Source organism: Mustela nivalis, assembly GCF_964662115.1.
Source record: "Mustela nivalis genome assembly, chromosome: 15".
NCBI classification, from domain to species: domain Eukaryota; kingdom Metazoa; phylum Chordata; class Mammalia; order Carnivora; family Mustelidae; genus Mustela; species Mustela nivalis.
The window spans coordinates 35,704,298-35,818,695 of NC_139034.1; the positions used below are offsets into that span (position 1 = coordinate 35,704,298).

Genomic DNA, 114,398 nt, shown 5'->3' on the forward strand with positions numbered 1-114,398 from the left:
AAAAACCCGTGGCCTGGATCCCGCCCCAGAAACTCTGAGAGTCTGGGGCACTGCCTGGACATTAAGAGTTGTAAAAGCTACACAGGTGATCTCAAGGAATAGTCAAAGTAGAGAGGCCCTGGCTTTGTGAAAGGAAATCAGTCATGTGCACAGTGAGGGACTATTGGCTATGCACTGGACAGTATGTCTGGTATTTGACTTACATCACTTTATTTCATCCTCACAGCAATTCTGTGAAGTGGTGACATAATTCCCATTTTTCAGAGAAGAAAACTGAGGGTTTATAGAATTAAGTAACTTCTTATTACGATGAGCACTGAATAATGTATGGAACTGTTGAATCACTATATATTGTACACCTGAAACTAATACAACACTGTCTGCTAACTATACGGGAATTAAAATTTTTTAAACAGATAAATAAATAAGAACCAGTTGATAAAACAAGAGTGATATAATGGTTACTGTATCTAGCAAAGCAATAATTTGTGCCCCATTTTTATTTTAAAAAGAAATAATTCCTTAAAAATAAATATAGACTCACATCTTAAAAAAAAAAAGGAGTAGTTAAGTAACTTGTCTAAAGCCACAAGTGTATGAGCCAGAATTTAAACCCTCATCAGTCCACCTCTGAAGCCTGAGTTCTTGGAAGCCTGCCGGTTCCCAATGGAGGGGACATGAAAGAGGTAACATTCTCTTTTGCCCCCAGGCCTGATGCTATCCCTTTTAACTCGCAGTGTTTATCCTCTTTGCTGTGATCAAATGCTTAGAAAATGCCATGGATCTGGAAATCCATCAGACAGCGCCTGAAGGAGGCCTGCAGATCTGCAAGTTCTTTTCCAGCTCCAACTCCGGCTTTGTAAGTCTATTCGTCACAAAAGGGCCTCCGTTCATTTTGCTGGATGCCTCCTCTGGCATCCTGAATGCAACATGACAAGTGACAAATGTCTTCAGAGGTAGGGAGGTCCTTGGACTGCGATCATGTTGGAATGAATGACCAGACTGAGGAGACTTAATAAAATCCCCAGCATCCACTCTAAGGCAGGAGTGAAGTTTTTAGGAACTTAGGCTAAAAAGCTTAAGGGCAAGGAGTTTTGTACGTGGCTGAGAACACTCCCTGGGAGGCAGCAGGAAAAGGGAAAGAGGATGGACTTTGAGGTTAGTCAACCTGGGAGCAGATCCAACTCCACGCCTTCCTAACTGGGATTCTGAGCAAGGTGCTTAAGCTCTTGAACCCCCCACTTTGTGGATGAAATGGGCATAAAAATACCTAGATAACTGGGTTGTTTTGGGGAGTAAAGACATCATGTGTATAAAGAATGTCTGGCACAAACATGAGGCATCCAATAATTGTCCGTTGCCATACCTTGCTTTGCTGTAAAGCTGGCCAAAGGACTGTTCTTTCTCTAGATTCTCTTGGATCAATTTTTCTTTTTTTTTACATTTTTAAAAATTTATATATATATATATATATATATATATATATATATATATGCATTTTTCTCTTTTAGATTTTTATTTATTTATTTGACAGAGAGAGATCAAAAGTAGGCGGAGAGGCAAGCGGAGAGAGAGGAGGAAGCAGGCTCCCTGCCGAGCAAAGAGCCCGATGCGGGGCTCTATCCCAGGAGCCTGAGATCATGACCTGAGCCGAAGGCAGAGGCTTAACTCACTGAGCCACCCAGGTGCCCTGGATCAATTTTTCAGCTGTTAAATAAATAAGAGAAAATATTCTTATTTAGTCACTAGCATTGATAAAAGTATTCATTCTAGTAAAAGTATTTTAATTTGAGATAATATTGTAAAATATTATAGCTTGATTTCCAATCTAGAGATCTGTGTATTTGTCCATAGGCATTTTCTGCAAGATAAATTCCCAAGATCTATATTAAGAGGCACAGGAAGGGGCCCCAGAAAAAAAGAAAATGGTTGATGTTAGGATATTGGCATTATTGGTATATGTTATTCATTGTTTTAAAAATCCTTTAATTGCTGTTATATTTGTGCAGTACTTGAGAGAGGAAAAAAAAGTAAAGCCAAATTGATAAGCAGTAAAAATGAACATTTGTGGAGAAGCTGTCATGTACAGGCACTGGTAAACAGGCACATCTTTGTCTATGAAATTATTAAACTCCTGAAATCACCCTCTGAGGCACATATTATTATACCCATTTTATGGGTCAGGAAGCCCAGAGAGGCTACAAAACTTCCACAAGACCACTCTAATCGAAGGTGGTTCAGACACTTGCACTTAGGTGTGTGTGACTTGGGAACAAGTGCTTCTTCAACAGACTGCTTGACTCTTAGAAAACTGCTAATTCAAGTGGCTCAAAGAAGGCTGCATCCTGCCCAGAGTCAGAGAGTTGATGAGTTGCAGAGCTAGGGGATTAGAACCCACGTGTCCAGTCCCCAAAGTTACAGGAACTCAGGTGTGTTGTCCCTTTGAGGAATAGTGCTATCTTTAAACTTATTGTTAAAAAAAGAAAACACAAGATACTCAAATAAGTCATTACTGGTTAATTTAGGTTAGACATGCAAGATTATGAGAAAAATGCCTTGATAATAACACAAGATTTGTTGTCCCCTCCCCTCTGAAAGCACTTGGGATGGGAAGTTTTCCAAGAGGCATCTGCACAAATAGTAGCATCAGGAAGAGAAAATCCAGGCACCCTCCTCCTCAGAAAGCAAATCAAATCGGTAACATGTGTAGGTGTGTCTACTTAATGGAGTGGGTGGAGAACAAGACCAAAGATGACTCTGTGTCAAGTGAAAAACATCTTCATATAGGGCTGAACATATGCAGATCCCATTAGAGCAATCCAAGTCACTTACAGATGTTACCTGGCAGCTTTGCACCTGGCTCTGTGAAAAATACTAATTGGCTTCAAGGTATAGTCGGACACCTGATTGGCTGGGTTGCAAAGGAAAATTTCAAATCCATCCGTGTGCTAACTTTGCCGCACAGAGCCTGCACTGAGCATTCTTGGCACAATGGAGTATGTGCTCGACACTGGCTAACTCATACACTGAGCTCCGGGTAGAAAACGGAAAAGAATGCAGTATTATCTCCCAGCCACTGACAAAATGGAGCAGAGATTCATACATGGAACCGGAATAAGAAATACTGACTTCAAAGTCTGTGCTATTAGGCTGTGGGTGAGGCATTTCGCCCATTTACAAGAGAAAGTTTCCTTCTTTCTTTCCTTCCGTCTTTCCTTCCTTCCTTCTTTTCTTTCTTGAAGATTTTATTTATTTATTTGACAGAGAGAGAGAGTTCAAGTAGGGGAGCAGCAGGCAGAGTGAGAGAGAGAAGCAGTTCTCCACTGAGCAGGGAACCCAACGCAGGGCTCAATCCCAGGACCCTGGGCTCATGACCAGAGCTGAAGGCAGATGCTTAACCCACTGCCCCTACAAGAAGAAGTATAAACATTCCAAGTCTGTACACATGCAGAATGGTTCTCAGATGAAAAAATCAGTGTTGCCGTTCCTTGCAAAGATTCCTTCAAGGTTCCTTGAACCTCTCTTGAAGGTGTCCAGAACATTCCGTGTGGTTCTCATTATTTCATTATTTTCCAATCCTTTCTCATTAGTCTCACTGTCTCACTCTATGGGCAGGTAGCTGGATGGTATTCCCGGGAGCAAACACGGTGAGGTGGGCTGGGGTGCTGGGCTGTGGGCCCAGAGCTCACGGATGGCAAAGCAGGAAACATGCCCCAGCGCCCTGACGCTGGGGAGTCTCCCAGCCTGATGAAGTTGTGGCTGGTGTTGAAGTGAAAAAGAGGCCAGCAGTAGAAGAGGACAAAGGCAGATGGGCTTATTAGGACAGAGGAAAACTCCGGCTGCCATATGGTGGACTTCTCACTCCCAGAGAGCAAACACACACCAGAATCTCGGCCTCAGGCTAGGCCGCCTTAGGAACAAGAAATGCTTGCTGTTGGGGTTTGGAAGGGGACACAAAACCTAAAGATAACACAGTCAGCTGCTATGAATTTCTCCACTGGGTCAGAACCTCAGAACCTTTGTTGTAACACCAACACTAAAAATCTTCAAACCTCTTTTGGTTGATCAAATTGTCCCCTACAGTCACATTATGCCATGGTAATTCCACCACAGGCCACGAAGGAGGCTCTGAACACAGACTGCCTGGCTTCCAGCTGATGTCCACTTACTACGCGTGTAGGACTCCTATACATTTCTTTCAGGCTGGTGACAGATTGGTCAGCCAAGTTCTTTTTCTGTCCCCAGGAGTAACTTTCAGCCTGGCTTTGGGGAAAAAATGCACGAGGACAAAAAGGCCCTTGGACCTCCTGACACCAGATACTCTACTTGGAGTCCTGAGGGCTGAAGCTGCTGTTGAACCCGCTGTCACCAAGCCATCCTAACTGCCCGTTAGGCATTCTTGCTGTTAAAAAATTCAATCCGAAAAGGAAGAAGATAACACATTAAGATAATTTATTTGTCTTTGTATTTCTACAGAGAATGTGTGTACTTCGCATATATCTTGAGCAAAAACTTCAAGTTAATAATCTCATCAGCTGCGTCGTTTTCAGGTTTGATTTTCCTCTTTGTTACATTTCTTAAAATTTAACAGCCTACACATCCATATGTATGCTTCCAGTTTTTCATATCATGGTAATATGTACTCAATTATGTCTGTACAGAAAATTGATGTTCCATACATAAATCCTATCAACAGAGTCAAATAGAACACGTTCCCTGTAGGACTCAGTATATTGTTCTTAATTCACCAGACTGCTGTGGAAAACATATTCCTCTCTGACAAAACAAAACTCAAGCTCGTATTTTATGGTAGACACACCCTTCATGTTATGTTATCCCAATACTGTCAGTCCTCTTTCCCCTTCCTGTCTGCAAACACATCACAGGACAGTGTCTCATGACAACACGAGACTCTCCCAGGCCAGGTGACTGTGGCGTGCACTGTCCAACTGGCCTTGGGAGAGAATTACGAAGTGACCACTTGACGCCGCGTGGCGTCTGTGTGGGACTGGACAGATGATGAAGGGCGAGAGAGGAGAAACACAGGGCATGCCTATCTGTACTCCCCTCAGCGAGAAGTTGGCGACAGAACAGTAGCCTATCCGTCATTTACACTAAGTATGGAATCCAGACATTTGTGCAGACATATTCAGTAATACCCAGGGTAACGGTTTCGTTGCATCAGCATTTCGAATACCAATGCCTCTGTTTAGAGATTTTTAAGCAGCAGCAGGCCAAAAGCTGCTAGGGATACACCTGAGGCAAGAAAGAAAGAAACCAAGGAAATAGGTACTTTCTTTGGTCTCTGTTACAAGATAAATACACAAATCAATTTTAAAGTATCATTGGGCTCATTTCTATTTTTTCCCCTTGCTTATTTTGGTATGAAGGGTAAAAACTCAAGTTTCACCAAGGGCTTCTAAGAAAATCCATGTGTCTACAGTTCCAGTTTCTGATAGTAGCCCTTAGAAGTGAACCAATCAATACTGTGTCCTGAGAGGCAGCTGGGCCCAGCATCTCCTGAAACAGAGGTATAAAAGAAATAAAAGCAGTGCCTGCAAGAGCGATCATAATGTAAACGAAGTTACATAACACATACGATTAGTGTATTTTCTTCAAGAGTTGTATGACAGAAAAAATTTAGTGTAAATTCAATTTTACCAAGTCAGATTTAATTTTAACCGTGTTGGAAAATGAGACAGAAGTATCTTAGTTTACCCTTTACAATTTTAAAGCAAAACAAACACAGTAGTATAAATGTATATATGTAAGTATGTATATAATTTTTTCATATTGGGCTAAAAAAAATGTTTGCAAGGGGAAAAAAGCCCAAATGAGTATATAGTGTAAGAGTGTAAAAGAGTAGAATACTTAAGTAAAAGACTGAATACTTAAGTATCCAGAAGCTGAGGAACAAAGCATACCATCAGATCTGAGTGGGGCTGATTAGGGAGGGCTGCATTTCTGTACATGCTGCTCTCTCTGCCACGCTGTGCTACAACAGCCCAGGACAGCCTAAGAGATGCAGATGATGCAGATATTGTCTGACTTCCCACCACCACAGGACAAACATTATTAGATAATTTCGTCCCACTCCAGAGGCATAGAAGCCGAGATGTAAATACTTCCAACATGAATTCTTGATGGTCCACATTTACAGGAGGAAAGAGCAAAGGGCCTGGGAATCTAAGAGAAGATAGATGGAAAGACCAGGCTGTGGCTTTGGAATGAACTTATTCATGAATATAGGGGTATCTGACATTCAAAGAACTCACAAATCCATTATCAATATTAGAGTTATTCAGAGTTATAAATCTCTGGAAGTTAGAAACCTTTTCACCATTTGAGTAGAGCAGCTGAGAACACAGAAAATTAAGTGGTAAACTTAAGACACATTCTTAGATTGGCAACTTAAGAACTATGGGTTCTACTAGACAAGCCTTTAGCTGTGTAAAATGTAATTCTGGAATTTGGCATAAAAGCATGGCATGAGCAAATAAGCCAGTCTACAATTGGGAATATTGCAAAGTTTTCAAGAAATCTACTGTGCTCTGTCAATTCTCTTTCAAATGCTGTGAGTGGTCTCTTCTTGGTTCGGTTGTCTCTCTTGTTAACCTTAATTTTTTCACTACCCCGTTCCTTTCAATAAGTTCAGCCTTCTTATTCTCATCTTTATTATATTGAGCAATTTCTTAATTTCTCTCCCAATGCCTGCTGCTTCAGTTTCACAAACTGTCTTCTGAACTTTGCTCTAGATGTTTTCCTAGGAAGCTTTGGCCCATGAAAGTTTCACATAAAATCTCTTCTAAGTTTCATCGATTCCCCCTCAAGTCAGAGAAACCCAGCTGCTACTCTACCAAGTGAACTTTGTTCACAAGTGCAGCTGGATGGGCATCACAAGTTTCCAGGGCAGAAATCAAGACAGTAGGCAGTCCTCATTCATAGTGCCAAACGACATGACCCTTCCATAAACATTTTGCAACCTATCACCCGACATTCAGGGTTATCGATGAATGAGTACAGGGCCATGCGAGCCCCTTCATTTTGCAATGACTCCCACATGTCTAGAAGCAGTGCAATATAATGGGAAGGTAGAGTATGTGCTTCAGAATCAAGCCAAACTGATTTGGATCCTAGTCCCACTGCTTATTAATTACATAATTTTGATAAAGTTCCTAAACTCCTCTGACCTTACCTTTCTTTATCTGTAAAATGGGGATATAAATAGTACCTATTTCTTAGGGGTACTGTGAAAATTAAAAAAGAGATAATGTAGGGAGGACGCTTGGCACAAGGTGTTCAACAACTATTAGCTAGTATTAATAAAATCTCTTGGACTTATGATAACGAGCTGATTCTAATTTCTTAGTCTTTAGCACTACAGCTTAGATGTCAATATTGAACTAGTATTTTCAATGTGATTTTCATCTTGTCAAAACTGAATTAAATTTCCCACTGTTGATTTAACTTTCCAGGGGCTTCTTGCCCCTCTAAGTTGAGGTACTTATGTGAAATTTATAGCTAACATCTAGCCTGTGTGATCGTATTCTGCCCACGTGAAATAAAATTCTCTCTTGATGTTGGAGATTGCATATCTCCATCTATATTATAGTCTGTTCAGACTTAAAATGTTGACCAGGGCTGCTAGGCACTCCTGAATTGAGCAGAGGGGGAAAGGGTTATTATGGCAGGAAGAGAGATGAATAGTACTTAATGAACTTGCATTTCAATTGAGCAGGGTTTTTAATAAAAAAAAAAAAAAAAGCTTTTTATAAATTCTTTTGCTCAGCAACAATAAAAAAAGGAAAAGAGCACTCAACTGGGAACAATAGCTACTCAGCTCATAAAAATCATTAGAAGGAACATTTTCTTTGTCTACCATGCCCAGCAATTTCACTGGTGGGCAATGATCCAGATCAGTTAGATTCTACCTAAAAAAAAATGAGTCCAGAGAGCTTCTCAACTTTTCCAGCTAATAAATTAAAATTCTAATTTTCTAATGTGTCCTACTCTACCATAAATAAAATTCGGCCCATAATTCATGGAATGCTTTTGACAAGTAGATGATACTGATGTAGTGTTAATGGGATATGCTCTTTGGGTTGCCCTTCTGATAGGAGGGAGGCACACTGCGGACAGTCCCTCACTGCCATCAAATCCCCGTTGGAGCCAGAGGCCTTTAAGGAGGTGGGCGAGGAGCTGCGTGCCTGTGGAGGGTATGGTTCCCAATGTGCCAAATAAGCTGGCCTACCTAGATATTTAACTTTGCACTGCAGCCTCTACAGCTCATCTTCAGTGAATTGAGTCAGAGAAACTTCAGTATTTTTGATTCATCTTCCCCCCCAAATGTCAGTAAACTACCTTAAGCTAATTGCCAAACGTGTTGAAGATATATCACTAAAGGCTCTTTTTTGTATTCAAGATTCTCCATGACAACCAAAGGATTTCTGTCCTTGGATAAAATATGTTATGTCTAATGACCATGCTGGGTAATCACAAGTGTACCCAGTAATAAAATTCAGAATTTCTTAATTCAGTAGTATCAGGGAAAAAAAAGTAAGAATCTGTTTTTTTACTTATCTTGAGCATATTACGCATTTTAAGAACATACTTATTTTATATCTGTACTGCCTGACATAGTATTTAATATTAACCAAATCACTGAAATGCATTTCAAACCAAATAAAGGGAATGGTCTGAAGACTAAATAAAACTATGTCTTCTGCAATCACCATAGCTTTTTCCTTACTGAACAACTCTCCACCTTTGACTTTATGCTGGAGATCAGCGCCATCAACTATGGTCTAAATGGCATCCTGTGCTCCCTTTAATTAACTGTCCATTTGACTTACACTTTCTCTGGATCTGGGAAGTAACTGTTTTATTTTTAAAAGGTCTTTTCTGCTTTCTCAGATTGCATCTAAGTTGTAAGAATAAACAGAAACTGCAATATCAACAAAGAACTTAATTAAGAAGAATATGCAATAACAGCAAATATTTAAAAGTCATCTTTACTGAGGATAGGTAACCAAATAAGCTTTTTACAGATACTAAGGAGTTGAGTGAGGGTGGGTAGCTTTAAAAAACCCAATTGCACAAGTATAACGCCATTTACAGAATGCTACTGAATTAATATCTACCTAGAGTTGTACTTGTGTCATCTGAAACTACTCTAGTTTACTTGAATTCTATTCTTCTGACAAAATTTTTAAAGCAATGCCTTAACTGATTTGAGTAAGCAGGGGAAAAAATCTAAACCCTGCCCTGCTACATGTTAAAAATGGCTATTGGTTCTTTCACGATCCCCTGTACCCTCTGCCTTTGAGTCTAGGCAGGCTCAGTGCTTATGGGAACCACTACCAGAGCCAGCTTGAGTTTGCAGCTTCTACTTCCTGTCTCTTCACCTTCTCTCATTACACAGCCGCTGTAGTGTGCTGATGCTTCTCTCCACAGCCCTGGGGAGAATCCTATGTGGAGAGCAACTGAGGCTCCTCCTGGCTGATGGCCCTGGTCAACCTCCCAGCCAAAGCCGATACTCACTTGCCAGCAACCTGAAGAGGCTCTTCCACAGTATTTAAAATGTAATTTTAAGATAGTTGAAATATAGTGGTTCAGTTTACCTGGGATGACCCAGGATTTATAAAGGAGTAGTGGAAAATGATGCAGCTGGGACTAAGTCACCTGGGTGGCTCAGTCATTACGTGTCTGCCTTCGGCTCAGGTCCTGATCCCAGAGTCCTGGGATCAAGCCCCACATTGGGCTCTGTGCTTGGCAGGAAGCCTGCTTCTCCCTTGCCCACTCCCCCTGCTTGTGTTTCCTCTTTTGCTGTGTCTCTCTCTGTCAAATCAATAACTAAAATGTTTTTAAGAAAAAAAGGAAAGAAAAGAAAATGATGTTGTTACTCTGTATCTGAGTCTGTTTTCTCAACTTTGGGACAGTAAAGTGATGATGACTGTGGGCTATTGGAGATAATAATTTCATGCAGTGTAAATTAAAGGGCTGGTCCTTCAAGATTATGTGTCTGTCCATTGTTTCTGAGAAACCCTGTACTCTAATCACACTAATAAGTCCTATTTCTGCTAATTGTGAGTGATCTCAGGAGAAACAACACTGACTCACTAATCATATGATTTATCTCTAAAGCCCAGCTTTCATGCCACTTATTCTATGAAGCTCCTCCTTTATGCTCTCAGTTTAAAATATTCTTTTCTTCTTTGCACTTTGTTAGCATATCACCTGTACTTCTCTAATAGTGTGATTTACCTTTTCTCTAAATGTAACTTCTTTGGGGTCATGATCCATGGTTGGTTCACAACTATAACTCTCAGAGGACCCACTACAGAGCCTTACACATTATAGGTGGTCAATAAATATCTGCAGAACGAATAACTGAATAAATACACAGTACTGGAAGGCTGTAATTAAAGACAAATTCCTCAGACTTCTCCTACCACTTTTTCAACTTTTCCTCACTGGGCTCATTTTGCAAATCTTTAATCATTTTAGTAGCTCTCCAAGTTCCCATGCTTCAGTTATAGGGTCTCAAAGAGAGCACAGATCTTTAACAAGTCCTAACCACTATTTTACAAAACACCATTTAGTAAATTTGATTGAGTTTTCAATCTTTTTCTCATGGGATGGCAGTCAGTATTTGATCTCAAACCCTTACATAGGCAGAGTAGTAAAGTCCTCTAAGGAAACAAGGGATATTGTGAATATTAGTATCAGCAGTAAGAAAATTTCTACTTATTGCTCATAATTCCCACATTACTGATGATGATAACTGGGTGAGGGTGGGGAGCCAAGAGAACTTAGGACTAAAGCAAAAAAACTTCAAATGTATGACTATCACAGAGAAAGGAAGGGAAAAAAAGAAATAAGATCAATCATTGAATTTTAAGGTGTTCCTTTAAAAGATAATAAAAAGATAGGGGCATCTGGGTGACTCAATAAGTTAAACGTCTGCCTTCAGCTCATGTCACGATTTCAGGGTCCTGGGATCACGCCCCACATCAGGCTCCCTGCTCAGCTCTCCCTCTCCCACTGCTGTTCCCCCTGCTTGTGCTCTCTCTCTCAAATAAATAAAATCCTTAAAAAGAAAGATAATAGGGCGCCTGGGTGGCTCAGTGGGTTAAGCCACTGCCTTCAGCTCAGGTCATGATCTCAGGGTCCTGGGATCGAGTCCCGCATCGGGCTCTCTGCACAGCAGGGAGCCTGCTTCCTCCTCTCTCTGCCTGTCTCTCTGCCTACTTGTGATCTCTCTCTCTGTCAAATAAATAAATAATTAAATCTTAAAAAAAAAAAAAAGAAAGAAAGATAATAAAGATAGATTATTAATCTTTTATTATTATATACCTTAATAGTGGAATAAATGATTGTGGTCAGTACATGTATGAAAATTATGAACACCGTGGTTTAGATTAATTTGGACTTTTTTTATATTCTCTCTTCTTTTCCTTCAGAATGATTCTTAAGTATCGATCAATGTTTGGTGGTTGCTTCTAATAAGTCTTTTGCTTCATTTATTTTGGTTGCTAAGTAAGGAGATCCACCTGAAAGGACAAAGAAAAAACAAATGGATTAAAACATACTTCATTATTGATATTTTCTAAAGTCTCAAATAAAGAAAAACACTCTTAATTAGAATTCTCTGATACTTTCCCACATATTCATCTTCTTGACAAAATTATTTTATAAGCTAAGTAGAAATCACAATAGCATAAATTAAATTTGTTTAGCAAAGCACTACAGATACCCAACAATCAAAGATAACCTCTGAAAAAAATAATGAAAGAAAGCTATGATCAGGAATAATTTGAAAAACACTCAAATATTTCACTGGTCAGACGTTGCCATTCAAATACTTGATCAGAGGTTAAGTGGATGGTTAGGTATAATGGTCTCACTCAAAAACTTTTTTTCTATAAAGGGAAGAATATTCAACTATGAAGGAAGGTATCTTTCTGAAGGAGGTAAAGCAATTCAAGGGAACTTTCAGAGTCATATCAAGCCTTACATTTCCACACACACAAACAAAATATTAGAAAATGCAACTTATGTACTATCCAGTTCTAAAAATCATACTTATTCATACAGGTGAATGAACTAATAAATGAAAATAATAAAAATAACATTAAAGGAAATGCTCCCTATTCTCTAAAATGATCCTAATTAGAATACAGTCTTAGATTCACTGTGCCCTAAAATAAAATTACATCAGTTCTTTTTTTAGAATTCTTTGCAATGAATTCTTTCTAATGCAAACAGCAAGATGGAAGGAAACTGAGCTGAATTTTAAATTCAGAATCATCATGAATCACAAACAGAATCTGACATACAAAAATACTAGCCCCAAAAAGTCACATTAAAGCTATTTAAGCATTATATGCCTTCTAACTTCTAGTCCTGAATATTTTCACTGCTTAATGCTTGAGCTAACAATCATATTACGGTTCACCAGTCTCTTTGTGTTTGTTTTTATTTTTTCATTCTCCCCCTGAGTACAAACCATCTATGGCTTGTGAAAACCTCAGAAAACCTCAGTAGCTTACAACAAACCAAAACATATCTAGATAGCACTGGTGTATAAACTGTCCAGACCATAACCAAGCCTTTTATTAGTATCATAACACCAACTTATACAGGAAGAAGAAAGCAGGGAAAACAGATCAACAAACACAGTGCTGTTGTAGAAAGGGCAACGCTAGAGGAAGCTATATATAGCTTTTTGCCCTTGAGGATCCTACTGACATTTCCATATCAAGATCTCAATTGCTATGAACAGTTATGGGATATATTATGGAGTGTCCTTGACTATATAACAAGAATTCCAAATGAAGTTGATGAAAGTTTCCTTATGCACTTGGTTATGAAATAAATTGATTTCATGATTATCTTTGAAAATAATCTTGAATTAGGTAGTGTCAATCTTGGTAAGATGTTTGAATGTTTAGAGTTTCCAAGGTGATGCCAGGCATTTTGTATGTCTTCAACAAATATTAAAATATTAATTGAACTCAAATATAACCTGTAATTGATTGATATGCACTCTGGATATTTAAATCATAGACCATAATATGCTCATTTAGCAGCTAGAAAAAAACAGAGACACTTAAATTAAAAGATGCATTAAAGGGGCGCCTGGGTGGCTCAGTGGGTTAAAGCCTCTGCCTTTGGCTCAGGTCATGATCTCAGGGTCCTGGGATCAAGCCCCACATCGGGATCTCTGCTCAGCAGGGAGCCTGCTTCCTCCTCTCTCTCGCTCTGCCTGCCTCTCTGCCTACTTGTGATCTGTGTCAAATAAATAAAATCTTTTAAAAAAAAAGTTGCATTAAACACTACATTTACTGATGGCAGAGTTACAGAAAAAGAACTGACAATTTAGAATATGGTTGGATTACCACTCACCGTCTGTAAGTCAGAGGCACACTGCACTTCCAATTTATGTGCATGGTAGGAACTTTGGTCAGCTCTCATTTTACCCTCATTCTGTCTTCCTAAAACTTGGAAAACTACAACTCCTATATTCTTTACAAGTAGTGTGTGATTCTAATTCGGATCTCTCAGTGAAGGGCAATCTTGCAAGATCTGGAAGGCTCAAGCGATAGCAAGGCTTTCTTGATGGTCCTTTTTGTTCTTGTTGCTATCAGTGAGATCATGGTATGGCAGTGGCAGCAACCGTGCTTCTTGTGCAGCGCTAGTGGCAGTCCACAACGTAGCAGTTTCCCTGACAGAGCAGCTCTAGCATTATTTTGGGAGTCATTTTTGTAGGCCAAGTCTAGAATTTACACCTTCAAACCTTCCAACAATCTGTAAACACTAACGCATTGTATTTAACGCTCTCCTGTTTAGAACATCCAGTTTCTGGCACTGAATCTTGACTGATATAATGATATATAGCCTATATTTAATGGACACAATCTACTTTTGGATCTTTCAATCCTGCTCAGATTTCTTGGGAAAGTCATCTGAATTCCATTTAGTCAGAACACTCACCCTCACACCTGATCTCTATACCACTGTACCTTCACTAAATACTGCCAGAGCTCTTCTGCCTTTGGCTACCACGAACTATTGTTTTAGACCAACCATCCCACTGACACCAACTATAAGAGCTGAAAAAACATATTAGTAGGAAAGCACTGGAGTTCTACCAAGTCAGCCAGGTCTTGAAGGTCAAGATCTTAGAGATAAGGAAAATGCATTGTAATGAGCGCAACATTTTGCACTATTTATATCCTTCACAGAAATCAGACACAAAATAAGAATAAATTAAAATAGAACAAAATAGAACATACTATACAATTCTGCTTATATGAAATGTTAGAAAAGACATCTCTAGGGGTGCCTAGGTGGCTCAGTCAGTTAAGCATCTGACTCTTGATTTCAGCTCGGGTCATGATCTCAGGAATGTGAGATTAAGACCCACATCGGCCTCTGTACTAGGTTCTGTCTCTCCCTCTCCTTCTGGGCCTCCTTCCCCATTAAAAAAAACAAAAAACAAAAAAACAAAAACAGGAAAAAAAACCCAAATCTATCTAATCAAACCCATAGCTGCAGAACGTAGAATGGTGATTGCCTGAGTTAAGGTTAGGGACTGGCATTGAATTTTAAAATGTTCTGTATTAATTGTGTTAGTGGTTACTTGGGTGTCTACATTTGTCAAAATCCATCAAACAGTGCATTTAAATAGATATATTTTATTGCATGTAAATTATGTCTCAATATAGTTAAGTTAAAAAACATGATAAAGAAACAATCTAAGTAACATACATAAAACACTCCACTCTGCAAGTATAGATTATGCCTTCTTTTAAACTGCATGAGGAACATTTACTGAAGTTGACCATGTGGAAGGTTATAGAGCAAGTCTCAACAAACTCTGAAGACTAAAATCACAACAAGCAGTGCAACATGAAGTGTGTCCCATGGACTAGTGCTGGTTCACAGGTGTTAATGGACCACAACTAGATAGGTTTAGATATTGAGAATAAGTGTTTAAAAATATAGCCATTTGATAAAGTAGTGCATCTCTGTAGAACCTAATAATAAAAAATAAACCTGGGGCTGCTCTTATATATCTTTTTATTTTGATTTTCTAATAAATTCATTTTTATTTTATTTTTTAAAAGTTGCTAGTCCAACATAGATTGGGAAAAAGGAACAAGTCCTCTATCACAGTTTGAGAAGTACTATATGAGATATGCTAATTGATTTCAGTAGAATTAAGGTGGACAACAATAATAAACACACCTAGGGGATCCTAATGCTTGGAAATTAAGCACTATATTTGTAAATAACCCATGCCCCAAGGAAAATGTAACAGAAATTAGCATTCAAGAGAATTAACAGAGTTAAAGTTTAGTTCTCTGAAAAAACTGATCAGATTCATAGCAAAGCATTTGAAATTGAAATGAAATAAACTCCAGGAAATGGGGCACCTGGGTCGCTCAGTGGGTTAAAGCCTCTGCCTTTGGCTCAGGTCATGATCCCAGGGTCCTGGGATCGAGCCCTGCATGGAGCTCTCTCCTCAGCAGGGAGCCCGCTTCCTCCTTTCTCTCTCTCTGCCTGCCTCTCTGCCTACTTGAGATCTCTGTCAAATAAATAAAAAAAAATCTTAAAAAAAAAGGAAATAAACTCCAGGAAAAATGTAATATATCAAAACGGATACAAGAAGAAATAGAATACCAAAAGGATACTCTCTTTTTGAGAAATTGGATCTATAATCAAAATCTTCCCACAAACAAAAAGCCTGGTCAGGATGGTTTCATCAGTGAATTTTTCCAAAAACTAAAAGAAAAAAAACCTCCCCCACCCCACATTTCAACTCTTTTTATGAAGCTAGCATCTCTTTGATAACAACCCTGAGAGAAGTATCATAAGATGAACATCAATGCAAAAACAAACAAAATATTAGCTTATCAAATCAGGCTAAATATCATGACTGAGAATCTAAGACTGGCTTCAACATTAGAAAATGAATTAATGTAATTCACCACATTAATAGAAAAAAGAATAAATATCCTATAATCATCTCAATAGATGTAGAAAACTCAATGCATATTCATAACAAAAACTTTTAGTAAACTAGGAACAGAAGGGAAGTTCTTTTATGTAATAGAAGTCATCAAAAAATATAGCAAACATAAAAATATATATATATAGCAAACATACTTAGTAAAATGATGAGACCTTTGGCTCTGAGATCAGCAACAAGAAAAAAGATACCTACTATCATAATTTCTATTTAACATTATATTCAAGGGTCTAGCCATTTTAATAAATGCTCCCCTCCTTTCCCAATTAAAAAAAATGATTAGAATGAAACTGTCATTCTTCACAAATGACACGACTGAGTATGTAGAAAATCCAAAAGGATCTAAAGACAAAAATCATAGAATTAAATGAATTTAACAAGTTGTTGGATACACAACAGCAAATACACAAACTCAATAGTTATGTCTTAGAAAAAAATGACTATACAATATAAACTTTTGAAACACCACAATCTATAGTAGCATTTAAAAAATTGATGCTTAAGGATAAATTAAACAAATTAAGTATATGACTACAACCCAGAACACGGAAAAGTCTTATTGAAACAAATTAAGGATCCCATACATAAACAGAATGATATGTCTTGCTCCTGGATTGGAAAATTCAATATTGTAAAGATGTCAATTCTCCTGAAATCGATCTACAGATTCATGGCAATCCCGATCATAACCACAGAAGGTTTGTGTATGAATGTGTATGTGTGCACTTGCACATGTTCACATGCAAATCAATACGATAATTCCTACTTTATATTAAAGTGCAAAGGGCCAAACATAGTAAAAAAATCTTAAGTAGGATTTACACTACCAAAAATAAAGATTTGTTATGAAGCTACACAAATTAAAATAGTATGGTATTGGCATAAAGACAAAGAATTTAGCAATCAGAAGAAGAGAGAAAATACAAAAAGGTCTCCATAAGTATCAAGTTACTTGACTTATAACAAAGTAATACTGTAGATCACCAGGTGAAAGAACATTCTTTTCAGTAAATAATGCTGGACCACTTGGATATCTATATTAATATCTCACATGATATACAAAAATTGATTCTAGTTTATTATAAGTATAATTATGCAAGATAATAAAGGTTTCAGAAGTTATCTTCATGACCTTGAGACAGGCAAAAGTTTCCTAGGCAAAATAAAACACACTAAGTATAAAGGAAAAATTGGATAAACTGGAATATATTAAAATTTAAAATTTCTGTACAATGAATGGATACCATTAAGAGGCAAAAGCAAGACACAGAGAGAAGATACCTACAACACAAAGACTCATGTCTAGAATACCAAAATATATGATTTTCTCAGAAGTCAATAAGAAAAGGAGATGACACAACAGAAAAAAATGAATAAATGCAGGATAGTCATACCATGGAATATTATACAGCAATAAAAATGAGGGAATCATTACTACTGCATTCACTGCTACATAAATGAATCTCACAAAGATAATAAATGAAAGAAGACAAATACAGAAGACTGCATACTATATAATTCTACCCACACAAAGTTCAGAAAACAGGCAAAGCTGATCTATGGCAATGAAAGCTAGGACAGTGATCACTTTTGGGGAGTGGGGAATGACAGGAGAGGAGAGGTTTTTTTTTTTTTTAAATATTTTATTTATTTATTTGACAGAGATCACAACTAGGCAGAGAGACAGGTGTGGGGCGGTTGGGGGGGGGGGAGGAGGCTCCCTGCTAATCAGAAAGCCCAATACAGGGCTTGATCCCAGGACCCTGAGATCATGACCAGAGCCCAAGGCAGAGGTCCAATCCACTGAGCCACCTAGGCGCCTCATGAGGAGAGGTTTTGTCTGGTTTTCTTAATCTGGGTGATAGCTACATAAATTGGTTCACTTTGTGACAATTCATTGAGTTGTATATTTATGATCTGTGTACCATTATAAATATATATATTTCAATTTTTTAAAGTTTATTAAAAAATTTACTATAAGGGAGCCTGGGTGGCTCAGATGGTTAAGTGTCTGCCTTTGGCTCAGGTCATGATCCCAGGGTCCTGGGATTGAGTCCTGCATCTGGCTCCCTGCTTTGCAAAGAGCCTCCTTCTCCCTCTCCCTCTGCGTCTGCTCTCCCTGCTGGTGCTTTCTCTCTCTCTGTCAAATAAATAAGTAAATAAAATCTTTTAAAAAAATTTACTAAGATATGTTGACTTCCTGCAGTTCAACGACACTATAAATTTATACTTTCCCCAAATCACTAGGGCTCAACAAACCTATAATCAAGACCACGATGATGAGGACAGTGACTAGGCATTAGTCTACTTTTTTATATAATCTCATCCCAGGTTCCCTTCTTCCTGGAGAAGATTGAAATCATGACTGTGATTTATCATTTAAATATGTCTGTTTACCCATTAGATAATAAATACCTTGAAGAGCATTCTTGCCTTAGATATTTATGTATTATCAACACAGTTCTGAGTATACAGATGGGACTTGAGATACTCTTTGTGGAGGAGTAGGAAAAGTGATGAGTCACTATTCCATTATTTTCATGCATCATGTACCAGCTTCACAGAAGTAAAACTACTCCAAAGACTCAGAAAACAGGTAAACAAGAGTGTTACAAGTAGGTGCTTTAAAAAATAAATAAATTCTGCAATACATCTGAGTAAGAAATCTAACCAGCACAAGAGAAAATAAGCAAATATTCTATAAATAACAAGAATTTCAAAGCTAGGTACAATTATTAATAATTAAATGTAACTAATAATAATAGCTATAATTTGATGATAATAATTATATCTAACCAAGTATAATAATTGTTACTAATGTGAGTTTCATAACAAGCACACCAATCTGAGGAATAAGAAGATACAAGTTGCCTTATATCCTTGGGTCTTTCTTAGATCTTTTCATGGGTTTTTATATATTCTTTAACTTTGATGATAACTTATGAATATCTACATACCAAATCTGTAAGACAGAAGTAAAAAGTATTATCATTATCATCTACTGTCTGAAGGGTTCTTAAAGGCCACCCACATTTCTTAAAAGAAAGATGGTAAAATCATGTGGAGGCAGACAGTTTGACTTCTGACATGAGGAGTTCCACTGATCTGCTCCCCACTGGAACTGGTGAAAATTATGTAAAAAACCCCAATCACTTAAAACCTCTGAAAATGGTCTTAAAAGTAAAAGTGAAGAAGAAACATCCATTCAAGAAAACCTATGAAAAATTCAGTAAGAAAGGCAGGAAACTGGTATTTGAACCAAAACAGCTTCTTCCTTCTCTCCTCCCAGCTCAGGCACTGGACTGCTGCAGCCAAAAAAACAGGGCTCCCTTTCTCTCCAGCTCCTGCACAAAGGACTTTCAGAGGCTCTCCATATTTCCCTTCCTGCTACTAGCTGCCTGACACCGAGGCTAAGTCCTAAGGAAGTGATACAGAAGTTATACCTTAATTGTGGCTCCCTCAGAATACTGGGTCTCAAGAGCCCTTTTCCTAGTCCATCAGGCATGGTAGTCTCACACAGAAGAGGCAAGCCAAGAAGACTACTGCTCCCTGCATTGCATGCTTGGATCCAACAATGGGGGTTTCACTTGGAGAGAAGACTGCCATAGTTTCCACCCTCTGCTCCAGAGTCCCGGCAGAGATTTTGCCTGTGAAGTACACAGGCCATAAAACAGAGAGCCCCTAATTTCTTTCCAAAGGAACAGAATTCATTTGCAACATAGCATGGAGGGTGCACACAGGGACAAAAAAACAAATGAAAGAAGATTCATGAATCTAGTTAACGTATAGCATAGATTATAGGCCAGTTCACAGGACAGAACCAGGGAACAAACAGGCAGAGAGGAGCCCCTCTGGGGTCAGAACAAATATCAAACACTGACCTCAGAAACTGTTTCATCAAAGGAGCAACTATTTGATAGTATTAGTTTGTAGAGAAATTTATATCTCAGGGCATTGTTGAGAATGACTGAGTTACTGGTCAGAAATTAGGTTAGTTTACAGTTGGGTGTGATCAAGAAAAGAGAGGAAGAGTGCCCTACTACTACCATTGTCATCCCATGGTAAATGATGGCATTCCCAAAGCTATACCTCCTTGGGAAACAGTGTAAGAAGCTGAACATTTCAAGGTGGGGGTATCGATTTCATTAAAATAATACTGACAGATACTAAACAAATAAAAATAATAAGCCCTCCCTGGGGTGGACAAGTACCCAGAGCTGCTATGACACATAATATAAAATGTTCAGTTTCCAACAAAATATGCAAGGCATGCAATAAAAAAGCAAAGTATGACAGTATGAGCCATGCATATGTAATGAAAAAAGCAGCAACAGAAACTACTGTGAAAGTGATCAGATGCATTTATGGGAAAAAAGATTCCAAAATAGTTGTTACAGATCTACAGAACAAAATTTTTTAAAAAACTACTAGAGGTGCTGAAGAGTAGATCTGAACAGGCATAAGAAAGAATTAGTGAACTTGAAGATAGAACAATCGAGATTAAAGAAGCCAAAGATCTAAAAGAAAAAAAGTAAGAAAAAAGAACAGAGCCTTAGAAAGATGTGGGACATCATTAAACTCACAAATATGCATGTAATGGGAGTACTAGAAGAAGAGGAGAGAAAGAAAATCAAAGAAAACTTTGAAGAAAAAAATAGTTAAAAACTTCCATAGTTTACTGAAAAACAAAAACCTACACATCTAATGAGGTCAACACATTCCAAGTAGGATAAATAAAAAGAAATCTAAAGACACAGTAAATCTAAAAACATAGTAAATCTAAATCATAGTAAAAATGCAGAAAGTCAAAGACAAGGAGAAAATCTATAAAGTAGTGTTAAATTGATTAAATAAAGAAGTCATTAGGCTGAAGTGGCTTTAATGCTTTAGTAGCCTATATAACCAAATCAAAACCTAAGGCTGTAAATCCCTTAACATTAAGAAATTGAAACCTGAGGACAACTAATCAAAGTCAACTAGGCTTTTCTAAATAAAGCAAATGCTTAAGCTGCAGCCAATCAAATAATTTGTTTTGCTCCTGCCTCTTCTCTATAAAAACATTTTCCCTAGCTCCTGTCAGTGGAGTGGTTAACCAATTTCAGTTTGTCAATACCCAATTCAAATAGATTTTTTGCTCAAATAAACTCTTAAAAAATTTTTTTAAAGAGGGGTGCCTGCGTGGCTCAGTGTGTTGAGCCTCTGCCTTTGGCTCAGGTCATGATCTCAGGGTCCTGGATGGAGAGCCTGCTTCTCCATCCCCCTCTACCTGCCTCTGCCTACTTGTGATCTCTCTCTCTCTCTCTGTCAAATAAATAAATAAAACTAAAAAAAATTTTTTTAAAGAATTTATTTATTTATTTGAGACACAAAGAGAGTACATAATGGGTGGGGTAGAGGGAGAGGAAGAAGCAGAGACCCCAATGAGCAGTCAGTCTGACTTAGAGCTTGATCCCAGAAGCCTGGGATCATGGCCTGAGCTAAAGGCAGACACTTAACCTATTAAGCCACCCAGGCACCCCAATCACTTTTAAAAAATCTCAAAAACCATGAAAAACTAATTAATGATATTAAAAAGCTACGTAGAAAACATTCACTCAATGTAAAAGTAGTAAAAGGGATTAATAAAGAACTAAAAAAGACATGAGATATAGAAACAAAAAGTAAATCAGATGTAAATGCAATATGTTAATAATATATGTGAATGGATTAAATAATGTAATCAATCAAAAGTTATCAGATTTGATTTAAAAAACTAGACCCAACTTCATGCTATCTGCCAGAGACACACTTCAGATTAAAAGACAAACAGACTGAAAGTCAAAGGATGCAAAAAGGATGCAAAAAGATGTATCATGAAAAAAAAAACAATCACAGAGAAACTAAAGTGCATATACTCAAAATAGGCTTTGAAACAAAAAATGTAAATGAGACTTTAAAAGGGACATTTAATAATGATAAAAGGGCCAATTCATTAAGATTTGGCGATTATAGGGGCACCTGGGTGGCTCAGTGGATTGAAGCCTCTGCCTTCGGCTTGGGTTGTGATTCTAGGGTCCTGGGATCAAGCTCCACACCGGGCTCTCTGCTCAGCAGGGGGCCTGCTTCCCTTCCAATCTCTCTGCCTGCCTCTCTGCCTACTTGTGATCTCTGTCAAATAGATAAATAAAATCTTAAAAAAAAAAAAGATTTGGCAATTATAAACATATATGCATCAAACAACAGAGCACAAAAACAAAAACTAAAAGACATAAACAGAGAAAAAAGACAATTCAACAACAAAAATTAATGCTCCACTTTCAATTAATGGACAGAAGATCAACAAGAAAACAAAAACTGCACAACATTTAAACCAACTAGATCTAACAGACATCTATATAATGTCCGTTAATCTATAGAACACTTCACCAAAAAAAACCAGAATATACATTCTTCTCAAGTGCACATGAAACATTCTCCGGGAGAGGCCATGTGCTAGACTATTAAAGAGACCTAAATAAATTAAAAGGATAGAAATAATACATCATGATTTCCAAACACAATGGTATAAAATTATAAATAAAAACAAGGACATATTTAAGAAATAGATTTGTGGGAATTAAAAATACTCTTGTAAAATTAACAAGTCAAAAAAGAAATCAAAAGGTAAATCAGAAAGTATTTTAAGGTAAATGATAATGAAGACACAATATATTAAAACTCATGGTGTACAATGAAACCAGTGTCTACAACATGGCAATTACAGCTGTAAGTGCCCACGTTAACAGAGAGATCTTAAATCAATGACCTAACTTCAACCTTAAAACACTAAAAAAGAATAAACCTAAGGCAAGTAAAAGGAAGGAAAGAGGTAAAGTTAAAATGGAAATAAAAGAGATAACAAAAGAAAAAAGAGAGAGAGAGAGAGAAATTAACAATCCCCAAAGCTAATTCTTTGGAAAGAATCCTTTAACTTGTTGATCAGCAATACAAACCTTAAGCTTGTTTGGCCAAGAAAAACAACACAGTCAAATTACTAGAATTAGAAACCAATGCTACTATCAACCTTAAAGAAATAAAAAAGACTATGAAAGAATACTAAGAACAACTGCATTTCAACAAATTAGGCAATTTAGATAAAGTGAAGAAATTCCTTGGAAGATACAAATTACTGAAACTTAACTCAATAAGGAACAGATAATTGAAGAGAGCTTTGACAACTTCAGAGACTGAATCAGTAATCAAAAAACTTCGCATAGGGGCGCCTGGGTGGCTCAGTGGGTTAAGCCGCTGCCTTTGGCTCAGGTCATGATCTCAGGTCCTGGGATCGAGTCCCGCGTCGGGCTCTCTGCTCGGCGGGGAGCCTGCTTCCCTCTCTCTCTCTCTCTGCCTGCCTCTCTGCCTGCTTGTGATCTCTCTCTCTGTCAAATAAATGAAAAAAAAAAAAAAAAAAAACTTCACATAAAGCAAAGGCTGAGCCTAGGTGGTTTACAGAAGAGGAGGAAACACTTCCTAACTCATTTTATAAGGTCCACATTATCTTGACACTAAAACCACAGACATCACAATAAAACTACAGACAAATATTTCTCGAGTATGGATTTAAAAAAAAAAAAAAAAAAAACCTCAACAAAATACAAGCAAACTGAATCTAGCCACATTTTAAAAAAATTATACACCAGACCAACTGAAATTCATCCCAGGGATGTGAGGTTGGCTTAACAACCAAAAATCAATTAATGTGATCCATTACATCTACAGAGTAAAAAACAAAAGTAGAAGGGACCTTCCTAACCTGATAAAGGGCATCCATAAAAAACCCCCAGTTATAGCATACTAATGGGGTAAAGACTGGATGCTTTTCCCTAGTATCAGAAACAAGATAAGACTGTCTGTTCTCACAACTTTTCCATATTGTACTGGAGACTACACAGGGCAATTAGGTAAGAAAAAGAAATAAAGGGATCCACACAGGAAAGGAAGAAGTAAAACTACCTCTATTCACAAGTGACACGATAGTCTCCTGAAACCACTAAAAAAGCACTGGAACTAATAAACAAGTTCAGCAAGGTTGCGGGTGATAAGACCAATATTTAAAAATCAGTGATATTCCTATACATTTTCAATGAATAATATAAAAATGAAATTAAGAAAATAATTCTTTTCATACTAGCATCAAAGAGAATAATACACTTAGGAATAAACTTATAAAGTGCAAAACTTATACACTTAGAACTATAAAATTAGTGTTGAAAGAAATGAAATTATCTAAATGAATGGGAAAAATCCCATGTCCATGAATCAATGGCCTAACATGTTAAGATGCATTATTCCCTAAACTGACTTACAGATTCAACACAATCTCTATCAGAATCCAGCTAACTTCTTTGCAAAAATTGACAACCTGATTCTAAAATTCATATGGAATTCCAGGGGACCCAGAATAGCTGAAACAATCCTAAAAAGAAGAATACAGTCAGAGGACTTGTACTGCACAAAATTAAAACTTATTACAAAGATTCCCTAGAGAATTCTATCAAACACTCAAAGAAGAAATAATACCTATTCTTCTTAAGCTGTTTCAAAAAAAAGAAACAGAAGGAAAACTTCCAGACTCTTTAATTACTCTGATACCCAAACCAGACAAAGAAGCCACCAAAAGGAGAATTTCAGACCAATATCCCTGATGAATATGGATGCTAAGATTCTCAACAAGATCCTAGCTAATAGGATACAACAGTACATTAAAAAGATTATCCACCATGACCAGGTGGTATTTATCTACGGGATGTAAGTGTGGTTCAACATTTGCAAATCAATCAATGTGACAGAACAAATCAATAAGAGAAGAGAGAAGAACCACATGGTCCTCCCAATTGATGCAGAAAAAGCATTTGACAAGATACAGCATCTGGTCCTGATTAAAACGATTCAAATTATAGGGATAGAAGGAACATTCCTCAACTTCATAAAATCTATCAATGAAAAACCCACAGAGAATATCATCCTCAATGGGGAAAAGCTGACAGCCTTCCCTTTGAGATCAGGAACACAACAAGGATGCCCACTATCGCCACTCTTGTTCAATATAGTACTAGAAGTCCTCGTAACAGCAATTAGACAACAAAAAGAAATAAAAAGTATTCAAATTGGCAATGAAGAAGTCAAACTCTCTCTCTTCACAGATGAGATGATACTTTGTATGGGAAACCCAAAAGACTCCATCCCCAAACTACTAGAACTCATAGAGCAATTCAGTAATGTGGCAGGATACAAAGTCAATGTACAGAAATCAGTTGCTTTCTTATAGACTAATAATGAAATACAGAAAGGGAAATCAGAGAATCAATTCCATTTACTATAGCACCAAAAACCATAAGATACCTGGGAATAAACCCAATCAAAGAGGTAAAGGATCTGTACTCAAGTAATTACAGAACACTTATGAAAGAAGTTGAAGAAGACACAAAAAGATGGAAGACCATTCCATGTTCATGGATTGGAAGAATAAACATTGTTAAAATGTCTATACTGCCCAGAGCTATCTATACTTTCAATGCCATCCTGATCAAAATTCCACTAGCATTTTTCAAAGAGCTGGAACAAACAATCCTAAAATGTGTATGGAACTAGAAGAGACCCCAAATTTCTAAGGAAATGCTGAAAAAGAAAAACAAAACTGGGGGCATCACATTGCCTGATTTCAAGCTTTGCTACGAAGCTGTGATCACCAAGACAGCATGGTACTAGCATAAAAACAGACACCGAGACCAGTGGAACAGAGTAGAGAGCCCAGATATGGACCCTCAACTCTATGGTCAAATAATCTTTGGCAAAGCAGGAAAAAATATACAGGGGAAAAAACCAGTCTCTTCAATAAATGGTGCTGGGAAAATTGGACAGCAATGTGTAGAAGAATGAAACTCGACCATTCTCTTACACCATACACAAAGATAAACTCGAAATGGATAAAATACCTCAACGTGAGGCAGGAATCTATCAAAATCCTAAGGAGGACATAGGTAGTAACCTCTTCGACATTAGCCACAGCAATTTTTTTCATATATGTCTCCAAAGGCAAAGGAAACAAAAGTGAAAATGAACTTTTTGGACTTCATCAAGATCAAAAGCTCCTGCACAGCAAAGGAAATAGTCAACAAAACGAAAAGGCAACCCACGGAATAGGAGAAGATATTCACAAATGACACTACAGACAAAGGGCTAATATCTAATAAGATCTATAAAGAACTCCTCAAATTCAACACACACAAAACAGATAATCACATCAAAAAATGGGCAGAAGACTGTGAACGGACACTTCTCCAAAGAAGACATACAAATGGCTAATAGATCAAAAAATGTTCATCATCATTAGCCATCAGGGAGTTTCAAATCAAAACCACATTGAGATACTACCTTACACCAGTTAGAATGGCCAAAATCAACAAGACAGTAAACAACAAGTGTTGGAGAGGATGTGGAGAAAGGGGAAACCTCTTACACTATTGGTGGGAATGCAAGTTGGTGCAGCCAATTTGGAGAACAGAAATTAAAAATAGAGCTTCCCTATGACCCTGCAATTGCACTACTGGGTATTTACCCCAAAGATACAGATGTAGTGAAAAGAAGGGCCATCTGTACCCCAATGTTTATAGCAGCAATGGCCACAGTTGCCAAACTGTAGAAAGAACCAAGATGCCCTTCAATGGATGAATAGATAAAGAAGATATGGTCCATACATACAATGGAGTATTATGCCGAGTGAAATAAGTCAAGCAGAGAGAATCAATTATATGGTTTCACTTACTTGTGGAGCATAAGGAATAACACAGAGTACGTTGGGAGATGAAGAGAAGTGGGTTGGGGAAATTGGAGGGGGAGATGAACCATGACAGACTGTGGACTCTGAGAAACAAACTGGGGGTTTTGGAGGGGAGGGGAGTGGGGGGGTTGGGTGAGCTTGGTGGTGGGTATTACGGAGGGCACGTACTGCCTGGAGCACTGGGTGTGGTGCATAAACAATGAATTCTGGAACTCTGAAAAGAAATAAAATTTAAAAAAGAGAGAGAGAGAGAGGAAAAAAAAGCAAAAGTCACCAAAGATAGTGTGGTACTGGGAGAAGGACAAACATGCAGGTAAGTGAAATAGAACTGGGAATTAGGAGAAACGAGAAGGGGAGGGGATAGGGAAAGGAGGCTTTGGCTAAAGGATATGGGGTTCCTTTGTGAGGTAATGAAAATAGTCTAATCAACAGTGGTGACGGCTGCACATATCTGTAAATATATCAGAAACGTCTGAATTGTACACTTTAAAGGATGAATCACATGGTACATGAATTATATATCAACATAGAGGTTTAAAAAAACAATCATGTAGAGACAGAAGAATTTGAAGAAAACTTTGAATCTTGATTCAGTTTATCAGGCGTCGAGAATCACTGAAACAGAGTTGGAAGAGTCTTAAAGGGTTCTACACCTCATTACCCAATAAATGAACACTTCCTATGATATCCCTAACAAATTGTCCTCCAGCAGTTCTCAATCTCAAGTTCACTTCACTGTTCTGTCTGAACATCTCTTCTTCCACTGCTGTGGCTGCAGTGCCTAGAACAGGGCCTGGCTCCCAGAAGGTACTCCATAATAACTAGCTGACTGATATCTTTTGAAGGGGAACTAATATAACTCCAACTATAAGAACAGTCTTCCATATCGAGGTCCAATATTCACACTGCTCATGGTCTCGTCTCAGTAAACATACTTCTGTCCTCACAAAGGCATAGAAGAGAGACTCCACACATATGTGCAACATTTTAAATATTAGATGTTACAAAGAAGCCCTCCAAGATTCTCATTATAGTGAGGTTTCTTGTTCTTTACTGCGTTGGCCAAAAACCTAAGCCATTCTTCCTTACTTTTTTCTTATCCCCAATCCATCAACTTCGTTGGTTTCACTTTTTACTTTTTTTTTTTTTTAAGATTTTATTTATTTATTTGACAGAGAGAAATCACAAGTAGGCAGAGAGGCAGGCAGAGAGAGGGGGAAGCAGGGTCCCTGATGAGCAGAGAGCCTGATGTGGGGCTTGATCCCAGGACCCTTGAGACCATGACCTGAGCTGAAGGCAGAGGCTTAACCCACTGAGCTACCCAGGTGCCCCTCGCTGGCTTCACTTTCAAACTGTATCATCAAGTAGACTGTTCTTTACCTCTTTCATCACAAAAATCCTCTAAACCAGTATCATTCTTTCTTGGGTTACAGTATTCCCTACTAATTTCCTTGCTTTTACTCTGGACTCCCCTATTTTTTCCATACCTAAGTAGTCTAATTATTATAAATCAAATAACATCATGCCTGTCACACTTAAAAATAAAAGCCAAAATTCTTAGTATAGCTTACAAGCTACTCCATCATTTAACCCTGGATATCCTATCTAATCATACGTCCTGTCATTCCTTCCTTTGCTCATTATACTCTGGGCAATCTCTTTACAATTTCATAACATACAGTATGCTCTTTGTATTTGATATTCTTTCTGCCTAAAATACTCTTTCTTCAGATTTTTTTTTTAAGATTTTATTTATTTATTTGACAGAGAGAAATCACAAGTAGTCGGAGAGGCAGGCAGAGAGAGAGAGAGGGAAGCAGGCTCCCTGCTGAGCAGAGAGCCCGATGCAGGACTCGATCCCAGGACCCTGAGATCACGACCTGAGCCGAAGACAGCGGCTTAACCCACTGAGCCACCCAGGTGTCCCTCTTTCTTCAGATTTTTGTATAACTTACTCTCTCAGGTCTCTGCTCAAATATTATCTCCTTACAGAGAATTTCTAAGATGCTCTAAGTAATACTGCAGTTACAAGAGGCAGCTGCCTCTCTCTAGCTGCCAATCTCTATTCCCCCTACTTCATTTTTCTTAAAAGCACGTACCATCATGGGACATTTTCTTTATTAGTCTTTTTTGCATAACAAACTATCCCAAGACTTAGTGGTTAAAAACAGTGGTTTTTTTTATTCTCACTATTCAATGGATTAAGCTGGGTGGTTTTTCTGGATTGGGTCAGGTCTGCTATAACTGGATGGTTATAACGTGGATAGGATACCCCGGGCAAAATGATGGACTGGGACCTTGACTGCACAGCTAGGCCACTCTCACTTGCCTTTCATCCTTCAGGAGCTGAGCTTGGTTTTCACCGTATGGTGGTCTCCAGTTTCTAAGAGGGTAACGGCTGAAGCTGCAATACTTCTTGAGCTCTACTATATCCTATTGGTCAAATCAAGTCACAAGGCTAGCCTAAATATAAAGGGTAAGGAAACAGACCATCTCTTGATGTGAGGTGCTGTAAAGAATTTGTAGACTAACAAATTATCTATCTACTGTCTCTCCCAGTGGAATATAATATAAGATCTGTGAAGGCAAGACTGGCTCTCTTTTCAGTGTCTAGTATATGTCTGGCTTGTACTATATACTCAATAAATGTGTGCTGAATGAATGAATGACCATTCACATGACATTGCTTTCGGCCCTTCACCATCTGTTTGCTTTCCTTTAAATACTACTTAGTTTGTCGGGATCCTTCAAAATTTGGGATCTAGAAAGGGACACAAAATTTTACATAAGGTCTAACTACCCAAGCTCTGTACAGCAGGAAAATAAGTATCAGGTAAATGAATGAGTGAATGAATGACAAGCACAGAAGGCTACAGTAACATTCAATCTCATAATACTGATACCCTGCGTCCTTTAAGGCAGCTTAAGAATTCACTGACATATTTTAGTGACTTTTACACTGCTGAGTCTTATAGGCTTTGAGACCAAATATACCCCCATGGCTCCTTTACATCTGAAACATTGCCAAGTCTCTGTCCTGTATTTACACAATTGATTTAGGGGACCTAAAAGAACATTACCTTTATCCCTGTTGAATTTAAATTTAATCTCTTCTAAATCATTGATCTCTCTAGTTGATCATTTCCACTGACATAAAAACCTGCTTAAAACCGTTCAACAAGCTTCCAAAAAGCATATTTTACAAGTAAAAAACAAAGAAAACAAAAGAAATTCTTTCCCTTAATGCCACATCCCTACTTTCCAGCTACCATTCCATTTCTGTCCTCATCTTCCTTACAATACTTCTAAAGAAAGCTGTTTATATAAGCTAACTCAACTTCCTCATCTTCCTTTCACTTTTCAACCCACCACCAATTAAATTGTTTTATAAGGTCATCAAAGTCTTCCAAAGTTGCAAAAATACTATGGATCCCCTTCTCTGTCTTCATCTTAATGATTCTCACAGTAATATTCAGCAAAGCCAATCACTGGTTTCTTAAAATATATTCCTCTTTTAGCTTCTATGGCACCATTCTCTTCACTCTACTCATTTTTTTAAGTATATCTATGAAGTCCCTGAAGAAAAAGACACTCCAATCTTTTAAAATTTTGAATGTGCCAAAAGTAGTAAAGAAAATGGGGCGCCTGGGTGGCTCAGTGGGTTAAAGCCTCTGCCTTCAGCTCAGGTCATGGTCCCGGGGTCCTGGGATCAAGCCCTGCATCGGGCTCTCTGCTTTCTCTTCTCTTTGGGCCTCTCTGCCTACTTGTGATCTCTGCCTGTCATATAAATAAATAAAATCTTAAAAAAAAATGTAGTAAGGAAGAAGGAACATAAAAGAGGTGAGTCAGATAGAAAACAAACAGTATTGCATGGAGCATGAGTGTGGTGCAAAAAACAATGAATTTTGGAAAACTGAAAAAAAATAAAATGAAAAAAAACAAACAAACAAATAAGTAACACGGTATAAATATATTCAAACGTCACTAAGTACATTAAATGTAAAAGAACTAAAACTTGTATTAAAAGTCAAAAATTGTCAAACCTCATTAAAAAAAGTCAAGTCCAGGGCTGCCTGGATGGCTGATTTAGTTGAGTGACTGATTGTTGGTTTTGGCTCAGGTCACTATCTCATGGGTCATGGGACTGAGCCACATGTTGGGCTGGGCTACATGCTCAGGAAAGAGTCTGCTTGAGGATTCTCTCCCTCTGTCCCTCCTCTAACTCAAATGGGTGTGTGCACATGGCTTTTTCTCTTTCAAATAAATAAGTCTTAAAAAAAATTAAAACCCAACTGCATGGTTGGGTTGAAGTTGGTCAATCCACAAGGAAAATATAATAATCTAAATTATCTGTCCCCAAATCATACAATCATATCACCACAATAAGTAAAGCAAAACAAACAAAACCTAAATGGAGAAATAGAGAAACATACAGCCATAGCAGGTAAATAAGAAATCAGCAAAGATAGGAGTGAGTTCAAGATGGTGGAGTAGATCTTAATTGTGCTGGTCCCAGGTATTCAACTAGAAGGCTTTCATATCATTCTGAACACCTGCAGACTCAACCGGAAATAGAAGAAAAGAATAGCTTCAAATCTATGAGTAGAAAAGTGATGACTTTCTGTAAGGTAGGAGATGCAGAGAAATGAATCCTAGGCGATAAATGAAAAGACAGACCTGGTGGGGGGAGCCTCCGTTAGCCGGCTCCTGGCAAGCGGTGGAGCAGCAGAGCATAAAATCAGAACTTTTAGAAGTCTGCTCTGGTGAGGGATTTCACTCAGGTTGGCTAAGTGGGGGCCGAAACCTAGCTGGGACAATGACTCAAGACTCTTGGGTCGCAGGAAGATTGGGTGCCTGAGTGCAGAACTCCCAGGCATCAGAACAGGGAGGCCAGCTGCAAAGAGCGAGCCCAGCAATGAGCTCTAAGCTCTGGGTTGCCATAAACTCCAAACTGCAGCACAGTTAAGCAACTGCTCCTGAGCAGGAGCCCAATAAGCAGGAGAACCAGAAAGATCACCCCCAATTTCCTCCCCTAGGAGTCTGCAGGGTTTGGAGATTCCAAATGGGCTGTGTGCTAGAGATAGAAACACAGTGACCTGGTGAATATGGAGTGTGGCCACGAGCTTTCAGCTCTGGGCAGAGATAGGGAGGCCGCCATTTTCATTCTCATCCTCTAAAGCTGCACAGAAAGCCTTCAGGGAACAAAAGCCAAACAGAGGAAACAGAAGCAATTCTGCCTGAGGCAAAAACACTTGAGAATCACTGCAATAGGCCCCTCCCCCAGAAGATCAGCAGGAACATACAGCCAAGACCAAGTTTACTGATCAATGAGAACTGCAGAACTCCAGCACGAAGGGAATACAGCACATAGAATTCATGGCTTTTCCCCCATGGTTATTTAATCCATTAAGTTCAAGTTAAAAAAAAGTATTTTTTCTTTCCCTTTTTAACCAATTTCTTATCAACTCCTTTCTTAAATCTTTTTCAATCTTCATTTTTACAGTTACACTGTATTTAATCTTATTTTTGTATTTAATCTTATTTTTGTGTATATATATAAGTTTTTCTTTCTTTAAAATTTTGGGATGCAGTTTCTTCTAACAGACCAAAATACATTCAAAATCTAGTGTATGGCATTGTTCTATTCGCCTGTCTGACCATATTCCCTTTTTTTGTTGTTTTGTGATTTTTTTTCTTTTCTTTGTCTTCTTCCTTTTTGTTTTGTTTTGTTTTTGTTTTTTGTTTTGTTAAAGTCTTTTAAAATTTTCATCTTTAGGGATGCCTGGGTGGCTCAGTTGGTTAAGTGCCTACCTTTGGCTCCAGTCATGATCCCAGGGTCCTGGGATCAAGTTCCGCATCAGGCTCCCTGCTGTGCTGAAGCAGGAACCTACTTCTCCTTCTGCCTGCTATTCAATCTCTCTTTGACAAATAAACAATAAAATCTTTTTTTTTTTTTAAAAAGTATCTTTACAGTTACATTCTATCCTTTTAATAGTAATTAATTAATCTTATTTTTTAATATACATTTTTCTTTACAATTTTGAGATGTAGTTTCTTCTAACAAACTGACCAAAATACCCTCAGAAGATAGTATATTATTCTGTTTTGTTCACCTGTATGTTTATATCCCTTCCCTTTTAAAGGTTTTTTTTTCTTTTTGTTTTCCTTGCTTTTAATTTCCACTTTTATAGAGACATTCTAACCTTTCCTTGTATTTAATTTTATTTTTGTACACAGATAAATTTTTCTTTCTTTACAATTATGGGATCTCATTTTCTAAAAAGCAGACCAAACTACACACAGAATCCAGTTACTGCTCTATTCTGCTCACCTGTCTGATTATATTCTCTTTATCTCTTTTTTTCTCCTCCCCCAACTCTGGTTTCAGGTTGATTCTGATTTGTTTAGTGTCTCTTTCTCTGGGGTTGTTTTTACCATTTTAGTATTTTGTTCTTTCATTCATCTATTCTTCTCTGAAAAGAATGACAAGATGGAAAAACTCACCTCAAAAAAGAGAACAAGAGGAAGTACTGACTGCCAGGGACCTAATCAGTATGGATATAAGTAAGATGCTGGAACTAGATTTCAGAATAATGATTATAAAGATACTAGCTGGGCTTGAAAAAAAGCATAGAAGATACTAGAGAATCCCTTTCTGGAGAAATAAAAGAACTAAAATCTAACCATATTGAAATCAAAAAGGCTATTAATGAGATGCAATAAATAATGGAGGCTCTAACTGCTAGAATAAATGAGGCAGAAGAGGAATTTGGGATACACAAGACCAAATGATGGAGAATAAGGAAGCTGAGAAAAAGAGTAATAAGCAACGAGTGGATCATGAGGGGAGAATTCAAAAGATAAAAGAAACAATATTAGAATAATTGGGACCTCAGAAGAAAAGAAAAGGGGGGGGGCAGAAAGTATATTAGAGCAGATTGTGACAGAGAATGTTCCTAATCTGGGGAAGGAAACAGGACAAAATCCAGGAGGCACAGAGAAATCCCCCCTCAAAATCAATGAAAATAGGTCAACACCGCAACATCTAATAGTAAAACTTACAAATGTGAGACAAAGAGAAAATCCTAAAAGTAGCTCAGGACAAGAGTTCTATAATCTATAATAGCAGAAACATTAGATTGGCAGCAGACCTACCCACAGAGACCTGGCAGGCCAGAAAGGGCCAGCATGATATATTCAGGGTGCTAAATGAGAAAAATATGGAGTCAAGGATACTTTATCCAGCTAGGATGTTATTCAAAATAGGAGTGATAAAAACCTTCCAGAACACACAGAAACTAAAAGAATTTGTGATCACTAAACCAGCCCTGCAAGAAATAGTCAAAGGGATCCTCTAAGCAGAAAGAGCCCCAAAGTAGCATAGACCAGAAAGAAACAGAGACCATATACAGTTAACAATCACTTTTCATGTAATACAATGGCACTAAATTCCTTTCTCTCAATGATTACTCCCAATGTAAATGGGATAAATGCCCTAATCAAAAGACACAGGGTATCAGACTGGATAAAAAAGCAAGATCCATCAATATGCTATCTGCAAGAAACTCATTTTAGGTCACCAAGACACCCCCATATTTAAAGTGAAGGGGTGGAAAACCATTTATCATGCTAATTGACATCAAAAGATATCTGGGGTAGCAATCCTTATATCAGACAAATTAGATTTTAAACCAATGACTGTAGTAAGAAGGAGGCAGGGAGGACACTCTATCATAATTAAAGGGTCTACCCAATAAGAAGATCTAACAATTTTAAATATTTATGCCCCTAACATGGGAGCAGCCAATTACATAAGCCAATTAATAACAAAATCAAAGAATACACTGATAATAATACAATAATAGTAGAGGACTTTAACAGCCTCCTCACTGAAATGGACAGATCATCTAAGCGGAAAGTCAACAAGGAAATAAGGGCTTTGAACGACACACTGGACCAGATGGATATCACAGATATATTCGGAATATTCCATCCTAAAGCAACAGAATACACATTCTCCTCAAGTGCACATGGAACATTTTCCAGAATAGATCCCATAATGGGTCACAAATCAGGTCTCAACTGGTACCAAAAGATTAGGATTACTTTGCTAAGGCTCTCTATATCAATGAGAATGAAGACATTACTGCTCCACATTACAATATAGATGATTCTCACAAGGATAAATATTGACTGAAAGCAGCCAGATGCAAATGACTACACACATTCAAAAGAGGCACAACTAACTTATGATATTATAAATCAAGACAATGTTTGTTCTAGGGAAGAAGCAGACTGGGAGGGCTCATGAAGGGGATTCAGAGGGTGATGATGTCCTAGTTCTTGACCTGGAGGCTGGTTATACAGGTGTTTGTTAAAATTTACGTAGATATATACTTAATGATTTGTCCACTTTTCTTTACATCAATATGAAGTATATTTAAAAATAAAAAGAAGTAAGGAAAGATTGAGGAGAAAAGTGATTTCTTAAAAAGTAAATTAAATTACATCACTCTACTGCTTAAGAGCTAACGGAAACTTCCCACTGACTTTAGAATCAAGTTCAAGTATTACACAGCACATATGTGTGTTTCATTATCAGAAAGCATACCTGTAGTTTTCAAAATGTGAACACCACCTCATTTCAGGCTATCTCTCCCCTTACATATTATATCTCTAGCAAGCTAGTTTTCTTTCAAGTCCTTAAGCTCATTATTTTCTTTCTTCCCTTAGAGTCTTTGCATATGCTAGTTCCCCGACCTTTCAACCATTCTTCACAGAGATAGCTTCTTTCTATCCTTTAAGTCTCTCTTCACAGAGGTCTTCCCAGTAACTTTATGTTAAGCTGCCTCTTTCTCATATTCTATATCTCTGCCTGCTGCATCCTTTACTACAATGTGAAATAGGTTTACTTGTTTTTTGTCTGTCCCTCCATCAGCATACAGGCTCTATGAAGACAAGGATGTAGTTGTCCTGTTTTACAGTTAAAGCCCAAAGATTTACCACAGTATCTGGCACATTAGAGAAATTGAGTAAATACTTTCTGAATGAATGAAAGAATAATTATAGGTTGTTTCACATCAGTGTAATAAATCTTTAAAATTTCTCATATGATCATTATGTATTAGTTATCAATCTCAATTCTATTTTACCTGTACGTTTTTTTTGTATACCATCTTTTTGTTCACTTGCTTAATCATTCATTCATGAAAAAAATTAAAAGTTTAAGTGTCAGCAATAGAGATTATAAAAATAAGCCATGTTCTTTACCTTTTAAAGATCACACCATTTATCAAAGAAAATGAATATGGATAAAACAAAACTATACTTTTATCAAAACAGTTATTAAATACAAAATGTTAAGTCTAATTAAAATGTTAAAATAAGGGGAAGAAAAGATGAGACCTTTGAAAGAAGTTAATAGTCTAGTTACAGCTATCAAAAAAAGGAAACCAAGCTAATTAGGCATGACTTTTTCTTAGTGAATTCATTTTGACTCTTGGTGATCATGTCTTTCTTTTTGTAAATGTTTACAATACACCTTTTAAATGTACTATATCATAATAAATCGTAATATATTACCAGGACTTTCTGTCAAATTTAGCTTCTTCTACAATGAGAGTAATTAGTGAAAATCCCTTCACTTTGATTTGTTTTTAATCCCAATATTTATTTTTTTTTAAAAAAAGATTTTATTTATTTATTTGACAGAGAGAGATCACAAGTAGGTAGAGAGGCAGGCAGAGACAGAGAGAGTGGGAAGCAGGCTCCCTGCCGAGCAGAGAGCCCAATGCGGGACTCGATCCCAAGACCCTGAGATCATGACCTGAGCCAAAGGCAGCGGCTTAACCCACTTAGCCACCCAGGCGCCCCCAATATTTAATTTTTATTTAAATCCTATTTTTTAAAAGATTTTATTTATTTATTTGAGAGCACATGAGAGAGAAGAGAGAACACAAGCAGCGGAGAGGGAGAAGCAGATTCCCCGCTGAGCAGAGAGCCCAATGTGAAATTCAATCCCAGGACCCTTAACCGACTGAGCCATCCAGGCGCCCTATTTAAATATTATTAAAGAAGAGTGACAGTACTGTATGTTCATTGAAAGGGGCATATATGAAAAAGGAATGAGAATATCTGCTATAGGCAGGCAGATTTCAGTTAAATATAAGGAAGAACTTTCCAGTACTTAGAGCTGCCTACCTATAGGCTTCCTATAAAGCAGGAAGCTCTCCAACACTAAAAATCTTTAAGGATAACTAATCAGACATTGTCCCCATGATATAGCAGAAACTTGACTAAGTCTTGACTTAGTAGGCAGCATTGTTCAGATCAGTGTCTCTCAAACTATAGTAAAGACGCACTTGTAAAGAAATTTCCATTCTGTGGTAAATTTGTAATTACAAATTACAAAGGTATCACACATTTGGATGTTACTACAATGTCAAACGGCCATAAGGGTTTCTTTTGACTTCCATTCTTAACTCGTGGCATACCGGTAACAAATTGGCCCATGTGAACAAGCAAACTATACTTTTGAGTAGCACTGAATTAGAGAGTTTATAAGAGATCACTGAGGTTCTACAGCTTTTCAAATTTACCTAGTCTGTCTTCCTTTATATTAAGTATAATATGAACTGCTTATTTCCTAATAATTAACCTCTCTCTTCAGCAATTTAAAAAAGCATAACCTAAAAGATATTAACCTGAAAGCATTAGATCAACTGAGATTTTATCTCACTAAACTGAATAGCAAAATATACTTTTTACCAAAACACATGTGAATGCTCATTTAAAACTAGTTACAAAAAATTTATTTTCAGCCATCCCCACACCTAATTTTCTCATGTCACCTTCTTTGCAAAAACTGATAATGAAATGTGTGATAAATTATAGTTGATCACACATCTGAAGTTCTAACTTTGTTTTACTAGCTGGCAGCAAAACCAGAAGAAAACTGACTTGGGGATGAAGTAGGGGTACATTCATGAATTTCAGAAGCATGGAGTAGAGGATTTAAGTTTTTGAAACTACCTATATAATACTCGGTCAGTGCTGACCTGGCCAAAGCAAATACGATAAGGAATTAGGAAAAAGAGTAGACAAAATTAAAAGTTGCCTATTCTCATATTTCCCCAAATACTTCTAGCTTTCTCTATCCAAGGATAATGAGACATTCTTGCTTAAAATCTGATAACTTCTCATTGAAAAGAAAAGAAAACAAAACAAACCACCTTCCTTCTCAAGAGGCCATTTTCAGGATTTATGCATTATCATCTCCCAACTCCATCATCCATGAATACCTTCCCTCCAGTAATGCCAATATTCCTTAAATTTATCCTACTTTTTACTAGAGTAAGAGTTCTTAACTGTGAGCTTATGCGTGGGTGTTGGGAATCTATGAGCTCTGAAACTCCAAATGTTTTTAAAATTGTGGGTGAATGACCAATTATATGAACAAAATGTCCAGTTGTTAATACATTCCTAGAGGGTACAATAATCCAAAATGATTAAAAGCATCTTTCTGGAGTGAAAAATGTGATCTGAATAGAAATACAGGATACAGGTTCTTCATTAATTGAATAGGCATATAAAGATACTATATTACTTAACAAAAAGGACTTTAAAAATAAATATCTTCATCTTGTATAAGATAAAATTGACATTTGGAGAGGTTAAGGGAGTATTCACGGTCATACTGGTAGTTAGAAGGCAGAAGCCAGAGAAAAACATCAGCCTCTGGCTTTCAGGTTCATTCCCTTACATCCTGCTACCTATACAGGGCCAGAACGGGTAACAATAAGCATACTACAGGCAATCAATCCCACTTCTGATAAATATATAACCTCAGAGTAAATCAAGTAATTCTGTAAATACTACTGGCTCACAGGACACACATTTTCTTTCTTTACTAAAGGTATCTAAAAATACAATTTCTCTTAGATACATTTTAGAACTTGCTTCCTTCCCAGTAGGCACAATCAACAACTTGTCAATCATCTGAAAGACATGAGTGCCTGATCCTACTGCAATCAATCAGAGAAGGGCATACACTTGACCTGGAAAGGACAAAGGATGTTTAGTAGGAGACAGAGGGCTTCAAGCAGGCACTTTAAACACATTTCTTTCTGAGTCAATCACTCTGAAAGCCCACAATGCGAAGTAAATTAGTTGAGTGAATCGTTGAGTAACTGTTGAGGCTATTTAGAAATTTTAAGCAAAATCTCTTTTCAAAGTTTAATCTCTTGTTTATTCATACTAAAGAACAGCAAATAAAAAGCCAAAGATGATGTTTAGTGAAAAGAATTTTTATAGTACATAATTAAGTGAGAAGACTGAAAAAGAATGTCCTGCTTTGGTGTCAGTTATGATGTGCAAAAATCTAAAATTTGTTTTTAATTTTTTTCAAAATATTAGAAAACTGAAAGTCTGTAAATAAGAATCCAAAACCCTTTACTCTCTTCCCCTTACCACACCCTTGACTTCTGAAATACAGTGCAACTTTCTACCATCTGTTATTTTAGAGAAGAAACAGTAATGAACATATGGGCTTTCTCTCTCAAGCAGCTGTAGTGTAGTTAAAGTTATAATAATTGTCTTTCTGTAAGATAAATTTACATTAAAAACCTGGCCAGTTAAAAACAAATGGCTCAGCCTCAGAGCCTTCCAGAATAAAATTGAGAAATTTAGAATTATCTATGACATAGTACAGAGATTTAGAAGATATCCTCTAAATCTTATGCTTTTATGTTTAAGGTTAAACAAGCATAATTCACGATGTCCATATCAGTTTACACAAGAGTTCACAACTCATGTTTTCTCTTTCCCAGTCAAAATGCTAGGAGCCTCACACAGAGGCTAGGTACACATATATAAAAATCAGTAACTAAGTTCTTGAAAGCACTAATATGAATCCACCACTTCTGCGGGCTACTTAACTTCAATCCAAAAGCTTATCTATTTATAAGAAAATCACAGTACATGTGGCATATAAACTTCCATTTCAACTATATACATATATACATATATTTTTATATATATATCACTTATATGTATCACTTAAAATGAGTTTAAGTAAACTGAATGGAATTCAGAACAGATTCAGATGCACATTTTATGAATAACAGGAATTTTACTTACCTTTATCTGGGTGATTCAAAATCATAATTCTCCTATGAGCTGTTCTAATCTTGGCCTTGCCAGCAGATGGGCTGTAAAAAGAAATTAAAGTGCTTATAATAAATAGTGTCAAATGCAGATTATAAATTAACAGTTTATATGGGTTTCAAGGAATTAAAAACTAATGAGAATTTCACCATCTTGTGGATAAATATGAAATTACAGCTTGTCACTTAAGTCTACTAACCATCAAAATAAACTGTTGATTGATGCATATATTTTTCTTCCTTTGTAATGTCAGTCTCTTTTTTCAATCAATTTAAAAAATAAAACACAATGGGGTGCCTGGGTGGGGCAGTTGGTTAAATAACCCACTCTTGATTTCGGCTCAGGTTGTGATCCCAGGATCATGAGATCCAGCCCCGAGTTGGTTTCTAGGCTTTGTGTGAAATCTGCTTAAGATTCTCTCTCCCTCTTTCTCTCTCTCAAATAAATAAATAAAACAGCATACAAGGTAGGAGGGGCATTTTCTCTAGACCAGACTGAGTTTGAAAACATATGCCTCAAGTTACCTGGGGGAAGGCAGCTTAAAAAGTGTTACAGACAGGTATCCAGACTCCAGAGATACTAGACAGCCAGATTTCATTTCCATTGCTACTTAGGATGGGCTAAACTTGGTCAAATTCTTAATCTCTCTGTACTCCCATCTCCTCATTATAAAACACGGCTAGGAACAACATATTCCTCATAGAGAGACTGTAGGGATTAAATTAATTAAAACCTTCAAAGTGCTAGAACAGTGCCTGGAATGTAGCAAGGGTTCCAAAACAGTTAGTTTTTATTAATTATTATATTTCAACAGAGCATCTCAAAACTCTTCATGACTCGTAGTTTATTTAACTTGTAAGAAATGTATGGGAGAAGCCCTTGCTAGAGACAAAAATTGAGAAAGTTAAATCAACTTAAAATTATTTCAATAAAAACGAATTTATCCAGTATTGGAAATGTTTCTCACTAGTACATTTTCCAGGCAAGGAAACAAAATTAACACTTACCAACAACAGAATTCTGGTATTGCTAATTAATAGCTATATTATTTTATCTAAGTTACACCTTTGGACCTCAAACTGGGATAATAGCAGCTGACGTAAAGTACGGAGTGGTTGTTGCAAACCTCAAAGTAATTTAATTTGTATGGATGAACCACATTGTACTGGCTATAAAAGCAGATTCTTTAAGAGATCGTCAGACATAGGTTCAACATCCTGATTCCACCATTCATTAGCTGCAAAACTCTGTCCTGTTCACTTAAACTCTGAGCGAAAATTCTCTCATAAGTAAAATGAACATTCTAAACTACCTCCCAAGATTATTTTAAGAATAAATTAGATAATGCAAGTAAAAAGATTAGCATAACCTAGCAGAGTTAGCATTGAAAGTGTTCAAAAATAACTAGTCTTTAGTTATTATCATAAAGATAAAGCATGTTTATGAAAATATTTTACATATGTCCCACTTCTAGAAATATAGTATAAATCACCTAATGTTTCTTGAATGACTCAATAGTATTAATCTGAGTATAAATTAAGAGCAAAGAAATCCTTAAGGTCTGAAGAGATTTGTCACCCTTAAAGAGTCCTCCAATGCCTTCCATTTAAGTTCCTCTGTCTGTTTTTTAGCACTGCCCCCCTTGCTATCAGCTGTGAACCCTTGATTCTGCCATTGTTCCAGTCTAGCTATTCTTTGACAGTTAATTACACTTCTAATCTTTTGAGATGAAATAACAGATCACCAAGCATGTTAAAACACACTATCAACTGCTGAATATGCATATAAAATATTCTTCTATGAGTAAAAAAAAAGTCTTGAGTCAAAGACAAAATCAAAAGAGAAAAAACATCCTGAGACAAATGGAAATGAAACTGGAAATATAATAACAAATTTATGGGATGCAGTGAAAGGAGTTCTAAGATGAAAGTTTATAGTAATAAATGCCTACATTAAGAAAAAAGAAAGAACTCAAATAAACAACTTTATGCCTCAGGGAAGTAGAAAAAAGAAGGCTAAACTAAAACAAAGTTAGCTGAAGGAAGGAAATAACAAAGATCCAGAGTAAAATAAATGAAATAGAGACTAAAAAGACAATAAAAGATTATCTTTTATTGTATTAATGAAACTAAGAGCTGTGCTTTTTTAAAAAAGATAAACAAAACAGACAAACCATTAGCTGGACTCACAAGAAAAAAGCAGAGAGGACTCAAATAAAATCAGAAATTAAAGAAATAAGACTTTACAAAGATACCACAGAAATACAAAGGATCATAAGAGACTACTATCAACAGTTATACACTGACAAAATGGACATCGTAGAAGAAATAGATAAATTCTACAAACATAAACTACCAAGACTGAATGGAAGAAAGAAAATCTGGAAAGACCAATTATTAACAGTGAGATTGAATCACTAATCAAAAACCTTCCAACAAAGAAAAAAGCCCAGGACCGACAGCTTCACTGACATATACCAAACATCTAAAGAATACCAATTCTTCTTAAACTTTTCCCAAAAATAGAAGAGAAAGTGCTTCCAAACTCATTTTATGAGGCAAGCATTATCCTGATACTACATGTAGACAGGACACTAGAAGAAAATTACAAGCCGATTTCCCTGATGAACATAGATACCTAAGTCTTCAGCAAAATATTAGCAAGTCAAATTCAACAAAACATTCAAGGATCATATATCATGAACAAGTAGGATTTATTCCAGGGATGAAAGGATTGTACAACATTCACAAATCAGTCAATGTGAAACACCATAAATGTGAAACAAAATGAAGGATAAAAATCATATGACATTTCCAAAGATGTAGAAAAACCATCTGATAATATTCAATACCCATTCATGACAAAAAAAAATCTCAACAAATTCAGTATAGAGGGAACATATTTCAACATGGTACAGGCCATATGACAAATGCATAGCAAATATCATACTCAGTGGTGAAAGCTCAGAGTTTTTCTTCTTAAATCAGTTACAGCACAAGGTTGTATGCTCTCACCACTTTTTTCCAACATCTGGCAGTCTTGGCCAGAGCAATTTGGCAAGAAGAAGAAATGAAGGGCATCCAAATCAGAAACAAAGAAGGAAAAGTGCATATGATATGATTATTATATAAAGAAAACCCTAAAACTGTTAGAACTAATCAACAAATTTGGTAACGTTGGAGGATACAAAATCAATATACAAAAATCTGTTGCCCCTCTATACACTAATAAACTATCAGAAAGAGAAAGAAAACAATTCCATTTACAATTGCATTAAAAAAAGAATAAAATACCTAGAAATAAATTGGACTAGGAAGTTCAAGACCTATACACTGAAAACTGTAGGACATTGATGAAAGAAATTAAAAACACCAATAAATAGAAGGATATCCCACATTCAAGGATTGGAAGAATTTATTTTGTTAAAATGCCCATACTATTCAAAGCTATCTACAGATACAATGAAATCTCTATCAAAATTCCAAAGGCATTTTTCACAAAAATGGAACAATCCTAAAATTTATATGGAACCACAAAGACTCCAAATAGCCAAAGCAATCTTGGGAAAGGACAAAGCATCATACTTCTTAAATTCAAATTATATTACAAAGCTAAAATATAATCAAAATAGCATGGTATTAGATTAAAAAAAACAGATACATACATCAATGGAACAGAAGAGAGAACTCAGAGATAAATCCATGCATATATGGTCAATTAACATATAACAAAGGAGACAAAAACATAAAACAAATAAAAGTCTCCTCAATAAATGGTACTGGGAAATCGGGACAGCCACATGCAAAGGAATGAAACTGGACCCTTCTCTTATATCACACACGAAAATCAATTCAAAATGGATTAAAGCCTTGATAAAGACCTGAAACCATAAAACTCCTAGAAGAAAATACAGGGGGTAAGCTCCTTGACATCAGTCTTTGCAGTAACTTTTTAAATTTGAAACCAAAAGCAAAGGCAAGAAAACAAAACTAAACAGCTGGGACTACATCAAACTTTAAAAAATTTCTACACAGCAAGGAAAACTATAAAAAAAATGAAAAAAATTAACCTATGAAATAAGGAGAATATATCTGCAAATCATATATCTGATAAGAGGTTATTGCCAAAATAAGAACTCATACAATTCAATAGTACAGCATAGCTAGATACATAGATAAGTAGATCTGATTTCCAAATGAGTGGAGGATCTGACTAGACATTTTTTTTTTTTTAAAGATTTATTTATTTGACAGACAGAGATCACAAGCAGGCAGAGAAACAGGCAGAGAGAGAGAGAGGAGGAAGCAGGCTCTCCACAGAGCAGAGAGCCCGATGCAGGGCTCGATCCCAGAATCCCGGGATCATGACCTGAGCCGAAGGCAGAGGCTTTAACCCACTGAACCACCCAGGCGCCGCCCCCTGACTAAACATTTTTACAAAAACAGAAAATGTCAAACAGGTACATGAGGTGATCAGCATCACTAATCATCACGGAGATGCAAATCAAAGCCACAATGATACAACATCGCAGCTTATAGAATGAATGCCATCAAAAAGATGAGATAAATAAGTGTTAGATGCAAAGGGAACCTTTGCACACTGTTCATGGAAACGTAAACTGGTACAGCTACTATAGAACAGTATGGAGGTTCTGAAAAAATTAAAAATAGAACTACCTTATGACCCGGCAATTCCACTTCTAGGTATGTGTCTGAAGGAAATAAAATCACTGTCTCCAAGAGATATCTGCACCCTCATGATCCCTGCAGCATTATTTACAATACCCAAGACATGGAAACAATCTGTGTCCATCAACTAAAAAAGAAGAAAATCTTGCTATCTGTTGACAACATGAACGGGCCTTGAGAGCATTACGCTAAGTGAAATAAGTCAGGGAGAGAGAGAAAGACAAATGCTGTATGATCTCATATACATGGGAAATCTGAAAAAGCAAAACACAGAAACAGAGAACAGACTGGGGGTTGCCAGAGGCAAGAGTAGGACGGCAGGGGAAATAGGTGAAGGTAGTCAAAAGGTCCAACTTACGGTTATGAGTGAGTCCTGGGGATGGAATGCACAGCATAGTGACTACAGTTAACAATGCTGTACTTCATGTTTGAGAGTTGCTGAAAGAGTAGATCTTAAAAGTTCTCATCATAAGAAAAAACAAATCTGTAACACTGTGAGGTGAAGGATGTTAACCAAAGTTTTTGTAGTAATCATTTTGTAATCTATACATATTATACATATATCAAATCACTATGTAATTCATCTTAAATATACAACGTTAGAGGCATCTGGGTGGCTCAATGGGTTAAAGCCTCTGCCTTCTGCTTGGGTCATGATCCCAGCATCCGGGATCTCTGCTCAGCAGGGAGCATGCTTCCTTCTCTTTCTCTGCCTACCTCTCTGCCTACTTGTGATCTCTGTCAAATAAATAAATAAAATCTTTAAAAATAAATATATACAATGTTATACATAAATTATATCTCAATAAAATGAAAGGAAAAATTTTAAATTAAGAAACATTTTTGAATAATAAAAAAGTTTAGTTAGTTCAAAAAATAATAAAAAAAAGCCTTTTTCTGTAAGGACTAGTAGGGTGTTCCTTTTGGCTATTTATGAAAGTCCTCTGGGGGACCATTTCAAACTTACTTTTTTGGTTTGCAGATACTTCCCAGAAAACCAATCAAGACACTGTCTGATTCTAAAGACTACTAAGTTTGAAAAAGAAGTCACTAAACACTACACCAGGGCTATGAAGACTTTATTGTTTTACTGCCCACTAAGAAATGAAAAATACATTATTTTTTAAAATTCTAGTATCTTTAGTTTCTTGTAGTAAATATACATTTATCATTCTCTTTTGTGGTGCTCTGTAGTATTGCTTTCCTTTATTAGTTATGTTTTCTAGTTGTTCTGTAGACATTTGATATGTCTCCTTAGGTAGACACTAAACTAAAGAGCAGAAACTATGTGGGATCGAACCCCACATCGGGCTCCCTGCTCAGCGGGAAGGCTGTCCCACTCCCCTTCTTGTGTTCCCTCTCTTGCTGTCTCTCTCTCTCTGTCAAATAAAATCTTAAAAAAAAGTAGTATCTAGTATTGAATACACAATAGGGCTTAATGCATTTTATGCACCCTCCAAAAGAAAATGGCTATTAAAAAGGCAAACTCCTTCAAAGAATAATGGCTCTATATTAGTAAATACTAACACTCAAAGGCATTACTGTATTACAGAAAATGTTAAAGTAGAAAAAGAGGAGCTTTAAAAAACATTTCTTAAAGTGGACTACATAATTAAGTTGTAAGTCCAGTAAAATCCAAATCTGCATTCTGTGTGTTTTGGTGGGGGGTGGTTTACATGGTAGGTTGTATCTTATTCTGGATGTTAAACTTTAATTTAGCATATGGGACAACATTTGAATATTATCCTTGATAATTACACCTGATAGATTATCCTTGATAATCACTTACATTGCTTATAAAGAACAGTACACGAGGTTTTGTACATGAAAGTCCATAAAGCTTTATGTACTATGAGGTCTGTCAACCACTGAACTAGATAGATTAGAGGAAGTAAGAAATGCAAGAGAATGGAGCCAGGCAATGTATTCATATTTTAAAGAATTTTCTCAAAATACAATACTACCTGATTGAAAGGGCTAGAAGAAAGCAAATAAGGCTTACCTTTCTATTTAATGTGTTAAGTAAGGGTAAATATTTAGCTTCTGCATTGGTGATATTGATAGGAAGAAAGAGGAACCAACATATATTTCGCACCTGTTGTTTGGTAAGTACTTTTATAAAAAGGTATCCTCCTATCATTTTATGTTATTTCAGCAAGGCTAAATCGTATTAATTCTATCAAAACTGAAGAAACTGGGGTGCCTGGGTGGCTCAGTGGGTTAAGCCGCTGCCTTTGGCTCAGGTCATGATCTCAGGGTCCTGGGATCCAGTCCCGCATGGGGCTCTCTGCTCAGCAGGGAGCCTGCTTCCTCCTCTCTCTCTGCCTGTCTCTCTACTTGTGATCTCTCTCTGTCAAATAAATAAATAAAAAATCTTAAAAAAAAAAAACAAAACAAAACTGAAGAAACTGAAGGGCAGAAGAGCTAAAAATAACTTGACGAGGCTCATACAATGCGGTGCTTCAGTGACAGAACCAGGAGAAGGATCTGTTTGGTTCAGTTGGTATTTGTTGAGTAGTTACTAAGTGCCATGTTTATATTAAGAATGTTATGTACTGGGACACCTGGGTGGTTTAGTCATTAAGTGTCTGCCTTCGGCTCAGGTCATGATCCTGGGGTCCTGGGATCGAGCCCCACATCAGGCTCTCTGCTTGGCAGGGGGCCTGCTATCCCTCTCCCATTCCCCCTGCTTGTGTTCCTACTCTCTCTCTCTTTCTCTCTCTGTCAAATAAATAAATAAAATCTTTCAAAGAATGCATGAATTATATATGTACTAATCCTCACAACAATTCTACGCAATAGAAACGGATATTATCTCTATTTTACAAATAATGACATTGAGGTCACATAGCTAGTAAATGGTAAAACCAGTATTCATACTCATACTCACCTGTTATTAGAGTATAAACTCTTAATCTTTTTTTTTTTTTAAGATTTTTTTCTTTATTTATCTGACAGAGATCACAAGTAGGCAGAGAGACAGGCAGAGAGAGAGGAGGAAGCAGGCTCCCTGCAGAGCAGAGAGCCCGATGTGGGGCTTGATCCCAGGACCCTGGGATCATGACCTGAGCTGAAGGCAGAGGCTTAACCCACTGAGCCACCCAGGTGCCCCTATACTCTTAATTTTAATCAGAAAATTATCCTTGTAAAATATTCTACAGCTTCTAGTTCAACAGGATAAACCTTTATAACCATAAATCTTAAGTCCTAATTATCTGTTTCAACAGAACTGGCTTGGATGATATTAACTAATATTCTCAAAAACCTTTATGTTCAGTTTTAAAGTAAATTTCATATTCACATTTCAAGACTATGAATGGAATGATATGGGGGTCCAATAAAAGTTCAGGAAAAATAAAAATGCTATCCTGAATAATAGTAAAGCAAATAATAATCAGCAATATAGCCAACTTCCTAATTTGGTTTCCCCTACCTAAAACCTATTCCCAGTGAGATAATTCATCTCTTATTTAATAAAGCACCAAGCTGAAAGAGCTGTTTCCGTTACTTTCCACCCCTTTGGCTTTCATGCTAAGTCAAAAGAAATAATTAAATGTTTTGGTCTTAAAAACATGCTGATCTTGGGGCGCCTGGGTGGCTCAGTGGGTTAAGCCGCTGCCTTCGGCTCAGGTCATGATCTCAGGGTCCTGGGATCGAGTCCCGCATCGGGCTCTCTGCTCAGCAGGGAGCCTGCTTCCCTCTCTCTCTCTCCGCCTGCCTCTCCGACTACTTGTGATTTCTCTCTGTCAAATAAATAAATAAAATCTTTAAAAAAAAAAATGCTGATCTACAAGAGATTTAAAAGACTATCTCAACATAGGGCTTTATGACCTATTTTGCTTGTTTGATTAAATTATCAGAAGATCTGCTGTAGATGACATACTGTAACCAACCCCCACAAAAATTTAAGTGAGTTCTAAAGGATCATAAGGTAAACAAATGAATATTAGCAACTGGCAAATCTATAGCAGGGATATCACTTAACACTAAAAGTTAAGAAAATATCACAGAGCATTCACACAACATTAACTTTCTCCTACACTGTCCAAAGTCACACAATAAACAGATTACTAAGGTGAAACAATTATAATAAAATATACTATATGTCAAATTATGGAAAAAGAATTGTGAGACAGATCCCATATTATAACAGAAAAATGATAGATATCAAATTATGAAACTAAAAAATCCAAAAAAAAATTCAGTGTCACAATAAGGGATATTTTGTTAATTGCTGTGAAATTAGTATTCAGAGTTCCTTGTTAATAAAGACATATCATGGGGCTCCTGGGTGGCTCAGTGAGTTGAGCCTCTGCCTTAGGCTCAGGTCATGGTCTCGGGATCCTGGGATCGAGCCCTGCGTCAGGCTCTCTGCTCCGGGAGGAGCCTGTTTTCCACCACCCCTTCCATACCTGCCTCTCTGCCAACTTGTAATCTCTCTGTCAAATAAAATAAAAAATAAAAAATACTTTAAAAATAAATAAATAAATAAAGACATATTACATCATGCCTGATATTTTTAGCGGAGTAGGATGTATTTTTAGATTTGAGGTTTTAAAATGTAAAATTTTTGTATTTTCTCCTCTGCCTCTTATTCATAACTTAAAATATAAGGATAACTTTACTGTAATGTTTTCTCATTTTTTTCAAAACAAGCTTGGCCACAGAACAAAATAATACTTACGCAGCACACCTACCTTATACCCAAAATAAGACTAGCTTCTCGCCTACTCATTTTCTGTTCAAATCCTCCTTTATAGTAGGATGAAAGGCTCTGTACAGGAAAGAAAGAGCATGAAATAATTAGTTCCATGTATGAGGTGGCATGACCTCATCCCATCATAGCTGCAGTAAGAGTAATGCATGTTACCAGAAGTCAACTTGAATCTGTGGAGGGAGGAGAACTCAACAATGAGCCTTTACAAGAAACTATGACCAAAATGAACTTAAAAAAATTAACAATTTTTTCACTTTCAAATACATTAATTTTTCTACACTAAGATATAACAGAATTAAAATAAATCAGTAGAAGCAAAAGGCTTGAACTTTTCCTAAGCTCTGCAGCAATTTTCTCTTTGGATAACCTTGCTAAGTCACTAATGTTGATAGGACACACATCTTTTTCACCTCCTCCTGGACTGGCTGATAAAGAAGGAAAAAAAGGAACTGACCAAGTGGGGTGGACATCAGGAGAGTAGACAGACAGGCCAAGGGAGACCAGCAAAGGACTGCAAGGTCACTGAAAGGTAGCTGGAAAGGCATGAGCAAGAAAGACAGCAGAATCAGAGAGGCAACTGGGCCAGAATGGTGGAGCAAGGCTGTAAGCAACAGAAATAATTTAGGAGTTTATTCTCAGAGCACTGAGTAATGTCATCTGACTATATTTTGAAAGGATTACTATAAACGTTATGTGGGAAATAGAAAGAAAGGTGCAAGAGGCAAGCAGGAGACCAGCCAAGAGGACACAACAATAATCTAGTCAAAAGATGATAGTGGTTTGCGCGAACATGGTAAGAGCAGAGCTAGTTTAAAAGTGATCTGATTCTAGGGGGCACCTGGGTGGCTCAGTGGGTTAAGCCACTGCCTTCGGCTCAGGTCATGATCTCGGGATCCTGGGATCGAGTCCCGCATCGGGCTCTCTGCTCAGCAGGGAGCCTGCTTCTCTCTCTCTCTCTCTCTGCCTGCCTCTCTGTCTACTTGTGATCTCTGTCTGTCAAATAAACAAATAAAATCTTAAAAAAAAAAAAAAGTGATCTGATTCTAGATTATAAATAAAGGATACAAGAAAGAGAAGGATTGACGATGATGTACTAAACACACTATACACTGTGCAGCTTCCCCTTTAGAAGTGAAGGACTTAACACTTTGGGTGCTGGGGCTATCACAGGCAGACAGCTGTCAGCTGTCAGACTTCTTAGGAATTGCCTTGGCTGAAGAAAGTCAAGTCCAGGTCCCTTTTCCAAAGCAGTCTCTATGTAATGACTCGTTGATATGGGGGTATAAACATTGTAGTTCTCTAGAGATCAGTCCTTCGACTTCATATCTATAATTCACTGACCAGGTGATCTCGTTTAGTCTCATGGCTCCTTGCCCCAATCTGGGACAACCACAATGAGCCAGAGGAGCTTCAGAGCTTGGTATTAGGTTGACTGAGGCCTTTGTTATGACCGTACTGCAGCCTAAATTGTCCCTCTGCCTTTCTCCCCTCTCTTCCCTTCTGGAGTTGCGGATCCTAAGAGCACTTCCTAATGAACTACTGTTGCAGGATTTCCATTCCTTTAGTGCCCGCAGTTCTTGGTCACGCTGCTTCAAAGAATGAAGAAGTAGACCAGACAAAGAGCGGTGGGCAGCAAGGGGAACTTTATTGAGCGGTAGTACAAAGCTCCCAGAGAGGAAGGGGACCCAAGAGGGTTGCCGTTTTGACATTTAAATCCAGGACTTCTTATGAGATCTTCTGCAGAACTATCTGAAGCTTCCTGAGTGTGGGCCCCCTGTGGAATGGCTGCTAAGGCATGACACTGGATGAGATCACCTATGGAGTGAGAGAAGAGAAAAAAGTCCAAAGACTGAGCCCTAGAGAATGCAAGTTTGAGAGGCAGAGAAATGGAGCTAAGTCAGTAAGCAGACTGAGGAGGCCTAGCAGTGCAGACACCAAAAGTAAGGGAGGGAAAAACAGTTTCAAACACTTCTGATAGGTTACATCAGAACTGAGCTGACACCTGGCTGTTGGATTTATCAAAGAGGTCAAACTCTTTGACAAGAGCTGCAGGGAGTGGGAGTGAGAGTCTGATTAGGGTGGATTTAAGAGAGAACAGGACGGAAGGAATGGGAGACAGTAGTACAGACAATGCTTTAAGAGTTCTTAACAAAGAAACAGGATGCATGAACTCAACTTTTAGAAGGAAAAAAAATGCATCAGTGATTGTACTGCATACATGTTTTTAAAACATGAACCTCTATTTTTCTAAGGAAAAATAAGTAAGTGTATGTTTACATAAAACAACATCAGAAAGTATATACACTAAAATGTTATTTTTGGTTGGTGACATCATGAATAATTTTTTTTCTTATGTTTATTTTTACTTTCTAAATTTTCAAAAATGAACACAGGCTACCTGTATAATTTTTTAAAAAGGAGAACTAAATAAAAGACCAAGGAAATTAGTAGAACTTAAAAAATGAGCCAGATCTGGTCATTTATATAAGCTGTTGTCTTCGAACAGCTTGTGAAAAATTTCTACTTGGTTAGAATTCGCTGGCAATTAATTCACGTAACAAGCACTTTCGCACCTAGTAAAGCCAGGAACATTTCAAATGAGACAGGTCAAGTTTAGTTCTTCATCGCAGAGATGCTAATCTATCAATGTACCAGTGCTGGGAGGAATATGACATACTATTTCAAGTTTCAAGTAATTTGTAATCTAGAAAGAAAACTAAAAACAATACCCTTCTCCAAACTGTGACAGGAGGAAGAGAATCAAATTATTTAAGTACACATAGTAACCTGGACAAATTATACACATGCACACACATACACTTCCACACACACAGAGGGGAATATATAAAGGACTAGGAGATTTAACAGAGAAATAACAGATGATTTTAAGTTTTCTCTCAGCAGACTAAAGTTTTTCCTAGATGTTTATCTTCCTCCCCAACATTTCTGTAAGTATTTATTTAGCTTAGGGAGCTTCAAAATTTCAACATAATAAACATGATAAATTGATGTTTCAGGAAGTGTCACTCCCACTAGTCACAATGCTCATTAACCCTAATGGCAGGAATCATATCTGAGCAGTTGTTTACTTTTAGTTTTGCCCAGGAGGAAAAGGAGACCCAGAACTTAAAATCCAGCATTTGGATAAGGCTCATACCCTAAAACACAGACCTGCTGACTGAAGAATAAGTGAGCATGTGCATATCTATAAGGAACAACTATAGAACAACTCCATCAAATAGAGTGGATGATTAGAACTTTTTTTGTTGTTGTTGTTATACCTTTCTAATAGAATTTCTAAGAACAAAAGCAGTATGATTCCACTACTTTTATGCTGCTGTCTATTTGAAATACACCCTGAACCTTACAAATTATTATTTTGTGTTATTCTATTCACTGAGGATATATATAAACATACCTCAAAATCATTTCCCACCTAAAATTATCATTAAATATTATAGTGCTATATATTATCAAAGGAAATATGAAATGAATCAAGTTAAACAAAATCTTCATTAGAAAATTTACTCAGCCAAGAGCTAGATATACAAAAACTCTCCAGACAACAAAGAACTATATCATTCCATAATCCTAAGAGAAGAAACACATTTACCATAAACTATAAATTCCTATTATTTATAATAATCTATTTCACTTAGAGAGCCACAGAGGGATGATTTTAATTGTGCTGTTTCCATGAATTTCACTTAACCTTAAGACAAAGGAAGTCAAATTTTTAAAAAATTACATTCAAATAAAAGGACATTTTCACAAATAGTAAAGTAAAGAGCCTTAAAAGAAGATGAATGACCTAGTTTTTTTTCCCCTTGGGAAAAAATATCAGGGTAGTTAAACATTAGCTGAGTTAATAACATACTAACATATTAAAAATCAAGCAAAAAAGTACTGGTTCAAAACAGAAGATTGCATAAAAAAACTCTCTTGCTTTCTAAAGTACCTCTGAAATGAGAAGAGAGGGGTTTTGTTTTGTTTTGTTTTTAAGAGAGATGTTTTTAAAAGGAAGTCCATTATAGCCCTAGAAAACAAGAGATGATACAAGTAGCAAACCAAAAACTTTAAAGATAAATACTGAAAGGCTGTAAACAGGTAAGACCTGCACATATGGAAAAATCACTACAGCCTTAAACACCAGAGAAAAGAAAAAAACCCTTTTCAGGAAATTAAAAAGAAAACTATACCTTTAGAATCAACCATACAATAACATCAGGATAATTAATTAAACTACAACAGCAGAAATGACAATTTCTAACCTCAGTAACACAGAGCTTAACGGGCCTACCACCTGTCATTTTGCCCATAGGCTAAGAAAGACAACTGCATGTCCTGGGATGTATCTCATTGTGGGGGGTAGGTCCCAAGAGAAGCAAAGTAGAGTACTAGCAGATCACATATCAGAACCCACAAGGCCAGAGAGGGACACAGTTACGCCAATGAATAAGATATACATAGTACTCAATGTCTCCTCAACCTCTCTCTGGAGGTCCCAAGCCTGCCTCTTGGCTCCCTGCTTGGGAAGACACGCTATTGATATATCCCATCTACCTATTCATGGCCCACTATCAACCTTCTCATTCAATAAAATTATTGAAGTGAGTCTACCAAACTGCTGGGGAAGCCCACTTATATTAATCAACTTAGTTCTCACAAACATAAACCAAAAACCAAGGATTACCAGACATTTGAACAAATCCAGGATCATGGGGGAAAAGCAGAACAAAGATGAACAAATAACAACTGGCTTTTGGAGGAAAGAGATAAATTCAGCAACAAGAATAGGATTTGTCAAAATTTGAATTAGTATCTTATATCCATAAAAGCGTAAGTTGCTATGAAAAAGAATCAAGAAAATTTTCAGATATTAAAATAGTACTGATATAAAAAATTTAGCAGATGGACTAAATAAGAGATTGGTCACTGCTAAAAACCATTATGATGATCTGGAAAATAAGCTGTGGAAATACTGTGGAATGCAAAACAAAAAGATAAGAAGATGGAAAATAGAAAATGTTCAGAGACATAAAGGACATACTTAGAGGTTCAATGTGTCTCTAATAAGAGCTCCAGGAACAGAGAAGAGAGACAATGGAAGGAAAAATTAAAAAACAGTCTAAGAGAATCTTCTAAAATAAAAGACAGGCAATTTTCACTTAATCTCACTAAGAAGACCTGTGAAATTTCAGAACATCAATAATAAAGAGAACCCCCCCAAAACTTCCAGAGTTAAAAAAAACAACCAAAAATCACCAAAAAACCCCTAAAAGCATAAAACACAAACAACAAAAGAAAACTAAAACAGGCAGCTTTCAAAGGAGTAAGAATAAGAACATCAGACATTCTGGCTGAGAGCCTTGAGTGTACCAGAAAATGTGGCTAAGAAAGCATGTACATGACCACTGAGGTTCATTCAATCTTAGCAGAGTTTTTTTTTTTTTTTTTTTTTTTTTTTTTAAAGTAATCTCTACCCCCAATGTGGGGCTCAAACTCAAGACCCAAGATTGAGAGTTGCTGCAAGCTCCACTGACTGAGCCAGCCAGGAGAGATTTCTATACCTCTCATACTGGCTCCATCAGATTCCAAAGCTGATGATTAATGGTGAGAGCAAAAGAAACAAGTTGTTAGCAGAGAACTTAAGACATTTACCATCCATGCATCCCATATGAAAAAAATTACTCCAGGCAGTATTCCAGAAAAATGGAGGGAAAAAGGTATGAAAAAACAAAGATGAAATTTAAGAACAAGATGATGTTAAAGCACAGAGAAAGCAAACTTCACAGAAACTTGAACCTTGAAGGCTTTCTTTTGAGACATAGAGATTTAGTGGCCCATGATTAGAATTTGCATTTTTTAGCAACTCTATTTGGTTTCATAATGAATCATACTTACAACATCAAAACACTGTAAACGCCGTGTTTTGTGAAGTTTGACAATTTGAAATCATTACTACCAAGAGAAAGTATGTATATATTTCTCAGTTTCCCTAGAATTATTAATATTTAAAGAACTGTTTAAGACACTCTTATCTTCACAGAGGTATAATTATGATGGCAGTGATGATGATAAAGATATTCTACGAAATATTTTCACTGCAAATTGTGGGAACAGTACTTTGTTGGGCAGGGAGGGGGGGCAGATTTATATAAGTGTTCTTTACCTCAGGCCCACAAAGGTGAAGGATAAGAAGAATACATCATTTCTTGGGAGAAGGGGGTGGGATTATGGACATTGGGGAGGGTATGTGCTTTGGTGAGTGCTGTGAAGTGTGTAAACCTGGTGATTCACAGACCTGTACCCCTGGGGATAAAAATATATGTTTATAAAAAATAAAAAGTTAAAAAAAAAAAAAGAATACATCATTTCTCTCTCCTTAAGAAATGCAGGTACCAAGTTCAATATACCCATGACAATTTCTTAAATTATTCCACCTTATCCATGGGCCTTCACAGAGCAGGGAAAATTTCCTCATTTTCTTGCTCTCTCTTCCTATATGTTAAATGATGTAGTTCTACAAAACTTGTAAATCTTTTATTTACAATATAAATATATCTATTGAAGATCACCTTAACAGAAGAGAAATAATTTCTGAAATTTTCTCCATTCGTTATTTATAAACATATGGAAAAAAAAAGAAATAACAATCCATTAAAGAACTATGCTACTATTTCCATTACTGGATTTCAAGCCACCATTATCTATTACCTGCACTATCTCAATACCCTCTTAACTGGACTGATAGCTTTTACTCTGGCTCATTCTTGCCTACACTCCACCACAGGCAAAGTGATAATCTAAAATGCAAATCACATTGCCTCCATGGTTAAAACCTTCCAAAAGCTTTCCTTCCATTACATTGTAAGTAACATTTTCAGTTTTTATCTATAATCTATGGGGCTTTAAATGATCTAGGCCTTATTCTACCACTATTATCTTTGCATACTCCTCTGAAGTTATTCTTACGGCAAAGCTCATTTCCACCTCAGGACCTCTGCAGGGTTCTCACTGCTTGGAAAGATTCAAGTCCCTCATCTGGCCAAGTCCCTCATCTTCTCATAAAGGTCTTCCCTGATCCATCTAACATAGACTCCTCACTGCTGTTATTCTTTAACCTCTTACCCTGCTTTCTTAAAAGCAGTCAACACTTCTACATATCATGCATTTTACTTATTTACTTGTAAATTGCCTGTGTCCACTAAAATGTATGCTCCTAAGGGCAATGTCTTTGTATGGTCCCTGACCATAGCCCACTCCCCACAATAACGTCTGGCATGTAGTAGGAGTTTAATGAATATTTACTGAACGAATGCTAAATGCCTATTAATACTGCAGCCAAATAAAATATAAATAGGAAAACAGAAGGAACCCCCCCAAAAAACATGTTCCCTCTAATCACAGACATGCATTTCTAGGTCTGCAAAATCACTTGCACTTCTTCTGAACCTGAGTTTAATTACTTGTCAGTATGTCATCCTTTCAAAGTGTGGTCATTGTTCATGACTAACTAAGCCTCACAAGCCTGTAATGACTTTGCTAAAACAAGCCATTCATTCTCAGATTGCTGCAAGCCAAGTTGATCTATCCCAAGTTGATCCACTTCTATTGCCCAGAAGTCAATGTTTACGCTGTAACGCTTCAGTGAGTTTTCTTTGCATTATGTCCAGTGGTTACAAACCAGTTCACTACACTGTAGCTTTTCAGGTACCTACTATCACTCATTCTTCACTTATATTCAGCTCAGAGAGTAACAATAATGTCTGTAGATGAATGTAGAAATCATACAGATTTCAGAACTGGAATCTTCTAATTTTGTGTTTTAGATGACCAGGTGGTGGTACAAGGGGACCCATTTGAAATTTTAGGATGAAATAAACTCCTGGGTAATAAGCTCCATCAGGGGAGGGACCATATCTGTTTTGTTCATTAACTATACCCAGCTTCTACCACAGGGATTAGTACAGAAAATCACTGCAAGAATAAATTAGTATTAATTAAACAAAAACAATAAATTACCTCAAAGTTGGTGTGATATTACTAAAAGGAATATAGTAATTAAATGTCAAAACAGGAATGAGGTTAGAAATAAAAATAATGTGACCAAGAAACTAAAAAAATCAATAAATTAAACAAACTGTCCAAGGATAAAATGAAGAAAACTACAAATGTTGGGAAATCCAAGACATTTTCTGAATTACTATCAAATATGGCATATAAACAAAAATCAAAATGAGCCTTCTAACTAAAGCCATCGTAAACTCACAGGAGTGGAAATCTTCTTTGCTGTTTCTGTGATTACTTGTTCTAGAGGCTTCCAGATCTGAAACACATAGCGACCTAAATAATAACAGGAATAAAAGCAAATATATTTTCTGTAATCAAACACAATACCCACAAGGTACTAACCACAATATTTACTGATAGCTTCTTCCTTATATGTTATTTCAAACAATCATTTCAAAATCTACCAGAAAGTCCTAATTTTTCTTTTATTAAATTTTATTTTATTTTTTCAATGTTCCAAGATTCATTGTTTATCCACTATACCCAGTGCTCTATGTAATTCATGCCCTCCTTAATACCCACCACCCTACCCTCCTCCCTCCAAAACCTCAGTTTGTTTCTCAGAGTCCACAGTCTCTCATGGTTCATCTCCCCCTCCAATTTACCCCAACTCACTTTTCCTTTCCTTCTCCTAATGTCCTCCATGTTATTCCTTATGCTCCACAAGTAAGTGAAACCATACGATAATTTACTTTCTCTGGTTGGAAAGTCCTATTATTTTCAAATTCTAATTTATTAAATAGAGGAAGCATTTCATTTTAACATAATTAAAACAGTTCCTAAATTTATCAAGTTCTAATTCATGATTATAAGATTAGAAAATGTCAATGTTTATGTATCTTACACATATACAATATACTAGGTAACAAAAAAATAATATCCTAGTACTCTTTCTGCCACAAACTATAGATAAAGTCCTTTCACGTATGTATATTCACACATCTGGTTATTTGTACTGGTTTTCTCAGTGATAATCACTTTGAAATATATAGAAATAAAAAATTACTTATGATTTGTACAACACAGGAATAATTTTAATGGTGTTACCTCTAAAGTAAAAAAGCAGTTATGTAAAAAATATTCACCCTAACCCTTTCTTTTCTTAGTATCCTATTAATTAAAACTCCTCTGAGTCTTCAATAGCAAAACAGGTTCCAAACTGTTTCAAGGGTATAAAACAAAAATAAAATATTACCTAGCCAATTTACCTTTTGTACCCTAATCAGCATATAGATTTACTAACAGTATTGTCTTTCTTCCCAAAAGTCTTGCTAGAAAACCCATTATGACACTCTGGACTTTATCCAGCCATAACCTTCTTTGCAAATCAAGATTTCCACTGGGAGAGTATAATTATATACATCTTTTAGAAAAAGTTACCGTCTAGCCATACTGCTATTCCTGTGCAAACAACATTTTAAAATGAAAAATAGGATGCTAGAAATGGAAAATGGGAAGTAGTCAACCCAAGCAGAAGATAAAAAAAATTCTTGAGATCAAGGATAACATTAAATAAATTAAACAAGTGAAATTAAATAACTAAAATAAGTGAAAGCCTAACTCCTTTAAATCTCTTATCCTAGAGATTTTTTTTTATTTTTTTATAAACATATAATGTATTTTTATCCCCAGGGGTACAGGTCTGCGAATTGCCAGGTTTACACACTTCAAAACACTCACCATAGCACATACCCTCCCCAATGTCCATAACCCCACCACCCTCTCCCAACCCCTCTCCCCTCAGCAACCCTAAGTTTGTTTTGTGAGATTAAGACTCTGTTATGGTTTGTCTCCCTCCTGATCCCATCTTGAACTTCCATCTGATTCTATAATAGTACAAAGCATACCTTTTAAATAACTTCAGAATTCCTTTAAAAGCACATACAATCAGGCAGTCTCAATGAAAACAGCAAGTAAGGCCTTCAACAAGTGACATCTGGAGGTTTACTTGAATCATAAAGCAGATCTAGTTCCAACAAGTTTAAGTGTACTTTCTCCTAAATTCTATTATTCAGTTATATTTGGCTCTGGAAGAGATCTGCCTGCTACTTAATATTCAAGTTAGTAATAAGAACTTGGCAACAGTGTGGTTGGTATATATACAATACACATGCCAGTTTTTCTCATTTTAGAAAGAAGAAACTGGCAGAAGTACAGCATCTTTCTTTAATTTCAAATAAAAATCTTACATTTGAATTTTAAAATAACTATGTCAATAATAGTTAATACTGTAACAGTTAGCACTACAATTGTTTCATGTTTATGGGCAAGTTTGTCAGAATTCCTTTCTGGACATTAGAGTCTCCTCATGAAACGTCAGTATAGTTATAATGCCAAGACACAAGACTCTGATATCATAAAGACCAAGAGAATCTGAACCACTGATCTTCTTGATTTTAAAGTTTTTATTGTTAAGGTGCTTTAAAAGAGAGTTGTGTGAAATTAAGTACCATATAAAATGAAACAACAATTTTTTATGTATCATTTTTTTACTGGATATATGCATGCCACAATGGTATATAGCTTCACTTAAGAAGAAGATCCAAGAAGCAAAATCAAATCCATGGAACTTGAGATACAAATGCTAAAACAAAAAATGTAAATCTTGGGGCGCCTGGGTGGCTCAGTGGGTTAAGGCCTCTGCCTTTGGTTCGGGTCATAATCCCAGGGTCCTGGGATCGAGCCCCGCGTCGGGCTCTCTGCTCCGCGGGGAGCCTGCTTCCTCCTCTCTCTCACTCTCTGCCTGCCTCTCTGCCTACTTGTGATCTCTTTGTCTGTCAAATAAATAAATAAAATCTTTAAAAAAAAATGTAAATCTTTATCAACAAGGAGATGTTCTCAGATAACATATGATTAGGAAATAGCTATGCAATTTAAAACTATAAGTTAATGCCTGGAAGATAAAGCAATTTTTGCTTTAAATATTTATACCTATTCTTTGGTGATTTGGGCAGTAAAAGAAATTCTCCTGAGTTTATCAAAGAAATTACAGCAATGTGTTAAAAATGAAGTTACTAATACATTACAGGGAACTATGCTCATCAGAACATGCAACAGCTCAGGAAATGTGTAATCTAATCCTGCAAGGAAAAAAAATATTCAACATGGGAGATTAAAGGAACCCTATATCACTTACACTGCTTATTATTAAAGAATTTCTTTAAAGTATACTATAGCTCAAACTAAAAAAAAAAAAAAAAAAAAAATGCCAGGAAGGTCAACTACTATTAGGGCTAGTTTTCCTAACTTCTACTCTGTTCATTTTCTTTACTACATGGTTTACCTAGTTTTTGCTACATTGACAAATGTTCAGGGACTATACATGGAGGAAAAATGAGAATGTAGGTCTTAAAACCCAAACCTCAGAATAGAGGGTCTCCTCATGAATCACTAGAGAAACTATTTGAAAATATTTCTCCTGCAACATTTATTGATAAGTTTTCTTTATTTATCTTACCTGCAAATGCAAGAGCCGCAACACCCAGTCCTACAGCGATCAAATTTCTTGCCTATGAAGGAAAAAATGATTATATCACTTACGGTCTTACACACTAGCTTTTTTAAAGTAAACCATTTTAAATAGTGAAAATAATTATTTTAAATAATGAAAATAATTATGTTAAATACATTTTCCTCAACCTCTGCTGTGAAGAAGAGAATTTTTTTCATCTGCAGTATCTATGGGATTCTACCTATTGCATTCTATATCAGCTAATTTTCAGTAAACTAAAATCATTCTAGATATCATTTAATTTCCATATATTTGAATTCATTCTACCCAAGAGTTTGTATGTCACCTATTGGTAAAATAAAAATCTTTTAAAAAATAATGAATAACTTAAAAGTTAATTTCTACCTTTCTAGATTACTTGTTTTTAAGATTTTATTTATTTACATATTTATGTATTCATTTATTTTGGGGGGTGGGGAAACAGAGGGAGAAGGACAAGCAGACACCATACTGAGCACAGAGCCCAACATGGGACCCGATCCTACAACCCCAAGATCCTTACCTGAGCCAAAACCAAGAGTTGGATGCTCAGTTGACTGAGCCACCCAGGCACTCCTGTAAATTATTCTTAATAGTCGGTTAAATATATTTATCTTCTACAAAGATAAAAAGCACATACTTCCTTAATATTTACAATGCTCAATGGCATTTGCTATATTTAAAATTTTGACAAAACATTAGATCTATGTTTAGTAAATAAGTCAACCTGACAACAGTTAGTAAACATTATGAATAACTTTGGGGTGCCTGGGTGGCTCAGTGGGTTAAAAGCCTCTGCCTTTGGTGCAGGTCATGATCCCAGGGTCCTGGGATCGAGCCCCACATCGGGCTCTCTGCTCAGCAGGGAGCCTGCTTCCTCCTCTCTCTGCCTACTTGTGATCTCTGTCTGTCAAATAAATAAATAATTTAAAAAATCTTTTAAAAAATAATGAATAACTTAAAAGTTAATTTCTACCTTTCTAGACCAATGTAAAAATGTTTCAATCAGTCAAGAATTCAGAATATAAAATTATGAGCTCATTCTGATAAAAATCTACTTTAAATTGGTTATATACTTCATATTATTCTAGGCTTTTCTCCTTTACCATCTCAGAAAAATATTTCAGTCACAACAGAAAAGGTTTATGTAGCAGAGATCAATGTTTCCCCCCAACATCCATTCTCCCTTTGTTCTCTAGGATCAGGAGTTCCTATTTTTAGCTGGACTTATTTCTAAGCCTCTCTTAAGTGTTGGCTTTTAAGATAATAAGAAGGGTGGTGGTATGTGCAACTTCTGAGAAGCCCTTCGGGGACAGGGGAAATGTCCTTCTCGAAAACTTTTCCATTCCTGCTTGCTGGAAATGTATACATTCTTCCTGGAGCAGATCTTGGATAAAGAAGGAAAAACAATGGATGAAAGAAGGCTGTATTCTAGATTATCACGGAGCTGCCACAGCACCCCTGGACTGCCTTTATTTATGTGAGATAATAATAGAATTCTAGCTTCATAAGCCACTATTATTTCCAGGCACTTACAACCAAATCAAATTTTGATGATACAGAATTAAGTACAGACACCACAGAAATATTTCTGCCTGATTAATGGTGAGAGAGGTAAATCCACAAGATCCAGGAAAGACCATCAAAAACAAATCCAGAATAGTCTCAGTAGGGATCAGAATGGATTCATTTCACATTGGTGCATAAGTAGTAAGATGGAGGCTGAGACCAGAGGGATGATAAAACCAAAAATTCCTGCAAACATCTACAAGTCTACAAGTTCCATGAGGGAATACAAGTCTCAGGAAATCAAAGCTCCAAATCTTCCAGGGAAGATTTTATCATGAGAAACACCAGGAAACGAAGAGCAGCTGTATGAGGTGCTTTAATATCCAGTAGCTCTCTCTTAGAAATCTAGAGCTCTTCATAGACAAGATGAAGTTTATCTATAGTTCTTAGTTCTAGTTCTAAGATACAACTTTCACAAGGCAGTATACTGGCACACTTTAGGAAAAGAAGATTATTTTCCCCTGGCAGAGGAATGGAAGCCTAGTGCCAGCTATAGAGAGAGGCAAAATAGTTCCCGAAGTTCCTTTAAGGTTGTCTAAACAGGTTGTCCTGAACAGAAGGGAAGTGAGTACTGATTTAAAAGAAGATATTCTCTTGAGGTGTATTTTTGCCATTTTCTAGAGCTTCTCTGAAGCTATATAGTTTGAAATTTTCAGTCTTATCTTCCACTGGTTCACTTCAATGAACGTCAGTCAAAACAAACTACTCAACTATTTCATTGTGAATTATTTTCCTTCCTTAAACCTTGTTTATTCTTTCCCCTGACTAGAAATATTTTATCTTTGCCTACCCAGATAGGACTTGTTCTTGACAACACTTCAGCCTAAATATGCCACAGAATGGGAGAAGTCATTTGTAACAAATTACAATGAGCACATATCCAAAGACATATATAGAATTCCCCCACATCAATAATAAGTAGAGGGACAATCCAATAGAAAAATGGGCAAAACATCAGGAGCTTCATAGAAAAAAAGCTAAATGGTTAAAACATATAAAAAGTAATCAACTGAAAGAGTAGGGGATACTAACCACAACAACAAAATGGCGCTGAAATATTAATACCAGCATATAAAGATCTCTAGCCTTTGTGGAACTTGTGCTGCCTACTGAGGGGTCCTAAGCACTAAGCAACAGTATCTATACTTCCGAGGATTATTGTAAGGATAAAATATAATATTGTATATAAAGAACTTAATATAGTGGGTTGGCACATAGTAAATAGTAAGTGGGAACTGCTTTTAATATTATCAATAAAAATAACTAGCTATTACTGAATATAAGTGGTATGACAGAAGTATGAATGGTGTTATGGAAACACTGAAATTTGTCTAGAGGAAGATTCATGGAAGTAATATTTGAGGTAGGCCCTCGAAAATGAATTGATCTTTTCTAGATTAAATAATCCCAATTTTCACATTTCAAAAAATACAAAGTCTTGAAAAGTTGAATTATTCTAATTTCATGTTTATAGATTAATATTGTGTCATTTTTATGACTTCAATTACTCAAAACACAAATAGCTGTCTCTACAATTCCAAAGAGATTTTAATTTAAAGGTATTTATATCAAAAACATTAAAGCACTAGGCATTTGGTCATTTTTCACTTTTTAAAAAAATTATTTTTTCATTTTTCACTTTAATACATAAACCTAAACTCTGTTTAGACTTTTTTTGTACTTCTGTCTTCCCTTATTTCTAAAGACCACATTATCCAAGTCCTCACTTGCCCTCTAGTTTCTGGGTGGGTTTTGCCAAGGAGAGGAAGTATCAAAAAGAACACCAAGCATAGGTTACCAATAGCAGGCAGGACTCCAGACACTTCTGCCTACTGCATCTTGGTATCAATGCCAAGGAAAACACTGTAAAGTCAAGCACTGGATAATGCTTTACTTAAAAAAGATAAAGATCAGTTCTAGTTTTATGCACTAGTCCCTTATGACTAGTGGGTGCCCCCAGCAGTTAGCTGACTAGAGGAAATGGGCCTATAAGCACCCACCTCTCTGGTGGTATGATGGAAGGACCTTCCCCCTCCCTACTCCACACTGTCTCTAGAGTCTGAAACACTGAAATATCTGAGGGCATATGTGAAGCCATTGATTATGCTTAAGTGGAGCAAAGAAACACTCAATAAGCCCGAAACCTGGAAAGATAATGCCACAGAGGTGGGAAATCCAGCAAAGGCTATATGAGGTCCTTATCTCTTGGTAGGGAAGAATTCTGAGCCCAAGGCCCACTTTTATGTGGCCAACTGGGACTGAATACTGTGCATAAGACACAGTCCTTCCCAACAGGAAGCATTAGCAGAAAAGCAAAAGGTAGAAGGAGATTGAAGTAATGGTACAATTTACTCCCTGCTATGCCTCCTCTTTGGCCATAGCTCCTGTTAAAGGGCTTCTCTTCCAGGGGTGCCTGGGTGGCTCAGTGGGTTAAAGCCTCTGCCTTCGGCTCAGGTCATGATCCCAGGTCCTGGGATCCAGTCCCGCATCAGGATCTCTGCTCAGCAGGGAGCCTGCTTCCTCCTCTCTCCCTGTCTGCGTCCCTCTCTGTCTGCTTGTGATCTCTGTCAAATAAATAAATAAATAAATAAATAAATAAATAAATCTTTAAAAAAAAAAAGGGCTCCTCTTCCAAGCCCACAACTCTCATTGGGTTCTGGAACATAATTCTCATCCTCTTGTCCCTTTCCCTGGGTGGATAAGTTTCTAACCTTTGCCAGGTTCTGGGGGATTCATCATCATTCATTTCTGGTTACCTTAAAGCATACCCACCTCTGCTAATAATCCCTCCATTAAACTATCTTCAAAAAAACCACCCATTACCACCAGACTCTCACTAATACACACATTACATACAGCAGTCACTATACTATGAACAAGGCAAAGGCCCATATCAAATGAGTCCTATGTAGGACACTGACCATGGTGGGCCTCTAGTGTTTTTATGAATCTCCCAAAGACCTTTTAATTTTAGCCTTATTACAAAATTACACTAATTAATAGTTAAATGTGTTATTTCCTTCAGTTTTTCCCAATATCAAGTGTCCTTTAAAAATCTAATGAAATCTATAAATCACCCCGGAAAACCACAAATACATAAACACAGCAAAATTTTTATATAGTTTGAAGGGATCCAAGGGTTTCTCTGAAGATTTTCAGTTTACAAGTCCCAGTATGAGACTCTCTGTAAAAAAATATATAAAGAAGCTCACTAAAGTAAAAAAGAGTATATCAGATATATTTGAGCTCCTAGAGCACATCAGAAACCTGCCATGTAATTTCATTTTTCATTCATTTAACAAGAAAAATATTAATAATATAACAAAATAGTAATACAAGAAAAATAATGTTGATGCCAGAGTTAACCTCTATTTCTAAAGACTAACGTTACAGAAAGATAAACGTGAAAGGCCTTGCAACCTTTAAAAACAACAACAAAACCAAACCCAGATTAGGTAGATCACTGGAGCAAATAAAAATATTCAATATATGACCAAAAACTGTGGAATCAAGTCTTATTTATCCACAGTGAATGGATAAACTATTGTACAGCTCATCAAAAACTCTTTCTCCTTAATGGGATTAAAATTCCTTATTGGAAGGTGTTATATCTAATTTACCTCTTTAACGGTATTTGCAATTATGATATTAAAATAATTTATACTTTTAAGCATAGATAATTGATAACAAAAACATATTATTTGAAAGATGAACTCAACTTGAGATTTTCAGAAAAATACCATGTTATCTTACTTACACAATCAGATTTTGTACTCTGACATAAGAACAAAGGTCTTTCTCTGGGGCACCTGTGTGGCTCAGTGGGTTAAAGTCTCTGCCTTCGGCTCAGGTCCTGATGGGATCGAGCCCCACATCGGGCTCTCTGCTCCGCGGGGAGCCTGCTTCCTCCTCTCTCTCTCTGCCTACCTCTCTGCCTACTTGTGATCTCTGTCTGTCAAATAAATAAATAAACAAACGAACAAAGGTCTTTCTCATAAAGTTTTCAGTGGAAATACTAAAACTTTAGCTATAAGCCATTAAGTTAAAACTTTAACCTTAACTGGTCCAGAATAAGAATATGATCAATTTCCCAGAAAAACATATTTATCTACTACCTAACCATTTTCCATTCACTAAAAAGTCATTGATATTTTTCTTTTTCAGACACAAATTGAGAAAGCTCTAAAAGAGCAATAAATTCCCCAGCCCTCCACATATGTGAACAACCCCAATGGGGAAAAGAAACTATCTAATTACAAATATAGAAAACAGGAAGTACAGGAGAGCAAATCTGAAATCTCAGCAAGTAGCTCACACAGAATTCTTAACCATACCTTTATTTGGCTTTAATTTTTAAAAGTAAAATAATTTTTAAAAGTAAAATAATGGGCAATTTTTAAATTGCCCATGGTTATTTGGCACAACTGGGTAAGTATCAGAGAATTCCATCAACATCTTCTCTAATTTACAACTGTTGAAAAAATTTCACATAAGCTTTATTACTACGTTATTTCACATTTACTTAAACTTCAGTATTCTATCCTCAGGCTAACAGGATCTAATTTATTTCTTTTACATATGCAACATCGTATCTGATCCAGTGTCAAGCTCGTGGTATTCTTCAATTTTTATTTTGAATGTTTTTTAAATAATGACTCTGTAAAGCTAAATTGCCAGTAACAGAATGACAAAAACAACACTGCAAAGACAATTTAAAAGCAAAAGGGTGAGTCAGGCATAGTGTTAGTACCACAAGGAAAGTCATTTTCTAACAACGAGGCAATAACCAGGTTAAATGTCTAAAATTGCTCATGTGATTGGATTAGCATCATGGTACTTCTGTGATTTTACAGAAACTAGAGAAATGCTATTTCTTTGACTTAGGAAAACTATAATATGTGCTGAAAATAAAAATAATCAGGCAGTGGTATTTAAAAAAGAAAGACGTGTATATGCCTTTACTCTCACCTAGCTAAAACTGCCATAGTTGTCATATACACACAGAAAGAGAAGATGGTAAATGTGGATGCCATACAAGGGTTTTTGTTGTTGTTTTTATTTTTTTTTTAAGATATTTATTTATTTATTTATTTGACAAAGAGAGATCACAAGTAGGCAGAGAGGCAGGCAGAGAGAGAGAGAGAGGAGGAAGCAGGCTCCCTGCTGAGCAGAGAGCCCCATGCGGGACTCGATCCCAGGACCCTGAGATCATGACCTGAGCCTGAGCCGAAGGCAGCGGCTTAACCCACTGAGCCACCCAAGAGCCCTTGTTGTTGTTTTTAAAAATATCCACAAAGCTGTCTTGGGCAAGTTTTAGTTTTGAAGTATTTGCAGACTCAGATGTATATGGGTTTGGAAAGAACATTATCTAGACCTACAGAAGGTCTAAATAAATTCTTAGATACATTTTTTCTTCTCTGTACAAAATTAGGCTAGAACATACTTAAAGAAGCAGATCTTTCTATAAAAGATCTTATATGTGCAGATATAAGAACGACAAATACCATGTGATTTTACTCATATGAGGAATTTAAGAAACAAAACAAATGAACATGGGGGGGAAGAAAAGAGAGACGAAAATCAAGAAACAGACTCAACTACAGAGAACAAACTGACAGTTACAGGGGTGGGGGGTATGGGTGAAATAGATGATGGGGATTAAGGAGGGCACTTGTGATGAGCACCTGGTGTCCTACGTTAAGTGACGAGTCACTACATTCTACACCTGAAAGTAATATTACACTATATGTTAATCAACTAGAATTAATTGGTTATAATAAAAACTTAGAAAAAATGTATACATATATACATAAGAACTAGATCAGTTACACATCAGTTAGAAACTCTACCAACTAATTCTTTTACAACTAGTCCAGACTGGTGTTTGGAAACAGTGGTCTATATAGGGAAAATAGAAAACATTCTATTTGTTTCAATTCACAAATTCAGTTTTTAACAATTTCATTATGGTCACCTTGAAAAATAAAGACAATATGTATACACATAACAAATTCATGTGATATTGGCCAATGGTATTAATTCTTTTTTTTTAAAGAAAGATTATTTTTTAAAGATTTTATTTATTTATTTGACAGACAAGTAGGCAGAGAGGCAGGCGGAGAGAGAGAGAGGAGGAGGCAGTCTCCCTGGTGAGCAGAAAGCCTGATGCAGGGCTCGATCCCAGGACCCCGGGGATCACCACCTGAGCCGAAGGCAGAGGCTTTAATCCACTGAGCCACCCAGGTGCCCCAATGATATTTAATTCTTAAAAATTCAGGACAACTTTAGATTTTATCTGTGAAAAATGTCAAAAAACAGTTTTCACTGTGTTACCTTTGACCATACAGGAAGCATGAATACTTTAGATATTAAAATGTCCAGGCATATGCATAATAGCACTGCAGAAACCAATGAATGATAAACTCTCAATGAAATCATTGAATGGTTTCAAAATAGTTGGTGAGGTACCACAGAGATTCCTTTTCTTACACTGCTAAGTCTGACTGAAGAAAAAAGTCTTATGTCCACACTAAAAGGTATCAGAAGAATATTATGGCTTCTGATGTCTGTTGGCCTTCGAATCTGCTCAATATCATCTCCTCTTCATCTTTAACTCATACCATTCCCCATTTCTCTTTGCCTTTAGTATTCTAAATTTGTATTCTTTTATAAGACTTCATGTTTTTCATCCATGTGGCAAGCATGAACTACCTCGGTCTTCCACCCTGATTATCCATACCTTTCACCCCTGAAAGTATGGGCTTTGAAGTTAATCAGGCTCAAAATCCAAATCAACATTTACTGGTTGTGTCACCCTAAGCTGATTTGTCTGAACCCATTTCTTCATCTATACAATGGAAATGTGAATACCTATGTCATAATATGCTCAAAATAATTTATGAGACAAGGTTATGAAAAATGAACAGCACACTGTGTAAACGTGGCAGATCTCTGCTATTCCTTCTTTACTCCCATGTCTTTACTCTTACTCCGTCCGCTTTGCTCAGTCCTCCTGGAAAATTCCTACTTACTCCTCAACAAATGGTTTCAAGGTTATCTCCCAGGGAAGCCTTCCCCATCCATCTCCTTACCCAAGCAAACTTCTTTAGTGCCCCCACAGTATTTAACAGATCTATTATAACACATGGTACACAATTTAATAATGGTTTTACCTGTCTATTTCACTTTCTAAAATGGGAGCTTTCTGAAGGTAGGGACTATTTATCTCTTTGGATTTCCAATACCTAACAAAGTACCCAGTACAAAGTAGCTTTTTAAAATTTTGTATAATGAGATGAAAATGACCTTAAGAAGCTTCCCCACTATACAAATGGCTTTTAGAATCTGTATGACTTATATACTGCATTGTGTGTCTACTAGTGAATGGAATTATATTTGAAATGGGAAAAGAAATGGACAGTGGTCATCAAATTTCACTAAGACACAAACACATAATCAAGTCTCTAAACATCCTAGACCAGGTAAATATATCTAACAATCTCACAGATGACCAAGAAAATGAAATAAAGAGCTGTGTGTCAGTTAAATTTCATTACAAAAATCAAGATAATTCACAGGTCCATGTAGGAAAACATGAAAAGACTGAATTGTTTTAAGAAAGAAAATAAAGAAACTTCCAATGAAAGAGTTAGGTACTTTTCAAGTAGCTATTTGGAGGATATCTCTCATCTTTGACTGGTTGACTGATTTCAAAAAATACTCAGTGAGTGCCTACTATATTATATGCCAGTCCCAATTCTAAGTTCTGATGATTTATCAGACAAAATCCTTATCCTTCTGAAGCTACACTTTAGCACAAGAAACAGACATTAAACAATATAAATCAGAAAAATATACAATAGAAAGTGTTATGTGCTGTAGAGAATATTAAGCAGGTAAAGAAGTGGGTGTGTACTTATATACTGAGAGCAACAAATTTAGATAGAGTAAGCAGGGAAAGCTTCACTGAAAAGGTGATTTTTAGGGGTAAAAAAAAAAAAAAAACGGAAGAAAGTGGAGAAGCCATGCCAGTGTCTAAGGAAAGATCACTGGGCAGGAATAAGTATGAAGGCCCCAAGGGAAGGGACATACCATAAGTAAGCCTGGTGTGTTTAAGGAATACCCAGAAGGCCAATGTGCACAGAGCAGAAATTGACAGAGTGGGAAGGATTATGGAATGAGGTTAGAAGGTAACATGGGGACAGATCATGTCAGGCCTTAGGGGTCAACATAAGGATTTTAACTCTGAGTGATACAAGACATGACTGTTTTGAGAAGAAGCCTAACATTATCTTATTTAGAATTCTAAAATTCACTAGATGTCATGTTAAGAATAAACATGTCAAAGCCAGAGACAGGGAGATGACTTAGGAGTCTATTAAAACAATCTATTAAAATAATAGTAGCTTGCACCAAAGGGATTAGTGATGAAGATGGGGAAAAGTAGTCTGCTTCTGGATACATTCTGAAGGCTTTAAGATTTGTTGAGAGATTGGAAGTAATGAGAGGAGAAGAAACAGTGTTCAATGATAGATGAATGGATAAAGAAAATGTGTATGTTTGTGTATACACATACGCACAATGGGATATTATTCACCCATAAAAAAAAAAACAACAAGCAAATTCTGGGATTTGTGACAGCATGGATGAACCTGGAGTAACTACATTATGCAAAGTGAAATAACCCAGACACAGCAAGACAAATACTATATATGATCTAACATTTATGTGGAATCTAAAAAAGCTGAACTCATGAACTCATTGGAGCGGAGATTAGAATGGTGGTTGCCAGGGGCTGGGCATAGGAGAAATGGGGTGATGGTGGCTAAACTTGCGCTTATGAGTAAATTTTACACCTGAATTTGCCAAGAGTATGTCTTAAGTGTTCTCACCACACACATACACACACACAATGTGAGGTGATATATGTGTTAATTAGCTTGGTTGTGGTAATCATACACAAAGTATATGTATATCAAATTATACTGTATACCTTCAATATATACAATTTTTACTTGTAAATTATAATTCAATAAAGCTGGGGTATTAAAAGGAATGTCAAGGTTATTGCCTTAAACAACTGGAAGAATGGTGTTGCCTGAGAGAAAAATCTGTGAGAGGACTGAGGTCAGAAGAAAGGGAAGTCATCAGCTCTCTTCTGGACTTTTTTTTCTAAAAACATACCATGATGAAAATGGTAAATAAAGCCCAGGCAAAGCGGTATGTGAATTCATAACACCTGGGGAGAAAAAAAAGTTCTCATCCAAGAATGGAGAAGAAGAATGAGCAGGTTGTTTCAAAAAACATTCTTTCTTTGTTATCTTGTAGTGACTCAACTCTCAAGGGTTAATCACAAGCAAATCACTTTCTGCTGAACTCAGTGTTTTATGCTGCCTTATTATTTGGTTCAATTTCTACAAAGAAAGCTCTTTGAATTTAAACAGCGTAAGTGAAAAAGAAAAAAGAGAGGAAACAAGAAAGACTGTTGGCAAATCAGCAGAATTTGGGAAAGAAAGGTATTGCACATACAGATCAAAAGAAAGAGGAAAAGACAATTTATACTCAAGAAAAAGTGTCAGACATGATAAAATGAATGACATTAGGAAGAGAATTTTTACAATAATCATTCCCTAAAATCTTCAAGCTGGCATGAATTTCATAGACTTTCATATCTAAATTGGACCCGTACACATTAATTTACTTAGCCTTTACCATCCATTGCCAAAAACAAATACATGTGAAACTCTCAAATACGAATTCCCCTGAAAACCTTAAATTAAGCAAAAAAGAAAAGACAAAGTGAACTACATCTTTATTTGCTCCACTTTAAAGTCACTTGATTTATTTTTAACTACAGGCAAGCATTAATTTCTATACCAAGACTAGAGAGTAAATAAAATGGCAAAACAAAAACAAAGCAAAACAATAAAATAAAACCAAAAGCCAAACATAATAAAAAACAAAACTCTTAGGCTTGGCCCGATTTTTAGAGAAGTATTTCTCTAACTTCTAAAATAATTAATAAAAATTCCCCAAACTTATAACCTCGCTATACATAATGATTTCTTTCTTTCTCTCTCTCTCTCTTTCTTTCTTTCTTTTTTAAAGTATTCATTTGAGAGAAAGAGAGAGCACAAGCAGGGAGGAAGGTCAGAAAGAAAGGGAGAAGCAGACTCCCAACCAAGTGGGAAGCCTTACGGAGGACTCAATCCCAGGACCCTGGGACTATAACCTGAGCTGAAGGCAGATACTTAATGGACTGAACCACCCAGGTGCCCCCACATAATGATTTCTTAAGAATAATTTTTTTTTAAGATTTTATTTATTTATTTGACACAGAGAGAGATCACAAGTAGGCAGAGCAGCAGGCAGAGAGAGAGGGGGAAGCAGGCTTCCTGCTGAGCAGAGAGCCTGAGGTGGGACTCAATCCCAGGACCCTGAGATCATGACCTGAGCTGAGGGCAGAGACTTAACCCACTGAACCACCCAGGCACCCCAAGAATAGTCTTTTAAGTACTATTTCTTCAGTGATCCACTTTCTTGTGATCCACCTTGTCTCCACTTTCTCCTAATAAAATAAGCAGCTTTCTTTGTTGATATTAAGTGTGGCTGGTTGAAGTCCCGCCCCCATATCAACGGAGCTGTGGATGCCTCAGAAAGCACGAAGAGCTCCTGGGCTTATCACAGGTTTGCCCAACAAGACTGTATATTTGGTTACAAGTCCTTAAACTCAAAGATGGTTCATTTCCATGTCCATTTGGTTAGGTCATCAATGCAACACTGATGGAGGTGTTGCTGTGTGGATTATTTCGAACACGTGGTTAGTGTTTACTATCAGTTGCTTTTAAAGGAGTTTATCTTTGATAATATTGTGGGCCTTGTACAATCAGTTGAAAGGCCCTAAGAACAAAACTGAGTTTCCCTCAGGAAGTAGAAATTCAACCTCAAGAATAAGCTACTGTCTAAGTTTCCAGCCCTCAGGCCTGCCCTACAATTTTTTTTTTTTTTTAAGACTTATTTATTTGAGGGCACCTGGATGGCTCAGTGGGTTAAGCTGCTGCCTTCTGCTTGGGTCATGATCCCAGGGTCCGGGGATCGAGCCCCGCATCGGGCTCTCTGCTCAGCAGGGAGAGGATGAGCAGGGAAGGGAGGGCAGAGAGAGAAAGAAAAGCAGACTCCCTGCTGAGCAGAGAGCCTGATGCCATGTGAGGCTCAGTCCCAGGATCCCAGGATCATGACCTGAGCCAAAGGCAGGTGCTTCACTGGTTGAGCCACCCAGGCACTCCTGCCCTACAAATTTTAGACTTGCCAGTCCACACAATTACGTAAGCCAAATCAGCAAAATAAACAAATAAATAATACAAACTACTTGGTTCAGTTTTCTGAAAAATCCTGACTAATATAGATTTCTGCAGTGTTTCAGGATCAGAAAATAAAGCTTTTAGTTATATGCCCTTAATTTGTTCATTGTTCACTAATTAATCCAATATTCAAACATTTAATCTGATTGCCTACTACAGGACCAGGCACTGCACTAGGGGTAAATAAATAGAACAGTAAGATGATGTCACAAAAGTTACAAACTGATTCAAAATTTTAAAACAAAACATGTATGTCTTCAAATTTTGCTAGCTTGCTTTAATTATTTTATCTATAAATGTATCTAATTCCTTTGAGAACTTACTAAATTTTTAGCCAGAAATGCTTCTTGAAATAATAAAAGTATGCTAATACTATTTGTCAATGATTCTCAAAAGTTGACACATAGGACATTACCATCCTTAAGCTCAAATTTTAAACCAGATAAAAACATACTCCAGTTTCTTTGCAAAGGCACATGGCTATAAATGCCATCCCTTTTCTCATCTTGCTATATTAACGTGCAGGAGCATTGAGGTTAAGATCCACTGCTTTATACAATTATATTGAGATAACAGTGTGCAGAGAATAATGTAGTGCACAGACTTTGCTGGTGTTAACAAGGTTCATCAGTCAATTTTGGAACAAGGATGCACTGACCAAAAACCCTAAGCATATAAAATTATAGTAACATAGTAATTAGAATTATCTAAAAATTTGTAAAAATTTTTACTTTAACTTGAGATGGGAAGACTTCATTTTTATATCTTCAATATAATTTAGTCAATGTAGTAGGGAGCAGTGGAATGGAGAGGCTGAAAGATGACTTCAGCAGATACTTGACCAGGGGGCACCAATAAGACACCTGAACCTACTCTTACACATTTTCCCTGAGAGCTGGTCCTACCCTCTATCTGGACCATGGCACTTTTTCTCAAAATACTCTCTCTCCTCTGAAGATGCTGGCTGTGAGGAAGGGAGCGGAGGTACCTGAGTCATATCCCCACTACTCTCACTGACTCTATTTGTCCCTGCCCTTCTGTTTCACCATCCTTCACTAAAAGATATGATCAATCCCTATCCCTAATACAGAAGGGTGTTTGATATATGGCTTTTCAGCTACTAAACAGCAAAAGGAAAAATTGAACTACTCTAGACAGGCAGCAAGATCAAGTAAACACCCAAATAAGAAAGAAATCAATGCCACTGGAATTTCCCCTATTCCAATAGCACCACCTCTCTACTTCCCAGTTTATTTCTGTTGTGATCCCAGACTAAAACTTCATGATCTTTCTCCCCTACTAAATTATAAGCCTCTAGAGAGCAAGAAGTAGGCTTTATTCATCTTTAGTCCCAAAACAGAGTATGGGTCAAATGAGTGACAGGAGGGATGCCTATGGGGATAGATGGTTAGACAGACAGATGGCCAGGTGGCTGAGTACTCTGCTTCTGGGTAATAGATGGCTTCTGAGAAGAGTCCAGATAAACCTGAAGGACAGAGTCAAGGTTAGGCCAAGGAGGAAAATGGAAAGGTACTGGGACAAATAAAGATTAGAAGACAGGGAACCTGAATTCTGATTAAGGTTTTGCTCTTAATTCACTGTGAACTTAGGTTACCATGAGTGAATATGTCTCTGTGTTGGAGAACAGGGATCATCTATAAACTATGTTAAATACCTATAAAATGTTAAATCTAGATTAGATTCGTTACCTGTGAAATATTTAAACAAATTCAACCAGACAACTTATATAAAGTCAACTTCCATCTATTTAACAATATGGAATCATCTCAAGATTAAGCAGACCAACCAGAAGCAGGTAAGATCTTCAAAGCAAAATTCTAATCAGAAAATTAACTCAGAATGGTACTGAAAAACAACTATCACATTTGGAAAAGATTTGTTAAGAAGTAAGATTCAGTGTAGGCTCTGCTTCCTTGCTTTGTGTTTCCCAATGCTAAACATGTCAAATCTATAAATGGAACTTTTGAGACTTGCTCTTTGATCTGAAGCTTCAGATACACCTGCTCTCAAAAGCTGTGTCTTTTAGGCACTCAAGGTTCATTTAGGTCTAAGAGTTGGTTTCTTTAACTTTCTTCACTGCCCTAAATTTCTCTTTCAAGTTTAAGGGGTATCCTTAATTCTGTTTCTAAAATTTGGAAGAAAGGGACTTTTTCACCCAATGGATATCCTTTACCATTTTATTACTGTACTTTTATTAAATTATTTCTTTTCCCGTGACTTCCTGAATTAAGAGTTCTAAACTATCCCTAAATTAAGGTCTAAACTTTTTAGCCTTTTTTTAAAATGAGCTTTCCCCTCCCCACACCTCCACACTCCACACCTACGTCTCCCCTCAATATATTTATTTGTTGTCTCTTCCTGGAAAATTTCTATTGACTGTTTTAAAAGATGCAAGCAGAAATACTCACATTATTCTAGATACAGAGACACTATACTTTTATACAAAAAGATATATTTGTTTTATTTTCAACAGCTTCCACAGGGTGTCCAATGTTTTGCCGGCATTTCTTACTGCAATACAGTAAGTCAAAGTCACAATTATAGAGGTGAAACAAAAGACAGAAAACATCTAGCATAGAAAAAACCCACATTTTCCAGAGGAAGACACTGAAGTCCTGAAAAGTGACATGCCTTGCCCAAGTTATAGCGGGGTTATCAGTGTCTGCATTAGAACTAAAATGTAAGTATTTTAATTCCATAGGGGACCCTATGTCTTCAACCAACAATTTAAAATTAGTCCCATACTCTTCAAATTATAAAAACCTATCAATCTTTCCATTGTAAACTCATTTGATGAAACATCCCTATCTAACTTTAATGACCATTCACAAAAACCTTGTCATGTCTTATCCTATTTATTAGTTTAATTACCTAGAAAACATATTATCATTTAATTATCAAAAGCCAAACTAGATCCTAGCACCAGTCCTTGATGCCTTTGCTTCTTATAACTCCCTACTTTTTCACAAAATTTGATCTTCCCTCACCCACCCCCAAGAAATTGTATTTTCAATAGTCTTACATTTAATATAAAATCACCCAGTTTGTTAAGTATGGAAATAGATTACACTGACCACTTTAATAAGTATGTAAGTGAAATCACTCTTATATCCTTAAACTTTTCTTCTAGATAGGGACATGTGGCAAACTTGTCATTCTTCCAGTACAAAGGCCACTAATGAGAAGCACACATTTTAGCCAACAACTCCAAGTCTTACAAGTTGTTGAGAGAGTGAGTCAGTAAAAAAAATCTCATGAACTGATGCTAGGAATTCAAATTGGGACAATCTGTCTTGAGGGTAATTTCATCATTGGAATCAACAGCCTTAAATATATTCAAGTCATTAGGCTCAGTAAGTATAATTTTAAAAAATTATCCTTAAGAAAATAATCAGAGAGGTGCATAAAAACTTACATATGAGAATATTCATCACTGCACTATTTGCAATATAAAAACTGGAAATAATCTGAATACCCACCAATAGGGGGATAATTAAATAAATTAGGGCATACCTGAAATATGCACCGACAAATAATATACTGAGGAATGGTTATAGATGATATAATAAATGATTATAAAACAGAATGCACAGCATATACACAGAAGAAAAAGGAAACAGAATGAGATAAACCAAAATTTAACCGTAGTTATATATTCTTAGTACCTACATTTTATCATTTAAACAAAGTCCTAGGATCACAGATTTTTAAATCAAAGAAATATGGTCTGACTTTTGAATCTTTACTTGTCAGCTCCATGACCTCTGACAAATTACTTAACCTTCTCATCTGTAAAATGAGGATAATAATTATAGATAAGTATGAATTTTTATAAATTAGAACATTCACATGTATCACTTAGTATTTGGGATGTGATAAGCATTTAATAAATGGTAGGTATTACAATTACTATAATATATTATTATACGGTTGTTTCTTTCAAAGTCAGAGGAAAAAATAAAGGTGACAAGGAAAGAAAAATCTTGCGAAAATCCTACTTGGTCAGAAGGGTTTAATAACTTAATTTCTTAAGCCAGAAACCCTCTGACCTATCTATTTCCAAATAAACTTTGAAAACAAACTCCTCCTGGCACTCTTCAATAAAAACAAATGCACTGATCTTTGGCATCTCCCTTTTTATCGCTACACTTAATTTTGCACCCTGATCATAAAAATGATCTTGCTGCACCTCTAGCTAGCCTCGTCTTTATCATGTACTCCTACAAGCTTTTATTACACTGACTTTAGAGTCCCTGGCAAGTACTCCCTAAACTCTTTCGGCTTACATCTGATGTATACCTTACCTGCAACACTGTGGCTTTGCTTATTCTTCTTGCTTGGGAAATCATGCCATTTTCTGAAAACTTTTACTCCCTTACAATAAGCTTTTCACTTTAGGCAACAATTTCTTAAGAGTGGTTACGCTGACAGCTTAAATTTCATTACACAGTATTCTTTTCTTCCTTTCTGAGTTAAGGTAAAATAAAATTAACTTGGCTTCAAGGTTTAAGAATTTTTAAACGTATCTTGAAGTATCTGAAGACTGAAAATTACCACAAATACCAGGACTATAAATCATTTCTCGGAGTTGGATTTCATCAGGTTCCGATATCTAAATGATGGAGCAGCAATATCATTCAGTGAAAAAGTCAAGGACTTTTTAAGTCAAAATTGGTTTAATATCTTAGTCCTGCCACTTACCAGCTATATGGCCTTGACCACTTTGGTCCTCAGTTTTCTTATATATAAAATGGTGAAAAGTAACATCCACCTTCTCAGAGTTCTAAGAAATGGGAAAATGTAATTACAGCATCTAGTAATTAGCAGACATTGACTAAGTGCTAGTTTACTTCCTCAGTTATGTGCATGCACATTATGAACTCAGTACCTTCATACCTATCATTCTGTTTTATCTTATTTTTATATATTCAACAAATAAAAATAGAAAACATTACTAATATTATGGAAGCAGGAGATAGGTATGAATTTTTTTCACTTTATAAAATAACATACTCAAAAAAGATTAAGAAGCAGTGTTTTGGGGCAAACAAACTTGAAAAAAAACTTGTACTGGCCAAAAGTGTATTTGGAGTACAAGGACCTAAAGTGATATTCTACAAAATCTCAGTGTCAAAAAGCCCGAGGATACCAATGCAGACAATAAGGTTAGCATCAGAAACAAATCTGTTGACACTTAGAAAAGAGAATGAATGAGTCATGATATTCCTACATGATATTCCAACTGTTCTAAACTACATGATAGTCTAAATATTTTTTAATAGTAGAATAGCACAAGTTTTCTAGAATGGAAGTAAAGGCGGAAACAAATTACCCCAAATTACTTAAAGGAAATATACAAATTAGGTATCAATTCACAGTACTTTTTAAAACTTCTATTTAAAACTCTTCACAAAAACCCATAAAATATACCTAGAAATATTAAGTACTATGGGTGATGGACATTGCGAAGGGTATGTGCTGTGGTGAGTAACTGTGAACTGTGTAAGACTGATGAATCATAGGGCGCCTGGGTGGTTTAGTGGGTTAAACCTCTGCCTTCAGCTCAGGTCATGATCTCAGGATCCTGGGATCAAGCCCCACATCGGGCTCTCTGCTCAGCAGGGAGCCTGCTTCCCCTTCTCTCTCTGCCTGCCTCTGTGTCTACTTGTGATCTCTCTCTCTGTCATATAAATAAATAAAATCTTAAAAAGACTGATGAATCACAGACCTGTATCCCTGAAACAAATAATACATTATATGTTAATTAAAAAAAAGTAAGTACTATGTAGTTATAAAGTACTTGATGAGTAAAACTTTAGCGTAATTGCAGATAGGAAGTATTTAAGGGCAAAGGGGCTATTTATAGTATATTTATAACTGATTTCATCTCTGTTTTAGTTCTTATCCCTTCAGTTCTATATATCTGCTATACAAAATTATTTTTTTCCGTTGAGGCAGTGGTGACAACTGTTGTTGTCAGGTATGTTCCAGGTATGCCAAAGTGAAATGGAAATTATTCCCTGGAAGATCATAATAAATCTTTTAGAGAATATGCAATATTTTACTTTATACCTGGAGATAGGCACTTCTGCTCACTGACTCAGTAAAATTCTATAAGCCTGGAATATAATGATAAATACAAAAAGACTGATGAATCTCTCTCTCTCTATCTCTCTCTTTGATTTCACAGTGCACTGGCATCCTCTATTAGCAGTCCCTAATAGAAGAAGTTGAAAAATAAAAATAAAGCCAAACCAACAAAACAAAAAAGAGCATGGCTGAAGCTGCAGGAGAAATACTACATTTTCTGGTGGACTGAAAGGGTAGCCACCTACCTCAAGACAAGGAACTCTTTTACTATCATACTTCATCAGCGATATAAGGAGAAGATAAGGAAAATGGGGAAAAGTTGGGTAAGAGGAAAAAAATGAAACTATTAGGATCCAGAGTTGTGACCCAGAATGAAGTTTCCCGGGAGGTAAGATTTCATACACAAAACGCTTCTTAGAGAGATGGTTGATTCTAGGACAGGGACAAAAATATACAAGATGAGCCTAGAGCACCTTACCTTATAGTGCCAAAAGTAAGGAAGTGCTCAAAAAAAACCCCATAGTAATGGGGTATGTCGAAAGTGCACAGGAGCCAACTGAAAGAGCCACCAAGGCCAAAGGTGGAACCATTTGAGCTACAAGATAAACAATACTGGATTATAACCCCCCAAAGTATAAATATCCACAAATCTTGATTGATGTAAATAAATGACTGAGTAAATAAGTGGGGGAGAAGAGAAAGATCTCTTGTGCAGAAAAATTCCAAGTGATTTCATAAAGAACTCTACCCTCAAGGAGGGGAAGCTTAACTCCCCACTCCTTAAATATGCACCACACATAGTGACTTCCTTTCAAAAAGTACTATATAGAATGGAAAAAAAGTTAACTTTACCATGGAGAAACCAGAAAAATACTACTTCATCAGATTAGATCAAGGCTAATTTATATAGTGAGAGATCATGTTTATAGTATGTGCCTTTCATATGGATAAATTCTACAAAATATTTGACCAGCATTCCTCAAATCTGTCAGGGTCATCAAAAACAAGGTGAGTCTGAGAAACTCTCATAGCCAAGAGGAACCCAAAGGGACACAAAAGCTCAATGTAATGTGGTACCGTGGATGGGATCCTGGGACATTAAAAGGACAATAGGTAAAAAATGAAGAATCTGAAAAATGTACAGACTTTGGTTAGTAAAGTTATTAAGCAATATCGGTTTGTTAATGATAACAGACCATACTAACACACGATGTTAACAGGGGAAACTGAGTGAGGTACACTGGGATTTTGTGTGCTATCTTTTCGCTTTTCTATAAATCTAAATCTGTATTTGAAAAAAAGCCTATTCAATTTTAAAAGGAAAAAATGTTACCCATGGTGATCAGATTTTCATGAGAGCGAATAATGCTTATTTAATTCCTAATAGCATTTAAATAATATTCAGAGAGCATAAGACAGTGAAAATGGAGTTCCTCAAAGAATACTCTCTGCCTTACGCTATGAGTGAATGAGACTCCTGTGGACTAAGGGACTACACACCATTTATAAAATTGTGTTCTGTAACAGTGTTTTTAGGAGACTATGCTTACAAATTTCTCAACCTCTGTGGAATTCAAATCACGTCACAGCTGAAAATAACCAACGTGAGAGTGTTCATCCCAGAGCTGTTTGTATTCACTGATCCATTCCCCAGCTTCCCCCTACTCCGCTCCACTGGCAGGACAGCTAAGTCCTGCAGGCTCCTGTGTTACCTGGCTCCAGTGGGGTCCCACCCATGGAATGCAATCGTGGGAGACAGGAGGGTGGTAAAGGGGAAAGGCCAAGGTACCTCTCCTCTTTCCTCTCTGTGTCTCCGTGGGTGCAGCTCCCCACTGGATAGACCGCCGTGGTCCAGTTACCAAGGATGGTTATGAAAACACTACCTCTTTCCTTTTGACCCCACAGCCCTGAGAAGGCTAACAGCTTTTTCCTGTTCTCAACCTCTGCACTGCCTCGCAATCCGGCCTGGCTTCACAGCAACTCCTTCACCTATAAAGCCAACTCTCTCTGCTACATTTCCTTCGTTTTACATAATTTAGATGTGTCTGTTTTCCTGGTTAGACCTTCCCTGACACAATTAGGAAGTTTGAAGGGGAAAGAAGATAGAATTATATTTTGACTAAAAGCAGAGGCCAGAAAGCAGAATACCTTTGGGGTTCATCCACACATCAACTGTGGGACCCTAGGCAAATTATTTCATTGCTTTATGCCTCAATTTAGATCTGTAAGTGGGGGGTTATAATAGTACCTACATCTCACAGGGTTATTACATGGACTAAATGAGTTCATGCATTTAAAGAATTAGCCTAATGCCTGGTTAAAAAAAAAAAAAAATTTTTGGCTACCACTGCTATTACTGCTGCCATTATGGCCTCTAGAATCCAGAGGACTGCCCATTCTAATACAGTCTTCACTGATCCTGCCCTCTTCTGCTTCTCTATCCTCTACCCCTCTGTTAAACATTTCTTTAGGCTTAATATTCATGAAGCCCAGCTCCTACAAAACTTCAACTGCCTATAGACATGGTCCTCGCTCCTAAACCTGCCATTCAGGTGTATCCACAACTGTAATCCCAATGTATATTTTTCCTTATTTTTTCCCTCTTGATAGTAAACTACATTTACTTTTCTCTCTCTCTAGCTTCTCTTGAAAAATCAAATATTTTTCAAGTCCCTTGAGGACAAAACCCATGTTTAATTTGTCTTTGTACTTAACTACAGCACATAGCCTCAGTACCTTACCTAATAGGACTCCAGATCTCACATTTAGGAAGTTTGGCTTTTGCCTCCTTTGCCCGAGAGACATATCTAAAAAATGACATATCTTAGACATATCTAAGGCCAATATCAAAGCAATTAGTGCCCATGTTTTTTTCTAGGAGCTTTAAACTGAAACTCAATAAATAAGTGTTGAATGAATGAATGAACAAATAAACAACAGTGCTTAATAGAGCTGGTCTTGAATTAGGTATTTAAATTTGATCCAATTTACCTTCTAGAGTGGTGCCTGGCAAACTTACGGGCCACACCCAAATCTGGCCCTCCAACTACTTTTGTAAATAAAGTTTTATTGAAACACAGCTACATTTATGCATTATCTATGGCTGCTTTTGCTTGACAATGGCAGAGTTCCCTAGTTTAGCAGAGACCAACCACATGGCCTGCAAAGCCTAAAATACTATTTAGCCCTCTACCAAAAAAATTTGTTTACCTCTGTCCTTGAGGGTCAGGGGCAATTGTGATTTATCCATACCTGCCCCAGAGACATCTAGTATATAGCCTCCATGTATTTGGTATTCAAAAATTTTTTTATTAAACTGAATGCACTGACAAACTTTAAAAAGAGATTTAGAGACTGTGTTTTTGGAGATAATAAGCAATAAAATGACAAAAACCATCAAAAGTCCAGTGTGTACTCTGATGGTATATAAAATGTATTAGATGCTTATATTTTAGCCTTTACTACTAAAAAAGTAAAAAAAAAAAAAAAAAAAAAAAAGAGACAGTCTCATTTATCTTACTCTTTTTATTCCTTAGGGCTATCAGCTTATACTTCTATAAAACATTTCTCAAATCCTCTATTTTTTTTCCTAACCAGTTGTTTCATTGAACCACTAATTTAACCATTTAACAAAAATTTATGGAGCAGTAACTATGTGCCTGGTACTGGTACTATGTTGAGAGCTGAGAGAAAGAGGATCCTTAAAACATGATCTCTGCCTATAACGAATATCTAATCTTAATTTTTTTAAGATTTTAAAAAATTTTTTATTTCACGGATAGAGATCACAAGTAGGCAGAGAGGCAGGCAGAGAGAGAGGGAAGCAGGCTCCCTACTGAGCAGAGAGCCCTATGTGGGGCTCGATCCCAGGACCCTGAGATCATGACCTGAGCGAAGGCAGAGGCTTAACCCATTAAGCCACCCAGGAGCCCCTCTAATTTTAATTTAAAAGACATATTTCAATGGTACCTGGGTGGTGGAAGGTTTAAGCACCCTCTCAGGTTGTGATCTCAGGGTTGTGAGATTGAGCCCCACATTGGGCACTGAGCTCAGCACAGAGTCTGCTTTGGATTCACTCTGTCTCTCCCTCTGCCCCTCCTGTTCCCGCTTGCTCTCTCTTTCTCTCTCTCTAAAATAAATTATAAATCTTTAAAAATAAATAAAAGACATATTTCAAAAAGGAGAATAACACCAGCAAATCAACAAATGGGCCAAGTCTGGTATCTCTTGTTACTGCCATCTAGTTTCAAATATCCACCAGAAAAAAACCAGGGCGCCTGGGTGGCTCAGTTGGTTAAGCGTCTGCCTTCAGCTCAGGTCACGATCCCAGGGTCCTGGAATCAGCCCCATGCTGGGCTCCCTGCTCAGTGGGGAGGCTGCTTCTTCCTCTCCCTCTGTTCCTCCCCAGCCCTTGTACACACTCAATCTCTCTCCCTCTCTACAAATAAGTAAATAAAATCTTTAAAAAATATATCCACCAGAAAAAACAAACCAGAAAAATTAAATGTTCCACTACTACGAATCAAAGAATTTCTGTAAACTGGGAAAACAGCCCATTCCATCACAGCTATTGCTCGGCGGCGGGTAGCGGGTGGGTGAGGGGGGAGGTGGGAGGGTGGGGGGTAGAATCAAAGTTGTTTACAAATTCCCTAAGGCATTTAATTCTTCCAAAACAATAAATAAGCAGTAATTATCATCTCAATGAATATAAATTGCTGAAAGCATTATAAAATGCCAAAACTTCTATCTCAAGACTATAATATTTAAGTTCAAGATAGACAATGGTTGTACCAGTGGGAAATTAATAAGGAAAAACATTATTCTGCCTCAAGAAGATAGTTGTGATGGAGAAAGGAAAGATGGAGAATATTCACTCATACCCCAAATATTTATTTAGCATTTACCATATACATATACAAATATTTATTGAGCATGCACCAGACTTGTGCTAAGTTCCAGGAATAGAATAGCGAGTAAGAAAGACTCTTGTTCTCCTTTAGAAGCTAACATTAAGGAGAAGTCCTACAGAAAAAAAATACCTTTATCAATATGTTAGAATCAAACATTCAAAGTCACTCAATAGTAACAGAAGCTAATAGCTGTTCATTTAATGAATAACTAAGTGACTCCCATGAGTCAAATACAGTACCAATGACAGAAGCATATGAAAGTTCTTGTCCGGGGCACCTGAGTGTCTCAGTCAGTTGAGCATTCAACTCTGTTTTGGCTGGTCATGATTCCAGGTCTTGAGATGGTCCTACCTTGGGCTGTGGAGCCTGTTTAATATTCTCTCCAACCCCTCTTCCACACTCCCCCCAGCTATTGTTTGCTGTCACTTTTTTTTGGGGGGGGATTTTATTTATTCATTTATTTATTTATTTATTCATTCATTCAGAGAGAGAGGGAAAGAGAGCAGAAGCAGGGAGAGTGGCAGGCAGAGGGAGAAGCAGACTCCCCACTGAGCAGGGAGCCATGACCATGAAAATGTGGGGCTTGATCCCAGGGTCCTGGGATCATGACCTGAGCTAAAGACAGAAACTTAACCAGCTGAGCCACCCAGCACCCCTGTCGCTCTCAAAAAAAAAAAAAACAAAAAACAAAAAGATATACAATCTGTAATCCATGTGATTTCTTAAAAGGAAGCTTCAAGGTAAACATTTTAAATGAAAAATAGAAGTGCTTTCTTTTGTTTCAGTAATAAATAAGTACTTAATAATTTACAAGTTTGGTAGGTTTTTAATTTTCATGTTATCAAGTTGGCCTATCACTGAAATGTATATATAGCAAATTTTCTTGTATTTTACCCTATCCTACAAACACAAGGAGTTACACTTTTGGGGAAAGTACTGAAAACTAAAGGTTATCATTTCATACAAACTGGTTTTTTTTTTTCAAAATGCTTTAAAAATTGATAATATTCTCTTCCTAAAGTTAAAGCTTCTTCTCTACTTTTCCATGAGAATCAGATTTGCTAAAGCAAAATCTGACCATGACCTCTGACTATTACACAATTAATTGTAAGATACTATTTTATTCAAGGTACTACCCAAGTACTTTTATCTACATTTTTATCTTTTTAATCCCCTAAACTGGTTAATGCACATGAATACTTAGTCCTTAAGGGAAAGTTTACCTAAGAGTTATTTAACATCTACAACTACAGATGCTGTATTTCAAAAACTTCAAAATAAATTGCATCTTTAAAAAAATGATGAGAAAAATCTTTTCTTCAACTCCTTGACATTTTATTTTCTACTATTTTCAGTAAGATTGCCAAAATGTCCCACTCCTGGGTCATTTATTTTTTCCTAACACTTACCCTTTGTCAGCCTTCCATCATTTTCAGTACTTCTGAGCTCCCCCCAAATTATTATTACCAGTTCTCTTAACTTCTAACTCATCACTCATAATTACCTGGACCAATGATTCCAACAGAAGCAGAATAGGCCCTTAGGGACATTTTGAAAATTTGTGAGGACCTTTTGGTTGCAATAATAATTTGGATAGGAGGGCAAGTATTTGGTGGATGGGGAACTATTCATCCTAGAAGTTCTAAAATGTATGAAACAGGGGCGCCTGGGTGGCTCAGTGGTTAAGCCGCTGCCTTCGGCTCAGGTCATGATCTCAGGGTCCTGGGATCGAGTCCCGTGTCGGGCTCTCTGCTCAGCAGGGAGCCTGCTTCCTCCTCTCTCTCTCTCTGCCTGCCTCTCTGCCTACTTGTCATTTCTCTCTGTCAAATAAATAAATAAATAAAATCTTTAAAAAAAAAAAAATGTATGAAACAACCTTTACAACAAAGAACTACCTGCATCCCTCAGGGTTTTAAAAGATTCTACTGTACACTGAAGTAGGTAAAAAGCTTATTTGTTATCATCTTAGTCTAGAACTTTATGTAATACATTATATATAAAATGTATCATTTCACACTGTTTTAAAAAGACTAAATTTTTCTTAAGTACAAATCTTATGTAAATTGAGAGAAGATTCCACTTTATTTAATTTAAAATTCTACCAAAAATTGTTAACAATTTGGGAAAAATCAGTTTGCCAATGACAATGGCCCTTATGGTATCTGAAACGCCAGTATAATACATTGGAAAAGTGGTCTGTATTTGTAGCTGTTACACTCACAGTGGTTCTTTGTACTGGTGCAATATGCCAGCAACTGCTTACTTCATTATGTCTCCTAATGTAATCATGTCTGACCATTTACACGCTTAAATAGTAAACATGTTTTTTTTTTCTAATAAAATACCTCACCTTTATGTCTCAATTAGAGCATTACACTGATTTTTAAGTTATTTTATGAACAGATTTCATTGCCTGTCAGTAGCATTTTAGGATATTACAGGAGACTTTGAAGAATGGGGTTATAAAAAAGGGGGCACTGGGGCACTAGGTTGGACAGGAATCACTAGAATCACTGGCCTACATCTTAGCCTTCACGTGACTGGACTACTAAAGATGTCTCCTAACTGATATCTTAAATTCTACACGTATCTTCTTCCAAATGAAGTACCTACAGATGTAAAAGATCACCAACATTACTTCTATCTTCAAAATACCACAGAAGCTCCCAGCTGCCTTGCAAATCAGTCCAGTATGGAGATTTTTACAACTCCCCATAAAGAGATTCCTTCTACCTACCCTAATAATTTATCCAGTCTACATCACAGACTGAACACTCTACTCAGAAAGCCTTATTTCTAAGTCAGTAAGTGGAAACGGTATATAGGAGAATGATTCTGGGTAGGTTACTTACCACTTTAAGTCTCTTTCTTTTTGTAAAATTTTATTTATTTATTTGAAGAAAGAGAGCAGGAGTAGGGAGGAGAGAGAGAGAAGCAGGCTCCTGGCTGAGCAGGGAGCCCCACACTGGATTGGATCCCAGGACCCTGGGAGGGTGACTTGAATGGAAGGCAGACTTTTAGCCTGAGCCACCCAAGCATCCCTGAGTCTCCTCATCTCTTAAGTGAGGTGGGTATTAAGGAGGGCACGTATCGCATGGAGCACTGGGTGTAGTGCATAAACAATGAATCTTGGAACACTGAAAAAACTAAATTAAAAAAAAGAGAGAGAGAATTAAAAAGGACTTGCCTCACAAGGTTGTGGTAAAGAAGGAATCAGACAAGCAGAAGCTTAGAGCCTGCTACTTCAAACTTTTATCTGTTTTTTTTTTTTAAGATTTTATTTATTTATTTGACAGAGAGAGATCACAAGTAGGCAGAGAGGCAGGCAGAGACAGGGGGAAGCAGGCTCCCTGCTGAGCAGAGAGCCTGATGCAGGGCTGGATCCCAGGACCCTGGGATCATGACCTGAGCTGAAGGCATTGGCTTTAACCCAATCTGTTTTGTTTTCTTATCTATTCCAAGGTCTTAGGATAATACAGGGCACCTAGCAGTATTCAAGAAATGTCTGTTGAATGAAAGCATATTGCTTTCTGAAACCTTCCCACGTAAGCCCTTCTGATGGCTGCAGAAATCTACCCATTAATCAAGTAATGATAATTGAGTGCTCATAAATTGGGTGCTTCCTTGAAGTAAATCCGCATTCCCCGCTCTTAGGAAATTTAGAAAAATATTGGAAAATGACAGGTCAACATAAAAGATGTCACAATACAGTGTATGAGTAGTCAGCAACTGGTATGGACAATAAGTGCTATGCATCTAAAGGCAAAGTATGGAATGCCGTGTGAAAAAGAATTAAAACAGCCCTGTCTCTAGACTTTCTCCAACTAATCCATTCTTCTTTTTTTTTTTTTTTTTTTTTTTAAAGATTTTATTTATTTATTTGACAGAGAGAAATCACAAGTAGGCAGAGAGGCAGGCAGAGAGAGAGAGAGAGAGGAGGAAGCAGGCTCCCTGCTGAGCAGAGAGCCCCATGCGGGACTCGATCCCAGGACCCTGAGATCATGACCTGAGCCGAAGACAGCGGCTCAACCACTGAGCCACCCAGGCGCCCTAATCCATTCTTCTTATACAAAGCCTGAGAGAGCTTGATTTAACAGCCCAATCTATCAGTTCTCCGCTTAAAACTCATCAAAATGGTACCACTGCCCTCAGGATATCCCAACTCCAGGTGCTTTACCAGATGCTTCATATGTTCTAATCCCCATTAATCTTTGGGAACTAAAATGATTAATAATGTAGCCACTAGCTATACGTGGCTGACCACCTGAAATGTGGCTAGTCCCAAGTGAGATGTGCTGTTATTATAAAACACATACTGGATTTCAAAGACTTGGTGCATAATGGAGGGGGGGGGAGGATGTAAAATATCTCAGTAATTTTATATTGATTACATGTCAAATATTATTGTGGATACATTGGATTAAATAAAAATACACTTAAAATGAAATTCATCTCCTTTTTAGATTTCAAATATCACTACAGAAAACTTAAAGACATATATGAGGCTCTCATTATGTTTCTGTCGAACGCTTTTCCCAACTCAGCAGCTCAACCTGAAAAAAACCACCTGGCGATTTCCAACTAGCCCCTGGTCCTCTGGCCTACGACTCTGTAACTACTACTACCGGTAAGTCAAACACGTTTTCCTCTTCCTTCCGCTGACTTCACAGCCACTCGTTTTCCATAGCTCCGTTTTTAATCGTCCCTTTCTCCAGGACGCCTCCTCTGACCTCACTCCCTACCCCGCAACACTGGACTGGGCTCTCCTCCTCTGAGAATCCCCCCTGGAGTTCTTATCACACAGCAGGTGCAATTGTTTGTCTTCCCGCTCGGACCCCCGACAACACTGTGAGCTCCTGGAGGGAACAGAGACTGTGCGCCGGGCACAGAGCACGACTCCGCGGGACGAAGGAGGAGGTGGGACAAAAATGTGAATACCGGGGCCACCGCGGTTCGGGGGTGAGAGGGTACAGAGGAGTGAGGCAGCGCCCTCGGGAATCCGGGGGTGCCAGAAGGCAGGCCCGCGGAGAGGCGGGAGCAGCTGGCGGGACTCACCAGTCCCTGGTCCACGTCCGTCTCCGGCCGTTTGGTCGCCGGCGGCGAGTACTCGGCGTAGCGCAGACCCTCGCCGGCAGGGGCGACGCCGCCTCGGGCAGCCATGGCAATACGACGCAGGGAGACTCGGGGCGCCGAGGCGTCGGCTACGAGACGGCCGCAGGGACAAACTAGTTAGGGCGGTTCACTCGCGGGTTTCGCTGGCACCGCCCCTGCCTCGCGGGCGGAGGGCATGTCACCAGGAGATCTCGTTCTCCCCCAGGCTCAGGCCACTTTGTCCCCACGAAGCCGAGGGTCAGACTCGGAGCTGAGACCTCTTGGGACGTGGAGGAGTTTTTCGTTTGTTTCTGATCCGCAGGCCCAAAGTCAACATTGGGCCTGGTGTGCATTGTGTGGTGGAGCCTGTCTCCTCCCCAGCCCTCTTCCCAACCAAGGACCAGGATTTAAGCACTATGGTCAGATTTTGGTCTCATCAAAGGGCTATCAAAGGGAGACCAGGAGACTCCAATTGCAGTTCTTGAAGGTCCCTGACGCACACCAGACCATTCCTCCCACCCCAGCTACTGATCATACTTCTCTTTAATGCCGCAATCTCCCACCCATGAGAGCGATAGTAGTGGCAATTTCCTTATTCTACCCCTTCTCTCCACATGAATGGCTATATTTAAGATGAAACGAAGAAGAAACTTACAAGCAAGTAAATAAACCTCACTCCCCACAAATGGTTTTGTGTTGACTTGGACATAGAAAGAACCATTTTAAAATTAATTTTTAAATAAAACATTTTGGAACAAAACTTAACCAACAAATGAAGCTGGTGAGGTGTTTTCCAACTCCTGAGCCAACAAGGCAGTGCCTTTGCCCTTTGTATCCATTGTAAAAGATGTGAGTTCTACTGTATGTTCTATAATTGTCTAGGCTTGTGTCCCTGAAATACCCATTTACCTCTCCAAATCTCCTTATCTGTGGAAGGGGAATAATATTTGTCTAACATAATGACTCAGAAAGTTACAAGGATAAAATGAACAAAAGCGGAGGGGAGAGAAGGATATGGAAGCAGTTTGTACAATGCGATTACCATACACTCAGTTACCACCACCGGCCTATTGGCATTTATGGGAGGGAATGTTCACTCTTAACCAGGTTTCAGAGAAGGGTCAGTGGAGGCTTAGCTGCTGAGATGGTCAATAAGGAATGGGTGAGACATTTTTAGATGGAAGAGGAGGAGGGCTGAAAATTTCAGCTGGAAACAAATGCAAAGAAATGACAAAGGTGGTATGTAAAACTGGACTTTAAAAAAAAAAAAATCATGCCAAGATCTTCAGAGACATGATCTTGAGTAAGGGACAGGCAGGGCTAGGAATGGAGAGATAGATAAGGGGCTCTGGGATCAGACTCACAGAAATCCCAAAAATATGGAGGTATGAGGAAACCAGAAATAAGGGAACACACCACACCACCCTGCCCTAGATGTCCAAAGGGAAATCTGATTTTTGACAGTCTCCTGTGGTCAAGAGAAAATAAGCAGACCCTAAAAAGAAGTAAGCTATTGAAGATGTTATCACTAGTCCTTAATTAATGGTGCTCCCAGTAGAGAAGTCAAAAAGGTTTAAGTTCCCTGGTTAACTTTTTATAAAAGACCAACCTAAAAGCCCTCAATGGCAACCCTAATGGGACCCCTCTCACTCCTGAGACTTTTTCTGTGTCCTCACTCAATAAAACTCTACAGGTTTACTCACTCTTCTTTGTCCATGAGATTCATTCTTTGACTCCATGAGACAAGAACCCAGCTCTCTCACTTCAATCTTACTACAAAAATTAATTTTCCTTAGACCGATACACAACTATCAAGAATGCTGATGAATTAAGCAAATGAATTGGTTGGGGCTCACAGGTCATTCATTCATTCATTCATTCATCCATTTATTTGTTAGGTAAGTATTTATTTAGCATCTCTTAGGTCTTGCACACTATACTATGCATTGGGCCTACAGGGTCAAGTAAGTAAGATTACTGATTCTTTGCATTCCACACTATGGGAGGGTTCTAGTGTGCCCTAGCAGCTGGGTCCTCTCAGTCACCCGCTACCAGCCTAGAGCAAACAAGCAGTTAGATCAAGACCTAAGTCAGCCCAGCTCCTCTTCCGGAAGCTGCTCCCCCACCCCAGAACTAAAAGGAAGTTTCCGTAGCACAAGTCAGGAAAAGAGAAAGGAGAATGGGGCAGGAGAGAGAATGGTAATATTCTGGGGAGGTGGGCTCAGCAGGATTGTGCCTCAGCTCAAAACCCAACCTAGTGAAAGCAGATTGCTGACTTGCCCCAGCTCTACTGCTGACTGGAGCATGGAGCATCTGCTCCTACAGCAGGAGTCAGTTTTAAAGAAAAACCTTCCATAAAGACTGTCAGTTCTCAGCTTTTGGTTCTTTGCTAAGGTCACCCCCCCCCCAATAAAGGTTGGAAACAAGAGCAATTAAGTCTTGCCTCTCCTCACACAGAGCTCATCCTGATTTAGCTAAACTCACTCCTTTGGTTTCCCTGAGAATGAAGAGGAACGCTTTAGTAAAATCATAATGGAAGCCACATTAAATTTTCATCAGCTTATTTTTATTAGTTACACCATTTTAGAAACAAGTTACATTATGTTCAATAGACTTTGTGAAAGAGAGGCAGATGTTGGTAATATATCTTAGAAACATCTCAGTAAAAGATGTTTTAAACATCTGCTATTTAAAAAGACTTTTGGCAAAAAGAAAAAAAAATTTTTTTTTGGCCTCTATGTGTCTCAGTCTCCTCATCAGGAAAATGGGGGGTAATGATGGAGCCCTGTTTGTGAGAAGTAAACAAGTTGACTTTTGTAAAGCTCTTAAAACAGTGCTGTATACCTTATAAATTCTCTGATAGTGTTAATTACTATTTTCTGTATATTACTTATTTCACTTGTTTCCTGTATATATATATATATATATATATATATATATATATATATATATACACACATATATATATTTTTAAGATTTTATTTATTTATTTTATTTGTTAGCGAGAGAGAGCACGAGAGAGAGCGAGCACAAGAGAGTACAGCAGAGGGAGAGGGAGAAGGAGAAGCAGGCACCCTGCTGAACAAGGAGCTGAATGCGGGTCTTGATCCCAGGAGCTTGGGATCATGACCTGAGCCAAAGGCAGCTGCTTAACCAATGGAGCCACCCAGGCATCCCCTGTATATTTTCTTATTGCTGCTCCCTGCCAACAGAGGTGTTGGCTCCTCAAGTGGTTGTCTTGTCTTTGAAATGATAAAATGTGATTAGACATTATTTAGTGATTAAGTGTAATTGTGGGGGAGAGAAGAAGTTATTTTTATGAAAACTAAATTAAAAGCTTTGGAAAGACTTAATAACAGCAAGTTTTATACACACACACACACATACACAGAGTATAAGAAGCTGTCAAGTGGTAGTCATGGGAATAAAATAACAATTGAGTCATTACATTCAGTTTGTTTTTAAAATGCTTTGTTCCCCTCCAATTTAAACAAACTGAAATTAGGCATCATATAAGATAGATTATTGATGTGGAAAAAATCTGAGGCAGAGGACCCACATTCAAATGAAAGGCCTTGATCCTGTAGACATACATAGAGTGCATGAATAGATATAGTGTATGTTTGTTGTAGTATTACAGAATCACAGGGAGAGGGAGGAAGGATGCTACTAGAAAAAGTCTAAAAGAGCTCCATAGTAATGGGTGCTTGGCTGGCTCATTTGGTAGAGCATATGACTCTTGATCTCAGGTTTGTGAGTTCAAGCCTCTCATTGGGTATAGATCTTGCTAAATTAATAAATATATAAATAAACAAGCAAGCAAGCAAACAACACTCCTTACTAAGAAATAGTGATAGAGCCTGGGTGGCTCAGTGGGTTAAAGCCTCTGCCTTCGGCCCAGGTCATGACCTCAGGGTCCTGGGATGGAGCCCCGCATCGGGCTCTCTGCTCAGCAGGGAGCCTGCTTCTTCCTCTCTCTCCGCCTGCCTCTCCACCTACTTGTGATCTCTGTCTGTCAAATAAATAAATAAAATATTTAAAAAAAAAAAGAAATGGTGATAGATTTGTATGTGATAGGGGCACCTGACTGATGGCTCAGTCAGTTAAACGTCTGACTCTTGGTTTCTGCTCAGGTCATGATCTCAGTCGTAGGACTGAGCCCTACATTGGGCTCTCAGTGCAGATCCTGCTTCAGATTCTTTCTCCCTCCACCTCTGCCCATCCCTTCTCTCTCTCTCTCTCTCTCTCAATTAAATAAATAAATAAAATCTTAAAAATATAATGTTTAGGGGAGTCTGGGAGGCTCAGTCAGGCATCTGCATTCAGCTCAGATCATGATCCCAGCATCCTGGGATCAAGCCCTGCATCAGGCTCCCTGCTCAGCAGGGGGCCTGCTTCTCCCTCTCCCACTCTCTCTACTTGTGTTCCCTCTCTTGCTGTATCTCTCTCTGTCAAATAAATAAATAAAATCTTTTTAAAAAAGATTATAAATGTTTAAAGTATGTATCATTATTGTTATAATCCCCAATTTAATTAGTTTTTCAGTTAACCCATCAACCACTATGCCGGTATGATCAGAAAAGAGGGCTCTGCTGTGTGGCAAGTGCAGTGGGCATAAAAAAGGATGGGTCTGAAAAGAAAGGAAAGGAGTTAGAGAAGATAGCATTCAAGCTGACTGTGGAAGGATGAATACAGATTGGCTGGGTTGATAAGATTGAGGCAGGCTTAAGGGAACTAGGTATGAGAAAGCACTGCATATGAACAGTACTACAAGTAATTCAGTTTTGCTAAACTTTAAAGTATAGAGAAGAGAATATAGACAGATGAGAGTGGACAGATAACCAGAAAAGGGCCGGATATTAAAGAGCTTTACTTAATAAGAAAAGGCATTTGGAATTGATCTTATAGGTAAAGCCAAGACATCAAAAAAAAAAAAAAAATGTTGAATGTAGCAGTGGCATGATCAGATCTGCATGCTAGGATCATTCTGCTAGTAATGTGGGCTTGATGGGCCAAAACTAAAGGAGGAAAATCAGCAAGAAAGTTATTTCAGTAGTCTGAGTAAGAAATGTTGGGTGCTAAACTAGGACAGTGGCAGGGACATGGCAAGGAGGAGTATAGTTTCCTCCCTACATTCAATTCCTCATAGCCCTACCCAAAGAGGACCCAAGGATTAACTCTGCCCCCTACTCTCAGGACGGGCTCTGCTTAAGCTAAGCGAACCAAGGTATCTCATCATTCAAACCATGGTGATTCATTTCATGGATGGGCACATAGCCCTTCTTGGACATTGGGGTTACAGAAAATTGGGGTTACATTTGGGGTGCTTCTGGGGAAGGAACTTTTTCTCTAGTTAGCTGGGCATGAACAGAGAAGCATGCCAGGTTTTGATAACTTTTAACTCAAAATAATGTTTATACCAAAGTGGTCCATCTTAGGGCACTCCACTCTTGTCCCTACAGTGTCATCTAATATCCAGTTCTTATGCAAATTTCTGTTACAAAAACCTTTTTTTTAATTTAAATTCAATTTATTAACATAATGTATGATTAGTTTCAGAGGAAGAGCTGAATGACTCATCAGTCTTATATAATACCCAGTGCTCATTATACTGATGTGGTTTTGGAATATTGGTGAGGTTTGTTGGGGTGAGGTCCAGAGCTGACAACCAAAAAATGATTTTTTTTTAAGATTTTTATTTCTTTATTTGACAGGAAGAGAGAGAGAGAGAGGGAACACAAGCAAAGTGGGAGAAGGAGAAGCAGGCTTCCTGCCTAGCAGGGAGCCTTGGCATATTTTTGGTGCAAAATGGTGGTTTATTAAAGCACAGGCATAGGGCCTACAGCAAAAAGAGATGCTGCCCCAGGGTCTTCAAGAGTGGCTGATTATATACTTGGGAGTTGGGGGAAGAAAGGAAAAGGGAGGTTTCAAAAGAACTTTCATATGCTAAAGAGGACCAACCTACAAGATATGATACCTCTAGGATACCTACAAAATACCAGAGGCCTTGACATTGTCAAGTTAAGGTTGTTTTACCGTCTCTGAAGGTATTAACACTAAGACAGCTGGGAGATTCCTGAAAGAATGTTACTCATGTCCCACCCAAGAGTAGGGTGTCAGGGGAGATTACTGGCGTCAGCTTATGCTTTGTCTTCAGCTAGCCTTCTGTTCCCTCATCAACATCATGAACTCTCCTTAATGTCCATCACCCAGTGACTTGTTGAAGAAACTGTCACCCTATTTTTAAACCAGGTTTGGTGGCATTTTCTGTATTTGCAACCAAAGTAGTCTTACGATTTCAAGAGGAGAAATCTAAGGGGTGAAGAGATAGTGTCAAGAAGACATGGAGTTGAGCAGATAGAAGGGTTAAGGAAAAGGGAAGAATCCAAGAATCTTAGCTTTCTGCCATTGGTAACTACAGAACTAAGAAAAACACAGAACAAAAAAAAAAAAAAAAAAAGAAAGAAAGAAAGAAAGAAAGATTAGCCTCTGCACACTGAGACTCAAAAGTGGACAGAAGAAAGGGGAAATAAAAGGGAACTACAAATAAGAAGCCAGAGATAAAAGTGGTAGAAGTCAGGAGAGAGTGGGGTCATGAAAAAAAGGAAATTTCAAAAAGGATGAAATAGAGAAAAACGCCAGATACCTACAGAACAATCAAGTAAGATGAGGATAAAATGTGCCCATTGAATTTGACAAGTAAGTATGCCATACTCGGGACAGGCCTGGAGACCCACAAGCGGGCTGGCAGGACCACAAAAGGGTTTTTGGTTTTGTACCGGCCTATTTAGCCAGAGCTGCCCCACCTTGGTTGAACATCCATTTTGTTGTTTATGCAGTAAAACTTAAACTTACCCCCCCCCCCCCCGCAACAGAGGAACTTACTTAAAAGCAAGTCCAGGAAACCAGTCCCAGGTAACAAAGCCCAAATACAAGGGTGGGTCAGGTCAGGTGGAGATAATGGCCAGAATGCAGGGATAAGTCCAGTCAGGTGGAGTCATCCAGTCAGTAAAGTGCGCATACTGTCTCCCTAGCTACCAAGGAGTATGGGCCCCACCTTTTGGCCGCCAATTCTGACTAAGGTGATAGGCTAGTTCAAATAGCTACTATGGGATGAATTGTAATTCAATTGGCCACCCGTGTATGACCTAGTATGACTGTGCAGCTTTCTCTGAGTATTACAATCTCATTCGCCACCGGTGTGTGGCCAGGCCCAACCACATGGCCTTTGCTCTATAAAAGTTAGTCTGTGAGGTAGGAGGGGTCACCGTCTCTGTAAGGGGTGGCCCCGACTGGTCTGTTTAATGGTCGGTTTGATTCTTGATGCTTGGTGCGAAATAAAGCTTTGCTTGACCTTTGCTTTGTATCGGTCTCGCTCCTTTGACCATGGACCCATTATTGGGGGACCCAACATTGACAACCCAACAGCTTCACGCAGGATAGAAATCAAACATGAACCAGAAGGAAGTGAGAGCAGAATTTACTGAAGACCCAGAGAGTGCAGATTTGGACCGAGCATCTGGAAGCCTCTAAGGGGAGGGTGAATGTCCCCTTTGCTTGGGGTCTGATTTTTATTGAGGATTGTTGTCTGGTGTACATGTCCTCTCAGGCATCCAAGAACCGGTTTAAACAAAAACAAGGGTCCCGGTATCCTCCATAAGTCATTTATGCCCTGAAGCTGAAGAAGAAAATAACACAGACAGACCTGCGCCCTCAAGCCCCAGAAGATGGAAAGTTACTAGCAATACCAAGAGATAACCAGGAGTCCTACTTGAGCAAGAGATAACCAGCCATTTCTGCTTCTGTAAACAAGCTTCAGGCCACTGCACTATCCACTGTTCCCACCTAAAGCAACCCCCACCTTCAACTTAAACCCACCTACTAGGGGTCAGCACAGCCCTTGTAGCTTGACCCCCCCAGCACTTCCCTATAAAAGTTCTGTGACCCTGCTACCCGGGGCCCAGAATTTCCAATGTGAGCTGCTCAGGGTCCACCTGCATAAAATAAACCCAAGTTCTCCTACTTTTCCGTGTGTCACTTGGTTTCTCACCAGTCCGATTTTTATTTTCCATAACAGAACTAGGGGGTTGTCTTGGGGTCAAGGTGTCTGGAGTTAGTGGTCTGGAAAACATACATGATGATCTCACATGGTCACTCCTTAGATGTTATCTACTGTGTTGGAAGATTCCAAAGAAATCATTAACTCCTTGATCCTTAAAAGAGGACATATTATTAGCATGTGTAGGGCAAGCGTGCAGGTCCTAGCAAAAATAGAACCAGGAAAAGGAACAAGAAAGCAACTCTTCATGGAATCCCTTTAGTTTCCCTATCCCAGGTACTCACTGGTGACCCGAGCAAAGTAGTTTCATCCATACTGGGAGAAGTGATCACCACCATCACACATTCAAGAATAGTCTAAAAAAATATTCTAGAATATTCTAAAAAATATTGTTTTTTAAAAAGTAAGGAGAGCAATTCCTTTTCCCCTCTGCATTGATATCAGATAGTTTACATAGCACAAAGGGAAGGAAAAGCTAGCTAGTTTGGATTCTTTCATCCAATGGATGTCATTCTGATGAGGGAACAGAAGGCTGGCTGAAGACAAAACATAAGCTAACACCGGTAACCTCCCCGGACCCCCTACTCTTGGGTGGCGTATGTATGACATTCTTCCAGGAATCTCTCAACTACCCAAATGTTAATACTTTGCTAGAGGTGAAAACAACCTTAACTTGGCAATGGCAAGGCCTCTGGTAACTTATAGGTATCATGTGGGTATCTTGTAGGTATCTTAGCAAATGAAAGTTCTTTTGAAACCTCCCTTTTCCTTACTTCTCCAACTCCCAAGTATATAATCAGCCACTCCTCAAAACCCAGGGCAGCATGTCTTTCTGCTGTGGGTCCTGTCCCTGTGCTTTAATAAACCACCATTTTGCACCAAAGACATGTCAAGAATTCTTTCTTGGTCGTTGGCTCCAGACTTCACCCCACCAAACCTCACCTATACTCCAAAACCACCTCAATTCCATGATTGCTTGGATAATTGCTAAAATGTTTATCCCTCCCTTGGAACTTAAGTAGGAAGACAAGAAAATGTTCTGCCGTTTTCCCCTTAGTAATATTCACTGAACTATCTACAGCAAAGAAATAGGGGAGTGGTGTCAGGACTGTATTTCTAATCTTACAGGAGATTTTAGAAACAAAGAAATAAACCCAAAGGAAGTTACTGGGGGATAAGCCAAACAAAAACGCATTTTCATTTTTAAACTTCAATGTGCATTTTCAGTTGACTGTCTGCCAATAGCTGGAAAGCTGGTTTGGGCCAATGTCAAAGGCAGAAAGACAAGTGCCCTTCATGGAGGTGTCCACTCACAGAAAATGGGGATCTACATGGTGTAGGTTTGTCTAATGGTCACCCAGAGCAGCATCTGCTGTTCCGGTGCCAGCTAGAGAAAATCCCATGAAAGAAAACCTGGCACCAGCGCACATATGTTATTTTCTGGAGCCAATTTACATTTTGTGCTTTTGTCGATCTGAGCCAGAACAGCATAAACAATGCCAAACCCAGTTTTCTGATTATTTTCAGGCTGATTGAATCTGGCACATGACATGGTTTTATCTAATTAACCCACATGTGGTACAAAACAAAACAAATTTGAAATGGAAAGCTCTTTCTGCCTTTATTGAAAGACTGAGGTGCATATATAATTATTTTGTCCTTGTCTCTCAGCCAGATTTATAGTTGAGAGAGGAGGGCTTTTTCTACCAGATAGCAAAACAAGTTCTTTCTATTACCTGCCTATTATAATTAAAATTTATGATGTTTTATGTTTTTCCAAATCTAGCCCTTCCCTTTTCTCTCTCTGTTCCAAAAGAGAAGAAATGTATGGAAGATGCGTTCCTAATTGTAGTATAATAAGAAATATAGTTGATCTTTGTTTCTGGCTACTGGCACAAATCTGAATACCTCGGAATTTCTTGACCAATAGGATTGTCCCTTATTATTCATAAGGGACATCTTCTGAGCAGCCTAAGTTTATGCTAATGAATGGCTTAGGGTGGGGTCCCTAGATAGCTTCACGATGGGGCTAGTCACAAAAAACCAAGTAATTAGAAAGTTGGAACTTTCAACCCCACCCATCAACCTCTGGGAATGAGAGGGGCTGGGGGGCTGCACACTAAAATCTATAAAAACTCTGGAACTGTGAGATTTGATGAGCTTCTGGGTTGGTGAACGCAAGAGGGTGGTTCACCCCAGTTTTAAAGGGATAGAAACTCCTGTGTCTGGCACTCTTCTGGACCTTCTGGACTCTGGAGGTTCATCTGCATCCTCTGTAATATCCTTTATAGTCAACTGGTAAACAAAAGCTAAATGTTTCTTTGAGTTCTGTGAGTCGTTCTTAATAAATTAATCAAACCTGAGGAGACAGTCTTGGAAACCCCCAATTTCTAGTCAGTCAGACAGAAACATGGATAACAACCTGGACTTGCAACTGGCATAGGAGGTGAGACTGAGGTTATAGTCCTGTGGGTCTGAGCCCTTAACATCTGAGATCTAATGCTGTCTTTAGGTTGTGTCAGAATTGAATTGAATAGAACACCCAACTGGTATTGCAGAATTGCCTGGTGTGGGGAAACCCACACTCCCCAACACACACACACACATTTGTGACCGGGAGTGTCTGAAGGGTTCAGCTTGAGTAGCAAAGGAGAAACACAGGCATGTTTTTTCCTTTATACTAATAAATACATGGACTGTTTAAAAACAAAAACTCAAAATTGGATGATAGAGTCTATTTTTTTTTTTTTTTTTGGAAAAACAATGTTAGCCAAAGTAAAAGTTCAGTAATCAATTCAGGGTTGTAATTCTTCCACACTTATTATATTATAAAATGGTAGTCTGGAAGCAGGCATCATATTTCTCATTTAGAAGTGCATCACAACATCTAACACAGCAGTGAGTACTGTGATACTCAGTCAAGTGCTGTTTCATGTTTATGGCAGCAATAAAGTTGTTAGAATAGGAAGTGGTACATAACCACCATTTTTAAAAAATATTTCATCTACTTATTTGAGAGAGAAAGAGAGTGCATGTGCACGCACAGGCGGGGGAAGGGGCAGAGGAGCTAGAAGACTTCCCCCTGAGTGGGGAACCCTATGTGGGGCTGGATACAGGGACCCCTGAGATCATGACTTGAGTTGAAGTCAGACACTGAACCCACTGAGACACACACATGCCCCCCTAACCACCATTTTTTAAGAAAGAAGAATTGTCTCTAAAATGATCCTAAAAAACGGATATACTTAAACAGAAATCTCTAGAGTGAAGGAGCAGAGCACAGGCCAAGTGTCATAACTTAGCTAGCATGGCTCCCATGGATGGTAAAGTCTGGATTTAGTGTGTATAATGGGGTCACAGGTGGTGGGAATTCAACCAGTACAACCCCTATACTGTGGGGTCAAGGTCAGGAGATGACTCGCAGGTGAAATGGTTGGTCCACAGGCAAAGCAGTTGGTTATATATAAGATGATTAAGCAAATAACTAAATATCTTGAAGATAAGAAGAATTGATTATTAATTTTTGAAGGTTCAGATATGAAAAAGGAAAGATTAGAAAAACCCAGTGGTATTCAGTTAGAATCAGTGTAAATTCAGTTTTATATTTATATCATTGCCCATCTGTATAAGTTTTCTATTGCTACTATAAAATTACCACAAATTTAGTGGCTTAAAATAATACTCATTTATTAGCTCAGAGTTCTGTAGGTCAGAAATCCAAGGGGGCTCAGTTGGGTTCTATACTCAAGGTCTCAAAAAACCAAAATCAAGGTGCTGGTCAGGCTGGGATTTTATCTGGAAGCTCTGGGAAAGCATCTGTTTTAGTCAGGTTGTTGACAGAGTTATGTTTCTTGTGGCCGCAAGGACTGAGGTCCCTGTTTCTTTCTGGCCGTCAGGGCCATCCTCCACTACCTGAGGCCACCTGTATTCTTCAATATACTGTCCCTTCATCTCAAGCCAGCAAAAGCATGTCAAACCTTCTTGTGATTCCCATCTTTGACTTTCCTTCTGCTTCCAGTTGGAGAAAATTCTGCTTTTAAAGGACTCACCTACCTGAACCATCTTTTTTCAAGGCCAAATGATTTGGGACTTTAATTATATCTGCAAAATCCCTTCACAGCAGTACCCAGTTGGTGTTTGAGTGAATAAATGAGAGACAAGAATCTTAGGCAAGCTATCTTTAGAATTCTTTTCCCCATATCATCAATGGGTTAGTAAATATCTATGTGGGAAGATATAGAAATGTTTACATGTGTGTGTATTTCCTATACATGTCTTTGGAAAAAGCCTAGAAATGATGATACCCCAGTATCGATGAGTACACCTTGCACTCAAATGGTTTCTAAATATCATTCCCCACTAAGTGGACATAGGGTTTCTTGGATAATTTTGTGGTTGAAGCAGGGAAAGTACAAGAGGCCTTGCAACAGAAAGTAAGGAGTGCTCAAAAAATGATAGGCCATGTTCAAAAGGATCAGGGGTCAGGATGAAGGGAATCTCATTAGCCAAATGTGACAATCTAAATAATGATAATAATGGATTAAAACCTACTGAATCAAATAGATATCCATGAGTTCTTATTCGTATAATCGGATACATAAGGAAAAAGGGGAAATCTCTTCCTAAAAGCAGAATGTTAGCTAATAAATGTTGAAGAGATGATAGAGTTAGAAATTATTCTCTTGCAATCACAAATGATTCAGGCAAAAAATATCAGTGTATGCTAAAGACAGTGTGTAAAAGTCTGATGAGGAATGGGATATTTACATAGCCTCAAAGTAACTTCCCATGAATTACATACCAATTGCTTATTAATTATTCATTAACTATACAGTGGAGAAATCCAGCCCATACTATTTTCACCAAGTGATAACAGCATGGCCAACAATGGGACAGACTGCCATTGTATGTTTCCCAATATGATGTACTGGGAAAAACAGACTATCCCTGTGGTGGTATTTCTGCTGAAATGCATAGCTTTATTTGAATCTTGAGAAAATACCAGACAAACCTTTGCAAAGAATACTGCAGAATTGCTAGGCTATACTCTTCAAAAAATGTCAAGGTAGAGACGAGACAAAATTGGGACCAGTTACAGCTTGAAAGAGATCAGAGGCACAACAACAAAATTGTTCTAGATCCTGGATCAAGAAGAAAGGGGGGAAAGGAAAGAAGTTTTCTCTTTGTTTGTTTTTGTTAGGAAGGATTTTTTTGACACAGTGGCAAAATGTGAATGGAATTTTGTGGCTTAGATGGCAGCAGGTATTGATGTTAATATCTTGATTTTTATGGGGATAATAAGATTATGTAGAAGAGTGTCTCCATTTTTAGGAAATGCATGCCTTAGTATTTAGGAATAATGGGGCTATGTGTCTACAACTTATACTCAAATGTTTCAGCAAAAATAAGTTTTAAAAACCCTGTCGAAGGTTGAATTGTGCCCCCCAAAAAGATAATGTTGAAGATTTAACTCCATCCCTACGAATGTGTCCTCATTTGAAAGTGGGATTTTTGCAGATGGAATCAAAGTTAAAATGAGAGCATGCCGGGGGCGCCTGGTTGGCTCAGTGGTTAAGCTGCTGCCTTCGGCTCAGGTCATGATCTCAGGGTCCTGGGATCGAGTCCCACATCGGGCTCTCTGCTCAGCAGGGAGCCTGCTTCCTCCTCTCTCTCTCTCTGCCTGCCTCTCTGCCTACTTGTGATTTCTCTCTGTCAAATAAATAAAAAAAATAAAATCTTTAAAAAAAAAAAAATGAGGGCATGCCGGATTAGGGTAGTCCCTCAATACAATGACGGATGACCGTATGATGAGAGAGAGATTGGGAGGTACAGGGACACAAGAAAAAAGGCCATGTGATGGCAGAGGCAGAGGTTGGGGTGATACAGTTATAGACTGAGGATTTCTGACAAACACCAGAAGCTAAGAGACAAGTGTGCAACAGAGTCTCCCTCAGAACCTCCAGCAGGAACCAATTCTGGTCGACACCTTGATTTTGAGCTTCCAGCCTCTGGAACTGTAAGACCTTAACTTTCTGTTGCTTCAAGCCGCCCAGTTTGTGATACTTTGAGATGACAGCCCTAGGAAACTAAGACAAACTAAATTGCTTGCTTGCTATTAACACCAGCATCTTATGCATCTGATTTTCTGGATATTTTAAAAGAGCAACTGAAAGAGCAATATAATAATGTATTTCTATGTACACATAAAAAATATTTGTTATTTTTCTATGCACATTGCTTTCATCCACGTACCTATGGGAGTCTTGCGTATGATATCTGGTATGGTCAGAATATGTGTGTTAGGGTTGAAATCCTCACCCCAAAGGTGACGCTATTACTAGATAGGGGCCTTTGGCAGGCAGGTAGGTCATGTAGGTAGAAGCTTCATGAATGGGACTGGTGCTTTTATAAAAGAGGTAGATAGAGTTTCCTTAGCATCTTTTGCCATGTAAGAATACAAAACAGGAAGTCTGTTACCCAAAGAGGGGGCCTCACTTGACCATACTGTCACCCTGATCTTAGACTTCCAGCCTCTAGATCTGGAGCGATACATTTCTGTTTATAAGCCACCCACCCAGTCTGTGGTGTTTGTTGTAGCAGCCCAAATGGACTATGATACTCTCTTTTAATTTTTATTTCCTTATTGGATAGCATCTCTTTTATTTTTTTTTAAATGTATTTATTTGACAGAGAGAGATCACAAGCAGGCAGGCAGAGAGAGACAGAGAGAGAGAGGAGGAAGCAGACTCCCCATTGAGCAGGGAGCCTGATGTGGGACTCGATCCCAGGACCCTGAGATCATGGCCTGAGCTGAAGGCAGAGGCTTTAACCCACTGAGCCACCCAGGCGCCCCTCTTTTAAAATGGCCAATACGAAAAAGCAGAGTAAGGCAGTGGAGAGAGTGGTAGAGAATTAAATGAATTAGATCTGAAGCCTGCTTTTGGAATTGACCCAACACAGGTGAAAATGCCTATCAATGTCTGACACACAGTAGTACACATCCAGTAAGTGTAAATGTATATGTGTGTGTGTGTGTGAATTATTATGCAATAATTCTGAGTTGCTTGCTTTAAATTTAAGATCGAGAAACTAACATTCTTCACAGGTTATGTCAGGATAAATAATGAGATAATAAATGTAAAATTTCTTTTTAACTTCTAAACCCTCCTGCAGAGAATACCTATATTATCTATAAAAACGTTACTATCCCACTAATACATGCTTACAATTCCTATTTGCAGACCTGGATGATCGGGTTTGCCATTGTTAACTTGTGAAATAACAACTAGAAAAACAAACCCGAAAAACCACCTTTATCTTTTCCAGTGGGGCATGATCACATTTGGCCCTGAAACCATATAAAAGCAAATGGGATAGGAAAGGTTTTCCAGAGAGGGAAACAGGTTCAGAGGAGTTGTGTAATTCTCTCAAGGTCATGTAGCTTTTAAGAAGAAGAGACAACATGGGCAATCTTCTTATTTAAAATTCCTAAAATACCACTGTCAGTCATCTGTCTAGAACACAGCTTAGCCAGAAGTAAACATCTGGTTTGAAGCATAGATTGTTGATGGTACCTGAGAACTAATCCACTTATTACTATTTATAACAGAATACGTTTGATTGCTTCATTTATTTTCTCAGTGGGTTGAAAATTCATCTTGGCATTCCGTAGCCTGGGAGTATTTTTTATCTTGGATTAAATACACCCCACAAGGGACTAACAGCATGATGATCTGAGGCCGTTTGTGTCAGAAAAAGCATTGCTGACAAACACAACAAAGAAATAGAAAACATTGTTTTGTTTTGTTTTTATTTGTTTGTTTTTTGTTTGTTTGGGTCTCAACTTTGCTTTTTGTTTTTAAAGATTTTATATATTTATTTGACACAGAGAGAGAGATCACAAGTAGGCAGAGAGGCAGGCAGCGAGAGAGGGGAAACACGCTCCCTGCCAAGCAGAGACCCCGATGTGGGGTTTGATCCTAGGACCCTGGGATCATGACCTGAGCAGAAGGCAGAGGTTTAACCCTCTGAGCCACCCAGGCGCCCCTCAACTTTGTTTTTGTGGCAGATTCTATATAAATATGCGAGGTTTTGAGACAACCTCTACTGGATTGTTTTAACCCACACCGAGTAGCAAAGAACCTCTATCTAATACTGACAGAGTGCAAATTGTACTACTTTCCTTGAATTTTACTTGTTCTTCCTACTTTATAGCTATGAAAACTTATTGAAAGCAAAAGGGACTAAGTGGGATGTGGGCTTGCTCTTCAAAATACTTTAATTTTTCACAACACTGTGCCACAAAACTCATCTCATTGATGTGATGTCCCTGTACTCCAGACCCAAGAGCAGTGTGACCTCTTCAGGGTCACCTGCATGGGGTCCAGTAGAACCATACTCTGACAAACAGATTTATTGGATGTGTGTTCAGAAGGAATTTTGAAAGCACTGTCTAAACATTTAGAAATTTCTTACATCAATAAACAATTTTTATATCCTTACTTTTTCCTCATTCTCCTAAAAAGTGTCAGGTATTGCATTCACTGCCACAGCCTCTGTTTCAGTACATCCTGTGTACATATTTCATTATCCTATCCAGCTGATGATTCTGCTCTATGCTATACAACACCGACTCTATCACAAACTATGAAAAAAGAAACCCAAATTGTTGTTCTGCTTGCAGCCAGCATTTATTTGGTCTAGACCTAATGTTCTGAGAAATGACCTACTAGAAGCAATGTAAAATATAAGTTCAAGACTTTCTTTTATACTTTGTTTTTCAGCCTTAGTTCTAAGCTATCATTTTGTTATACTTTAGTATCTTCTCTCTAATGTCTGTCTGGACAAAAAGGAAACTAAGAGCTCTCTTAAAAGAGCTGGTAATGCTGACTTATGAACTGTAGTGCTTCATCTACAATGTTGATTCTCAACCTTGGCTGTACACTGGAATCCCTGGCAAGCATATAAAACTTCCCATGTCCATGTTGTACCCTAGATTGAGTAAATCAGAATTCTGGGGTGCGACCCAAGCCTCAGTGATTCTAAAGCTGCCCAAGTGGTTCCAAAGATAGCTGACATTAAGAAACACTGAGCTAGAATATAAAGAGCTGCTTCACCAGCTGCTGGTTAGTCAATAGCTAATTCTACCTTGTCTGTGGCTGTGTTCCTGATTGGACTTGAGTTTTGTATGTTCAGATGTGTCTGTTTGTTCCTGTACTCTCAGTGTTGGCCCCACACCACTGGAATATTGGCGTGGCTCACTAATATCCATCCCTGGACACCTATGCATTCCAACTAACTAACCAGCCTGGACCTGGAGTAAGCAGGGAGAGAATTCTAGTTCTCCTTCAATATTATTGCTTCTCTTCTTCTGTAGTGATAAAATTGCTTCTATCATTTAAAGCTAGGTAAAGGACACCCAAATTTTCTTTTGTTTAAACTCCCTTCCTAGGTAATCTCATTCAACCACTTGGCTTTAAATATACTCCATAAGCCAATGAGTTCCAAATTTATATATTTATTTTGGACATCATCCTTGAGCCCACAGTTCTACTTTAACAACTTACTCTACTTGGATGTCTAGTAGGCTCTTAAAAACTCAACATGTCCCAAAGTGAGCTCATGACAATACCCTTCCTCACCACCAATACCAGAAACACTCCCATCACAGCCTTCCCCAACTTGGTTGATGGTAACTCCATCTTCCACTTAGTTAGTGGAAAACCTTCAAATCATCCTTGACTCTTTCTCTGCAAGTTACATCCAATTTGTTTCTGTTCATTCTTCACTTTAAATCCTGTTCATTAGATTTTTTTTAAAGATTTTATTATTTATTTGACAGAGAGAGATCATAAGTAGGCAGAGAGGCAGGCAGAGAGAGAGAGAGAGAGAGAGAGAGAGAGAGGAGGAAGCAGGCTCCCTACTGAGCAGAGAGCCTGACGCGGGGCTCGATTCCAGGACCCTGAGATCATGACCTGAGCCAAAGGCAGCGGCTTAACCCACTGAGCCACCCAGGTGCCCCTGTTCATTAGACTTTTAAAATATATCAAGAATCTGGGCATTTCTCATCACCTCTTGTGTGTGTGTGTGTGTGTGTGTGTGCACACGCACATATATATGGTTCACGCCACCATCATTTCTCATCTGGATTATTGCAATTGCCTCTCACCTTTCCTTCCTGCTTCTACTCTTGCTTTTCTTCAGTCTATTCTCAAAATACCAGTCCCAGAGATCTTGTTAAAATATGTTACATCACATTACTTCCCTGCACCAAATCCTCCAAATGCTTCCTATTTTGTGCAGAGTAAAAGCCAAAAGCTTTACTATGACTTAAAGAACCCTGTATGGTCTGGCCCCCAAGTTATGCTTCTGTCCTCATTTCCTACTACTCTCTCCTTCTGCTCACATCAACCTTCTTGTTGTTTATCCAACCGACATTTTCTTACCTCAGGGCATTTGACTCCATCCCAATTGCTCAAGGCTGAAATTCAGCTGGGTTTCAACATGGGGCCCTAGGGGATGTTTATGACTTGCATTAGATTTTATTGGTTTGGGCATATGCTGTGACTGGTCACTGCCTGTGTTATACTGATTGTTAAATATTCTGAGTATCAACATGCTTCTACCTGAAATGTTCTTCCTGTGCCCTCTCATCCCTGAGATCCCTACTAAGAGGTCACAAGAAGACATTCTCTGTCCACCCTATTTAAAATTTCATACCTATTTTACTTTCCATTCTCTTTCCACTTTAATTTTTCTCCTCATACTTGTATTAGTTATTCTTTGCTGCATTACATATTACCCCAAAATATAGTGGCTTAAAACATTATTAAATATTTATTTTCTCGAGCAGTTTCTGTGAGGCAGAAATGCAGGAACAGCTTAGCTACATGATTCTTGCTCAGGTTGCACCAAGATGTCAGCTGGAGTTATAGTCATCTTGACAGAAGCTGGAGCTTACACCACACCATCCTATTCAGAGTTGGAGGGAACTACTTAAAGGCAAGAATAGCAGAACACACTGGAGGCTGCCTTAGACAGTATGCCCACTGGTCCCCATGGGGTTCACATGCAAACTCTGCTCATTACGGCATCAGCTCAAAATCTAGAATCTTGTTATCTAAATCAAGTCTGGGGCAGTCAAGTCCACACATGTAGTTACTTAGGTATAGCTCCTCCAGTATGGTTCTCTTGACCTGAAGACTTATGAAGTAAAGGGTCAAGTTATTGACCACCAATATTGCCCACATAAAATTGTAGGATGCGCATAGGATAGTATAGGTTTGTTCAAAGTATATGGTTTGTTCAAAACCAGTATAGGTTTGTTCAAAGGAGGAAATGGGAAGAACATAGGTGTCACTGGGCTATAATGATTCTGAAATTCAGCAAGGTATAGGCTTGTACTTCCTTGATTAGGACTCAAGGCATGGGAATAATTTGGCATTTGGTTACACACTGTGGGCTTTCAGTTCTCTTTAAGTGATCTTCTCTTTTCCATGAAAGGTAGCCCAAGTGTGCAGTTGGTAGTTTTCCCAGCCTGGTCCCTGTCAGTGTGAGACTTCATTTCATCATGTGTCTATTTCTTTCATTCCAAACTGGTGGCATTTCTGAAAGTACAATTCTCTCCAAAAGTCTTAAGGGGAGAGGAGTGCCTGGCTGGCTCAGTCAGTAGAGCCTGTGACTCTTGATCTCAGGGTGGTAAGATCAAGGCCCACTTTGGGTACAGAGATTACTTCTAAATAAATAAATAAATAAAGTCTGAGTGTTCTTTACAAATTTCATTTTGGTTTATCCCATTGGACAAAAAACACATCTTGGCTTCTGTCTACTTTGGGCTTCTGCTAGACTATTGAAGGCCAACATTCCTAAGCTTCTGAAAGTTTTATTCTTTGATTGAATGGTTCCTGGAGATATTAGTTTCCTTAGATCATTCTACTGTCTTAACAAACAAATTAATAGGCACTCTCTTATGTTCCATTTTAGATCATGCTTTCAGGATGGTGCCCTGACTGGAACTCTTCCTGGAGCCATTTCTTAGCAAGCCAAACTAAGCCAAATTAGCATAATTTGCCATTTAGAGAGGTTGGGAACTTCCAAAACCAGCAATCCCTAGCTCCTTTTAGGTTCGTAACCCTCTTCCCACACTTTACTATAAGCAGCAAGAACGAAAGAGGCAGGATCTTCCACATTCTGCCTGGACATCTTCTCAGCTGGCTCACTCACTTCTTTAAGCACATTTCCTACTTCCTGCATTACCACAGATCACAGGGTTGCTGTCTACCACCACACTATAAAGATCCCTCACAGTGCTCCTCAGCTTGCGCTGACATTCTCCCCAGAGTCCTTCCTGCTTCTGCCCTCTGACCAGTTTTAAAGCCAAGCCCATATATACAGTTTTTGTTAGGCTATGCCACACTTCCAGGTACTATCATTTATATTACTTGTTAACTTCTGTAGTACACTTCATCCCAGATTTGGGGTAGGAAGCAAGAATCACTGGAGGCTGTCTTGAAATCTGACTACTTCTCTAATTAACAATAATAAACTACGTATCTTACTTATTTGTTTTCTTAGTTGTCCATCCAGAATGAAAGTGTGTGGCAGAGGGATTTTTGATGAGTTTATTCACTACTATATCCCTAGTGCCTGGCTTATAGTAGGTACTCAATATGTGTGTGTTAAATGACTGAAGTAGGGCTATGTTTCTTGGCCTTTGTTGTAACTAGGTGTGGCTATGCAACTAAATTTGACCAGCAAAATGTGAGCAGAAGTCATGAGTGTGATCTCTAGGTTGTGTACTTAAAGGTAAACTTATCCTGCAGTTTTCTTTTTTACTCTCTCCTCACTGGCTGGATTATTTATGCTTTAGTTGCAGATAAGAGAAACATGCTAGAGAAGGCAGAGCAACACAGTAGAAGCCTGTACCCTTGATACTGGAATAGAGTAACACCATCACTACACTAGCCCTGGCCTGAATATGCTAGGATTTGTACCTAATAGCAAATTTCTAAGCTGTTTAAACCACAGTTATTTTGAGTCTCTACTATTGCAGCTGAACCTATAGTTTAATACGTTACATGAGAGGGGCTAGATAGAAATACAAGCCTGAAAAGAGCCTGAGGAAGGAAGATAAATAGCCATTTAGCACTTAGAGAATGACATAATATGTAGGATTACATTGTTAGAATACTCCACCATCTATTATTATTTCTTTTCCTTGTTTTTTCCCCTAGTTTTAAGATGTACTTGGCATTCAACACTGGATCAATTTTTTTTAAAGATTTTATTTAATTGAAAGAGAGAGAGAGAGAACAGAGAGAGAGAGAGAGAGCATGAGTTGGGGAGAGGGGCAGAGGAGAAGCATACTCTCCACTGAGCAAGGAGCCTGATTCAAGACTCGATCCCAGGATGCTGGGATCATGCCCTAAGCCGAAGGCAGATGCTTAACCAACTGGGCCATTCAGGTGCCCCATCAATGGATCAGTTTAAAGTGCATAACATGATGGTTTGATTTACAATCCATTTGTTTCTGATAGGTATATTAATTTGTTTCTAGTTTTATACTCTTATGAATCATGCTCATATGAAATTCTTTTTTTTTTAATATTTTTATTTATTTATTTGAGAGACAGTGAGAGCATGAAGGTCAGAGGGAGAAGCAGACTCCCCATGGTGCAGGGAGCCCGATGCGGGACTCGACCCCGGGACTCCGGGACCATGACCCGAGCCAAAGGCATTCGCCCAACCAACCGAGCCACCCAGGTGCCCATGAAATTCTTATACAGGACTTGGTGAACACATGTTCACCAATGGTGATAGCTAGATAAGAAAATATTCAGCCTCAGAAGATTTTGCCAATTTTCCAAAAAGGTACTGATTCACAAGTCCACTAGTGGGGCATGAAAATTTTGGTTTCACATCCTTACTCATGGTACTTTTTTTCTTTCATTTTAGTAATTCTATTGAGTGTATGAAGGTATCTCAGCATTATTTTAATTTGCATTTCTCCAATGACAGATGAAGTGGAACTCCTTTCCATATATTTACTAGCCACTTGGATATCTTTTTTTCTTCTTCTTCTTCTTCTTTTTTTTTAATGCAAAGTGTTTGTTCAAATATTTCACTCAGCTCACTTTATTTTTTGAGAATTTAAATAGTATTGGGCACCTGGGTGGCTCAGTTGATTGAGTGACAGCTTTTGGCTCAGGTCATGATCCTAGTGTCCCAAGATCAAGTCCTGCATCGAGATCCCTGCTTAGCAGGGTGTCTGCTTCTCTTTCTGACCCTCTCCCCTCTCATTCTCTCTCTTACTCTCTCAAATAAAATCCTGAACAAATAAAAAAAATTTAAATAGTATTGATCAGTATATTTATTGAGTATACTATGTTGGATACATGGTACTAAGCACTTTATGCTTACTTTATATATACAACAACAATGTTCAGTAGGTCTATAACTCATTTGCATTTTATAGTTGAAGAAACTGAAGCCCTGGAATGTTCAGTAGTTTACTCAAAGTCTCTCAGTTTTAAGTGGTAGAGTCAAGATCTAAACCCAGGCTGATCTGACAAAGCCTGAAGCTTGCATGACAAACCTGTGGGGGATATCATGGGAATCATTGACATTCTTCAGACTGCGTGTAACTTCATTACTGTAATCATTTTCATCACCCTCCCTTTGTCAGAGATTGTTTTACTGGAACCCCAGGGAGAAGAGCCATATAGTTGGCTGGCTCCTGAAGACTATTCAAGAGAGTCTTGAACTCTAACCTCTGTCATGTGCCTGTGGGGAGTCCCAAGCCCAAATTTCCCTCCTGGAAGCCTACAAGACCATGGGAATTTCTAATATGACTCCTTTTTACAAGTCAAGTCAAACAGAAGAACCCTAGGTTTTATCTACAGAAATGGAACGCTTGTTGGCTTCCTGAAGATATTAGGGATGGAACAGTGTCATGAAATGTCTAGGGAATACTCAGTATCTTCCTGTTATGCCAACCGAGTTCCACTTCAGTGGGGACTGTACACTTATACCAGGCATTTATATATTGGTAGGTAAAACTGCATACTGCTTTATTTCTATTCTGAAAGGGATTTCAAGATAAAGCACACTGAGGATATAGCTCTGTAGTGTTTTAGCAATTGAAAGTCAAGAGCGGCTGGAACTGAAGTTAAGAACTCTTTGAGGACAAATTTAAGTATTACTAGAAAACATATATAAAGCACTTGCATTGACAGCTCAAAAAAACCCCACCACACAACCTTCCATTTATATGGCATCAAGGTGCAATTTAGGAACCACTTTCACATATGTTATCTAATTTGGCCATCACAAATCCCTGAAGGTAGATTGGACAGCTGGTCTTATTATGATTAATATTTCCATTTTACAAATGCAGCAGCCAAAGCTCAGAGAGTTTCAGTATTTGTCTGAGGTCACAAAATTCTTAAATGGCTTGGCCAAGTATCAAGTTCAGGTCTTCTGTCCCTCACTGCACTTTCTTTTATATATACCTGGCCATATTTATAAAGGATGTGAATACTTACAGGAGTTGGCTTAGAGTTTAAACATCAGGACAATTAGGAGTTCCCTAGGAGTGGGAACTCTTTTTGGAAAAAGCTTAGTGGTGGGGTTTAAAAATGAGCAGGGCTATGCAAAGTTTCTGTTTGATTCATTCATCACAACTAAAGAAACCCTTCAGGGGAATTTCTCTCCCACGCCACTGACAGGGTCTTCAGGACTTTCCCCAGTCAAGGGAAATTCCTTTCATCCCTGCAGCTGGCAGAGGTCTTGTGACAGTCACTATATAGTGTCAGAACCCAGCCATGGAAGCCGCTACCCTTGCCTCAGATCAGAGTTTACAAACAAAGCAATGCAACCACCTTTCAGAAGATAGTAAATATTATTGAAAGCACGTTCCCCCTTTTTTCCCCAAGTGACAGGACTCATTGTCATCAGAAAAATAGAGCAAACAAATGTACCTCTTTCCATTCCTAAGTAGAATTCTTCATGCTACATTACAAAGCTCACTATTTTAACACTGTTGAAGAAAAAGGAATTCTAACCCAAATTTAGTATGTTTGCTACTTGTGAAAATTTGACAAATTGGGTAAAGCACTGTCACTGTAAGGATTATCTGACCATGTAATTATAGGGATGAATGTTGGAGCACAATGGTTTTTTATTAATGTTGATTCTAATAGGTTTAGAGACTTTGACATATTTGTTTTTGGAAAAGAATACATAGCTGCTCATGGGGAAGATTATAACAAATGAAAAGCATTCCCAATTCTGAATTTTGTCAAAAGATATATATTGTTACAATCATCTTCCAAA

The 114,398-nt window shown here is 37.8% G+C and overlaps 1 protein-coding gene across 2 annotated transcripts; it reads right to left on the minus strand.

Moving 5' to 3' along the window:
- Positions 1 to 2,502: 2,502 nt before the first annotated feature.
- DNAJC15 (DnaJ heat shock protein family (Hsp40) member C15) lies at positions 2,503 to 90,180 on the minus strand. 2 transcript variants are annotated; one of them, XM_082701341.1, is made up of 7 exons: positions 89,972 to 90,136; positions 60,934 to 60,985; positions 57,676 to 57,749; positions 49,384 to 49,460; positions 39,972 to 40,042; positions 11,356 to 11,552; positions 2,503 to 5,520 (listed from the first exon to the last, which is right to left on the minus strand). In XM_082701341.1, exons 1-6 carry the CDS (start codon positions 90,074 to 90,076, stop codon positions 11,482 to 11,484), a joined length of 450 nt encoding a protein of 149 aa, XP_082557467.1. In that variant the 5' UTR covers positions 90,077 to 90,136; the 3' UTR covers positions 2,503 to 5,520; positions 11,356 to 11,481. The 2 variants fall into 2 exon arrangements, with proteins under 2 accessions (XP_082557467.1, XP_082557466.1); XM_082701340.1 differs by lacking the exon at positions 2,503 to 5,520 and having other exon boundaries at positions 11,327 to 11,552; positions 89,972 to 90,180.
- Between the last annotated feature and the right edge of the window lie 24,218 nt (positions 90,181 to 114,398).

Coding starts and splice junctions, on each gene's coding strand:
- DNAJC15 (XM_082701341.1), bottom strand. CDS start 90,076: ATGGCTGCCCGAGGCGGCGTCGCCCCTGCCGGCGAGGGTCTGCGCTAC. Junction 57,750..60,933: donor TGCGGCTCTTGCATTTGCAG/GTAAGATAAATA, acceptor GTTATTATTTAG/GTCGCTATGTGTTTCAGATC. Junction 49,461..57,675: donor CAAAGAAGATTTCCACTCCT/GTGAGTTTACGA, acceptor TTTCCTGTACAG/AGCCTTTCATCCTACTATAA.